Genomic DNA, 144,179 nt, shown 5'->3' on the forward strand with positions numbered 1-144,179 from the left:
CAAGGTGGGGTGGAGGTTGTGACAGGACGCTGGTGCTGTGATGAGAGAATGTTAGAAATTTCCTCCATGCAGTACTCAGCGAGTGGATGGTTTGGTACACGAGCCACAAATCGCACCTGGGCACGAAGGAGCTCCTGCGTTAAGCGCACTGATGCCGATAGACGTCTGCTCTCAGCTAGAGTACCCATTGTGGAGGTTTGGGAAGGCCGAGACAGATTCGCAAGGCTTTAGCTTGCATGGCTTCAAGGATTTTATTATTTGTTTGCGAAATACCCCCCAGAGCTGGGAGACTGTAGCGCAGAAGGCCTTCACAGAGCGCTCCATAAAGTCGAAGTAATGATGGTGTTGAACAGCCTCTTCTGCTGGTGGAGAGCATACGAAAAATAGAAGCGTAAGAGCAGAGCTTGACTTTCATTTGTTGCACATGTGGGGACCATGACAGTGACCTGTCAAACGTTACCCCCAGAAATTTATGGGTTGTGACGTACGGTATTGGAGTACCAGCAACTTTCAGCACGTAGCGCGAAAGATCACGCCTTGAAGATGCAATTGCTGAGCTTCTATCGGATGACATGGCGAGACCGCGTTTGCTAAAGAATGATTCAATGCAGCCTATTGCCCTCTGTAGACGAGCATGCACAATGCGCCTATTGCGTCCGGAACACCATATACAGATGTCATCTGCATAAAGGGAGATTTCAACTGTCGGTGGCAAGCATTTTTCCAAGCCACCAAGTGAGAGATTGAAAAGGGTGGGACTTAGTATACCCTCCTGAGGTACTCCGCGAGATATTTGATGCGGAGCTGTGTCACCTTCACTTGTTGACATAAAAATCGATCTTTCATGAAGATATTCACGCAGCCAGTTATACATTCGTCCAGTAATGCCAATTGATTGTAAATCTGAGTGAATTGCCTCATGTGTGACATTGTCAAATGCTCCTTTCACGTCACGAAACACTGCAATAGTCATAGACCACACTGCTTTGCTTCGTTTGACACAATTGGCAAGGGCAATAACATTGTCAATGCTGCTGCGTCCTTTTCGAAAACCAGACATGATCGGAGGATAAATTCCCCTGTTCGTCAGGTCCCAGGTTAAACGGGAGTGAGCCATTTTCTCCGTCAACTTCCCGTCGCAACTTAGAAGGGCTATAGGACGATAGGCTTTTAAGTCAGTTGATGGTTTTCCAGGCTTGAGGATAGGTATGACACGCGCACGCTTCCAAATCGTTTCAAGGCGGCCGAACTCCCAGGAGGTGTTATAAACTGCGAGGAGTTGAACCTTGGCGCTAGTTTTCAGGTGAGAGAGGGTAGTGTAGCTTATGCCATCTGGTCCAGGGCAGGATCTTTTATTGGTAGTTGCCAGAGCCGCATGAAGTTCATCCATAGTGAACGGTTCGTCAAGGAGGGCGGTGTTAGGTGAAGAGATAAAGCTTTGGGGAGATAGTGGTATCGATACGGCTGATGAACGAGCAATTATCTTAGAACAGAAAGCCTCCGCTACGTCGAGACGAGAAATATTCACATTCACAGCTACGCACTCAAAATGACTTAATGGCGCCGGCTGACTACTGAAGCTGCGCGCAATGCTCCAAATCTTCGAAAGAGTCTTTCTGGGATCATGCTTTGCGCAGAAGGATCGCGATTCCCGTCTTGCGAGTTTGTCCAAATGGCGCTGAACATGTTTATGTGCACGCCTAGCAACGCTGATGTCTTCCCTGTTATTGGTCCTGCGTGCTCGTCTCTCTGCTCTCGGGCGAATTGCTCGAAGTCGCTCATATTCAGCATCTACACTTGAGTACACTGTTGGTAGGGTTATAACTTTAGTGCTGGTCGTTTTAGCACGTGCTACAGCATCAATAAAGTTTTCATAATCAAAGTGGGAAAGCTCCAATTTCTCTACTGTGCCAAAGAAAACATCCCTATTCGTGTAGCGTACCTTACGCCGCTCGGAACTTAAAAAAGCACCACCAACCTTAATGTACGTAGGTAGATGATCGCTGCCATGAGATTCTATGTCTACATTCCAAGTTGCTGTAGACGACAGATGCGCAGAAATCATAGAAATGTCAAGGGCACTGGACCTTGCACTTTGATAAAACGTTGCCTGGCCGTTGTTGAGGAAAGTTAAATTGGTGCACTGTGCAAAATCAAATAACTGTTGTCCTCTGGCTGTTGATCTGGTGCCTCCCCAAGCAGGATGGTGTGCATTGAAGTCGCCCGTTATGATGTGTGGTGGAGCAGTACTGCGTACTATATCCTGAAGGCGGTCAACGTCAAATGTGACACGCGGGGGTATGTAACCGACGATCACTGTGAATGACAAATTCATGATCTTGACAGTGGCTGAACATATTCATTCCATGAGTTGGCAGGTATCGCATGTGGGATGGAGGTGACGTCTTTCCGAACAGCTAAAAGAACTCTGCTGATGTCAGTGCCGGTCATCGAGTTCTGAACGATATAGCCGGAAAGACGAATGGTAGTACGCAGACGAGATTCTGAAATGGCAACAATCGGGAAACGGTGTTTTGAGACAGAGTGTCGGAAATCAGACAATCGTGGACGCAGGCTGCAGGCATTCCATTGAAAGATGGTTGCCGTGTTACGGATGCTTTGCACGCTAGGGAGAGTAGCTGGTCTATTCACTGCTACTGCCATTGTGCAAGTAGAGGAGAAATGAAGTCAAGGATTATAAGGATGTCCTGTGCCACCGGCGAGGAGAGTGGTGTAAGAAAAGCGCGGATGGCCTCAACAAGCGAGAAGGTAGGGAACTGGTACCGTCGGAGTTTTGACGAATAGATCCTTCGCGCGAATGGTGCCAGGGTGCATACTGCGGCTGCCGTGGAGTATTCAGACTTGTACTCGCTATCGGAGGTGGCTCAACGTTTTGGCGCTCTGAAAGAGGAGGGAACTCAACTACGTCCTCAATGCGCAGGTGACTCGCTTTATCTTTATCCGATTGTTGAGGAGCTTTCTCTCCCAGCGATGATTTTTTTCTTCTGCGACTTCCCCGGATTTTATTTTGCTCGATTAAAGCAGATTTTGTTGTCTAATAATCTGTATTATTGGAGTTCTTGTATTTGTGGATGATCTTCTCCTTTTGATAGGCAGTGCAATGGATAAACGTCGCCTCATGCTGCTTCCCGCAGTTTGAACAAAGGGGTCAACACTTGCACATTCATTTCGGCCATGGCTCCCACTAAAACGGAAGCAGCGCAAGGCAAGTCGACAAGCGCTAGCCACATGGCCGAAGCGCCGACATTTGGTGCATTGGCGCGGTTTTTGAATCTACTCGTACACACGGTATCTTGTATAGCCGAGAATGACGTACTGCGGCGCAGATTCCGTCGCAAATACAATCCGGATGTTTTCGGAATTGCGAAGCGGGCGGACAGATTTCATTGGAGCTCTCTGTAGCAGCGCAGAGTAAATCTCTGATTGAGGAAGATCCAGGGGGACACCCTTGATGACACCAACACCGCAGTTGCTGGAACGGGGCTCATAGGCTTAAACGGCAACTCCAGCTATGCTTGTTATTTGCAGAAGGCGTTCTGTAGCGTGCGCTGTACGGGTGTCAACTGCCAGAAGGTTTAGACGCTCGTTGGGACGAACTTGACGAACACCGTCTGTAGCCACAGATTCAAATCCTTGTCTCAATGTCATGGGATTAAAGCGGGAAATGCGGTGTCCAGAATCCACTGGCTTGATGGCAACTGTAAGGTTGTGCCTAGGTGTTTGAGCTACGTTCGGAGTGTCTACACTCAAAAGTGACCGCTTTGAGCTGCGACGACGCTTTGAAGGCACATGAAAGAATTTCTCAGACCCTTCTCCGGACTGCGCAGTAGTGTCGATGTAGATGATGGTAGAAGAATCTGACGAATCAGAGAAATCATCCTGACCTGAAGGTAGCGGCAGATCACGGCTTAAATTGGAAGCTTCAGGGGTGCGATGTCCATGGGGGTCTGGATATGCTGGTCCTGATGCAGCTGGAGCAGGAGCGTGGCTGCAGGGCACTAGGTGTGAGGCAGCAGGTAGGGCCTGCACAGCAGGTATGACCAGCTGAGCTGGGCCTGACGGAATGCCAGGAGAACATTCAGGTGTTGAGACCGGGTGCGGAACCGGCAGAGCCGCACCCACCGCCGTAATCATACCACCATGTTGCAGCGCAGGTTATTTGAACAGAAATGTTCAACACCGATCACAAAACGTCCACAACGATTAGCAGAGACGAGCGGGCACAGCCCGACCAAATCTAATAGTGAATGGTGTAATTTCAATGTCCTTCTTAAGAGTTCGTTGTAGTATGTCCCAAAAGAACATGGCATCACGGCACAGGATGAAGCAACGGTCAATTGTCTCAGGCACGTTACATAGAGCGGCAATTCACATTCCAGGGTACAAACATCCCCTTGTCATTAAGAAATGTCTTGACAGGCAGCGTCGCTGTGTGTAGTTTGAAAAAGAACGTTTTAGCGGCTGCCTGAATGCACATCCGCCTAACACGCTTTAGAACACTGATGTCCAAAGACCCCAGATAAAGCTGCCGATACAATGGTGTAGGGAACAAAGACTCAGTGAGAGCCTGGGGCATCTGTTTTCTCGAGAGGCTATAGAGGTAATCTAAAGAGAAGCGCACAGTAAGTAAATTGAAAGTGTCAGCAACCTCCTTAAGAAATCCCCATAAAGTCCCCTCACGAGCCTGCACAGTCGGTGCGAATAAGTAAGGCAAATGAAAACTAAGCCGCCTAATGAGCACAGCTACCAGAAACGGGTGGTTTGCCGATTTGACAAAGAAAAAACTGGAAACAAGTTGATGCACGAACAGGTGAAGAAGGGCCACTCCACTACCCTCTAAGGGAAGGAACAAGTTGTCACGCCTCATGGGCTCCCATTGAGAGCGCGACACGGATGTTGCAAATATTCTGTGTATTGCTTGCACCTTCCTCCTCGCACAATGCAGGACTTGAAGGACATACGCGAGCTTTGCAAACAAAAATATGTTACAGACCTGTGCCCTCGCAAACACTGAGATTTCCCTACCCATCCAAGCCTGTGTTCGCCGCCGTAGAGTTTCAATTTGTGAATCCCAGTAGGCAGTACTGTTGCGAACTTGGGCACGGCTGCCGTAGCGGTGATCAGCGGCCGGTACGGGTTTTGTAGATACGGTTTGGCTAAGCCATTGCAGGTGGCAATATGCTTCCAATACGGTGCTGTAATGCCCTTTCCGGTTTAACGTCGCTCCGCCACAAAAACCGCAGTGGTGAAAAAAAAAGTTCCTTAAATGCAAGACGCTGATGCGTCGCTGCTTTCTACTTCTTCTAAACCTCAGTAAACATGGCATTCTTTTGTAGTCTTCTTCTTTCTTGGAACGTTGTTCTGCCGGCGCCGGCATTTCGCTGGCTGGCCTCTCAGGAAACCAGCGCTGCGCGCCCGCCGTCGCTCAACGCAGGCCCGGACTCTCTCGGACATGTCGCGGCTTGCAGCGTGAATCATCCCGCCTCGCCGGCGCCTGGCGCGGACCCTTCCTCCTCCCCCTCCTCTCCGTAGGCTCGAACACCTGCGGCGCTTCGCCGGCCGCCCGTTCCTGACTGCAAGCCTTGAACGGCCGGGCGCCTCTCGACCATTCGTCCAATTTGAACGGTGGCCAGTGCCGTGACCTGATTGGAGGATTTGAACGGCTGACTGCCTCAACGGACACCGGCGGCTTTAAAAACGGAGACGCGCTGAACCCGAGCAGCAGAAGGGCAGCAGAAGAGTCATCACGCCGGAGCTACGCTCGCCGCCGGGGCCGCCATTCTTTCTTGTGCTAGCACGCGTGTTGCTCTTGGCCCTTGTAACTACCATGTAAAAGCCCTTGTACATACTGTACATAAACGTCTTTTGGCTCACCGTCGCCTCGACCGTTTCCTGGCTCGGACACCCGTCCCAACAGTGGATGGCAGCTTTCCCCTCAAAGCATCCATCCCCTCAGCAGTGGATGGATGTTTTCCCCTCAATTCGCCAGGCTGCTCTAGCACACGTGATTGTAGTTTAGAGTAGGGGAGTGTGTTGCTCTGGAGAGAGCTTTGCAGTTTCGAGCCAAGTCGGAGCGCTTTGAAACGAAAGTGGTGCAGAGGGAGTAAACGAGGCGGTGTTGGAAAAAATTACTTGCGTGTGTAGTGCTAGTAGCTCTATAGCAGTGAACCGCTAGGGAATTCTAAAAGGGCAATCTGCAAGAGACTATTGTGCGCGATGGAGAGCCTTAAAGGGAAAGAACTCGTCGAAATTTGTGAACAGTTAGGCCTTACCGTAGGCCGTGCGAAACGAAAGCATGCTATTCTCGAGATCATGCGGAAGGAAGGCGTAACGGCTGAAGAAGCCAATGAGGCCTTGGCTGAGATCAGTGAACGCCGTGAGTGCGAAGACGCAGATCGAGAGCGACAAGAACGCCTTCATCGGGAAGAGCGACAGGAACGTCTTCAGCGGGAAGAGCGACAAGAACGCCTTCAGCGGGAAGAGGCAGAGCGACAGGAATCCTGAGAGATTAGAAAATTAAAAGAGATGGAGCTGCGGCAAAGCTCGCCGGCGCCTGGCGTAGCTTCGATGACAGTGCAGGCTGACGGCCAATGAATCCGAGACCAACTGCCGCCGTTCGTAATCGGCGAGGACATGACAAAGTATCTCGTAAAATTTGAGCATGTCTGTGAGAGGAATGTCATTGAGCGAGAACTGTGGGCACAGAATTTGCTTGCTCTGCTTCCCGGAGAAGCATCTGACGTGATAACGTGTTTGTCGAAGGAGGCGTTCGAGAGCTACGAAGAGGACAAAGAGGCCCTGTTGAGGAAATATAAGCTGTGACCTGAGGCATTCCGGCAAAGGTTCCGGTACGCGAAAAAAGGCAGTGAGTCGCACATCGACATCGCGTTTAAAGACTGAGCTCCATGTACGCGAAAAAGTAAGTGACGCGACGAGGCGGCGCGGCGACGACGGCTGGCTGTCGCTCCTTCGCCCACCGGCCAAGCTGCATGCATAGCGACAACGCGAACGCGAAATCGAGACGATGATCAGTGTTGCTGGCATAATACACCGCAAAGCTGTTTGCGTTTATAACAAGAGTCACATTATTTGCAAGGATTAAAATGTTGGGCAGAGAAATGTCAAATAAAACGTGTTTACAGCTTTGTCATTGTATGTCATTGCATGTCATTTTATGTTATTGTCACGGGCGCCGCCATGTTGCCTGAACGTGGGGCGCACACCAGTTTGAACCTCGCGCGCTTTCTGACCTCAAACGACGCATACTCGCTAAGCCTAGCAGCACAGTAAACACAAGCAATCTGAAAATCTGGGGTGTTTTATCGCTAAAATTTTGTGGTTGACGCAAGTTCAGAGAGAGCGAAAGCTTCGTGAGCATTTAGTTCGCCGTGAACGTGGGGCACAGCGTAGCGACAACAACGAATCGGTGGCGAAGCAAGATTCCCGGCCAGAGCCAGCGCCTTCTTTGCCAGAGCCGGCAAGAGGCTCGGTAGTGACGTACGCTGCCAGATTAGCTGCTATTGGCTAATCGCGTTGGCAACTTCCGGGCGACGAGCGAAATTTTCTGTGAGTGCAGATCCGAGCGACACGACAAGCGACACGGGTATTTCGCTTCGCGCGACGGTGTCGCTCGTCGCTTGCCGCTGTCGCGTTCGCGTTCGCGTGAGTTTTCGCGTACATGGAGTTCAGCCTTAAGCGGAAAGCCGATCTAGTTGAATGGCTGAATGAGAAGGGAGTTTATGACGATCGTGGTAAGGTGGTAGAGTGCATTGCGCTAGAACAATTCTACCGCTGTATCCAGGACGATGTAAGGCTCTGGCTGCAGGATAGGCTTACTGAGGTTAAGCTACACAACTCAGCAGAGCTGGCTGAGCAATACTACACTCGCCGAAACCTCCACAGCAGGGCATTACGCATCGAAAAGGCGGAAACAAAGGATGCTTCACTAAGGAAGCCTGATGGAAGGAAACCGTTCGTGCGTCGCGATTTTCGAAAAGATGCGTCTGCTTTAAAGGGATGCTGAAAGGTTTCCCAAAAAAATTGAGTGAAGAGATGCACTTTACAGTTTTCCACCCTCGGAATTCGAATTTCTCATCAAAATCAGGCAAAGGAAACCGCAAACCTATTTTATTTTGGCGAAAAGTGCCGCAGCCGCCTCGGGCCAGCTCGCGCGCCTCGTTGCCGCCTGTGATTGGCTGGGCGCCTCGTGACGAGAACACTGGCGTTGGCTCGGTGAGCCCGGCTCGGTCGCCGCCGATGTAGTACATGAAGCGCGGCGCGCGGTGTTTCGGTTGTTGGTTTGATGCTTATATCACGATGGAACACATCGAAGATTACCAGGAGGATCTTGGCGTCATCCCCTACATGAACGAACCAATCGCAAAGAGTAAACCGCTCCAAGGAAGCAACGATGCTGGCGCATGCGGTGCTTTTGGCTTGAACGAAAGCGAAGTGTCAGCATCTCCACGCGTTAGAAATGTCCATTGGTAAGCATACTTTTCTAGCCAAACTTCATTCAGAGATACAATAAATTAATTTTGAAGCGAGCAAATGTAGTATAGCACTGCTCCACGAAATTTTCCTAGTGCAATGTAAGCCGGATGCGATCGTCGGCATTGTTGTCTTGCCGCTTGTCGGTGCTGCCGCAAATCTGCTTGTAATCCACACAGACCATTGACAAGCGCAAGAAGTTATCAGGCTCTTTTTGCACGCAAATTTTATGCTGGCATCGCTTCATGGTCGCTGCGTGCCGGCTCGGTTCATAACACACGCGAAAGACAGAAGTTTGCGGCGCTTTGCGGCAGAACTCGTCGAGGTGACAAACGTGCGCCTTCCGTTCTGCGTGCCAAGATGGGATCTGGCAGTAAATTTAAATCCTTGTTTAGGCGAGTTGCTTCATACTGCAAGCCCTTGTAGGAATATCTCCATCCGTTTGCGGCCGCCTTTATCGTGCTGTTCTCAGTGATTTTTTTCACTAACTCGATGGCCTCGTGCTGCAACCGAGCAGGCCGAATCGCAAGGCTGGCTGTAGCACACGTGGCGCACAATTATATAATATTATTATTAATGTATGAAGCCATGCTGCACTCGGCAATTTTTTACGACTACATGTGTTATTATAAACGTATTCCTGGCAGAACACTTTACTGGTATTGGCTGCATTAGAACTTGAACAGAGTTGTCAGCCTTGTCATCACTTTTAGAAAAGTTCGATGCAGGGTCCTCAGCAGCATCTGCCAGTGGCATTCGACTTGTTGCACAGTCTTGATTTGTATTGCTGTTTGGTGTGGATTCTTGACTGCCTGGTGGTGTGCAGCCTCCAGGTGTGATGTCATTTTCCATGCACTCTTCATTTGCACTATCGTCTGGTGCGCAGTCTTGATCTTGCAGCAGTTCGGCAAGAAACTGAAAGGCATAAGCCACATGATGTTATTGTTCCAAACAGAATAAAAGTGTGCTTCAGTATGAGCAAAATCTGCTGGTTTATTTCATAAACCATTTTGTTGATTGGCGAGCTCCGTGCGAAGTGAGATCATTTATTATATACCAGGTGTTCCTTTAGAAGGTTCAAAATTTATTTTAAAAAATGGGTAACTAACCTTGTATTAATTTTATCCCTGGGGCTATATTGGGGGATACGGCAGACACCAGTAATAGGCAGAAGGCTTCCATTAGCTCACTAAACTGCATATCTTAATTAAATTTTTATTTTCATATTATGTTGTATTTACAGATTTGGAGCACCTCCTGCAAATACTATAGCCAAGCAAAAAAGATCTCTTTAAAAACCCTGACAGGCAACTTCAAGCGCTAACACAGAACCAGCGGCCGCGTCCGACGTAGATCGCTCAAAAAAAAGAGTACGCTTTGGGGCCGGACTGCAAGCGCCATGACTGCGCACATTGGGCGCTGACGAGGCTGCTATCAGCCAGGCCCCAGGCGAAACCAAATTGAAAACGAAACGCCGCGCGCCCGTATACCAGAAACATCTGCAAACAGTTTTCTCGGCGCTCCGACCACGAAGAAAAATGTGCCGCGTACTACTCCCTATGTTCTCGCCACTGAGGGCTACGCATGAATCCTAGAATATCTGAGCTCCAACATAATTGAGTAAAGAGTGCATATAACGTCTTTTCACGTGCTTGCTTACCGAACGAAGTTCTCTGCTCACGCGCGGCGCGCAGTCTCCGGTTGTGAGGCGCACTTCGCGTCGCTCCACCTCTTGCAGTATTAGTAGCAGTTTAACGATTTTTATTCAGCCAAAAAATTTAGGGCTGAGCTCTGATATGCGTAATGCTGTACGAGATGCATGATGCATGCCTGCAAGCATAACAGCCAAGCACTTATTTTGTAAGCTGCAGTTTGCTGCCGTCCTGACATTCTCATTCCAGCGCCGTTCATCTCACTACTACAGAAAGTCTTGCATCCACGAAATTACGCGACATACACTACACAGAACACCGGTTCGCGCAGTCAAATTCTTACCTCGAGCTTCCTCTTATTCGCGAAAGCTGGCCTCGGTGGCGGTGACGAGCTCCTGTGCGCGAAGACAGACGGTATTGCGCCGGGTTTCAGTCCAGCTGACTTTGTTGACAGGCCCAATGAACGCATTATCGACAGTCTATGGTTATAGTCTTCATCACGAAAGTGGTCAGAGCATAGCACTGTAGTCTTTGAGGGCTTGAAATCCCTTCGCTTCACAGCAGCGACCCACCTCGCGGAAAGCTTCTTATTTTGCGGGAAATTATGAAGACCACATCGTCGCGGCCGCTGGTGTTAGTGCAGCCGAAGGCTGTGCAGAACGCCGGCATGATGGTCCACCGCTTCACTCGATGCTGCCCACGTTTCTGTACGTCACCACAAACATAAAAAAGCACAAATACAGGAACACACGGCAGATCGAAGCCGCTTACGATGGCGCGCACGCAGAAACAAGCACGGTCGCGGAGGCTGCGTGGCGACGGAACACCAATGTTTACGTCACCACCCCACGGTTTCCGGTTTCGGCTCGCATCGTCAGGGTCATCAGCAGCGCTCGGCGGACAGCGGGGGGCGGAGCTACCGCGCAATTTTAAACGCCGATTACGTCGCTCCTAAGTGATTAATCTGCAAAAAAATTTCACCCGCATGATTTTTAAGGTTACCACATCCATACGTGAGCATCTTAATGAATTCGAAAATCTCTTCAGCTTCCCTTTAAAGGAGGCTGTGGGCGAAGAACAAAAGGAGTTACGGAAATCTGACGGTGCTACTAAGCAGCGCGCTGATACCGCACGTGTGTTTGAGTCACGGAGGCCTTTGACATGCTACCACTGCAAAAAGGAAGGGCATATCGCGGCAAACTGTAGAAAAAAGGTTGTTTGCAACGATTCGGGAGACAGACAAGAATATGCGGTTGTTGGAACCTTATATGCAGGAGATTCGGGAGACAGACAAGAATATGCGGTTGTTGGAACCTGATATGCAGGAGATAAGTGTGAACGGTAAGAGGTGCAAAGCCCTTCGTGACTCGGCGGCAACTATGGAAGTTGTCCACCCGTCTTTAGTTTCTCCGAATGACTTTACAGGAGCATGCGCGTGGTTGGTTGGTTTATTGGGTTTAACGTCCCAAAGTAACTAAGGCTATGAGAGCCGCCGTAGTGAAGGGCTCTGGAAATTTCGACCACCTGGGGTTCTTTAACGTGCACTGACGTCGCACAGTACACGGGCCTCTAGAATGTCTCCTCCAAAGAAATTCAACCGCCGCGTCCGGGATCGAAGACGTGTCTTTTGGGTCAGCAGCTGAACACCATAACCACTGAGCCACCGCGGCGGCTAGGGGTCGTATGTAGAAAATGAAAATTGTATTTGAGGAAAAGAAATTACGCAGTAACTGTTGCATATATCTCGGTGGGCACCCGTCAAAAGCGTGACACCTCTGCTGGCAAACTTCTGCTGACAAACTTCTGTCGACAATGATGTCGTATTAAAGGCTTTCGCCTTAAAAATGCTGTGGTTCCACTACTACTGAACCGGGTTAGAGAGCGAAAGCTATTAGATATCGGGCAACTCTATATACGCGGCTTGGCGTCTGTAACGTTGAGTGCGTTGTGGACAATGGATAGGCAACCCAACCACGCTGCCACCCTGGCAAGTGGCAGTATACGGTTGATTGCCAGAGTGCCCTTGCCCCGTGAGCCCTGCGGCCTATTGCAGTAGTGCCGCGTATCTGCCACAACGTCGCAGCGCTAGCCCATGCAGCCAACATCTCTCTCTCTCATCCCCCCACATAACTGCCAGCGCTATTAAGGCGTCCAGTGACCCAGTGAGCCAGTTATGCGCACTTCCTTTCCTTAAAATCATCGCAGTGTAAAACGTTTTCAACGCCAACGTAATAAACACAATGAACGCCGATGGCCTATGGCTTCAGTGCCGCGTTTCTGCAAAAACGTTGTTAATGCCACCGCATGCAGCGCACATCTGTAACTGCCGCTACATAGCTTGAAGCACGACTGAGGTGTACACTGTTCGAAGAGGGAAGTGATGCGGCTTTCCTTTTGCTTTCCAAGCTCCCGCTCCATTGGTTTCGTAGCTTAAAGCGCAGCTAAGGTGGATGGATGGAAACAACTTTATTACCAAAAAAAAAATTCGCTGTGGCTTAGCTTGGTTAAGCCCGACAATTGCGAAAGCAATATCCGTACCTACGCCATGGTACAGCTGGTAGTGTAGCTGGTGGTGGTGCTTGTGGGTAGACTTGTGGTGATGCATCGGTTATACAATCCAGTCCAAACCAATCCGATCCAATCCAATTCAATCCATTCCATTCCAATCCAATCCAATCCACTCCTATCCAATCCAATGTAATCTAATCTAATGTAATCTAATCTAATCCAATCCAATCCAATCCATTCCAGTCCAATCCAATCCAATCCAATCTAATTCAATCTAATCCAGTCTAATGCAATCAAGGTCAAATGAAGGTCAGTGGTGGTCACCGCCGCGGCACGATGGTGGTCACCGCCGCGGCACGGCAAAGGCGTGGAAGTGCAAGTAGTATTGCTTTCGCAATAAAGGGCGCAAACTGGCCCTCGTGGAAGAGTGGTCACCTTAACGGCGCTTTAAGCTACGAAAGCAATGGAGCGGGAGCTTGGAAAGCAATAATAAAGGCGCATCACTGCCCTCTTCGAACAGTGTACACCTCAGTCGTGCTTCAAGCTGCATAGCGGTAGTGACAGATGTGCGCTACATGCGGTGGCATTAACATTTTTTCCCAGCAGTATGTACAAACTAGCTCAACTCTCCGTTTTATTGAACGTTGTTCCAGAAACGCGGCACTGAAGCCATAGGGCATCGGCGTTCATTGTGTTCACTGCATTGGCGTTGAAAACGTTTTACACTGCGATGATTTTAAGGAAAGGAGTTGAAGTTGAAGTTGAAAGTTTTTTGAGTAATACAATAAAAGTTACAATTGTATACAGCGAGAGGTCCCATGGTACAAGACCGCGGTCGGGACCTCCCATGAAAATAAATTTCAATATGCAACATAATATAAAATACACAACACATTAATTAGCGACGAAACAGAATAAATATAGGGACATAGTGTAATATTAGTACTGAAATATTTAAATACAAACAATGTAATGCACGATAATGTAAAATAAAACACTCACAGATGCCGCGATACATAGAATCAATAACATAACAAAAAAAATCACAAATTAAGAAAGAAAAGCTTTAGTTTGGCCTTGAATAAAGAAAGCGTATTAGTTTGTTTGATGTCTATGTTCAAAGATTTCCAGAATGATACGGATGATAAATGAAGGCATTGTTTCCCGTAGTTAGTTCGGACCTTAGGTAGTAAAAAGTTATTACGCAGCGCAAAACGTGTGACGATGTTGCTCATGGTCGTGCCAGGAGAAAATATGCTTAGCGGGAAATAATGATGAAGAATCTTAAAGAATAGGATACCAAGGTTGTAAAAATAAAGGGCCGAGATAGGTAGAACGTTTATATCTATGAACAAAATGCGGGAGGGTGACATTCGAGGGGTATTGGTTATGATGCACATGGCTTGCTTTTGCAGTTTTTTAAAGGCCAGAGATGAATATGATAGGCGTCACCCCAAGATGAGATACCGTAGTTTAAGTGGCTGTGGATGAATTCGTAGTAAAGAGATAATAAAGTTTTGACTGGAGAATAGCTTCGGGCTTTAATTAGTGCTTGGATATTTTTTTGTGCTTTATATTTTTGTTATTATGTGGTAACATTTTAAGCTATCTTGAACTAACAGAAGCCACATCATACGGCCCCACAAAATACGCGAGTGTCTCAAGTCGTTTTGGCGAAATGCATCTTGAAGATCCAAGTTTTTCCCTTCAAAATTTTCAGGCTTTTGCTTCAGCTTTGTAGCACTACTTTGACGCTTCCGTGTTTCCCATCCACTTCTGTCTTGTAGATATTGCTTTCTGTACTGCCTGTGGCCATGCGACTCATTCTCCAAAAATTCCAAACCCTTTTCACGTGTTTTGACCTCTTTCCCTCTCTCTTTCAAGTCTTCTAGTCCAATATCACCCCACTTGTTCTCCCGGCCGTGCCCTTTTCCAGGTAGCGGGCTAACCCCCACCCCGCGAAGCGCTATTTTTTCTTTTTGGTTTGGTTTGTTGGGGTTTAACGTCCCAAAGCGACTGAGGCTATGAGAGACGCCGTAGTGAAGGGCTCCGGAAATTTCGACCACCTGGGGTTCTTTAACGTGCACTGACATCGCACAGCATGTTGTCACTTTCTCAAAGCTGTTTTCCCTCGCGCGCAGCTACGCGCTTCGCTGTTCCTCCACCTCCCTGTCGCCACCTTTCAGCTCGAGGACTTTTCTCGGAACCACAAAACCTGTGTAAAGGAAAATGACTCTCTCCCCTCCAGCCAACCCCCCCACCACCACCATCGTCTCCACTGCTCGTCTTGGAACCGCGCGACTCATCACAATAAGACATTCTTGACTGCACGGCGGAGCTCAACCACGTGCACAACCAACGCGACGAAAATGTATGCACACTCGAGCTAGCATTGTTCATAGTCTGTGCACGCGAAAAGCCACACTCATATATTTGGAGAGCTCCGACGCTGTTCGTACCGCCTGCAAGATCTTATTTGTAAGTACTAAAACTCTTTTATCTTGATATACGTCTCGAAGTTAAAGTGGTTTTTGTAGTAAATGTTGCTTTGACTACATGCGCCTTTATTTTTTCGGCAGGAGAAGAGAGCGAGCCAAAAAGCACGAGGACGACTTCTGTGTACCCACTCTCATTGCGAAATGGCTTGCTTGACGTCGTGCGCAGTGGAATTGTGGCCGAATGGTGAGAATTTAATTTTTCGTCTTTGGTGAGATGAACTCACTAAAGATTCACTACTTTGGCTAACAGCGGGTTTGAACTCATATGACTTGAGATAGGATGCATTCGAGAATATGTCCTTTACCGCTTATGCACGACGGAAATCAGAACCGCTTAATTAATTTTCACTGCAGACTAGTTGGTAAGGATATGTGTAATACTTCCGTAGCGTTTCTTTTTGCCTTCTATACTTGCAGACTCAATAGAAAATCCGCAATTTCTGGTTAAAGCTTTTGCCCAAGTTCTCTCGCAATGAAAAAGGGCATTACTCTCGACTATCAGACTAGTATTTTTGAGTGGTTTTCAAGTTGCAGTTTCGAATCCAATTATAGCATGTATGCGAAGCAACTAAGGTAAAACAAAGGTGCCCTGAGTTCCTTGCGTTCAGTGTATTTCGTCAAAAATCGCAAGCCGCATTTTTAACCCCATTAAATAAAACTAATCAAAAATGTTGGTTTGACGTCCGTGTGGAAGAGACGCTACAACCTGTGCATATTTACTTGAATAAAAAATTAGCTCGCAATTTATAGATACGAGTTATGATATTGAAACAAAATAATACATTAATCTGTTTTCAATATCACATTAATTTGCTTATCTCGCATTGAATATATTTACTGGGAGTGCGACACGACGCATTAAACTAAGTTAAACCATTTGGAATAAGGGAAGTTTAGTAAATTAAATTCCACTTTGTGCAACTAATGTTGTGCTGGTTCTTAAGAATAAATTAAAAATTATCCTGTAAAATATGTTGCTAGTGTCTTCACGATGACTGTGTTTTACAAAATTCGGTGTTATTTAATCATTTTTGTTTTTTTCTGTGATGGCCATAATTCAACTTACCATGACATCATGCATCTCTTTGCAGGCTTGGCGCTTCGTGAGGCCATCGTGCAAGAACTGGACGAGGAATTTGTTTGAATGCAGTCCAGCAGCCCCCTTGCAAGTGAGGTGCAACGATTACTTCGGATATGACTGATCAGTTCACTGGAGGACAGCTGCGTTGAGCGCTTTATGGATGCCTTAGCCGTGCCGCAGCAGCTTGCCGAGATGCTTTGTCCAACCTGATCGGCACGCACCAAACTTGAAAATAAATTGTTTTCCCACAACCTCTGCCACCATGCTCTTCGGCCCCCTTTTCTTTACTCCCCACGGTGGCTGGTGGTAGTGCAAACCATCCTGTGTGCGCTAGAAGTGTGATTCTTGTAACTTAAAGCAATAAACGGGTCTTTTTCTGGAATTCTTTCGCACAATCATTTATGAATATTTGCTAAGTAGAATGGTATGTATGTACATTCATCCACAGTGCCGGTCATTGGAGAGTGAGTTAATTGGATGTGCCAGCGTTCGAAAGCTGGATGCCATTATTCGAAAGCTGGAAACCATTAATCGAAAGCTTAATGCCATTATTTGAAAGCTTGAAACCATTATTCGAAAGCTGGCTACCAATGTTTGAAAGTTGGATGCCAGTATGAGACCTTTGCTGGCCCATGGTGCAGAACGAACATCGGGTCTGCGTTGGCCGCTTGATCGGCCGAGCGTTGGCCCAAAACTGGCATGAAAGTAGGGCCAATGTGTAAAGTGGTAGCGCTCGGCCCAAATGCCAGTGTAGGACCGATGTTCGTGCCAAGTTTTTCCAACACTTGCCCGACGTTCGGCCAATGTTGTTGTGCTGCCTGGGTTATGTGAGGCGTAATTTCCTTTCCTCAAATACAATCTTCATTTTCTTCATTACAGCGCCTATTCTTTCACTCCCACTTCCTCCCTTCCGGTACGGTGCAGTTCAGGAGTCCACAGAAAATTACTGCGCCATTTCCTTTCCTCAAAAAGCATTGCGTTCAAAGCGCAAGGCATCACGCCGAACGGGTGGTTGCCGTCTGTGGAATCCCTGGCAGCGCTACAACGCGCTGTCACGTTCCCCTCCTAAAGGCGAAGATTAAGCGTTAGTAATTAGAAGTTAATTAGTATTAGGCATTAATCAGTAATTAGTTAATAATTGGTCATTAATTAGCAATTCGTCATTGCTCAGTAATTAGTCATTAATTATGTGTGATGTGATAGAGTGGTGACGTCACCAGTGCCACAGAGGCAGTCAAACTGCTGCGGAAAACGCTTTCGCCTCTACGCGCTTTAGACAGTCAAATTTCCCCTTAAATTTTGTATGCCTTGTGGAAAACACTGCACGCGCGATGGCTCTTGAAACATCTTTTCGTCGCCGCCTGCATCGCTCGCGCTTGTGCGAAATGAATGAAGCCAGTTGTATAGGTTATTTCTATGCGCCAGCTCGTTCCGGGAAGCGGGATGAAAATGCTCTGGTCATGCTGCGTTTCAAGTGACGGATCAAGCAAAGCTTTGTGCGCAATCTGGGGACCGCACTTGGATGGCTAAGCACTACAACTTTCCATCGAACGGCGCCAGAATAGCGAGCAGTCAACCTGCGAACATTGGTTTGAGCCTCACACCGGGACCGGTTACTGCCGCCCGCAGAACATGCCGCCCCGGCTGGCAGCCCTACGTCACTCAGCGACTGTAGTATCTATTGTGTGCGGCGGTGTATGCTTTTTGACGGTTATGAGAAACAGAATGAAGTTTTTGAGAATTGCGAACTATGCCTGTCAAAAAGACGAGGCTGTTGGGCTTTCTTTCAGGCTCTGTTGAAAAACACGTCTTTGTGCCTTCGCGTTAAATAAATTTCATATAGTTATCATGGCAAATGCTACGTAGTTATAATGAGCCGTATCTGCACGGTTGGACAATTGAATATAGCGGGTATATACGGCTGTTGTAAACCTAGAGCAGGCCGCGCCATACAGCTTTGCCCTCATATGCAGGCGTCGTTGCACCGGGTCTCTCTCTTCCATGATAGGTAAGTGAGCGAGGAGAAATAATTTTAGTGCAATAGTGGTACAGTGCCTTTGTATTCATATTTTTCTGCCTGTTTTAGCAGTAGCTGTAATGCACTTTGCTCTGTGGAGTGCATTCATATGGTGTCGAATTACCTTTATGGTACCTTCCTCTCCATAGAGATTTATTTTATTTTTTTCAGAACGATGGCGGTAAAGTGTTTTTTTTTCAGCAAACTCCATTAATACCATTGAGTCAGTCCACAAGCGGGCTGCCAGGTTTATCTCATCTGAATACTCTAATCAAACGTGCATCTCAGGACTAAAATCATGATTACAGTTACCGATACACTAGTCATTCGTCTCAACGCAGCACGCCTAAGTTAACGTCATAAATATTTTCACAGTACTACAGCAGGCAATGAAATCATCCAACGTTGGCTTCACATTTTCCGCCATAATCACCCGAAGGGGGCAGCGTCTTTGCGCGCGACGTGAGCAGACGTGTTAGTGTTTCGGCTCCACCGAATTTTGGCTCAGGCCGCGACCCAAATTACCCTACCCCCGTAAAACTGGCTTCTATTGATCTGGAACCTCCAGCGGAAACACTGGACGCCATATTCGTCCAGGTAGGCCCATTTTCTCGAAGTGTACGAGCGATTTTCGACTGACTGCGTTGGTACCGTCCTTAAGCCTAACGACGACGCCGTCGCCCGGCCGGGTGGGATCGGCCCTCAGAGTAAAAACGGAGACTTCTGTGCTCCAATTACGCGAATGCGACCCTGAGGTAATGGCGTGGACCTCGGTCCCCACCACCGGCGATACAAATTCGAAAGCTTCTCTTAAAATTCGGAGTCAGGCTTTCACTTCAAGCGGCTGCACGCCGCTCCCAGATGCCGGCGCTCGGCGCCGCCTCGGCCGCCGTCTCGTCGGTCGGAAACGTGAAAGCTCCTGCGACGCGCGCCACAGGAAGCAAGGGGAAGGCGTTCACAATATGGAAGCCGCGTCCAATGCCTAAACTCGCTCCTCAAGACTACGTTATAGTCGTCAAGCCCCCTGAACGCGTTCCTCTTCACGAGGCGTTCACGGAAACCGGCTATGGCAGCGCTATTTCGGCGTACCTCGGCCCGGAACGGGCCCGCGCCATCTTCGTTCTGCCCTCACGAGACCAAAACATCGTCATCGGGCATACCGCGGTCATCGAGAGGGCCGACTGACTCATCGGAAACTTTGTCGATCAAGCTTCAGGGTTACCTCAGACAAGACGTCGGCAACGTGCCTCGCAGCGATCGTAGTCCCTAACAAGGACACCACGGAAACACTTCAACAACGAGCGTGCTGGCGCGCCGGCACCATCATGGAAATCCGGAAATTCGGAACATCCAACAAGGCACGCATCCTCTTCGTGGGTAATTAGAAGCCCCGTTACGTGCATTATGACAACATGGTCGTCTCTGTGTAAAACTATTACAAAACTATCCCGGCCTGCGGCCACTGTGGGTGGGGTCGTCGGGAATCGCACGGATGCATGTCCAAACCTGCAGCCGAATACGTGTGGACTCTGCGGACTCAGGCTCCGCTAGTGGAGGGGTTGCGGGCCCCGCACAACTATGTACCCCGGTGTGCTGTGTACCGTGGCGCCATGCCACTAACTCTCGCAAATGTGCGGCAAAATTCCGCGCACTCAAAATGGCCGCCCAAACGGGCAAGAAAATGGATGGATGGAAAAACTTTATTTTCGTCAGAGAGCATGTGTGGACGATTCCGTGTTAGATGGCCATCAACCCGTGGCTGACGGCGACCTGGGTGGCCCACTCCACGGCCCTGGTCTGGACGACCGGGTCTGAGCTGGCCAGCACGGCCTCCCACTGCTCGAGGGAAGGATCACGCATAATGTCCGCCGGTGGCGGTGCTATGCTACAGCTCCATAATACGTGGTCATAGGTTGCCAATTCGTGACACCATTTGCACTCCGGCTGAATGTCCGGGTAGATTTTGCTCAACACGTATGGGTTGAAGAAACATCTGGTCTGCAATCGGCGCCAGACGCATTCCTGCGCCTTCACCAATTGCTTGTCCGGGGGTGGGTAAATCCTCCGGTTAAGTCTGAAATGAGTAGTAATGTCATGAAAGGATACCAGCCCATCTCTCGTGGACCTTCCCGGGACGTCCGGCTCACCTACTCGGCTGACGAAACCTCGAGCATTCATGTGAGCCGTCTCGTTCCCAGGGTTCCCAGAGTGTGCAGGTACCCAGACAATTTCCGCCTCCGTAATCCCTCGCTCCGTGGCCCGATTCAACAACCGCGCCGCTGTGACAGATATTCTGCCCCTCGCCAAATTTCGGATGGCTGTTTTTGAATCGCTGAAGATCAGGTCAGCATTACTACTAGTCATAGCTAGTGCTATTGCCGCTTCCTCTGCAGTTTCTGGGGAGCGGGTTTTGACTGATCCAGAGGCGATCAAGTGGCCCCGCCCATCCACCACCGCAATTGCAAATGCATCCTTGTTCTTATACTCGGCGACATCTACATAGACTGCCCCGTTGTACTTCCCGTACTTAGCATGTAAAGCTTTGGCTCTTGCCTTCCTGCGGTCCTCGTGATGTATTGGATGCATGTTCTTGGGCAAAGGTTTTATGTACAAGCCCTTGTGCATTTCCCGCCTCACCTGAATTTTCGTGTCACCGGCTGGAACGTCAACTCCAATGCCGATCCTTTCCAATATGTCCCTCCCTGCTTTTGTTTTTGAAAGCCTACCGAGCTGCATAACCAAGTGCGCCTCCCGTAGTTCTTCTAGGGTGTTGTGCACCCCTAATCCCAGCAGCCTTTCGGTAGACGCATTCTGAGGCAACCCAAGGGCCGCTTTATACGCCTGCCTAATCATAGCCTCCACCTTTCCTTTTTCCGCCGCGTCCAGCTTCAAATAAGGCGTCGCATACACTATTCTACTGAGCACAAATGCCTGCACTAGCTTACACAAGTCTTTTTCCTTAACACCTCTCTTACGATTGGCGATTCTCCTGATTAGCCGCACGGTAGCATTGACCGTATTTTTAAGCCTTTGCAATGACTCGCTATTCTTCCTGTTAGTCTGCAGATACTTACCCAGGATCCTGATCGTTTGGACCTCAGCGACCGGTACTCCCCCCACTCTCACCTCTAAAGGTGGTGGCGGCACATAGTGCCTCGCATGTATCCCTCTTGGTTTATCCCTCAGCACAAAAAGCTCGGACTTGGGCTGAGAACACGAGAGTCCTGCTTCCCCTGCTAGCTCCTCCACAATATCCACCGCCTGTTGTAGAGTTTCTTCCAACTGTGCGTCACTGCCTCTTGTTACCCATAGAGTAATGTCATCCGCATAAAATGTATGTTTAAGTCCCGATATCCCTTGCAGCCTGGGTGGTATCTTGATCAGGGCGAGATTAAATAGGAAGGGCGATAATACCGACCCTTGCGGTGTCCCCCTGCCCCCCAATGGGAAGGGATCCGATTTCATTTCTCCGACTACAATCTCCGCAGTCCTACCCTCCAGAAACGATCTGATGTACCGGAAGGTTCTCCCCCCCGGTCCTATGTCCGATAGGTTCCTCAATATTGCCTCATGGGTAACATTGTCAAAGGCCTTAGTGAGGTCGAGCCCCAAGATAGCCTTGGTGCCCGTGCCGTACCCAGGATCAACCACGTCTTTTTTGAGCTGTAACATGACATCCTGCGTCGATAAATTAGCCCTGAAGCCAATCATTGTTTCAGGTATCAACTCATTGTCCTCTACATAACCCTGAAGCCTGTTCAGGACTACATGCTCCATCAATTTGGCCAAGCACGACGTTAGCGAGATGGGACGCAGATTCTCAATGCAGAGCTTCTTCCCTGCTTTAGGAATAAATGTAATCCTAGCATGCTTCCACTCTGGCGGAATCTCCCCGGCCGCCCAAAATTTATTCATTAAATTCGTGAGTGCCCCCACTGACTTGAAATCCAGGTTCCTCAGCATTTTATTAGTAACCCCGTCCGGACCCGCTGCTGACGTGGTACGAAGCTGGCCCATTGCAAACTCTACCTCCGCCACCGTAAAGTCTGCATCCAATTCAAGGTTTTCCTCCCCCGAATAATCCGGCAAGCAACCGCCCGCCTCTCTGTTTATGTAACGACTTCGGAGTTCATGTATAAATTCCCCAATCGTGCCTTGATACCGATGCACTAACCTAGCCATTTGCCCCTTCTGCGCAGATTTGGTTGCCGCCGGGTCTAAAAGGTGCCTCAACAACTGCCATGTTTTTTTGCATCCGAATTGCCCATTCATCCGGTCACAAATCTGCCCCCACTGTTTGCACTGCAACTCCAATGTGTACGTTTCGATTTCTCGTTCTAGCTTGGCCATCTTCCTACGGAGGACACCATTATGCCTTTGTTTCCTCCACCTCCGAAGGAGACTCGCATGTGCTTCCCACATGTGTAACAATCTAGAGTCAGCCGTAAAGCCCTCCTCCTCCGTCGGAACCTCTTCTGTGGTACTCTTCACGGCCTGCTTGAGTGTGACAATCCAGGCTCCTAAGTCCTCGATTTCCCCGTTCACTGTGTCATTCCTGTATTGCCGAAATCGGTCCCAGTCCGTCACTCGAGTTCCTTTCACCGTGTCTTTGTGCTTAGCAGCACTAAATATCGTGGAAAGGATATAGTGATCACTTCCAAGTGGCTGTCCCGTGTTTACCCACTTTGCATCCCTGATACCATTCACAAATGTGAGGTCTGGAGAGGTGTCTATGCTCACGCTGTTGCCTATCCTGGTATGATCTAGCGGGTTGTTCAAGATCGTCCATCGCAGGTCCTGGGCAACCTGCCAAAGCTTATTTCCCTTCGGGCTGGCTCGGATGTAGCCCCACTCCGGATGAGGCGCATTGAAATCTCCCACCACGATGAGTTGAGACCTAGCCGCTAGCCGTTGCGTCTTTATCAGAAGGTCTGGCAAGCCCACCCCCTTATCTTTTGGAGAAGAGTACACATTAAGAACAAATAGACTCTTATCGTCCTTTCTTTTGGGCAAAATCTCCAGCAGGACGTAGTCCTCCCTGCTGCTATCTATGGTATGCTGAATCACTGTGGTGTTGCGATGGACTAACACGGCCGTGAAGACGCTCGATACGCCCCCTCGATCAATCTCTGGTGGTGTAAATGTCTTAAATCCCGGTAATTTCACCGAGCCGCTAGCCTCCTGCAAAGCTATAATGTCCGGCTTACTATCCAGATTTTGTATGTGCAACTGCAGGTTCCCCCGCTTGCGACGGAAGCCCCTGCAGTTCCACTGCCAAACCTCAATTTGCTGGCGAGGGGCCATGGTGAGGCCCTAGGTTCACTAACATCGGCGCTTGGCCGACTACGGGAGGCAATCTAACCTCTAGCATAGCATTTAGCTGTTTAAACATGTCCATTACCTGGGTCTGGAAACCCCGCATGTCATTGGTGAAGGCGTCAAGACGCTGCTCAATGTTGCCTAGTCTAGCTTCTATCCTGTCGACCCGGCCTTCCAACCTATCCTGTCTTTCTTCCAGTTTTCCTACTCTCTCCGCAAGGGTAAGCATGTCCCTCTTAAGACAAGTGACTTTAAATACTGGCTGCGGCGTGTCCGCCGCCGAAGTTTCTGCTACTCTCTTTGCCTGAGCTCCCTCATCTGCCGGAGGTGGCCTTTTGACCGTCCCCCGATTCTCCATTTTCTCCACTTCCATAGCTGTGTTATCGTCCACGCGAGAAACGTTCGCCTGCGCCGCTTGCTGTGGGTCCTGGGCCAACGGCGTCTGTACCCTTTCTACTCTGCCGGTTTTAAGCGCGCGTTCCATCTCTGCTATCCTAGCTTCCATCTTTTTGATAGTTTCGGCCTGCTGCAGCACCTGCCTTTGTAGCTCCTTCTCTCGAGCAGTCTCATTTTGGGAGCCCGCGTTGGGCCAGCTCACCTTTTTCCTCGTGTCACTTGGGCTTCGTCCATGACCGGAACCTTGCCCTCCTCCTTTGCCAGGCTCGGGTCCGGGCAGTGGCGGGAAGGAAGCTGACCGGTCCCTGCTCTTGCTATCGCCTCTCACACCGCTAGATGACCGCTTCCTGGGCCTCGAACGTCGCTCCTCCTTGCCAGTTTGGCTCTTGTCCTCGTTGCTCTGCTGCAGACCCATCGGCTGCTGACGGGCTAGGCGAAACTTGCAGTTCCGACTTCCCGTGCTGTGCGCCCCATGACACACGATGCAGTCCGGCGTGCAGGTCAGCGACTCTCCCTCCGGTGGTGCAGGATGTTCTTTCCCGCAGCGGCGACACAAATTAGTCTTCGGACGATAGCAAACGTCCGCCCGATGTCCCACTCGTCTGCAGTTATAGCAGGTCTCGACTAACTCTCTATATGGGATCACAGCGTACAGACAGTTCCAATAGATGACTTGCCGGGGAACGCGCTTCCCCCCGAACGTGATCTGAATCGCCTTTGACTTGCCCAAAGGTCTGGCATCCAAAATTTCCATGTTTTCATTCCTCTTCAAGAATCCTGCGCGAATTTCTGCCAGTGGGCATCCGTTGTACGCATTGTAAATTACTCCGCGCACAGAGTTCTCCGGCGCCGCCACGTACGCCGAAACCTCAAGGTCACGACCGCCCAGCTTGAGCGTCTTGACATTCGCATATGCCCCACTACGATTCATGCACGGCGTGCTCACCGTCATCGTGTTGTTTGTCTCATTCACCCGCACCAGGTCTTCTTCCACCGCAGTCGCGTTCGTCAGCTTCGCTGCCGCTCTCAGGGCACATCCGAGCTCCCTCGGCGTCACTATGCTCAAGTCCCAATTCTTGGGCCGGCACACAACCTTGAAATCCTTGGCTGGCATCTTCAGAAACGGTCCCCGTTTCTTCCACACCGGCGCTTTCCCCCGCTTGACTTGGGCTGCTCCGTGCGTCGGACGCCCGTCGCTGCCCGCCTGTTTCTCGGTAGGCCTACTCTCGGAGTGGTCCCCGTACACAGTCTTCTTGAAGCGATCTTGCGCCTTCAAAACCCAGGCCCATTCTCCCGCCTCGAATTCTTCGGGCGTTATAGATTCTCCCTCAACGGAGTACTCCATCATCTTTAGCCTCGCAAAGGCCCACAACCACAAAGCACGGCCCTGGAGCCCGGCGCCGCAGGCGTCGGCTCGGCCTACAGATTAGGCCTAATTTCGCCGCACCGTGGTCGAGTACAAATCGTGAAGAAAACCCCTAAAAGGGGGAACACTTGCCAAAATATGGTGTCCACAGGCACAGGGCAACTTCCTGCAGACGATCCCACAAAAAGCAAGACCAAGGCACAGCGCGTTCCACCGAAAAACGGTCTCAAGGCCGGAGCTCATGCGGAACACGTCCGCACAGCGTCCGCTCGGGTGTCAACCTCTCCGGGCAAGAAAAAGAAACTGGCACCAAGACGAAAAGCCGGCCCTTCCATTCTCTTTCTTCTTTTCACTCCCACTCCCATCCTCTACAAAGGGATGACGGGTGTCCACGAGATATGTGAGGCGTGATTTCCTTTCCTCAAATACAATTTTCATTATCTTCATTACAGCGCCTATTCTTTCACTCCCACTTCCTCCCTTCCTGTAGGGTGCAGTTCAGGAGTCCACCGAGATGACAGAAAATTACTGCGCCATTTCCTTTCCTGAAAAAAGCGTTGCGTTCAGAGGGCAAGGCATCACGCCGAACGGGTGGTTGCCGTCTGTGGACTCCCTGGCAGCGCTACAACACGCTCTCGCGTTCCACTCCTAAAGGCGAAGATTAAGCGTTAGTAATTAGCAGTTAATCAGTATTTATTCATTAATCAGTGATTAGTTAATAATTAGTCATTAATTAGTAGTTTCTCATTACTCAGTAATTAGTCGTTAATTTTAATAAGGGAGTAATTACTCATTGACATCCACCCGAGCGCAGCAATACGGCTACAAAGGAAAGCTATACAGCTTTCTCAGAAACTTCGTAGTTTAAGAAAATTCGTCCTGGTCCGGGGTTCGAACCCGGGACCACCGCTTTCAAAAGTTATAGGAGTGATAATCATTCCTTATTGCTGCTGCCAGACCCCCCTCAGCACTTTGTGTGTATTTTTTCTTGCCTACTGCATTCGTTAAGAATTTTGTTGCAACTGTCCGGCGATGTCGAGACAAATCCAGGCCCAAAGTCAGAGGAAATGCTAACGGAGCTGCTAGCTGGACAAGCACGAATCAGCGCAGAGCTTTCCGCGCTCAACTCTAGAATGGCTGCCTTTGAAAAGCGTATTACGCACATAGAGGCGTTGGCTTCAACTGCTAACGACGCTCTACAGCGTGTTCATGATCTTGAGATAACTGTTGAGAACCTTAAAGATGTCATTACCAAACTTGACCGCAAAAATAATTACCTGGAAAACCGATCCCGTAGAATTAACTTAATCATCTATGGCTTGAAGGAACCATCAAATGAAACTTCTGAGGGGCTATTGGCTTCTGTATCGGAGCTACTGTATTCCAAACTTGGAATCCAATGTGAAGGTATTGAACGCTGTCACAGGCTTGGCAAGCAAACAACTGAAAAGACGAGACCTGTCATATTTAAACTGCTAGACTTTAGAACCAAGCTTTCCATCCTTAAAAACGCAAGAAAACTTAGAGGATCTGATACGCACATTAGTGAAGACTTTTCTGCGCGTGTACGGCACATTATGAAGGCTCTCTGGGACAACTCGGTTGATATCCGCAAAGAAGCAGAGAAGTATAGGTTGCAATACGATTCCCTGATAGTCGACAGTGTCCGTTACACTTGGGATGATGTTTCCAAAAGGCTTGTCAAGGCTGCACGTGCTGCAGTGCCTAGGGACACAGAGTGACTCGTTAATGAGCAGAAAGGTAGAAATGAGCAGAAAGAAAAGCAGAAACTGACTCTTTTGAACTTAAATGCTAGAAGCTTGCTTAATAAGATTGAAGATTTCAATAGGCTTGTAGAATGTTACACTCCGTCAGTTATTTGCGTAACAGAAACATGGTTGGACAACTCCATATCAGATGTAGAATTTTTGCCTCCAGATTACTCGGTTATCAGAAACGACAGGCAGTTTGATAGAGGAGGGGGCGTAGCTCTGTTCATTAGAAAAGGCATTGAAATTTTTGTATTGCCAGAACTTCTGAATACTGAGTCTGTTTGGTGCCGGATAAACATTTCTGGTTTCGTGACAGTTGTGGGTGCTGTGTACCGTCCGCCCGGTTCGGAAAATATTTTCTCGCACATTACAGAATACATAGCGGAACACAGGCTCCACAAGTATAAAATGACCATTACAGGTGATTTCAATGCTCCTTGTATCGATTGGACGTTGTTAATTTCAACAGGTCGTGACAAGGCTGTTTGTGAATCCCTAATTAATATGGCTATATCATTTGATTTAACACAAGTCGTTGAATGTCCAACTCGAGTAAACTCAGTTCTTGACCTTGTTTTTGTTAATGAACAGTTGCTGCAATACGGATTTCAGTGTGATGTAGTCGACGGACTGTCAGATCACAAGTGTGTTTTCATGCAATTTAATGTGGTTTGTGAGCCCCATAAGCCGAATTTCAATATTGTTAAAGATTTTACCCGTGCCAACGACCGTGCTATTACTGAACTGCTAGCGTCGTCTTTCGGAGATGTCGTGACAGGCAGTGAAACGTGTGGTGTTGATGCGTTGTTAGAGCAGTTTTATAATTTAGTACATAGCTGTGTGCTTCATTTCGTCCCCACAAAATGTGTGAAACATAACCCGAAGCATCCGTGGTACACAAGAGACATAATTCATCTCATAAGACGCATCAAGCGCTTGCAAAAGCGCAGCCGGCCAGGAAACGAAAGCCGCGATTCACTACTACTTTCACTCAAGTCGGAGCTAAAGACAAAAATGACACAAGCTAAACACTTTTACTTCAACACAACACTGTCAACATTCATGAAAGAGAACCCATCGAAATTTTGGAAAACAATATTACCCTCTTCCCATGACTCTGTATCCTTCATTATCAACGAGCAGCCTTGCACTGATCCCGTAACCATTTCTGAAGCCTTCAATAGCTACTTTCACTCTGTCTTTCATCTTGATGATGGTACCAATCCTCCCTTCATTCATAGCTCGGAACACCAGTTACCCAGCCTCGAAGTAAGTTACGCTGGGGTTCACAATCTGTTAGTAAAAATTGACACAACCAAAAGTGCGGGACCAGACGCCATGCCTAACGTGTTTTTAAAGAAGTACTCGGAATGGAGTGCCCGTTACCTTACAGTGATTTTCAACAAATCACTGGACACATCCTCCGTTCCCAGGGCTTGGAAAATTGCCAACGTCATCCCGGTGTTTAAATCTGGCGATAAACAACAAATTAGTAATTACCGACCGATCTCCCTAATTTCCACTTGCTGCAAGCTTCTTGAGCACATTATTCACAAGCACCTTGTTCAGTTCCTAACTTCTCATAATCTACTGTCACACTGTCAGCACGGTTTTCGATCTGGTTTTTCCAATGTCACTCAGCTCATTGAATTTACTCACGACATCGCTTCCGCTTTAAATAACCGTGATCAAATCGATGCAATATTTATAGATTACTCCAAAGCATTTGACATGGTCTGCCATAATAAGCTTCTTCGTAAACTACGCACCATGTTTAACGGCAATAAGTTACTGGACTGGATAACCGACTACTTCAGTTTCAGTTTCAGTTTCAGTTTATTTCCCACAAGTACAGGGCATGTACGAGGTGTGGCGAGGGTGACGGGATAAAAGCTGCGTCAAGGGCAGCTTGACTGGCCCCGTCTCCCCGAACAACATGGCAGCAAGCACGACAGTTCAGAAGGACATCAAATATATATGATGGGAAGAATAACAAGGAACAAATGGAAAAAAATATACGAACAAGATAAGTGCAAAAACAGTGAATGAGTGCATTAGTTAAAAAATACAATCAAATCTTACAGCACAGGTTAGTTAATAATGTCGAATAATTTTTTATTGGTTAGAACCCGCAGCTGCTCTTCCGTTAGCTTATATTTGTTAAGTGCACTAGGCAGCCTGTTTCGAAGCATCTGGAGACCGTAGTTACTACGTGATCGCGGAACGTGCCAATGTTCATGGTGGCGGGTGGAGCGAAATGACAAGTTAATCTGCAAGTTTGCAACGGCTCGTAATGCTATATTTTTATGGATTTCAGATTTCAAAGATGCCAGGAACTGGCGCTCATAAAGCGTGGAAATTTTAGTAATCTTGTATTTAAGGAATAGGTCGGAAGTGTGGGCATTATATGGAGAGTTTGAAATGGCTCCAACTGCATTTTTTTGTAATGTAACCAATCTATTCAGTGATTTGTTGGTGCCAGTACCCCAAACAAGATGACAATATAATAGATGAGGTGCAAAAAGCGTGTTATAGAGCATTAGTTTTTGGGGGACAGGTAAAAAATGTACTTTTCTCAATATACCTAATGCTTTGCACAGTTTAGTTTGTATGTTTTCGGTGTGAAAATCCCATAGCATGTTTTCATCAAAAACGACACCCAGGAATTTTGCTGATGAAGAAAATTCTATTTCAGTATTATCGAACTTCAGTGCATTAATGCGAACATTTGTTTGTTTAGCTTGAAAGAGAACTGCTTTTGTTTTGGAACCGTTTATTTTTAGGTTATTAGCGCTTGACCATTTACATAGTTTGTCCAAGAATAGGTTGGCAGATTTGACAAGGTCATTTGCATTGCTTCCTGTAAAAAATGTACAGGTGTCGTCGGCGTATATGACATAATTTATGGTGCTATCTAGATATACAAGGGCCGCCGCGGTGGCTCAGTGGCTATGGTGCTCAGCTGCTGGCCCGAAAGACGCGGGTTCGATCCCGGCCGCGGCGGTTGAATTTCTTTGGAGGAGAAATTCGAGGCCCGTGTACTGTGCGATGTCAGTGCACGTTAAAGAACCCCAGGTGGTCGAAATTTCCGGAGCCCTCCACTACGGCGTCTCTCATAGCCTTAGTCGCTTTGGGACGTTAAACCCCATAAACCAAACCAAACCAAACCAAACCTAGATATACAAGGTCATTGATGTAAGCATTGAAAAACAGTGGGCCGAGAATACTCCCCTGAGGCACGCCATGCTAACTTTTTTGTAATGAGGACATTTAATTTTCTATACATATTGCTTGATGTCGATTTGTCAAGTAACTTTGAACCGAATTAAAAGAAATACCACGAACAACATAGCAAGACAGTTTCTCTAGTAGGATATTATGATTGATTCTGTCAAAAGCCTTGGATAAATCTACAAATAGTCCTAGTGTTAGTTGCTTCCTTTCAATATTATCTAAAATTAATTCTTTTTGGTGAAGTAGAGCTGTCTCAGTAGATCTACCTGTCCGGAAGCCACATTGGGAAGATGTAATAACAGAGTTAGCATCAAAGAAACCAGTGAGTCTTATAAAGATGATTTTCTCGAGTGGTTTTGAAAATATTGCTAATATTGATATTGGCCTATAATTTCCTAAGTTATCTTTTTCTCCACTTTTGTACACTACTGTCACTTTAGCAGTCTTTCGTTGCTCTGGAAATACACCGGTATACAAAACTAGGTTGTAAATATGGGTTAGGTATGGGGCAATAAGGTCAAGGACAAAGCTAACCGGCTGCATTTTTATTCCATCTATATCCTCGCATTTGCTTCTCTTCAAAGCATGGAATAAATTCAGGACTTCACACTCGTCAGTAGGATTCAAAAAAACGGAATGTTCTAATGGGGCAGATAGATATCGCTGGGCGTCGGTGTTGTAAGGACTCTCGACTAATGAGAGAAAATAATCATTGAATTTTTCTGCTAGTGCTTTTCCCTCGTACTGTTGGCCATCTATTTCTAATTCCAAAGTTCTTGTCTGATGCCTGGAAGGTAGAATTGAACTCAGTTTCTTCCATGCTTGTCTAGAATCCGTAATTCCGTCAAAGAGATGTGCATAATCGTCGCGTTTTGCACGCTTCAAACACTTATTTAACAAGTTTCGGTATTTTCTAAAATCTTCTAGAACTTCAGGGTCACGACTGTCAAGAAAATTGTGATATATCCTTGTTTTAACCTTTATCATTTTTAGTAATTTATTAGTCATCCAGGACTTTCGATCTTATACTTAAGATCCCAGTTCGTCACTTTTAACCATTCACAGTCATCGTCAGTCACTGTAACTTCAGGTGTGCCCCAAGGGTCGGTGCTTGGGCCTCTACTCTTTATAATTTTTATTAATGATGTAGCTAATGTTACTAACGACACCGCAGTGAAGTTACGCCTATATGCCGATGACTGTGTGCTTTACCGCAACGTTGCTAACGCCGATGATCAACAGGAACTAAACAAAGTGTTTTCATTGTTCTGTGAATGGAGTAATGCATGGCAACTGAAAATTAATTTCACTGAAAAGTTGCAATGACCTTTGGTAACAAAAAGAATCCGCTGCATTTCGCTACAGTAACAACGGTAACTGCTTGACCCACGTAAGCGAGTTCAGATACCTGGGCGTTATATTTTCGCATAACTTAAAATGGAATGCTCACATAAATAACATATCTGGGAAAGCACTTCCCAAACTTGGTTATCTCAAACCAACCTTAAAAAATGACACGAAGGAATGTAAATTAACTGCTTAGAAATCACTAGTTCCACCCATCCTGGAGTACGCCTCAATTGTCTGGTCCCCTCATTACGCGCGCGACATTGACCGTTTAGAATCAGTTCAAAAAAAGCAATAAGATTCATCTTCAGCCGGTATGATCGCAAGTTTTCACCTTCTTCCCATATGCACAGTTTATCTTTACAAACTTTAGAACATAGGCGCACACGTGAACGCATCATTATGCAGCACAAGATCGTTCACACATCATCTGGCATTCAGGCACCCTCGACATTTGTGTCATCAAGCACACGTGCAACCCGACGGAACCACCCATTAAACATTGTTCCCTTCACAAAACATATAGATTGTTTTAAATTTTCTTTTTTCCCTCTAACCGTTGAAATTTGGAATGGATTGGACGGCTCACTTCGTTCATTGCCAATTGAAGTTTGTTGTTCAGTTGCCTGACAATTTGACCCGTTGATCTGTTTTTAATACTTCTGTGTTATCTATTTCTATGCTACCCATGTTATTTGTTTTTACTCATGTATTCACCCACTCCTGCTATGTCTCTCCTCAGAGACAGCAGTATTTATAAATAAATAAATAAATCACCGGAGCAGTCGCTCTACCAATTGAGCTAACCGGTGAAGCGGTGGTCCCGGGATCGAACCCCGGACCAGGACGAATTTTAAGCTGTATAGCTTTCCTTTGTAGCCGTATGGCTGCGCTCGGGTGGATGTCAATGAGTAATTGCTCCCTTATTACAAATTTACTCCAACTTGGGAGATTCCCCTAAAACATTTGACCAACCCTGTTCCCACTTCGAGTTATTGATCAATTCGCTCTCGCCCTACCATAAGCTTGCCCTCCCGGTTAGCTCAATTGGTAGAGCGACTGCTCCGGTGAAGCGGTGGTCCCACGTTCGAACCCCGGACCAGGACGAATTTTTCTTTAACTAAGAAGTTTCTGAGAAAGCTTTATAGCTTTCCTTTGTAGCCTTATGGCAGCGCTCGGGTGGATGTCAATGAGTAATTACTCCCTTATTACAAATCTACTCCACCTTGGCGGATTCCCCTAAAACATTTGACCAAGTCATTAATTATGTGTGATGTGATAGAGTGGTGACGTCCCCAGTGCCACAGAGGCAGTCAAACTGCTGTGGAAAACGCTTTCGCCTCTACGCGCTTTAGACGGTCAAATTTCCCCCTCAAGTTTTTATGCCTTGTGGAAAACGCTGCACGCGCGATGGCTCTTGAAACATCCTTTCGTCGCTGCTTGCATCGATCGCGCTTGTGCGAAATGAATGAAGCCAGCTGTGTAGGTTATTTCTATGCGCCAGCTCGTTCCGGGAAGCGGGATGAAAATGCTCTGGTCATGCTGCGTTTCAAGTGACGGATCAAGCAAAGCTTTGTGCGCAATCTGGGGACCGCACCAGGATGGCTAAGCACTACAACTTTCCATCGAACGGCGCCACAGTAGCGAGCAGTCAACCTGCGAGCACTGGTTTGAGCCTCACACCGGGAACGGTTACTGCCGCCCGCAGAACATGTCGCCCCGGCTGGCAGCCCTACGTCACTCGTCGACTGTAGCATCTATTGTGTGCGGCGGTGTATAGTTTTTGATGGTTATGAGAAACAGAATGAAGTTTTTGAGAATTGCGAACTATGCCTGTCAAAAAGGCGAGGCTGTTGGGCTTTCTTTCAGGCTCTGTTGAAAAAGACATCTTTGTGCCTTCGCGTTAAATAAATTTCATATAGTTATCACAGGAAATGCTACGTAGTTATTATGAGCCATGTCTGCACGGTCTCACAATTGAATGGAGCGGGTATATACAGCTGTTGCAAACCTAGAGCAGGCCGCGCCATACAGCTTTGTCCTCATATGTAGGAGTCGTTCCACCGGGTCTGTTTCTTCCACGAGAGGTAAGTCAGCGAGGAGAAATAATTTTAGTGCAATACTGGTACAGTGTCTTTGTATTCTTATTTGTCTGCCTGTTTTAGCAGTAGCTGTAATGTACTTTGCTCTCTGGCGCGCATTCATATGGTGTGGAATTACCTTTATGGCACCTTCCTCTCCATGAGATTTCTTTTATTTTTTTCAGAACGATGGCGGTAAACTGTTTTTTTTTTCAGCAAACTGCATTAATACCATTGAGTGAGTCCACAACCGGTCTGCCAGGTTTTTCTCATCTGACTACTCTGATCAAACGTGCATCTCAGGACTAAAATCACGATTACAGTTACCTATACACTAGTCATTCGTCTTGACGCAGCACGCCTAAGTTTACGTCATAAATTCTTTCATAGTACTACAGCAGCCAATCAAATCATCCAACGTTGGCTTCGCATTCTCCGCCATAACCACCCGAAGGGGGGAGCGTCTTTTCGCGCGACGTGAGCATACGTGTGAGTGTTTCGGCTCCACCGATTTTTAGCTGAGGCCGCGACCCAATTTACCCTACCCCCGCAAAACTGGCACCTATTGATCTGGAACCTCCAGCGGAAACACTGGATGCCATATTCGTCCAGGTAGGCCTATTTTCTCGAACTGTACGAGCGATTTTGGACCGACCACGTTGGTACCGTCGTTAAGCCTAACGACGACGCCGTCACCGGGCCGGGTGAGATCAGCCCTCAGAGTAAAAACGGAGACTTCCGTGCTCCAATTACGCGAATGCGACCCTGAGGCGATGGCGTGGACCTCGGTTCCCACCACTGGCGATACAAATACGAAAGTTTCTCTGAAAATTCGGAGTCAAGCTTTGCTTCAAGCGGCTGCACGCCGCTCTCTGGACAAAGCCAAGATGCCGGCGCTCGGCGCCGCCTCGGCCGCAGGCTCGTCGGTCGGAGACGTGAAAGTTCCTGCGACGCGCGCCACAGGAAGCAAGGGCAAGGCGTTCACGGTATGGAAGCCGCGTCCAATGCCCAAACTGGCTCCTGAATACTACGTTATAGTCGTCAAGCCCCGAGAACGCGTTTCTCTTCACGAGGCGTTCACTGAAACCGGCTATCGCACCGCTATTTCAGCGTACCTGGGCCCGGAACGGGCCCGCGCCATCTTCGTTCTGGCGTCACGAGACCAAAACATCGTCATCGGGCATACCGCGGACATCGAGACGGCCGACTGACTCATCGGAAACTTTGTCGATCAAGCTTCAGGGTTACCTGAGACAAGACGTCGGCAACGTGCCACGCAGCGATCGTAGTCCCTAACACGGACACCACGGAAACACTTCAACAACGAGCGTGCTGGCGCGCCGGCACCATCATGGAAATCCGGAAATTCGGAACATCCAACAAGGCACGCATCCTCTTCGTGGGTAAGTAGAAGCCCCGTTACGTGCATTATGACAACATGGTCGTCTCTGTGCAAAACTATTACAAAACTATCCCGGCCTGCGCCCACTGTGGGGTCGTCGGGAATCGCACGGATGCATGTCCAAACCTGCAGCCGAATACGTGTGGACTCTGCGGACTCAGGCTCCGCTAGTGGAGGGGTTGCGGGCCCCGCACATCTGTGTACCCCGGTGTGCTGTGTACCGTGGCGCCATGCCACTAACTCTCGCAAATGTGCGGCAAAATTCCGCGCACTCAAAATGGCCGCCCAAACGGGAAAGAAAGAAACTGCCACCAAGGCGAAAAGCCGGCCCTTCTATTCTCTTTCTTCTTTTCACTCCCACTCCTATCCTGTACAAACGGATGACGGGTGTCCACGAGATATGTGAGGCGTGATTTCCTTTCCTCAAATACAATTTTCATTATCTTCATTACAGCGCCTATTCTTTCACTCCCACTTCCTCCCTTCCTGTAGGGTGCAGTTCAGGAGTCCACCGAGATGACAGAAAATTACTGCGCCATTTCCTTTCCTAAAAAAAGCGTTGCGTTCAGAGGGCAAGGCATCACGCCGAACGGGTGGTTGCCGTCTGTGGACTCCCTGGCAGCGCTACAACACGCTCTCGCGTTCCACTCCTAAAGGCGAAGATTAAGCGTTAGTAATTAGCAGTTAATCAGTATTTATTCATAAATCAGTGATTAGTTAATAATTAGTCATTAATTAGTAGTTTGTCATTACTCAGTAATTAGTCGTTAATTTTAATAAGGGAGTAATTACTCATTGACATCCACCCGAGCGCAGCCATACGGCTACAAAGGAAAGCTATACAGCTTTCTCAGAAACTTCGTAGTTTAAGAAAATTGGTCCTGGACCGGGGTTCGAACCCGGGACCACCCCTTTCAAATGTTATAGGAGTGATAATCGTTCCTTATTGCTGCTGCCAGACCCCCCTCAGCACTTTGTGTGTATTGTTTCTTGCCTACTGCATTCGTTAAGAATTTTGTTGCAACTGTCCGGCGATGTCGTGACAAATCCAGGCCCAAAGTCAGAGGAAATGCTAACGGAGCTGCTAGCTGGACAAGCACGAATCAGCGCAGAGCTTTCCGCGCTCAACTCTAGAATGGCTGCCTTTGAAAAGCGTATTACGCACATAGAGGCGTTGGCTTTAACTGCTAACGACGCTCTACAGCGTGTTCATGATCTTGAGATAACTGTTGAGAACCTTAAAGATGTCATTACCAAACTTGACTTGATTGAATAACTTAATTATCTATGGCTTGAAGGAACCATCAAATGAAACTTCTGAGGGGCTATTGGCTTCTGTATCGGAGTTACTGTATTCCAAACTTGGAATCCAATGTGAAGGTATTGAACGCTGTCACAGGCTTGGCAAGCAAACAACTGAAAAGACGAGACCTGTCATATTTTTTTTTTGTTTTTTTTTCTTTATTGTGTCACGGATTCTCTCCGTGTAGGGGGCCGAGGTAAAGGCAAAATGCCTGACAGAGCCTCTGCGCCCCCACAGTTCAAGGCAGCATAATGTGTCATTTACAATCATATTTGCTAAAAATTTTTAGCGCACAACAGAAAGCAAAAAAAAATCAGTTATTTAGATCACATGACTTCACAGCATTAGTTTTTCTTCAACATGGTATATTTTAAAGAGGAAGAAAAGGCATATGCAATAGTTATTATGTAATAACAAAATTGGCTTGCATCAGAAGCCAATCAAAGAAAAGAAAAACCACAATTCATTGGTCCGAAAAATAAATCGCATATGCAGTAAATAGATCAGTACACACGAGCATTTCCGGAAAAAACAAGGTTTGGACTGATGTGTGGGGTACATGCTGAAACAATGGCAAATATATTGTACAACCGAACAGAGAAATAACATAACATAATATAACATAAATAATAGAAATAACATAACATAATGCAACGTAGTTGAGGTTATATGTGTTATCAGGGATGAGCGCAAGTTAACAAAAAGAGAATGCAATGTCACTGCCCACTAATAGCTTTTTACAGTTCTTTTTGAATTTGTGGAAGGATTGTGTGTATTGTACATTAAAGTGATCACTGTTTAATATGTTAATTGTTTGATAATTCAATTTTTGCCTTCCGTAATTAGTTCTTGTGGCGGGCTTGAGATGGTGTGGTCTACGTATTGGGTATGAAGTGCAACGTTCTACGGGTATTGTGTGCAGCCTATTTTTATAAATCCACTGAAGTAGTTTGAAATAATAAACTGCTAGACTTTAGAACCAAGCTTTCCATCCTTAAAAACGCAAGAAAACTTAAAGGATCTGATACGCACATTAGTGAAGACTTTTCTGCGCGTGTACGGCACATTAGGAAGGCTGTCTGGGACAACTGGGTTGATATCCGCAAAGAAGCAGATAAGTATAGGTTGCAATACGATTCCCTGATAGTCGACAGTGTCCGTTACACTTGGGATGATGTTTCCAAAAGGCTTGTCAAGGCTGCACGTGCTGCAGTGCCTAGGGACACAGAGTGACTCGTTAATGAGCAGAAAGGTTGAAATGAGCAGAAAGAAAAGCAGAAACTGACTCTTTTGAACTTAAATGCTAGAAGCTTTCTTAACAAGATTGAAGATTTCAATTGGTTTGTAGAATGTTACACTCCGTCAGTTATTTGCGTAACAGAAACATGGTTGGACAACTCCATATCAGATGTAGAATTTTTGCCTCCAGATTACTCGGTTATCAGAAACGACAGGCAGTTTGATAGAGGAGGGGGCGTAGCTCTGTTCATTAGAAAAGGCATTGAAATTTTTGTATTGCCAGAACTTCTGAATACTGAGTCTGAATGGTGCCGGATAAACATTTCTGGTTTCGTGACAGTTGTGGGTGCTGTGTACCGTCCGCCCGGTTCGGAAAATATTTTCTCGCACATTACAGAATACATAGCGGAACACAGGCTCCACAAGTATAAAATGACCATTACAGGTGATTTCAATGCTCCTTGCATCGATTGGACGTTGTTAATTTCAACAGGTCGTGACAAGGCTGTTTGTGAATCCCTAATTAATATGGCTATATCATTTGATTTAACACAAGTCGTTGAATGTCCAACTCGAGTAAACTCAGTTCTTGCATTGTTTTTGTTAATGAACAGTTGCTGCAATACGGATTTTAGTGTGATGTAGTCGACGGACTGTCAGATCACAAGTGTGTTTTCATGCAATTTAATGTGGTTTGTGAGCCCCATAAGCCGAATTTCAATATTGTTAAAGATTTTACCCGTGCCAACGACCGTGCTATTACTGAACTGCTAGCGTCGTCTTTCGGAGATGTCGTGACAGGCAGTGAAACGTGTGGTGTTGATGCGTTGTTAGAGCAGTTTTATAATTTAGTACATAGCTGTGTGCTTCATTTCGCCCCCACAAGATGTGTGAAACATAACCCGAAGCATCCGTGGTACACAAGAGACATAATTCATCTCATAAGACGCATCAAGCGCTTGCGAAAGCGCAGCCGGCCAGGAAACGAAAGCCGCGATTCACTACTACTTTCACTCAAGTCGGAGCTAAAGACAAAAATGACACAAGCTAAACACTTTTACTTCAACACAACACTGTCAACATTCATGAAAGAGAACCCATCGAAATTTTGGAAAACAATATTACCCTCTTCCCATGACTCTGTATCCTTCATTATCAACGAGCAGCCTTGCACTGATCCCGTAACCATTTCTGAAGCCTTCAATAGCTACTTTCACTCTGTCTTTCATCTTGATGATGGTACCAATCCTCCCTTCATTCATAGCTCGGAACACCAGTTACCCAGCCTCGAAGTAAGTTACGCTGGGGTTCACAATCTGTTAGTAAAAATTGACACAACCAAAAGTGCGGGACCAGACGCCATACCTAACATGTTTTTAAAGAAGTACTCGGAATGGAGTGCCCGTTACCTTACAGTGATTTTCAACAAATCACTGGACACATCCTCCGTTCCCAGGGCTTGGAAAATTGCCAACGTCATCCCGGTGTTTAAATCTGGCGATAAACAACAAATTAGTAATTACCGACCGATCTCCCTAATTTCCACTTGCTGCAAGCTTCTTGAGCACATTATTCACAAGCACCTTGTTCAGTTCCTAACTTCTCATAATCTACTGTCACACTGTCAGCACGGTTTTCGATCTGGTTTTTCCAATGTCACTCAGCTCATTGAATTTATACTCACGACATCGCTTCCGCTTTAAGTAACCGTGATCAAATGGATGCAATATTTATAGATTACTCCAAAGCATTTGACATGGTCTGCCATAATAAGCTTCTTCGTAAACTACGCACCATGTTTAACGGCAATAAGTTACTGGACTGCATAACCGACTACTTCAGTTTCAGTTTCAGTTTCAGTTTATTTCCCACAACAAGTACAGGGCATGTACGAGGTGTGGCGAGGGTGACGGGATAAAAGCTGCGTCAAGAGCAGCTTGACTGGCCCCGTCTCCCCATACAATATGGCAGCAAGCACGACAGTTCAGAAGTACAGTAAATATGTATGATGGGAAGAATAACAAGGAACAAATGGAAAAAAATATACGAACAAGATAAGTGCAAAAACAGTGAATGAGTGCATTAGTTAAAAAATACAATCAAATCTTACAGTACAGGTTAGTTAATAATGTCGAATAATTTTTTCTTGGTTAGAACCCGCAGCTGCTCTTCCGTTAGCTTATATTTGTTAAGTGCACTAGGCAGCCTGTTTCGAAGCATCTGGAGACCGTAGTTACTACGTGATCGCGGAACGTGCCAATGTTCATGGTGGCGGGTGGAGCGAAATGGCATGTTACTGGAAGTTTGCAACGGCTCGTAATGTTATATTTTTATGGATTTCAGATTTCAAAGATGCCAGGAACTGGCGCTCATAAAGCGTGGAAATTTTAGAAATCTTGTATTTAAGGAATAGGTCGGAAGTGTGGGCATTATATGGAGAGTTTGAAATGGCTCCAACTGCATTTTTTTGTAATGTAACCAATCTATTTAGTGATTTCTTGGTGCCAGTACACCAAACAAGATGACAATATAATAGATGAGGTGCAAAAAGCGTGTTATAGAGCATTAGTTTTTGGGGGACAGGTAAAAAATGTACTTTTCTCAATATACCTAATGCTTTGCACAGTTTAGTTTGTATGTTTTCGGTGTGAAAATCCCATAGCATGTTTTCATCAAAAACGACACCCAGGAATTTTGCTGATGAAGAAAATTCTATTTCAGTATTATCGACCTTCAGTGGATTAATGCGAACATTTGTTTGTTTAGCTTGAAAGAGAACTGCTTTTGTTTTGGAACCGTTTATTTTTAGGTTATTAGCGCTTGACCATTTACATAGTTTGTCCAAGAATAGGTTGGCAGATTTGACAAGGTCATTTGCATTGCTTCCTGTAAAAAATGTACTGGTGTCGTCGGCGTATATAACATAATTTATGGTGCTATCTAGATATACAAGGTCATTGATGTAAGCATTGAAAAACAGTGGGCCGAGAATACTCCCCTGAGGCACGCCATGCTAATTTTTTTGTAATGAGGACATTTCATTTTCTATACATATTGCTTGATGTCGATTTGTCAAGTAACTTTGAACCAAATTAAAAGAAATACCACGAACACCATAGCAAGACAGTTTCTCTAGTAGGATATTATGATTGATTCTGTCAAAAGCCTTGGATAAATCCACAAATAGTCCTAGTGTTAGTTGCTTCCTTTCAATATTATCTAAAATTAATTCTTTTTGGTGAAGTAGAGCTGTCTCAGTAGATCTACCTGTCCGGAAGCCATATTGCGATGATGTAATAACAGAGTTAGCATCAAAGAAACCAGTGAGTCTTATAAAGATGATTTTCTCGAGTGGTTTTGAAAATATTGCTAATATTGATATTGGCCTATAATTTCCTAAGTTATCTTTTTCTCCACTTTTGTACACTACTGTCACTTTAGCAGTCATTAGTTGCTCTTGAAATACACCGGTATACAAAACTAGGTTGTAAATATGGGTTAGGTATGGGGCAATAAGGTCAATGACAAAGCTAACCGGCTGCATTTTTATTCCATCTATACCCTCGCATTTGCTTCTCTTCAAAGCATATGGAATAAATTCAGGACTTCACACTCGTCAGTAGGATTAAAAAAAAACGGAATGTTCTAATGGGGCAGATAGGTATCGCTGGGCGTCGGTGTTGTAAGGACTCTCGACTAATGAGAGAAAATAATCATTGAATTTTTCTGCTAGTGCTTTTCCCTCGTACTGTTGGCCATCTATTTCTAATTCCAAAGTTCTTGTCTGATGCCTGGAAGGTAGAATTGAACTCAGTTTCTTCCATGCTTGTCTAGAATCCGTAATTCCGTCAAAGAGATGTGCATAATGGTCGCGTTTTGCACGCTTCAAACACTTATTTAACAAGTTTCGGTATTTTATAAAACCTTCTAGAACTTCAGGGTCACGACTCTCAAGAAACTTGTGATATATCCTTGTTTTAACCTTTGTCATTTTTAGAAATTTATTAGTCATCCAGGACTTTCGATCTTATACTTAAGATCCCACTTCGTCTCTTTTAACCATTCACAGTCATCGTCAGTCACTGTAACTTCAGGTGTGCCCCAAGGGTCGGTGCTTGGGCCTCTACTCTTTATAATTTCTATGAATGATGTAGCTGATGTTACTAACGACACCGCAGTGAAGTTACGCCTATATGCCGATGACTGTGTGCTTCACCGCAACGTTGCTAACGCCGATGATCAACAGGAACTAAACAAAGTGTTTTCATTGTTCTCTGAATGGAGTAATGCATGGCAACTGAAAATTAATTTCACTAAAAAGTTGCAATGACCTTTGGTAACAAAAATAATCCGCTGCATTTCGCTACAGTAACAACGGTAACTGCTTGACCCACGTAAGCGAGTTGAGATACCTGGGCGTTATATTTTCGCATAACTTAAAATGGAATGCTCACATAAATAACATATCTGCGAAAGCACTTCGCAAACTTGGTTATCTCAAACCAACCTTAAAAAATGCCACGAAGGAATGTAAATTAACTGCTTAGAAATCACTAGTTCCACCCATCCTGGAGTACGCCTCAATTGTCTGGTCCCCTCATGACGCGCGCGACATTGACCGTTTAGAATCAGTTCAAAAAAAGCGATAAGATTCATCTTCAGCCGGTATGATCGCAAGTTTTCACCTTCTTCCCATATGCACAGTTTATCTTTACAAACTTTAGAACATAGGCGCACACGTGAACGCATCATTATGCAGCACAAGATCGTTCACACATCATCTGGCATTCAGGCACCCTCCACATTTGTGTCATCAAGCACACGTGCAACCCGACGGAACCACCCATTAAACATTGTTCCCTTCACACCACATATAGATTGTTTTAAATTTTCTTTTTTCCCTCTAACCGTTGAAATTTGGAATGGATTGGACGGCTCACTTCGTTCATTTCCAATTGAAGAGTTTGTTGCTCAGTTGCCTGACAATTTGACCCGTTGATCTGTTTTTAATACTTCTGTGTTATCTATTTCTATGCTACCCATGTTATTTGTTTTTACTCATGTATTCACCCACTCCTGCTATGTCTCTCCTCAGAGAGAGCAGTATTTATAAATAAATAAATAAATCACCGGAGCAGTCGCTCTACCAATTGAGCTAACCGGTGAAGCGGTGGTCCCGGGTTCGAACCCCGGACCAGGACGAATTTTTCTTTAACTACGAAGTTTCTGAGAAAGCTGTATAGCTTTCCTTTGAAGCCGTATGGCTGCGCTCGGGAGGATGTCAATGAGTAATTACTCCCTTATTACAAATTTACTCCACCTTGGCGGATTCCCCTAAAACATTTGACCAAGTCATTAATTATGTGTGATGTGATAGAGTGGTGACGTCCCCAGTGCCACAGAGGCAGTCAAACTGCTGTGGAAAACGCTTTCGCCTCTACGCGCTTTAGACAGTCAAATTCCCCCCTCAAGTTTTTATGCCTTGTGGGAAACGCTGCACGCGCGATGGCTCTTGAAACATTCTTTCGTCGCTGCTTGCATCGATCGCGCTTGTGCGAAATGAATGAAGCCAGCTGTGTAGGTTATTTCTATGCGCCAGCTCGTTCCGGGAAGCGGGATGAAAATGCTCTGGTCATGCTGCGTTTCAAGTGACGGATCAAGCAAAGCTTTGTGCGCAATCTGGGGAACGCACCAGGATGGCTAAGCACTACAACTTTCCATCGAACGGCGCCAGAGTAGCGAGCAGTCAACCTGCGAACACTGCTTTGAGCCTCACACCGGGAACGGTTACTGCCGCCCGCAGAGCATGTCGCCCCGGCTGGCAGCCCTACGTCACTCGTCGACTGTAGCATCTATTGTGTGCGGCGGTGTATAGTTTTTGATGGTTATGAGAAACAGAATGAAGTTTTTGAGAATTGCGAACTATGCCTGTCAAAAAGGCGAGGCTGTTGGGCTTTCTTTCAGGCTCTGTTGAAAAACACGTTTTTGTGCCTTCGCGTTAAATAAATTTCATACAGTTATCACGGGAAATGCTACGTAGTTATTATGAGCCATGTCTGCACGGTCTCACAATTGAATAGAGCGGGTATATACAGCTGTTGCAAACCTAGAGCAGGCCGCGCCATACAGCTTTGTCCTCATATGTAGGAGTCGTTGCACCGGGTCCCTTTCTTCCACGAGAGGTAAGTCAGCGAGGAGAAATAATTTTAGTGCAATACTGGTACAGTGTCTTTGTATTCTTATTTGTCTGCCTGTTTTAGCAGTAGCTGTAATGTACTTTGCTCTCTGGCGCGCATTCATATGGTGTGGAATTACCTTTATGGCACCTTCCTCTCCATGAGATTTCTTTTATTTTTTTCGGAACGATGGCAGTAAAGTGTTTTTTTTTTCAGCAAACTGCATTAATACCATTGAGGGAGTCCACCACCGGTCTGCCAGGTTTATCTCATCTGACTACTCTGATCAAACGTGCATCTCAGGACTAAAATCACGATTACAGTTACCTATACACTAGTCATTCGTCTCGACGCAGCACGCCTAAGTTTACGTCATAAATTATTTCATGGTACTACAGCAGCCAATCAAATCATCCAACGTTGGCTTCGCATTCTCCGCCATAACCACCCGAAGGGGGGAGCGTCTTTTCGCGCGACGTGAGCATACGTGTGAGTGTTTCGGCTCCACCGATTTTTAGCTGAGGCCGCGACCCAAATTACCCTACCCCCGCAAAACTGGCACCTATTGATCTGGAACCTCCAACGGAAACACTGGATGCCATATTAGTCCAGGTAGGCCCATTTTCTCGAACTGTACCAGCGATTTTGAACCGACCACGTTGGTACCGTCGTTAAGCCTAACGACGACGCCGTCGCCCGGCTGGGTGAGATCAGCCCTCAGAGTAAAAACGGAGACTTCCGTGCTCCATTTACGCGAATGCGACCCTGAGGCGATGGGGTGCACCTCGGTCCCCACCACTGGCGACACAAATACGAAAGTTTCTCTGAAAATTCGGAGTCAAGCTTTGCTTCAAGCTGCTGCACGCCGCTCTCTGGACAAAGCCAAGATGCCGGCGCTCGGCGCCGCCTCGGCCGCAGGCTCGTCGGTCGGAGACGTGAAAGTTCCTGCGACGCGCGCCACAGGAAGCAAGGGCAAGGCGTTCACGGTATGGAAGCCGCGTCCAATGCCCAAACTGGCTCCTGAATACTACGTTATAGTCGTCAAGCCCCGAGAACGCGTTTCTCTTCACGAGGCGTTCACTGAAACCGGCTATCGCACCGCTATTGCAGCGTACCTCGGCCCTGAACGGGCCCGCGCCATCTTCGTTCTGCTCTCACGAGACCAAAACATCGTCATCGTGCATACCGCGGACATCGAGACGGCCGACTGACTCATCGGAAACATTGTCGATCAAGCTTCAGCGTTACCTGAGACAAAACGTCGGCAACGTGCCACGCAGCGATCGTAGTCCCTAACACGGACACCACGGAAACCCTTCAACAACGAGCGTGCGGGCGCGCGGGCACCATCATGGAAATCCGGAAATTCGGAACATCCAACAAGGCACGCATCCTCTTCGTGGGTAAGTAGAAGCCCCGTTACGTGCATTATGCCAACATGGTCGTCTCTGTGCAAAACTATTACAAAACTATCCCGGCCTATGGCCACTGTGGGGTCGTCGGGAATCGCACGGATGCATGTCCAAACCTGCAGCCGAATACGTGTGGACTCTGCGGACTCAGGCTCCGCTAGTGGAGGGGTTGCGGGCCCCGCACAACTCTGTACCCCGGTGTGCTGTGTACCGTGGCGCCATGCCATTAACTCTCGCAACTCTGCGGCAAAATTCCGCGCACTCAAAATGGCCGGCCAAACGGGCAAGAAAAAGTAACTGCCACCAAGACGAAAAGCAGCCATCTTGGGCCTCCCGGCAACTAACATCGCCAGAAAACCTCCAACAGCGAAAAGCTGGCGCCACCTACCGGAGGTGCTGGAGAGCGATCGTCGACATGGGCCAACATCGTCAAATCCGGAGAGCTGGTGATTATTTCGGGTGGGGCTGCTCCTCCCTCCCATCTTTCCAGGCGCGCGCAGCGCGGAGCAAAATCAAATGGCAGCACTCAGGCCTCAAAATGATATACTGCAAAAGAAAATCAACGAATTGTAATCCAACATACACCAGCCTCCTTGTACCCCCTTTCCTCCCGCGGCTGAGGTAACGGAGAAAGACCTCGTGGCGCCGAAGGCGGCAACAAGCGTGGAGGCCGCATTCGACCGCTTCGAGGCCATAGACTCCGATTCGCCGCCATAGAAAACCAACTCTCAATGATGATCATCGCCATTTCCAAACAGCAAGAGACAATCCCCGCGATGATTGCCCAACAAACTGCGCATTCCTCGCGCAGGCGCGGCGGTCACTACAGCGACGTATCGTGCCGCCCTCTAAAACCTCCTTGACGCACCCAGAGGTAGACGGTGACGACAGCTGCTCGCTCTCCGGTATGGAGGACGCTACCCTCCCCGTGAGTGCTGGCTTCGGAGTACCGTCACCACAACTCTTCCTTAACCTAAATGGCCATGGCGAGCAGCCTGAATATCAGGAGCCCCCCAGAAACAAATTCGACCACTCCCGTCCAAATTGTCCAGTGTAACTGTCGGGCCTTCTGCTCCTGCGCAAAGCGGGCGGAGCTCCGACTTTTCTTTTCAACCCTCCACTCGCTTCCGGCGGTGGTTGCCCTCCAGGAACCAGGGAGGGGCGCCACCCTTATAAATTACGTCACCTTCCAGCAGGACCCCTCTTCTTGCGTATGTCTGCATAAAAACTATACTGCTATTCTAGTCTACTTGGAATATCTCACTGAATATTCTTATGTGATGGTGACACTTCTTCCGCTCAAGAAACACGATGCATCACTCCACATACTCAGCACCTGCTCTTCCCCCAGTCTAAAAAAATGTGACGTTCGCAGCACTCTTTAGCCGCGCTCTAAAGGCTGCGGGAAGGGACCCCCTTGTGATTGTAGGCGATTTCGACGCCCACATTACGCTTTGAAGCTACGTGTGTGAAGAGAAGCGGGGACGCAAGGTCATGGAAGTTGCATTCACACTGGGCCTGACTCTTCACACCGACCCTCCATATCCAACGAGGGTGTCTAAGAATATTAAAAAAGTCGTGAAATAAACGAAAGAGCTTAAGCACTGCGAGTGCTTTAAACCGGGCAAAAATCCTTTGGTCACATTCACTTGATTACTTGTATCCCCCTCGATGAGGCCGTGGGACGTATCTTATATCATTTTTCAGACTGCTTATCTCCACTGGTCGTCACACATGAGCTGCCTGAAAACAATAGCATATGTTTTCTTGACATCAGGTCAAAGTTTTTAGAAGATCAAACATGCTGGAGTTATCAACCTAGGGAAGGAAAAATGCCTTTGCCTCTCACTTCTGCGCATTCTAAGCTCATAAAACGAAACGTAGCTCGTTTATGGTTTCTAAACTGTCTAAAAAAGTCATGCCCGCATGAGACTGAGGACAGCCTGTTTCTGCAGTCAAAAAGGTTGCTAGACGCAGGTTGTCCGCTTCACTTGCTGGTATCAGTGGCCGAAGGAGTTGTCAGGAAGAAAAGGAAAACTACGACCCAGCAAAAGCAGGATAAGACAACTGACAAAAGAAAATTGGCTGTTATTCCATATAAGCATAGGCTATCACACAACCTGAGAAAAATTGGCAACAGGGTAAAAGTAAACGTTTTGTTTTTAGCCCCGAATAAGTTGATTGCCCTATGCAAGAAAAGCACTTCTGGAAACCAGGGAAAGGCCGCTTGCACAGTCAGGCACCAAAAGCCATTGTAAGGTGCGTAGAAGGCGTCGTGTACAGGGTGCCCTTGACATGTGGCAAATATTATGGTTTATGGTTTATGCAGTTTAACGTCCCAAAGCGACTAACGCTATGAGAGACGCCGTAGTGGAGGGCTCCGGAAATTTCGACCACCTGGGATTCTTTAACGTGTACTGACATCGTACAGTACACGGGCCTCTAGAATTTCTCCTCCAAAGAAATTCAACCGCCGCGGCCGGGATCGAACCCACGTCGTTCGGGACAGCTGCCGAGCACCATTACCACTGAGCCACCGCGGCGGCTCAAATATTATATAGGACAGACGGGAATATGCATAAATGAGAGATTAGGGGAGGATAATTACAACGTGGAAAACAAAAGAGGTGGGCACTTGAGTATCTATTTTCTGAAGTGCAAATGGAAAAGCAAGGAAGGCTACCGTCCCGTTTTTCACAGTTGTAAGGTACTTTTTAAAAGTAGATGTCCAATAACGAGAGAGATTGTGGAGGCTCTTGAGATAGCACGAGCGGGCGATGATTGCGTAAGCGTTCCATTAGTTTTGTTGTCGGAAAAAGAGATGTCCTATCTTACATCGGGCATGCCGATTGTGTGAAGGAACGTGCCAGCTATCACTCGTTGGTAATGTTCTTCTAAGCATGCGCAGGTGATTACCATGAGTATAAAGTTGTTTTTCGCATGAAATAAAATCAGTTGAAAGTAAGCGCTTTGTATGTCTTTCCTTTTCTGTCGTCCTTGTCTTTTTGAGCGCTTTCACTGTCAAGATGAAAAACCAACTCACCCACTCAATTCCACTATACAGTCTATAGACTGTCTAAAAAAAGTTTTGTGAGGGCAGTCAGTAGGCCTCGATTAGAAGGGAATAAAGAGTTTGATTAATTTCACATTCCGCATTGCTCGAGAGCCGGGCGCAAGACAAGGACTCCTCAAATGGGAAGTACTGGCCAGTTTGTCTACGGGGCTTTTGGGGGCAGGCGTGACGTTATGTCCGTCAACTCGTTACCTTGAGGGCGCAGGGTGCGGGCCGGCGGCGGCTCACAAAACGTGGAATGAATCCAGCCATCTAGTCAAATATAATAGAAATAGTTACTATATAATAGGGGAATCACTGATTACAAATGAAAAACGACTGCTTCCTCAACATTATAAGATTTTTATTCAGCGTCAATTTAGGCTTTGGGAGGAGAGTCGCCCCCTGGCGTCTACGTTAGCTTCTTTCTTTGTGGTTGTGTTGCTATTTTAGGTAATTTTACGCACCTCTACAATTCTTTTCTTCACGCGTGCTTTGGGCCGCTTGTGATCGAGCCCATGCCGTGCTGATGCACTGCTACCACTACCAACAGCGTGAAAATGCACCATAACCAATTGTTGAGTTATACAATCTCTGAGCCGATCTTCGGATGAACCTTATTCATTATGAAGTCGTGATTAATTGTGCCTAAATTTTGTGCTGAGAAATGGCTTTGTCGGTCTCGAAGGCTTTCGCTTTTACGTTATTTTTTTCACGTGGGCGGAAGCGGAAAAGAAACAAAAAAACACAAAATGACAGCAAAATAATGCATTTAAGATAATTGCATTTAATAATGCAGATACGTAATATACATTGACAGCTTTCAGCGCTTCAAGTGAATAAAATATCTTTGTATTCCTTTTACACGACAGGAGAAAACCTCTTGCACTACTGGACAATCAAGCTACCAGAACAATGCGCGTGCTGCAGGTCGCACTTGTAACAACCTTGTGCACATTGGTTGGGGCACCTAAACTCTTCTGTCAAGGTAAGCTTTCGTTTAAATCTTCTACAGGCCGCTCATTTTTTTTTTTCCCTCTCGGTCAGACCACCTGCGCCTCCTGAGTATTTGCAAATGCCAGCTGACCCGATCTATTGCAATATGAACCAACTTACCCAACAACGCATCCTGGCGATCTATCAAGGCCCGCTCCTGTCCTCCTTTCCTGCGTTCTCCCATCAGCTAGCCCTTGCGCCTGGTTCGGGGAGAGTAGTCGCCATGAAGCGCCCCGCGACAGAAGATAGAATAACTGCAGCAGCCGCGATCGAACGCACGCAACTTCAGAGATCAGCATAATTAAGTGATCCTAGAACCCCTCCAGTCTCTCCCATGGAGCCTCGATGCAGCGTTTTTTTGGTAGGGTGGGGACACCCACTGACCGATCGGGAGACGTCATTTTCCAACAGAAGCAATTGGTCACAGAACTACTCAGAGTTTTTTCACTATTACCGCACCCAGCAGTTCTGCATAAAAGCCTTATTCAACGAGAAGAAAGTGTTTGAATGTATGACGGCAATTTTTTTATGAATTGTAAGATTTCACTATAACTATAAACATAACCCCTGATCTTCCTTTGGGAGGTTTGCATTTTTTGCTATCAACGTTTTTTTCATCGTCATAACCGTTCTCCATTGGTTTCCTGTGGAAATCAGAACTGCTCGATGCGAGTGATCAAAATGCCTAGAAGAAAGATTTTCCTACCCGTCGGAAGAATGGACCATACCCTAAATATTTCCTGTACCTAGCCGGATACATGCGGCTATAACAGAGTTCATTTGGATAAACCACCAATTCATTTTTTTTGCCAGTCTTGGAATTTTTTTTCTAGGTCCCTGCGTGGATTAACATAACAGCACCTAAGCGTAGGATAATGTTCTAGGCGATCAGCGAAGTACGTGACTCCTGGCAGACTCCTTGAAAATCTATTGAAGGACTCAGCTCCTGGTGTCGAGGGCAGCATAGGAGTTGCGCGGATGGCGTAAGTTCGAGCTAGCATATTTGCTTCCTGGTTTCCAGATAATCCTTAAAGCCTCGGCATCCATTAAATGTATGCCTGGGTTGAATTTTGATCTGCTACTTTTGTCAGAATTCTGAACGTATTCCTCTCCATCTTTCCTTTCATAAAAATACTTTCCCTCTCTCTCTCTCTCGTAATTATCTTGAGGCTTTTATTGGCCCCTCAGCTGTGTGCGATAGCTAGATCTATTGGGGCCAGCTCAGCTGCTGAGGGTTTTTCTGTGGCGGTGTAGGCGCTTACTAGATGACGGTGTACGTGGTCTGCCACCAAGTCCACCGATTCCTTCCTCTGGTACGGGGATGAGTCAGTGTACAATAAGTCGTTTCTGACAGCATTCAGCGCGGTCTTTTTTCTGCGTGCTGCGTCTTCTTAGGGGTGCATTCTCTTGGGCAAGGGTCTGACATGGATCTTCTTGCGCACTGGGTATGGGATGCTGCCCTTGAACTCTATATAGTCTAGATCAGCTGGCATGCCCATCCTGTACAGGATCTGCCTGCCAGTGGTGATCGTTCGGAGTCTGGTGTTTCGCTTGCACACGAGGGTATATCTATGTTCGGAATAGGTATTATGTAGCCCGGACTTTACTTATTTCGCTCTGTTTGTGCAGTCTGCTAGGTCTAACGCTACCTTAAACCATTCCTGTATGAGGGCGTCCACGCTGTATACCTCCGTTTTTCTTAGCTCGCGGGAGGCTGTAGGTTACACGAGATATCAGATGTTCTACGAGTCGCGTAGTGTCCTCTTCTCTCATCCCTCTATTATCATTCTTGATACTTCTGACCATTGTGGATGTTTGTGCTCCCTGGTTTCTTATGATTTCGATGCTATGGATTGCTTTTTTATTGCTTTGCAGCCACATGCCTAACACCCTCATCTTATCCACCTCTTGCACTTCGTGATCATCAAGCAGCAACTTTATGCGCGTGTCATCCTTGCATCACAGTCCCTGAACCCTAAGGAGCCGTGACTTTTCGCGAGCGTCCTTCGAGCCCGCGTTCGTCGCGTACTCCTGCACACATGAAGCCGCATGCTGAAATGCTTCTCTCTTTTCGCCTAGCGATCCCTGGCTGACTCAGATCGTCATATCATCCACGTATGACAAGTGCCGGACAACCGGGATTTGGTCGAGTCTCTTCGCTAAACCCATCAAGGCTATGAAAGAAGCCAACAGCCACAGAAACCAAGGGGCACAGGGGATTTTTTTTTAAATTAATTTATTTATTTTGTGGTGTTGATCAATTTAGAATATTACTGAACATGTCATCGCTTAAAGCTAATTGATTAGAAAAGCAGAAGAAAAAACAACCACTGCCGCCGGTGGGATCCGAAACCACGACCTCCGAATTACGCGTCCGGTGCTCTACCTCTGAGCTACGGCGACGGCTGTCAAATATTCTGCTTTCGGGGGTATTTATGTTTACAAGTAACCTAACCTTGAGAGTGTTCATCAGCGCCACCCACTTTCATAAGCGGCGGACGTAGAACGTCCTGAGTAACCGCAGGTAGTGACGTGGAACGTCATCGAACGGAGAGGGTGGAAGCTGCGTGAGAACCCTCTTATGCTTCCTATGGAATCAAGGCTGCCAGAACCGAGGCCCTCGCTAAGCAATTAAGCAAACAAGGGAAGGGGAATGAGGGGCTCGTTATAAATATGAAAGAAGCCAACAGCCACAGAAACCAAGGGGCACAGGGGATTTTTTTTTAAATTAATTTATTTATTTTGTGGTGTTGATCAATTTAGAATATTACTGAACATGTCATCGCTTAAAGCTAATTGATTAGAAAAGCAGAAGAAAAAACAACCACTGCCGCCGGTGGGATCGTAAAAGCGGCAAGACTATCGATTCTTGGGGAGCCCTTTTGTTTGACATTTGTATCGTGGCTTGTTCTTTTTCGCAGAAACCGATCGTGGCTGTGAGGTCTGTAAAAAAATCCTTAACGTAGTTGAAGATGCGGCTACTGCAATTCAACTCTTTTATGCCTTCCATGATGGATGAGTGCAAAATATCATCGCTCGCGCCCTTCAGGTCGAGTGCGAGAATAGATCACTCGTCCACGTTCGCTCGGCACATGCTGAGCCCCAGTTATTCTCTCTTTGATTTCGTCAGTTAGCGCTTGATCAATGCAGATAACCGAGCTAGATTGTAAGCATTCATTGTGAATAAAACAAGCGCTACAGACACAGACACAAGGCGAGAACACCGCGCTTACTCGCAACTGTTAGCGATCCATCGGTCAGCCTTTCCGGAAGAGAGACAGGTTTTTATATACACGGATAGCGAATGCAAGGCAACAGATTCCCGCGCATTGGTTGACACGTGAGTGCTCTGTGTGTGCGTGCGTGCGTGCGTGCGTGCGTGCGTGTGCGTGTGCGTGTGCGTGTGTGTGTGTGTGCGTGTGTGTGTGCGTGTGTGTGTTTGATTTGATTTGATTTATGTGGTTTAACGTCCCAAAGCGACTAAGGCTATGAGAGACGCCGTAGTGGAGGGCTCCGGAAATTTCGACCACCTGGGGTTCTTTAACGTGCACTGACATCGCACAGTACACGGGCCTCTAGAATTTCTCCTCCAAAGAAATTCTAGCCGCCGCGGCCGGGATCGAACCCGCGTCTTTTGGGCCAGCAGCCGAGCACCATAACCGCTCAGCCACCACGGCGGCTGTGTGTGTGTGTGTGTGTTTGCGTGCGTGCGTGCGTGCGTGCGTGTGCGTGCGTGCGTGCGTGTGCGTGCGTGCGTGTGCGTGCGTGCGTAAGTGCTCTGTTCCACACTTGTGCCTGTGTTTGTAGTGATTGTGTTATTTACAATGAGCTGTTGATCACTGCCTTCAAAGCAGAATACGAAACCTCATCTTCCAAGCATTCATAAGTCTCTCCATGGCGGATGAAGTGCAGTGCTGCCTGCTTTCCCGATATGCAAAATTTAAAATCTGTCACCTGTGCAGCGGAAGGAAATTTTAAAATTATACCTGAAATGAGGTATGGACATTTGGAGCTATATATTGAGTGCTTGCTTGTGTCCTTGACGCGAAGTGGTTGATTTCTGCAAATATATTTTGATGTGGCTAACTGCCCCCGTGATCTAAAACGGCGGAGATGTCAAAACCCTACATCAAGGCTACATCACGGCACCCTAGTATCTCCACTTGGCCAGCGCCGCGTTGCGGCAACAATGAATTCACACATCTGAAATGATCCCATATGTGAAGTGAAATGTGAAATGTGGCTGGCACTCCAAAAATTGAGGAGGCGCTGACCCTATAGAGAGTACCCACATCTGCGTGTTCTACACATAGAGAAACATACTTAAGTATGTTTCTCTATGTTCTACGGGCGAAGTTATAGCCTTGCCACCGATCTTCAAACATTAACCGGCTGGCAACACAGTGAGCTTTTTGCCTCCACCGCTCTTTGAAACGAACCGTAGTGCTCCTCAGACCCCGAAGCACTTGAGCAAATAATGGGCCAGTGCCTCTATCTCTGGCGCAAGTTTCGGTGTCGACCGTGTCCACCAGCACCAGGCGCCAGCCATTGCTCCGGAGAAGCACGGCAACCAAGCCAGCGCGCCTTCACGCATGAGACCCGTGCCCTCACCCCAAAGGAAACTGAGGGCTACCGAGCACAACGACAGGCGCACAAATTCCTTCTCCAAAGCGAAAGCTTTACTGGCCTACAAGGAGACAAGGTCACAGGGAGGCCACATTAGACGTTGAAGCGGAGGAGTGGGGGGGGGGGGGGGTTGTCTGTCACGTGACTAACCACGTGGTGCTCCGCCCCTGCACCGACCGTCAGCCAGCTGTGGTCACGTGACTAGCCACATGAAAAGCGAAAAACACAACAGAAAGTTTTCTGCTGTCACAACAGATTTTCCTATATTATTTTAGTACCTGACAACAGAAATTCTTGTAGTAACAACTGGATTCTCTGTAGTAATAAAGCATTCACCTGTCGCGACGACAGGGCAAGTTCTGTCGCAACAAGAACAGACAGCATCGCGATACTACAGAAAAATCTGTCGTAACGAGTGGGCGACAGAAATTTATGTCGTATTTTGCGACCGCCTCTGTCGTATTCTTCGACTGCACCCCCCCCCCCCCTCCCCGCAACTGCAGTAGTCCGGTGACAACCAGACGGCCGCCGATCAGACGGACTGCGCATTTTATCACCTCAACTCCATGCTAATGACCACAAGCCATTTGTTTGCGCTCTCTTTTTAGGGTCGACAATGCACACCAAACAGGGAAGCCACAAAGACGCACTGCACGATAATCGAGGGTTAAATCTTGACTTATACATATATTCTTATCCAGAGGAGCTGAGTAAAAATGCAGACTGCATAACACAACTGGATGGAAATCTGGCAAGAAAGGCCTTTAATGTATATTTCAGTTAAATCATCCTATGATTCCAGCTATAGTTTGTCCTAAGATCTCTTAAGAAAATTCGCAAATTAATGGTGCAATTTTCTGATATGTAGCAAAATCTTTCTTTTAAAGTGCTTCCATCGTTCGCATCGAACAATTAAATCTACCATAGAAAACCAATGAGGAACTCCTTTGACGATAGCAACAACGTAGAAAGAAAAAAAAATGTAAGAGTGCCGTTGAGTGATCAGTGGGTATATCAACTGTTATAGTGAAATCTTATATTATAAGAAAAAACCACGGCCATAAAAGGTTTCTGGCTCAAATATAATTTTGTCCAAAACTGTAGCGTATGACAACAGCTTTCATGACAAGAAGTGGATTAAAGTCTTACGAGAAATGCTTTTAATGCATTTGTCAATTAAATCTTTCTATGATTCCAAACGCTGCGGTGGCTAAAGGTTTACGGCCCTCGGCTGCTGACCCGAAAGATGCGGGTTCGATCCCGGCCGCAGCGGTCGAATTTAGATGCAGGCTAAATTGTAGAGGCCCGTTGTACTGTGCGATGTCGGAGCACGTTAGGAAACCCCAGGTGGTCGAAATTTCCAGAGGCCTTTACTACCGCGTCTCTCATAGTCTGGGTCGCTTTGGGACGTTAAACCCCATAAATCAACCTTCTATGATTCCAGCTACAGTTTGTCCTTAGATCTTCAAAGAAAATGTGTTCTAACCGTATCTGTTCGACACTACGCCCCTCACGCTGTTTTTCTCAGTATCATTCCCACCCGTTTATCGCGTACGTAGGCTTCACCTTCCCGTTCTTCTTTGTCCTCACAAACCAGAGTGCTGGTACCCCAATCAAGAGAAAGCGAAGTGTGGCACGTGGCAGCTCGGCGAAGATACGTGTCCTGGAGTGCCATTTATACGGTGCAAGCCTGGACATTGTAGGTGCCACTGCAAAGTCGGCTTCTATCGGCGATGGGACTTCCAGTGCGTGAAGGAGAGAGAATGCTGTGAGTATAAGAAAACATGAGTGCCTTTAAGGCTATACGTGAAACGTTGTTTTAAGGCGAAAGCCTTTAATGGCTCATGCTCGCGGTCGCGTCCGTCCTGCGCTGGAATCGTTCCAATTGTGGCCGCTCCACCGCGCAGCGGCGCAACCTCCTCCCCTCCTTAGCAATCGGTGCGCCCGTGGGTGACGCACTGTGCGTAGCAAGAGTGACGTCACACAGTAGCGGTAGAACGAGCGCGCGCGCGTCGGCGGTGGCAGCTGCACCGCCGCTCCATCGCCAGACGTTTCGTTGCAGTCGAATGAGTGAGACGCATGGCTCCGAAGCGGCCCAGTGATGCAATGGGTTGACCACTAGGCTTTCGTCAAAGTGTCTTCGGTAATTTCATGTTTTACTGGCGTAGACTACGAGGTGCATTCAGGCGTTTGAAACTGCGCTAGATAAGAATATTGGCTATTAGGATGCGGCACGCAAGAAAGTGGCTGCTCAGTGGCACCGCTCGTACCGTGGTTCCGTTTTATCGCGAGAGATACGGGCTGCTTTACGAAAAGCTGATCGCCCCGTTTGCTTGCTGTAAGCCTCGGCGCCGTTTGCTTGCTGGCTGTTTTTGTTTTTATGCAGGATATTAATGAGAAATCATTTCTTCGCTCATCAGTGGTGTTCGTGCAACGAGACAGATCCATAGCTAATCCAACACTAGCTACATAACAATCCATACATTGGCTATACTGGCTAAACAGTCCTTTCTTTGCAAAAAAGGACTCAAATAAAGGGCACAATTTAAAAAAGAAAAAGGTAATAACAAGGCATTAACAAACAAATTTTAACGACAAAAAGCAATAAATATATATATATATATATATATATATATATATATATATATATATATATATATAATAGAAAAAACATAAATAACAACAAAATAAAAAAATGCAAAAAAAAGTTGGAGGCAGAAAGAGAGGACAGGGAATGGCTTCGGCCTTCCAGCTCTTAAGCAGACTTAAGTGCAATCCCGTAATTTTTTACAAATACAAGCGCACTTGAGTGTGCGACGTTTCGGGTCTGGGTTACACAATAACTGAAATGACGCAGCAAAATGCACTAGAGAAGAAGTCTACGATTTCGTGAAGCAGGGATGACCCGAGCAGTAAATTTCGGCGTCATCCGGCGGAACCGCAAAAGGTTTAGGCACCGATAGCTGCAATAGCCAGTGCAAAAATGGAAGTTTATCTCGGGAATAACCCAGATGGGCGACAGGAGTCACTCTACGCGCTTTCACATTGCGGATTCGTTAATCCTAAAATATTTTCCAACCAATCAGATGAGAAATCTTCAGTTTTAAAGCCTCCCTCTTTCAATCGACCTGTTAAAGTTACTCTAACTCAAAAAAAAACATTAGCTTCTCTGTACCATATATCAAATATAGAGGCAACCTTTGACTTTAACATAGACAAGTGAAAATAAGACACCCGTAGTCGCAAGACAGTATCATGTTATGTCATTCAATGCTGAAGCGCTGTTTACTTATGGACAAACAAGGTAGATATGAGAGTAAATTGATTAAAAAGCTGAGCACAAAATGTTTATCTGTTTCTTTTATTCGCCTTTTTTCAATCACTGATGCTGCTACCAAATACACATAAAGATCCGAGGCAGCTGAGACCAGAACAGGTAAGCACTGCATTCTCCGCATTTTGCAGAAGTTGTTCTCCTAAGAATTTCCTCGTCACTTTTCTAAACTCAAGCCTACATTCAGTAAACTTGGCTGGGTTTTCGGCGTTTTAACGCATAATTTCTCTTTTTTTTTCATTTTTCATGCGCCTAACAATTACCTCGTCAAAACAATATTTGAGCGATTGCTATTCAAACTCTGCAGATGTGTGATTTGCAAATACGCAAATTCGCGGTAAAATACTCGGGAAAATTTGTTTTTGTTCGGCCAGCTTTCTCTTCGAGTCCTGACGAAGAATTGTACTTTTTATCAAATATATGTTGTTGATTTCGCGTTGTTTCAATTTGGCCCGTTGCAGTCTAACCCCGATATATTGAAATCAAAGACAAGAAAACAGTTCGATTAAAAGATAATTTCATGTACACAAAATAGAACAAATATAACCGCTAGCTGTCGTTACGAACTGAAGTTTACTTATTGGGGCATCCAAGAACCGTAAAGTTATGCAGGCAACATGATTGGCTGACTTTATTTCGTAAAAAAAATATGACGTTTTTGTTCCTTCTTTTCTGGGGAATAGCGCTGAAAATGCTCGTCTCGATTTTATTGAGACTGTTCATGTGCGAGAGCGCCGAACACTCCCTCCACCAATGCACTTGAGAAAGCAACTATATTTTTCCGCGGTCCAATCTCGTGTACAGCACTGCCTGTTGGTATGGGGAGCAGGTACAAAAACAAGCATGGAAAGAATTTACATTTTACAAAAAAAAAAAGGTTTTCGTTTCATTTAAAATTTGTCCAGATATGATTCAGTTTCAGCATACTTTAAAATAAGTCAGATATTAAGTATTACTGTCCTCTACAGACAACGACTATCCGAATTTATATTTGGACAACTCAGAACTGATTCTACAGCGATTCTATATTGCATTTCTTAACCCAGATCCTCACTACGTTTTCACAAATGTAAATTTCCTAAAACCTTGAGTAAGGAACGGGTATGGAATACAGTTCATTAACTGGCAAATCCCTAACCTTCTGAACTGCTGCCCTGACATACTTGATCTTCTAGAACAATCATCCTCCTTGTCAACCTTCAGGAAAAAGTCTGAGTTGTACTTTTTGAAACATATGTGGTTATTTTGCACTATTCCCACTGTGTTCTGGGCCGCCGCGGTGGCTTAGTGGTTATGGCGCTCGGCTGCTGACCCGAAAGACGCGGGTTCAATCCCGGCCGCGGCGGTTGAATTTCGATGGAGGCTAAATTCTAGGAGCCCGTGTATTGTGCGATGTCAGTGCACGTTAAAGAACCCAAGGTGGTTGAAATTCCCGGAGCCCTTCACTACGACGTCCCTCATAGCCCGAGTCACTTTGGGACGTTAAACCCGCATAGACCACACCAAACCACTGTGTTCTCGCACTCAATATTTTTGGTAGCTGCCACTTGCTGTTTACTGCGACGTCTGGATGACGGATTCGTGTTTACATACTATACGGGGTCTGTTCTGAAAGTAGAAGGACCTATTTTTTGAATAAAAGTTATTCATGAGAATAGCAGAAATGATTACAATTTTTTAAAGTAACACCCTTCCGCACCTACACGCTGCTACCAATGAGTTTTCCAGTTTTCGTACGCCTCCAAGGACGCCTGGACCGGAAGGCTGTTTAGCTCCCTCGTCACGGCATGTTGAACCGCCTCAACCGATCCCTTGAGCGTCGATTTTATTCTCGGGAATAGAAAAACGTCTGGCGGGGCCAAGTCGGGGCTTTAGGGGGGCTGAGGCAGCGTTGCCGCCTTGTGCTGGGCAAAAAATCAGGGTCCTCATTCACATGATGAAGGAGATCCTGGCAGATCGCTTTCCAGTTTGCCTTTTACTCCTCTGACAACACTCCCGGCACGAACTTCGCGCGCACTTTCCTCATGGCTAAGTTTTCTGTCACGATCTCAAAACCTTGGGTTTGAGGAATGTGCAAGTCATCAACAATCATTCTGGTACTCATCCTACGATCACTGTTCAGTAAATGTTTCACTCGCTACACATTTTCTTCGGTCGAGCGGTCGCCATCTTCAACTCTTTCCTTACCTTCTCGGAACAGCTTGTGCCACTCAAAAAACACCTATCTACCCATGGCAGCGTCACCGTAGGCCTCCTTAATCATGTCGCTAGTCTCTTTACCCATTTTACGACGATTTATGGAAAATTTGATCGCGTATCGCTGATCCAGTAAACGCTCCACGATTCTGTTCTGGGTGGCGAGACGTTTCGACAGTGGTTAACAGTACAAGCGACCTGCTCTCTTCAACGGCCGAGAGCCGACTGGCAATTTTCCCCAGCATTCCGAATATCCCCTTTCAAGATCCTGCACGCGCAGACCGCCTCTCGTCCGTCCGTTCACCCCGGAAAAAACCAGTCCTACTGCTTTCAGAACAGACCCTGTAAACCATACGCCCGTCAGGGATTTCCGGGTTAACGAAGGCGCTCATTCAAGAAAGAGTGGTAAGTCATCGTGAAAGCATTTCATAAGCCCACTTCCTATCGTGGTCTGCATTTGTGAATCCGTCTCCTATTGCCAAAGCAGTATTTCGTTCTGAAATTAAGAATTATTGCGCTTTCCTTGCAGTGGTTTAGAAGCACGGATGACATTTACCAAAAATTTATGTCGGGCTATATGACCACCAAACGTTATCCGTTCAGCTGCTTCAAGTCTAAGTATAAACGTGAAAGTGGCAATACCTACTACCGAAGTGTGCAGTTCTTAGTGTCACATCAGGTGAGTACCATCTCAGGTTTTCCCCCAGCTCTCTAGACCACTCTCCCAAAACAAAACTTGAAAATCTCCTCTACTATAACGAAAGTTGAAAACATAATACAGTTTTTGAAAAGTTTTTCGGGCTGCATTCAACACAGCTAAAGTGAAATTTCTGCAGTTATTCACGGGGCGTCAAAAGGAACTCAGGCAGACTGCAAAGCCTGCAGCGTCTTAGCACTCTTTAGTGCATGACGATGGTAGCCAATTATGCGTTGCCGGGTAATCTTCCTGATAGGCTTGCATGTTCGCGGCATTTTCGTTCTTCATAACTGAGAACGCCTAGGGGTATGAGAACAACGGCCAAATCACCTCTTGAAGAGCCTTCCTCAGTTCCTAGAAACGCCATCAATGACTTCAACCATAGACCAGCGACATCTTCAGGAGACATTTTATAGTTTCTAGATGGCTTTTACTGCGTCCAATCCTGAAGGAAAAAAAGAAGGTATATATTGTCGCTTAGTGATGACGCCAGCCCAGGGTTCAGGAAGAGGGCTTCTAAATGAACTGTTTGTTTGGCAGACCTGAGCCTACAAAAAACTGACTGTCATGGCGGAGGCGTAGCAGAAAGCGTGCTCGGCCGTTGCCGAACAGAATGCCCACCGATCATCGCCGCACTGAGTTTAAAGCTGCCAAGGAACGATCAAGATAAGGAGACAACGCAACTACAGCAATATGGAACAAAGTGGAAGCAGTTGCGCGTTGCTGATATCATTCCAGATTAATTTGGTCCAATACTGCACCTCAAGAAAACGATGAAGCCTTCGGCTCTGAGCGTAAACAAACAGTACAAAGATTTTTGGGAATCATCATCCCTAGCAGCCTGACTACAACTACTGCAGGACAAAAGACTCTCTCTCTCATGTCTCTCCAATTAACACTGTCATTTGCCAGTTGAAGCCACCGTATTCCCGCAAATTTCTTAATTCATCCGCCCACCTAACTTTCTGCCACCCTCTGCTACGCTTGCCTTCTCTTGGAATTCACTTCGTTACCCTTAAGGACCAGCGATGAACTTGCCTTCGCATTACATGCCCTGCCCAAGCCCACTTCTTCCTCTTGAATTCGACGAAGATGTCACCTCACCCTCTCTGTCCTCTCCCTGTTTGTTAACGTTATAATTATCATTTTATTTCCATAGCTCGCTGCGTTGTGTTTAGCTTAAGCTCAACCCTTTTTGTTAGCCTCCACATTTCTGCCACATAGGTGACTGCCAGTATGGCAATATTTGTTTTTAAAGATTGCTTCAGTCCTTGACAGATACGCAGTGCTAACTATAAATGCGTATTTTTTTTTCCAGGGAACGAAGTCAACCAGGTACGCAGTAGGAATGGAGGCCCCATTCTATTTACATAAAACCCTTTCTCAGTTGGTATGAAGACAAGAGAGAAGTGCATGGCAAAAACGAGGGCTCATTATTTAAAACTCCTGACATACGGTGAGATAAGCCTTAAAAATCATTAATCATATGAGGAAACCATTCCAACAGGGCCCCAATATAGCCCTAAGGAATTGCGTTCATTGCATGGTGCTCCTCTGTCTCCAACTGCTCAGCTCCCACTTTGAGACCTTCGCAAGAACTACCACAGCACATTTTACTCACCCGTCGCTTCAGCATAGCAAGCATATTCGCTGGGCGCATAGGCTCTAAACTCAATCAGCAAGGAGAAAAACTGTATTTGGTTAGCACTATACATTTAAACTAAGACTTCTTTATGAAAAAAAATTACCTTCAAGCGCCTCTACTTTCGATAGAAAGCACATTGTATACAAGGATTAAACATAACCCTTATGCTTAATTGGTGGGGCTGTTATGAGCGCCGTTATGAGCGTCAAAGCGTGCCTGTTTTAACTGTTCATACTCCAAATAGCACCGGTCTCTCAAAGTGAGCGCTAAACCATGGACCCGCCTAAACCTGTATGGAGCCGCTATAAACCTGCGTACCGCGAGTCGGACGGGTATGAAAACATCGTCTGTTACTGTGAAATCCTGTTTACCTTAAGACAAAGCTTTCAGGTAGGCGCTCTCCATTGGCTGCTCACGACGAACGCAAACCTCTTTCTCGAAGAAGTGTGCGGGCGGTGTCTATCACCTCTCAGAACGAGCCGACGTGAGGCGGTGGAAAGAAAAAAGCGCTTGAGTTTATACCAGACTCCCACAATGCAACGGTAAACCCCCGTAAGTGACGCTCAGGGACTCACACGACATGAAGGAAACCGAACAAGCTTTGCGTGCAAAGAGTAGAGGAAAAGGTAGCCGTTCAATACACTCCGCCATTAAAAGTGAGAAAGTTCCTTCCTCTCCTTCTAATTGTTGGTATCTATCTAACTAATGGGTAACTAATGCTTCATCGTGAGAGGTTGCTCGCTAAGAGCAGCCTGGTCTCACAGGCCCCAAGGGTGACTTTGTTTGAGACAGCCATTTTGCCTGGACAGTGGCGCATCGCTTAACCACGCCACCACTGCGCCAAAAGTGCTACGAGAACTCCCCGCGTTCTATGAAAGTCGAGAATGGCGTGTTCGTTATATATGGGCATATAGGCATCAACTAGGTGATATAGAAAGATTACTAACGCTACCGCATTGTGCTCTTTTGGGTATTTTAAGCATTATGTGATGATTAAAGAAAGAACAATGTCCATGTCCGCAACATAACACACAAAGAGGAACAAAGCCCACTGAAGGGACCGACTAAATTTGGCGCATCATCACTTAAGGGGTAGTTAAAGTGTCCTCTCAAGTTCATTCTTGCTGGGCCCTTCATCCGGTTGATTTCCTCCAAAACGTTATATTTATTACTGCACCCTTCAGAGACTTTTGTGTGCGTGTACTTAGCATAATACGTTTTCAACCCAGTCAGCAAAGCCTACGGGTAAATTACGAACGTAACATACGCAAAAGCCTGAGTGCCTGATTGTCTTCCCAGTTTAGCAAAGCAGGTTCTCGCAGATTGCTGAGTGCACCCTGCTCGATAAGCGGACGTGTCATACGGTGATACATTTCTGTCATAGTGTCAGAAGATGGGAAAATTGGCTCGCATAGTTCACTTCCTTCCGGTATGATTAAACGCTCTTAACCAGCGGCCGCGTCTCCGCCGTCGAAACTCTCTCGCACTTTCCACCATGCTGCTTTCCACCATTCTGCTTTCCACCATGCTTTCCACCATGCATTGCAAGTTTGGCATCCTGTTCCCTCGATTCCGTGCTGCACTTCATGCAATGTTGTAATCGACATTCACTGATGCATACATTTAATCGGATTGGCGTTAGCAAGACAAGTATTGTCTTTATTGAAATATTTAAAAGTATATTTCCCTTATCTTCTGCGTGTCCTGGCATGATCCTTCACATAAAAACAAAACGTTCGCTGCCGTGGCTTCTCAGTGGTTATGGCTCCGAACTGGTTATTCGTAGCTGTGCGATATACTGGTCCTTTCCACGTCCAACTGCATACATCCTTACTGACGGTACATCCAAATAAGATGAAAATGAAAGGAATTATTCATAATGAGGCTCATCGTGTCAATTTAGAAATTTGCAACTAGATATTCTGCTGGCAGGAACATGCTTGACAGGCGTACAGTGCGTGTAAAATTACCTTGCAGATCGTACAATCTTGAGATCAAACTGAGTTACTCGAAGAAGAGAGATAAAGCATACCTTGACGTAAAGGCTGAAGGTAAGTATATTCTACTTCTTGTAGAAATGATTTTCTATGCGCCGATGGCAAACGAAAATGCAGCCGTGAGTTCACTGGTTGGATACGGTGGCCTCATTTTCTGCCCTCGTCCTTCGTAACGGCAGACCATGACATATGCCGGAAAACACTACCGAAGCAGCACAATTAATCGGCCCAACATTGGAAGCGTATTCGCAAAAGCTGGTACTACAAAGGCCCCGAGTGAAACAATGCATTTGCATTATTGGGCCGATTACTTGTGCTGCTTGGGTACGTAAAGCGTAAAGAAGGTTCGCTGAGCCAGTACTCCGAACATTTGGGCAGACCGACGAAACGCATGCCACTAGAAAGGAGTTGATCGATACTTCAACGATATGCGTTGAATTCTTATGACACGAAGGATGGATGAAGAGTTTTATAGCGAAAGCAATACTGCGCTAGGTTTCGAGCCTTCAGCGTCGTCCCGGCGGATCCACGTTTAACCTTTAGCTTGACCTCTGTTGTGACGTCACGCCAGACGGAGAGAAAACTGGGGCTCAACTCAGCTCGTCGCTGCTGTCCCAGCGGATCCACGCCGCAGCTGCCGCGAATTAAAAAATAAAATAAACAAAGCAAAAATAAAAATAAAGAAAAAATAGGAAAAAAATAAAAATAACGAAAGAAAAGCTGAGCATGGTGGCAATTGCCACCACCCCGTTTTAAAGGGGGCGCTCCTATCCATCCATCCATCCATTCAGCGGTTATCCGCTACCTCGGCCGCCTGCTTTTACCGCGTAGCTCGGAGCTTCTAGACAATCATCCGTTAGCGTCAGCCGCTCGTTTTGGCGATCGAAGCACGCATAAAACTCCCAGCACGCGGGGGCTCTCGTGTGGCGAGCATAATGCCATGTAAAACAAATGGGCAAAACTTAAATAAATAAGCTTTACTAAGAGCACTACCAAGACACACCACCAGGCTAACCAGGCGCAGCCAGGACTACTGCTTTCGCAACTTACCTCGCTTAACCAAGCTAAGCCTCTGCCAACTTTTTTTTTACGACAAGCAATACGAACGATACGCAGTTGCGATTACACTGGAATTAGTAGGGAGGGTGTGGTGCGAGCGGAGGGATGCAACACGGTTCGTCTACGTCGGCGACGTCGAAACGTGTCACCCGATGAGAGGCGCTCATGGAACGGTTGGCTCAACAACCACGCAAATCGAAGTAGGGTATGTTTAAAAACGTCAAATAACCACTCTATAATAACATTTATCTGCATGTTGCTCTGAAATTCTTAACCGAAGCGTTGGCCTTGCGGAACCGCCCCGCATTCTGGAGCGGTTGGGTTTGATCCTCAGTGCCGGCGGGTGAACGCAAGTCTTAAAATCGGTACAAGATTTCCCCACCTTGGTTTTCTTGGATGAAATGTCTAGGAAGAAGGTTCTTGATCAAAGCAGTAGCCGGCTTAACCGGTGGGTTTGTTGCCATGGTAACCATTCAGAGGGCGATTACTACTGAAGGAGGAGGACACGGGGAGAGCGTAAGGCGCATCCGGTGGGAGGTTGTCGAGGGAATCTCCTGGAAAGTACCTTGGAAGGACGAACGGGGTTACCGTGAGAGTGTAGCAGAGTGTAGGAGAGAGAGAGAAACATTTGTTTCCCTACCCTGATATAGCAACGCGCAACGGAATCGTGGCTATCAAGTAAAATGTCCGGAAGCTGCTTGCTATAGAAATACTGGGATGTGGCGAGAGCAGAGCAATCACTAACCGGACGATGTCTACCCAGTAAGAGAGAGGGCATAGTGAGAGCATAGGAATGCGCAACTGGAGAGGGGTCACCGTCAAAGGGTCATTGACTCTTTCCGGACGGCCAAAGACAGCATCCACCTGACCGCCTCTTTCCCCTCCATTACATGTGCCGACCTGTTTAAAAAGGGTGTTAGGGAATATACATTGCAGTCCTGCTGTGCTAATTCTGTTTGTGGTGCGTTTTACTATTTTTACTCACTTTTCTCCAATTATTTGGGCCTCAGAAGACATGAATATTTAAGTACCTCAATCCTGAAAGCGTCTCGAGGTAGCACATACGAATATATTGATCACTGTGGTGCAGTATGAAAGGAAAGGGGAGGGGAGGAGGGGGGAGGTTTTCTTTTTTTTTTCAGGAAAGGAATTTCCGCAGTATATGTCGACAAATCTACTCCACCTTGGAGGATTCCATTAAAAATTTGACCAACACAGTTCCCACTTCGAGTTATTGATCAATTTGCTATCGCCCTAACAGATGTTGGCCGTGCCAGTTAGCTAATTGGTAGAGCGACTTCTCCGGTGAAGCGGTGGTCCCGGTTACGAACCTGGACCAAGATGAATTTTTTTATTAACTACAATGTTCCTGAGAAAGCTGTATAGCTTTCCTTTGTAGCCGCATGGCTGCGCTTGGGTGGATGTCAATGAGTGGGCCAGTGTCATTGAGTAATTATTCCCTTATTAGTATTCGTCTCACATCATATCTCGGTGGACATCCGAACCACGCCGTAAAAGAAGGGATGACGGAGGAAGTGAAAGACAGGAAGATAGAGATGCCGTAGCGGAGGTCTTCGAAGGTTTCCGGAATAATAACGCAACTTTTTACAGGTGGTGGGAAGCGGCCACCAGATTATAAGCCAAAATACTCCATCCTGTACGCTAGCGATAACTGTATTCTAATCGGCGATAAATATCCTGGACCAGAAGGTAAGTTACTCCATCGATCCTTTACCGCGTGTTAATGTATTATTTTGAATAATTTTAAATGCTCTTTAATGGCCAGCCAGAAAGAAGAAGAGCAAAAAGAAGTCATCCGTCTGGCCCTGGACACCGCTGAATCCCAAGGGATCCCAGCCTGCTGAAAGGGGAGGAAGATGACGGCGGTCAAGACTCGTCTTTTTCGCCCTCTGATTCCTTGACGGGTGCCAATAAAGTTATTTCATCATCGTTGTGCGCGCCGTCGACAATATACTGAAAGATCGCAAGAAAGACAGCCTGACTACGATTAGATCACTGATTATCAGCGTAACCCTGCCGTCTTAACTCGCCGAATAATGACCACTCTTTCTTGGTGCCATTTTAATGATGATGATGAAATAACTTTATTGGCACCCGTCAAGGAATCAGAGGGCGAAAAAGACGAGTCTTGACCGCCGTCATCTTCCTCCCCTTTCAGCAGGCTGGGATCCCTTGGGATTCAGCGGTGTCCAGGGCCAGACGGATGACTTCTTTTTGCTCTTCTTCTTTCTGGCTGGCCATTAAAGCCTCCCAGGACTCTATATTCCTGTCTGGTTCGTTGTGGCTAGGGCATGTCCACACCATGTGGATCATGTCTGCTATTTCATTACAATGTTTACACCTGGGGTCTTGGTGGTGGTGGTGGTGAAAAACTTTAATCAAGAGAGCTTGAGGGTTAAAAAAAATAAATAACCCTGCTGCATGGTCGGTATCCTTAGTCCGGGACACCGCATGACGAGGCCCCGTCTCGCGCCCGCTTGACCAGAGCCCTTTGGGACTCCAGTGTGGAGCAGTTGAGGAGGGCAGTCTCCCATGCCTCTCGGGTGGGGGTGGGGTCTTGGATCGCCGGATGCCATCTGCTTAGTGCGAGTGGGTTCGGAAAAACTCCCGCCTGTAACTTTCTCCATATGACCTCTTCCTTTTTGCTGAGGCCCTTGCATGCTCCAGGTAATGTCTGTCTTCCTAATCTGTAATGGCTTAAAATATCTTGGTACGTGTTCAGCTCCTCGCTCGTCTGAAGGGGCTCTCTGCTCGACGAGACCGCATTGGTGTCCCGGTGTGTGAGTCCTCGGGCCAATGCGTGCGCTGTCTCGTTTCCCCGGAGGCCCTCGTGGGCAGGAGTCCAAACAAGGTTAATTAGTTCTGCCGGTGTCGGGCCGGCATTCAGAATTTTGACTGCTTCGACAGATACCCTGCCTGCGTTGTAGTTGCGGATAGCCGATTTGGAATCTGTTATAATCACCCTGACATTCCATTGAGTTAAAGCCAGCGCAATGGCTACCTCCTCAGCCGCTGTTGCATCTCTCTGTTGGGTGCTGCAGCACGAGACTCGGTCTCCGCCCTCCCTGGCCGCTAGGGCTACGAAACCCGTTCTGCCTTCATATTCCGTCGCGTCCGTGTAAACCACGTCCTGTGTTTTGGCTAATTTTTTCTGCAGAGCTTTCGCTCTGTCCTTTCGCCTACCCTCATGGTGTACCGGATCCATATTCCTTGGGAGTGGTGGGATTCTGATTTTGTTCCTTATGTCTGTTGGGATATTCTCCGTGTGTTTGAGCCGCGCTCGATGTTCGAAGCCTAGCTTTTCTAGTATTTTTAGCCCCGAATGGCTGCGTAGGAGTCGTTGTTGTTGCGCTACTCTGGTAGCCTCAATGAGCTCGTCTAGTGTGTTCGAAATCCCTATGTTCAGAATTTTCTGGATGGATGTGTACGGGGGGAGGCCCAGAGCGGTTTTGACGCCTTTCCTAATTAGGATTTCAATCTTGTTTTTTTCTGCTTTGGCTAGCCGTAGGTATGGTGCCACGTATGTGATTCTGCTGATTACAAATGATTGAACTAGTCTTAAGAGGTTCATCTCCTTCATTCCCGCGTGTTTATTTGCTATTCTTTTGAGTAGCCTACACGTCTGGCTTACACTCGATTCGAGTTTTCGTATCGTTTCGGTGTTCTTACCGTTTGCCTGTATCCTAAGACCCAGTACTCTAATCATCTCCACTGAGGGTATTTTGTCCCCGTTTACCGTTAGCGTTATCCCATGTTCATGGGGCTTTCTTTGTCTCTTTTGTGGGCCGAGGAAGAGCGCTTCCGATTTCTCGGCAGAACATTTGAGTCCTACTTGTTTTAGGTACGACTCAATTTCCTCGATCGCTCTTTGGAGGGTACCTTCGATGTGCGCGTCACTGCCTCTGGTAACCCAGAGGGTGAGGTCGTCCGCGTATATTGTGTGGTTGAGCCCTCCTATACACGCCAATTTATGTGGTAAGCCAATCATTGCAATGTTGAAGAGTGTTGGTGATAGGACCGAGCCTTCGGGAGTACCTTTGTTGCCCAGCCTTATGCCTTTCTCTTCCTTCCCTCCTAGGCTGATAGTAACTGTTCTGTTTGAAAGAAAGTCCTTCACGTAGTTGTATACCTTTCCCCCTACATTCAGAGTTTCTAAGCGTTCTAGTATGGCTGCGTGGTCAACGTTGCCAAAAGCTTTGGCCACGTCAAGGCCGACTATTACTCTGGTATCAGCTGTTTCGTTGTCTAGCACTTGTTCTTTAAGTTGAAGCATAACATCGCATGCAGAAAGATGTGTCCTGAATCCGATCATCGTGTCGGGGTAAAGCTTTTGTTCTTCTAGGAATCTGTTTAGCCTCGTTTGAATAACGTGCTCCATTAGCTTACCTACACATGAGGTAAGCGAAATGGGCCTCAGGTTTTCGAGACTTAGTTTCTTACCTGGTTTTGGAATAAGGACTAGGTTGGCCTCTTCCCACGAAGGTGGGATTCGGCCCTTATCCCAACATTTCTGCATGTACGCTTTTAGGTTTCTAATTGATGCATCATCCAAATTCCTCAGCATGCGATTGCTGATTCTGTCTGGACCTGCCGCAGTTTTAGTTCTGAGTATGTTCAACTCCGCCCTAACCTCTCCGATGGTGATGCGCCCATCGAGAAGAGGATTCTCTGCGCCCTTGTACTCGGGGAGGGGTGTGGGTGGTGTGCACCTCAAGTACCTGTCCCTCACTTCAGAGATTAGTTGATCGCTAGTGCCTTCGTATTTATATATGAGTTTCTGTAGTTGTTGTCGTGCCTCATACTTTGTCTTGTCCGGGTCTAAGAGATGTCTGAGCATTTTCCACGCGTTGGCTTTGCTGATTCTGCGGTCCATCTGCTCGCAGATACTACCCCAGTTTTGTCTGGTTAAGTTCAGCGCGTGCTCCTCGATATCTCTATTCTGTTTGGCTAGGAGCTTACGTACGTTTCTGTTCCCCTTGTTTTGAGAAAAGGGAGCTAGAAGAAAAACTTGCCATTTTAATGGTTTTTTTTCGCGTGCATGAGCCAAAGAATAACAAAAAAAGCAACTCAAAGATAAATTGACACATTTCACAACGGTAACACGACATGTGGTGTTGTGTTCCAAACGAGAGGATAAGAAGATGCGAGCGTAGTAAGTTAGGTCAGAGTGCAGCCTTTTCTGGTACACGGAGCATAGGGTAGGAAAGAAGAGGGTGAAGATGAAAGACAGGAATGAATCCCCCCACGTGGGTATGTGCCATTATAAAGAGGTGAAGAAGAAGAAGAAGAATGAAGCTCATGGATGTGCAGCGGCGAATGGAAATGAAAAATTCACATGGACACCTAATTCTAGTATACTTCCAGAATCGCTTCTGCGGACAGTCGCCGGTTTTGCACACGTACGAATTTAATGCAGAGAGTTAGGCTCTCCCAGATAGTACCCAAATTAGTACAAAAAAGAACAAAAAAGTCCGTGAAACGCTGCGTTTGCTTCAATAGAAATGCGTTGTCGCCTCTTGTGCATGCAATTAGTGAGCGTTTTCCGCGCTTTATCTTTTACGAGGTCTGTTAGAAAAGTATCCGACCTTTGGCCGAAGAAAAAAAACTGGCACAACTGGAGCGTTGGAAACCTAATCACCTGCAAGGTAGTCTCATTGGGATTCCACACACTTCTCTCATCGGTTCTGGCATTGTTGGAAGTATTCCGAAAAGGCGCCTTTCGGAATGGAGTTTAGCTCAGCGGTCGTTGCAGCCATAATTTCCTCTCTTGTCTGAAATCGCACTCCTTTCAATGGCCTCTTGATTTTGGGAAACTGCCAGAAGTCGCAGGGGGTCATATCAGGAGAGTAAGGAGTAGGTTGAACTACAAGAGTCTGGTTTTTCGCCAAAAAAGTCTCAATCAAGTGCGAGGAATGTGCAGGAGCATTGTCGTGATGGATGCGCCAATTTCCTGGCGACCTCAACTCCGGTCTCTTGCGCCGCACAGCACCACGTAGGCGACGGAGGACATCCCTGTAGTACTCTCTGGTCATTGTTTGACCCTGTGGGGTGCGTACTCGTGGTGTGCCGCCCAGAGAGAGTCAAAGAAAGCAATCAGCCTCACTTTGACATTGCTGCGCACTTGGCAGGCCTTCTTTGGTCTTGCTGTGGTGGAATGCTTCCACTGTGATGACTGGGATTTAGTTTCCGGGACGTACCCGTACACACAAGACTCGTCACCAGTGATTATGGTGTTGATGAAGTCGGGGTCACTGTTTGTGGAATTCAGAATTTCCTGGGAGACTTCAACACGAAGCTGCTTTCTCTCCACCGTGATCAGCTTCGGCACGAATTTCACCGCAACTCACTCCATGGCCAAATCTTCGGTGACAATGGAATGTGCAGCAAAATTGCTGATGTCCACCTCTTCCGCAATTTCTCGGATAGTCACACGACGGTCCCGCATCACCACAGCGTTCACTTCGGATATGGCCTGGTCATTTCGGCATGTTGATGGCCGACCGGAGCGTGGCTCGTTCTCCACTGATGTGCGGCCGACTTTAAACCAATTGTACCACTGCTTAATCTGTGTACTGCTCATAGCATCGTCACCGAAGGCCGTATGAATATTCCGAATGGTTTCCACTTGGCTGTCGCACAGTTTCTGGCAAACTTTGAAGCAGTAGCGCTGCTCCTGTCGCTCCGCCATTTTCCTTGCAATCAAAAACCGACGAGAGCACTAAGCACTGCCTCACTCAAACGCTGCGTCCCAGCGACTGACGCTATCGGCAGGCGGGAAAAAATACGTGTATGTCCACGAAGGTTCAAGATCGGCTTATGCAAGCGCGCTTGTTTCATATCCATCAGGTGTTCGCAAAAAAAAAAAGTCGGATACTTTTCTAACAGACCTCGTATATTCTTATCTTACTATTCTCATTCTTGTGGGCGCTGACGTAGGAGCGCATGCACTCTGCTAAGACCACTTTTCTTGTTTGTCTATTGCTTTTCATTTTTCACATCCTTATCCTTCGAAACAAACTAACCAGGATATTAGAATGACCTCTCCTCCTCCCTACACTTTCAATCATACAGTGTCGCTAAGTGTTGTGAGTTATACATTGTCTGCTTGTAGAGATATTCCTGTTACAATTTACTGTTATCAAAGTCACTTCCGGTCCGGATGTTTATCGTTTGTTCACTGCATACATCGAAGTAGGTCGGATGATATCTAGCTAAAAACTCTGCAATGCACATCTTCATTAGAAATATAATAAGGAGCCACTACGGAGCAAAAGCTTCAGTGGAGGAAGGAGGATATATGTCAGGTGCCTCCAAATACGTGATCACTGTAACAGGGCACACCGTAACGAATATGCGACTGTATGCGCTGGCCTGACTTAAATGAAATAAAAGAAATTATGCTCGAGCGCAGAACCAATAAAAGAAAAATTGCAGACGTTTACCTAGCGTTGAACTTAAAGCAATAAAAGCAGAAATAACTCTAAAAAAACATTTTAAGGCACCGGTTGCTTTCACTGGCAGTACCAACAAGCCTGGCTCTTCTCTCAGGCACTTTCAAGTCAGGCACGAGTGGCGTTTTGTAACATTGTCGTGATGCCTGTAGGTTTCCAAATCGGCACACACCCTCATTCGTCAAGTACGTATGCGCTGAATTCATGTCTACATCGTATGCCTGTGGTCTTTCGTTTGCAGCCTTCAAAGTCCTATGAAACGGCCGTGAGCCTTGAGAAAGCAGCCAAATCTGCTAGAAAACCGCAGTGGGGGCCTATTGGTTTGACCATCCGCCTCAGTGGCCGGAGGTGCGGGGGTTCGATCCCCTGTGCCGCCGGGTACCCACCGGTGATACAACGGGTACAATCTTCCCCAGGCCTCGCGCTCGGCTTATTCCGGGTGGAATGCTTGGGAAATAGGCGCTCTTTGGCCGCAGATGCCTTTACCCCATAAAAATTCATCATCATCATTATCATCAAACGTGCTACAAGATGAGCCTCAGTTTTTAAAAGAGAAGAACCCACTCGGAAGCTGTCCCAGACGAACTTGTATGTTCAATACACACATCGCTTGAGTACAGGCAATACAGTTAACTCAAGCACGGCAGCAGTCTACCTTACAGCGATTGGCGATGTGCATCATTCTCCTTTACACCATCATCATCATCAGCAGCATGACTACGCCAACTGCAGGGCAAAGGCCTCTCCCATTTCTCTCCAAATAACCATTTCCTCCCCTCCTTTGCAGAGAAGACAAATTGTACATTGTGGACTACACTCAGCCGCATGGAAAACCTTCACTGGTCGTGCGAATACATGTTCGAGCTGTACTGCGTACAGCCGAATATTACCGTGGGCAAGATCGCTGATTGTTGGAAACAATAAGAAGGCCGTTTTCAAAAGGATCGCAACAATAAAAAAAAGTGTAACAGCAAAATTTTTCTTGTCGTCAGAACTACAGCCCACCGTGTGTTGTACGCTACGTTCTGCAACGTATGCGTCACAAAAATGCTGCACGAGCGCAAAACTATTGAAAAGATGCGGCGACAAGGAACCCTCCCCTTTGGTGGCATCTAGTGCATGGAATGGGTGCGCTACCTTATAATAAGATGATATTAATGCCCTGAAAGTATGGTATATATCAATGCTATCTATTTACAAAGTCTTCAGAAAGCAGTTCCATAGCCAGCTAGAAACAAAACACATTCAGGCAGAAAACAGTAGAGTGGAGGAGTGGTTGATGAAGTCACCAAGAGGTCACCAAGGAAAGATATACTTCCGTTTTGATGTTCTTTCGGCCATACATATCGTTAAGATTAAAATGGACCTTGAAACCACTGGTTCCAATGTCGCCACATCAAACCAGTTCTCAGCAGCATGAGCAGTTCAATAAGAAAGAACACGTCTTTGTGTACTTGGTCGTACTGCCGCGCTGTGAAGTATTATAGTGACAGAAGACAAATGAATTCGCTTTTCCAATGTCAGCTGTATGGTATTCCAGAAGAGGATTGCGTCCTTGCATATGGTGAATTAATGCTCAGTTATATCTAGCACGACACAGTGGTGGCAATTTACCCAATAACAAAAGTGCCCTTTTTTCTGGAATGATGTATTAAAGGGCAATATCTTGGACAGTTACAAACGAAAGATACTTCCTTGGCCACGCGAGCGGGCATTTTATGTACTTTTGAAATTTTGTCACTTTGGTGCACGCAAAGGTGCATAGACTAGTACATTTGCAACGATAGAGGATAGAAATCAATTCTTTCGTGCAATCGTTTGCTCGACACTTACCAAAACTTAGCAGAATAACTTCACAGTAAGGAAAGAACCGATATACACACTTAATGAATAGACCGCGAAAGCACACTGACTGCCGAAAAAAATTACTTTGCATTTCAGGCTACTACGTTAAGAACACATTTCTCTCCCAGTCAAAGGTCATGTAAGTTGTACCAAGCCTGAGATTTTAGTTTTAACTTCATATTATTTCTGATACCTTGTCTTTGCTCCAACGAGACGTTCATTAATTAGCTGGTCGCTGCTGAGAAGGTCTGCCTTTGTTTGGGCCCCGACGAAGCTGGTCGTCTTCTCGAGACGTTGCCAAGCACACTGAGGCTCCCCCTCTCCTGTTCACATCGATCGTGATGAAAAAATCAGTTCAGTCATACCAGACACCATACAACTGGGGCATATGGTGAGCAGGTACTGCGACATAGTGCGTCATCAAGGTGTTACACTCTGGCTATCCAGTTTCATCGGAGGCTAGAGTCGTCTCCATTTTTGGAAGGTGCCAGAAGGACCACACTTGTACAAGTGTAGCACAAAGAATCACACTCGTAGGCTATCGGTTCTTGCACGGCCTATTCTGGGGCCTTATTTGGGGTGGTCGCCGTCTGCGTTTAAGTAGGCCATCACACGAAACCGGCGCAATCAGTTGCCAAAGACAAAGCTATCTATGGGAAGAGAACTGTCACTTTGTGCATGTACTCTGTTTGGTCCCGTGTGCCACGTGTTCCACAAAGTCGAAGCCCAGCACACCGCCTTTACTAAAAGTAAAAAAAATATGGGGGTTTTCTTCTCACCTAAATAGGCAGCCATTACGGCACCCATAAAGACCCAAAGCTCTCGAAAGGTAAGGACAAGATTTCACCTTGTCGTACGCAGATACAGAGCTTCAAAGTTGTCGCAAGTGCTACTCTACACGGTTGAAAAACAAACTCCGTTGCTTGGCAACAGTCTGCAAAGAGGTTACCTAAAAGCCCTAGCTGCATGTTTCGTACGTAGAAATCCATTTTCACCCCACATTTCAGGCCGTTGCTTAATCAGATCTCGCCACTACGATCCGACAATCACATTCACTCTACGGTTCACTCAGCTCTTACGGCCATGGGCAACGCAGATAACTCTCTCATTTGCCGAGCAGTTAGCCCTTTTAGTCGCTGCTTCCCATTTCACGGGAAGAAATCATTTCCCCTCATAATCAGGCAGCGGAGTTCTAAAATATGCTGTTGAATGAGTTTTGCAATGAGAAACATTCACTTCACGGATACGACACAACAGTGCTAACAGAAGAGACGGAAGGGAAGACCGACACATCCATCTAGACTAATTCACGTAGACTAATTCACGTAATTCACTTAGTCACGTAGACTAATTCTTCCGTCTGAAAACTATTGAACTATTGCATCTAGAGAACAACAACAACAACAACATGCGTTCTTTTCTTTCACACATGCGTCGGCTCAGCGCTGTTACGTAGTATTCATCAAGATTAATCAACCAGGCCGACTCAGCCTTTTTCCAGAAGCATTCACTAATTACTTCCTACGTTCTTTTGCAGAATTTCGTGCTTAGCACCGCTGTGTTCGGATGCTTGTGACCAGATTGATTTTAAAAAAAGGTATCAATTTATTCCATTCCATTTTACCATTACCACCCTCTGCACCAACTTGCTAACCCGGTTTATAAAGAGGACATTGCGATCGTTGAGCCAATGACTAGCAATAATCACAATGATATTATTATAATCGCATCGCTACCTACTCTGGCCGTGCTTTTGACGAAACAATATCAAGAAAGAGCTTATTATTTCATCACGTAGACTAATTCTTCCGTCCGAAAACTATTGAACTGCCTTTGAAAGATTTTATGCCAACTGGAAATATCTAGACATTGTAAAATTATTAGCTCCACGCTACGGCACATGTTCGGTTCCTCTTTCGATGGAATAGATTCTAGCGAAGGTTTATTTTCAATCACTGTTTTCTTACTTTCTAGTGTGGTAGCACTATCTCGAACACATCGCTTACTTCATTTCTTCACGCACATCTTTAAAGAAGGCTGAATCATATTATTGACACTGGGTCAACCCATTGACGTTTTCACCAGAGCCAACGTGCGAAATGGTTCTCGATGTGGTAAACACGCGAGTTTTACACCGTGGCGAAGGGGCGCGATTGTGTAAAATTCAGGGGGGCACTTTGTTGACCTAAAGTGCGGTGAGGCGAAAGCCTTAGGCGCGGTGTTGCTGCTTGTGCCATTGATGCGTTGTTAAGATGTTAGGCTTCGCCTCTAAGAGTGAAACGCGACGGCGTCTTGCAACGCTGCCAGGGAGTCCACAGAACGCCATCACCCGTTCGGATCTACGCCTTGCTCGTCGGTAAATTGGTTTTTGAGGAAAGGAAATGTATCTGTCTCGCATATCTGGGTGGACACCTAAACCTCGCCGTAATTGGAAGGGAGGAGGATGAGAGCGAACGAAGACACCGTATTGACTAGACGTGCTTTTGTTCATTCCAAATGATCGAGCTCGCATGGCGGGGCAATAAACACAAAAAAAAAGAGCTGGCATGGCGGAGTGGTTAGAGTGCTAGACTCGCACTCCGGAGACCTGGGTTCGATTCCCGAACTCGACCAGTCTCCTACTCGGTTTTATTTATGTATCTGGCCCTATTAGAATGGATAATTAGGCTAATTGGGTAATTAAACAATTAACTAAATTCAGTCCCACTTACTTGGAGAATCACTAAACGATCCCTTTAATTGGTTGCATGGTTAGTAGCCAAAGTACAATTGACCCCGTTTGAAATTCGCGCACTATGACGTCACAGCCGTTTCGACCAATTGAAAAGCGTCACATTCCTGTTGACAACTCCTGCTTACAACGATGAGGCATTAAAGGATTCCGCCTTAAAAATGAATTTTGAGTGTATTGTATGCCAAACCATGCCGTTTCTCTCTGTTCTACAATAAAAAAGGAGGGGCAATAACCGAGATCAAAACAACAGTTACTCGAAACTGCGCATCGGCATCTCTGGGCGCAGCTAGATGTCCACTGGCGAGGAGCAATAACCAGTTCTACCAATGCGGTTTGAAAAGTTTGTGGACAGGAAATAATTGTGGAAGTAAAAGATTGCAAGACTGAAAGATTACAAAGCAGAAAAAATATTTACAGATCTGCACCCAACGTCATTCACCTAAAATTAAGCCGCTAAATTAGCTTTCGTGACAATGCTGAAGCACATGCGGTAAGTCCTTTATTTTCATGAAATATTTAGTGGGAAGGCTTCAAAACATTAAATACTCTCCAGTTACACCATCAACATTTCTGGACTAGCGAGCAACACCGAAATGAGTACTATGTGGAGCGCACTCTCAAAAAAACAGACAACTTTCCAATGTACGCAGTGCAGGCGAAATTCTGGAGGCCAGTGTACTGTGCGAAGTTAGTGCCCGTTAAAGAACCCCAGGCGGTCGAAATTTCCGGAGTTCTTCACTACGGCGTCCCTCATAGCCTTAGTCGCTTCGCGACATTAAACCTCATAAAACCTAACCAAACCAATCTACACAGCTGCGTACAAAGTGCCTGTGTGTTGACTACCATAGCGACGATACAAGAAACGGAATGTTGCACAGTTTGGCCCCCTGAGGTCATGACGTGAACCGACATTGCCCAGAATAGTGCGGCGGCTGCGACATGGGACTCAGTGGCCCAATTTTTACCAGCGGCCTTGTATTGATCATCCACCACGGTAGTCGCTCCTCTTTACCCCTCCATTTAACAACTTCGCCAGCACTTTATTATCCGCGAGTCATCATTGTTCGGTGGAATGCGCTCCTCAGTGACATCGACGCCATTCCTCACCCGTGAACATTTTCTTGAAGCGATATCCCCATGAGCTTTAATGCATGCAATGAGTTGTGGTAGTACTGCTATCAGTCTTACTGAAGATGTATTCGGCACGTGTGCTTGCCCGAGTGGGAATGGCCCACAGCAAGAGGCCTTCAAAAAGTAACAGTTATATGAGCAAAATTTTAAAAGAAGGAGCCCCGTTGACGAGCCACCCGTGAAGACACGTCGCCAAGCATGTGGAGCTGGTGGCCGGCACTGAGCACATCACCGGGCGCAACCGCTCGTGGGTTCAGGGGGGCGTTAACAGTTAACTACAACGGCGACACTAACTATACTAACTACGGCTGCAACGACGACGAAGGATGCTCACAACTGGCGACGGGATTTGCAGGCGCGGGCTCCTTTTTCCAATCGTCTCACATCCCCGAGAGAGCCGAGCGCCTGACCGGGGGTGACGCTGGTACCCATATGAGTAAAAAACCGACTGGCTGGGCTGGCGGTAGCGGGAGTCGAACCCGCAACCTCCCGCAGCCGAGGCGGGCGCTCTATCTCAAGGCGACGGCTGCTTTTTTTTTCTTTATTCCATGGAAGAACTTCCGTAAAAACGGGGAAAACTTCAATCAAACTTGTTCGCGTCTCAAGTTACCGGGCTGCTTAATACGAGCCCGCCATAGCCCTAACTCAACACTGCATCCCCAGCACAACATCGAAATTCAGGGAGGCACACACATGCATCTAGGCACGGCAGCCAGCTTAGAGGTTCTTCGCCTGCAGCATATACACTCCTCACCAAAGCACACTGTTCACGGAACACAGATTTGGACGATCTTGGTGGCTCGGCATGTCTGTCCATCATACGGCTTTACCAAAGACTGAATAGTCCCATCAACACAAACAGATCACAAGGCACAACAGAGTTTTTGCCAACAGGCAGAAATCTAATGGGAGGGGGAGGAGGAGGGAGACTTTAATGAATAATGGAGAGGTCTGCCTGGTTATAGGCCTGGCATGCTACTCCAGATGAGGGTGAAAGAAGAGGGTGAAAGAGAGAGAGAGAGAGAGAAAAAAAGAAAAAAGGTGATATCAAAAATACTCAACACTCACACTCTCACACACACATACACACAAGTATGTCACTAAAACCGTGTCCCTTAGGTGACTATCAAAGTATGTCCACTAAACCCGTGTCCCTTAGAAAAACTAAGAAAGCTTTTGTCCCTCGCTCAGCTGAAGTCGCATGAGTTCAGGATCCAAGGACATGCTCCAGGTGCACGGGGTCGTCCTGACGAAGTCCTAAAGCACCTAACAGTGCCTTGCGGTGAGTATTAAAGATATGGCAGTGGCGGATCAAGTGTTAAATATCTTCGCGCACACCACATGTCGGGCACAGAGGGCTACTTGATATACCAATTTTATAAAGATAGAATTTATTAAAGGCAACGTCCAGCCGAATTCGGTGCAGGCAATTGCAGTCACGTCTATTTAAATTGTGGGGCATGCGGAATTCACAAGCGGGGTCAATGCGAAAGAGGGGTCTCTATTGACGCCGCGGATCACACTACAAAGAGCGTTGCGTCTGCCAGCTTTTGTAGCGAGCAGTCTCGAGCCATCACTACGAGAAAAGGGTATCGGTTGGAACAAGGAGGTGTCGCCATGCGCCGATCTTGCTGCACCGTCAGCACGATCATTGCCTGCGAGGCCACAGTGACCGGGTAACCGCTAAAGCACAATACGGTGACGTAACTCACAGGCCTCGGTGTGTAACCTATTCAAGTCATCGACGATGTGCTCCTGAAGCCTTCCTGGTGAATTTATAGCCTGTAGTGCAGCCCGAGAGTCACTGAAGATAACCCACACTGTTGGCGGTTGTTTAGGATGTAAGTAAATGCAACACGCAGAGCAGCCAGCTCGGTAGCAGTAGTCGAGGTGCGGTGACTGAGTATCGCTGAAATTGTGGCGCACGTTGACGGAATCCAGACGCCAATCGCAGATGATAAGGACTTGACCGAGCCACCAGTGTAGATGTGACGGTACGCATTGTAGCAACTATGAATGTGCTCAAGCGCAAAGTATTTAAGTGCAGGATTGGGGGTGTTTGTTTTTCTTTCAATGCCAGGGATTATGATCTTAATTTGCCATGCTGCATACCTCCAAGGTGCGGTGGAGGTTGTGACAGGACGCTGGTACTGTGATGGGAGAATGTTAGAAATTTCCTCCATGCAGTACTCAGCGAATGGATGGTTTGGTAAACGAGCCACAAACCGCACCTGGGCACGAAGGAGCTCCTGCGTTAAGAGCACTGATGCCGATAGACGTCTGCTCTCAGCTAGAGTACCCATTGTGGAGGTGTTTTTGGGAAGGCCGAGACAGATTCGCAAGGCTTTAGCTTGCATGGCTTCAAGGATTTTAATATTTGTTCGCGAAATACCCTCCAGAGCTGGGAGACTGTAGCACAGAAGGCCTTCAAAGAGCGCTCCATACATTCGAAGTAATGATGGTGTTGAACAGGCTCTTCTGCTGGTGGAGAGCATACTGATAATAGAAGCGTAAGAGCAGGGCTTGACTTTCATCTGTCGCACATGTGGGGACCATGACAGTGACCTGTCATACGTTACCCCCAGAAATTTATGGGTTGTGACGTACGTTATTGGAGTACCGGCCACTTTCGGCACGTAGCGCGAAAGATCACGCCTTGAAAATGCAATTGCTGAGCTTTTACTAGATGACATGGCGAGAACGCGCTTGCTTAAGAATGATTCAATGCAGCCTATTGCCCTCTGTAGACGGGCATGCACAATACGCCTGTTGCGTCCGGAACACCATATACAGATGTCATCTGCATAAAGGGAGATTTCAACTGTCGGTGGCAAGCATTTTTCCAAGCCAACAAGTGAAAGATTGAAAAGGGTGGGACTTAGTATACCCTCCTGAGGTACTCCGCGAGATATTTGATGCGGAGCTGTGCCACCTTCACTTGTTGACATAAAAATCGATCTTTCGTGAAGATAGTCGCGCAGCCAGTTATACATTCGTCCAGTAATGCCAATTGATTGTAAAGCTGAGTGAATTGCCTCAAGTGTGACATTGTCAAATGCTCCCTTCACGTCAACAAACACTGCAATGGTCATAGACTACACTGATTTGCTGCGTTTGACACAATTGTCAAGGGCAATAACATTGTCAATGCCGCTGAGTCCTTTTCGAAAACCAGACATGGTCGGAGGATAAATTCCCCTGTTCGTCACGTCCCAGGTTAAACGGGAGTGAACCATTTTCTCCATCAACTTCCCGACGCAACTTAGAAGGTCTATAGGACGATAGGTGTTTAAGTCAGTTGATGGTTTTCCAGGCTTGAGGATAGGTATGACACGCGCACACTTCCAACACGTTTCAAGGGGGCCGAACTCCCAGGAGCTGTTATAAACTGCGAGGAGTTGAATCTTGGCGCTAGTTGTCAGGTGAGAGAGGGTATTGTAGCTTATGCCATCTGGTCCAGGGCAGGATCTTTTATTGATAGTTGCCAGAGCCGCATGAAGTTCATCCATAGTGAACGGTTCGTCAAGGAGGGCGGTGTTAGGTGAAGAGATAAAGCTTTGGGGAGATAGTGGTATCGATACGGCTGATGAACGAGCAATTATCTTAGAACAGAAAGCCTCCACTGCGTCGAGACGAGAAATATTCGCATTCACAGCTACGCACTCAAATGACTTAATGCGCCGGCTGACTATTGAAGCTGCGCACAATGCTCCAAATCTTCGAAAGAGGCTTTCTGGGATCAAGCTTTGCGCAGAAAGATCGCCATTCCCGTCTTGCGAGTTTGTCCAAATGGCGCTGAACATGTTTCTGTGCACGCCTAGCAACGCTGATGTCTTCTCTGTTATTGGTCCTGCGTGCTCGTCTATCTGCTCTGCGGCGAATTGCTCGAAGTCGCTCATATTCAGCATCTACACTTGAGTACACTGTTGGTAGGGTTATAACTTTAGTGCTGGTCGTTTTAGCACGTGCTACAGCATCAATAAAGTTTTCATAATGAAGGTGGGAGAGCTTCAATTTCTCTACTGTGTCAGAGAAAACATCCCAATTCGTGTAGCGTACCTTACGCCGCTCGGAACTTAAAAAGCACCACCAACCTTAATGTACGTAGGTAGATGATCGCTGCCATGAGATTCTATGTCTACATTCCATGTTGCTGTAGACGACAGATGCGCAGAAATCATAGAAATGCCAAGGGCACTGGACCTTGCACTTTGATAAAACGTTGCCTGGCCGTTGTTCAGGAACGTTAAATTGTTGCACTGTGCAAAATCAAATAACTGTTGTCCTCTGGCTGTTGATCTCGTGCCTCCCCAAGCAGGATGGTGTGCATTGAAGTCGCCCGTTATGATGTGTGGTGCAGGAGTACTACGTACTTTATCCTGAAGGCGGTCAACGTCAAATGTGACACGCAGGGGTATGTAACCGACGATCACTGTGAATGACAAATTCATGATCTTGACGGTGGCTGCAACATATTCATTCCGTGAGTCGGCAGGTATCGGATGTGGGATGGAGGTGACGTCTTTCCGAACAGCAAAAAGAACTCTGCTGATGTCAGTGCCGGTCATCGAGTTCTGAACGATATAGCCGGAAAGACGAATGGTAGTACGCAGACGAGATTCTGAAATGGCAACAATCGGGAAACGGTATTTTGAGACAGATTGTCGGAAATCAGACAATCGTGGACGCAGGCTGCAGGCATTCCATTGAAAGATGGTTGCCGTGTTACGGATGCTTTGCACGCTAGGGAGAGTAGCTGGTCTATTCACTGCTACTGCCATTGTGCAAGTAGAGGAGAAATGAAGTCAAGGATTATAAGGATGGCCTGTGCCACCGGCGAGGAGAGTGGTGTAAGCAAAGCGCGGATGGCCTCAACAAGCGAGCACAGTAGGGAACTGGTACCGTCGGAGTTTTGGCGAATAGATCCTTCGCGCGAATGGTTCCAGGGTGCATACTGCGGCTGCCGTGGAGTATTCAGACTTGTACTCGCTATCGGAGGTGGCTCAACGTTTTGGCGCTCTGAAAGAGGAGGGAACTCAACTACGTCCTCAATGCGCAGGTGACTCGCTTTATCTTTATCCGATTGTTAGGAGCTTTCTCCCCCGGCGATGATTTTTTTCTTCTGCGACTTCCCCGGATTTTATTTTGCTCAATTAAAGCAGATTTTGTTGTCTTATAATCTGTATTATTGGAGTTCTTGTATTTGTGGATGATCTTCTCCTTTTGATAGGCAGTGCAATGGATAAACGTCGCCTCATGCTGCTTCCCGCAGTTTGAACAAAGGGGTCAATCACTTGCACATTCATTTCGGCCATGGCTCCCACTAAAACGGGAGCAGCGCAAGGCAAGTCGACAAGCGCTAGCCACATGGCCGAAGCGCCGACATTTGGTGCATTGGCGTGGTTTTTGAATCTACTCGTACACACGGTATCTTGTATAGCCGAGAATGACGTACTGCGGCGCAGATTCTGTCGCAAATACAATCCGGATGTTTTCTGAATTGCGAAGCGGGCGGACAGATTTGATTGGAGCTCTCTGTAGCAGCGCAGAGTAAATCTCTGATTGAGGAAGATCCAGGGGGACTCCCTTGATGACACCAACACCGCAGTTGCTGGAACGGGGCTCATAGGCTTAAACGGCAACTCCAGCTATGCTTGTTATTTGCAGAAGGCGTTCTGTAGCGTGCGCTGTACGGGTGTCAACTGCCAGAAGGTTTAGACAATCGTTGGGACGAACTTGAAGAACACAGTCTGTAGCCACAGATTCAAATCCTTGTCTCAATGTCATGGGATTAAAGCGGGAAATGCGGTGTCCAGAATCCACTGGCTTGATGACAACTGTAAGGTTGTGCCTAGGTGTTTGGGCTACGTTCGGAGTGTCTACACTCAAAAGTGACCGCTTTGAGCTGCGACGACGCTTTGAAGGCACATGAAAGAATTTCTCAGACCCTTCTCCGGACTGCGCAGTAGTGTCGATGTAGATGATGGTAGAACAATCTGACGAATCAGAGAAATCATCCTGACCTGAAGGTAGCGGCAGATCACGGCTTAAATTGGAAGCTTCAGGGGTGCGATGTCCATGGGGGTCTGGATATGCTGGTCCTGATGCAGCTGGAGCAGGAGCGTGGCTGCAGGGCACTAGGTGTGAGGCAGCAGGTAGGGCTTGCACAGCAGGTATGACCAGCTGAGCTGGGCCTGACGGAATGCCAGGAGAACATTCAGGTGTTGAGACCGGGTGCGGCACCGGCAGAGCCGCACCCACCGCCGTAATCATACCACCATGTTGCAGCGCAGGTTATTTGAACAGAAATGTTCAACACCGATCATCACAAAACGTCCACAAAGATTAGCAGAGACGAGCGGGCACAGCCCGACCAAATCTAATAGTGAATGGTGTAATTTCAATGTCCTTCTTAAGAGTTCGTTGTAGTATGTCCCAAAAGAACATGGCATCACGGCACAGGATGAAGCGACGCTCAATTGTCTCAGGCACGTTACATAGACGGCAATTCACATTCCAGGGTACAAACATCCCCTTGTCATTAAGAAATGTCTTGACAGGCAGCGTCGCTGTGTGTAGTTTGAAAAAGAACGTTTTAGCGGCTGCCTGAATGCACATCCGCCTAACACGCTTTAGAACACTGATGTCCAAAGACCCCAGATAAAGCTGCCGATACAATGGTGTAGGGAACAAAGACTCAGTGAGAGGCTGGGGCATTTGTTTTCTCGAGAGGCTATAGAGGTAATCTAAAGAGAAGCGCACAGTAAGTAAATTGAAAGTGTCAGCAACCTCCTTAAGAAATCCCCATAAAGTCCCCTCACGAGCCTGCACAGTCGGTGCGAATAAGTAAGGCAAATGAAAACTAAGCCGCCTAATGAGCACAGCTACCAGAAACGGGTGGTTTGCCGATTTGACAAAGAAAAAACTGGAAACAAGTTGATGCACGAACAGGTGAACAAGGGCCACTCCACTACCCTCTAAGGGAAGGAACAAGTTGTCACGCCTCATGGGCTCCCATTGAGAGCGCGACACGAATGTTGCAAATATTCTGTCTATTGCTTGCACCTTCCTCCTCGCACAATGCAGGACTTGAAGGACATACGCGAGCTTTGCAAACAAAAATATGTTACAGACCTGTGCCCTCGCAAACACTGAGATTTCCCTACCCATCCAAGCCTGTGTTTGCCGCCGTAGAGTTTCAATTTGTGAATCCCAGTAGGCTGTACTGTTGCCAACTTGGGCACGGCTGCCGTAGCGGTGATCAGCGGCCGGTACGGGTCTTGTAGATACGGTTTGGCTAAGCCATTGCAGGTGGCAATATGCTTCCGATACGGTGCTGTAATGCCCTTTCCGGTTTAACGTCGCTCCGTCACAAAAACCGCAGTGGTGAAAAAAAAAAGTTCCTTAAATGCAAGACGCTGATGCGTCGCTGCTTTCTACTTCTTCTAAACCTCAGTAAACATGGCATTCTTTTGTAGTCTTCTTCTTTCTTGGAACGTTGTTCTGCCGGCGCCGGCATTTCGCTGGCTGGCCTCTCTGGAAACCAGCGCTGCGCGCCCGCCGTCGCTCAACGCAGGCCCGGACTCTCTCGGACATGTCGCGGCTTGCAGCGTGAATCATCCCGCCTCGCCGGCGCCTGGCGCGGACCCTTCCTCCTCCCCCTCCTCTCCGTAGGCTCGCACACCTGCGGCGCTTCGACGGCCGCCCGTTCCTGACTGCAAGCCTTGAACTGCCGGGCGCCTCTCGACCATTCGTCCAATTTGAACGGTGGCCAGTGCCGTGACCTGATTGGAGGATTTGAACGGCTGGCTGCCTCAACGGACACCGGCGGCTTTAAAAACGGAGACGCGCTGAACCCGAGCAGCAGAAGGGCAGCAGAAGAGCCATCACGCCGGAGCTACGCTCGCCGTCGGGGCCGCCATTCTTTCTTGTGCTAGCACGCGTGTTGCTCTTGGCCCTTGTAACTACCATGTAAAAGCCCTTGTACATAGTGTACATAAACGTCTTTTGGCTCACCGTCGCCTCGACCGTTTCCTGGCTCGGCCACCCGTCCCAACAGTGGATGGCAGCTTTCCCCTCAAAGCATCCATCCCCTCAACAGTGGATGGATGTTTTCCCCTCAATTCGCCAGGCTGCTCTAGCACACGTGATTGTAGTTTAGAGTAGGGGTGTGTGTTGCTCTGGAGAGAGCTTTGCAGTTTCGAGCCAAGTCGGAGCGCTTTGAAACGAAAGTGGTGCAGAGGGAGTAAACGAGGCGGTGTTGGAAAAAATTACTTTTGTGTGTAGTGCTAGTAGCTCTATAGCAGTGAACCGCTAGGGAATTCTAAAAGGGCAAGCTGCAAGAGACTATTGTGCGCGATGGAGAGCCTTAAAGGGAAGGAAGTCGTCGAAATTTGTGAACAGTTAGGCCTTACCGTAGGCCGTGCGAAACGAAAGCATGCTATTCTCGAGATCATGCGGAAGGAAGGCGTAACGGCTGAAGAAGCCAATGAGGCCTTGGCTGAGATCAGTGAACGCCGTGAGTGCGAAGACGCAGATCGAGAGCGACAAGAACGCCTTCAGCGGGAAGAGCGACAGGAACGCCTTCAGCGGGAAGAGCGACAAGAACGCCTTCAGCGGGAAGAGGCAGAGCGACAGGAATCCTGAGAGATTAGAAAATTAAAAGAGATGGAGCTGCGGCAAAGCTCGCCGGCGCCTGGCGTAGCTTCGATGACAGTGCAGGCTGACGGCCAATTAATCCGAGACCAACTGCCGCCGTTCGTAATCGGCGAGGACATGGCAAAGTATCTCTTAAAATTTGAGCATGTCTGTGAGAGGAATGTCATTGAGCGAGAACTGTGGGCACAGAATTTGCTGGCTCTGCTTCCCGGAGAAGCATCTGACGTGATAACGTGTTTGTCGAAGGAGGCGTTCGAGAGCTACGAAGAGGTCAAAGAGGCCCTGTTGAGGAAATATAAGCTGTGACCTGAGGCATTCCGGCAAAGGTTCCGGTACGCGAAAAAAGGCAGTGAGTAGCACATCGACTTCGCGTTTAAGCTGAAAGCCGACCTAGTTGAAAAGGGTTGAAAATTGGAAGAGTTGGTACGAATTCATACTGGTGTGGCACCACAGGGACAGGGACAGAGACAGAGTGACAACAACACAAGTGCTTGTGTTGTTGTCACTCTGTCTCTGTCCCTGTCCCTGTGGTGCCACACCAGTATGAATTCGACCTAGTTGAATGGCTGAAGGAGGAGGGAGTTTATGATTATCGTGGTAAGGTGGTAGAGTGCATTGCGCTAGAACAATTCTACCGCAGTATCCAGGACGATGTAAGGCTCTGGCTGCAGGATAGGCTTACTGAGGTTAAGCTCAACAACTCAGCAGTGCTGGCTGAGGAATACTACACTCGCCGAAACCTGCACAGCAGGGCATTACGCATCGAAAAGGCGGAAACAAGGGATGCTTCTCTAAGGAAGCCTGATGGAAGGAAACAGTTCGCGCGTCGCGATTTTCGAAAAGATGCGTCTGCTTTAAAGCACGCTGTGGGCGAAGAACAAAAGGAGTTACGGAAATCTGACGATGCTCCTAAGCAGCGCGCTGATGACGAACGTGCGTTTGAGTCACGGAGGCCTTTGACATGCTACCACTGCAAAAAGGAAGGGCATATCGCGGCAAACTGTAGAAAAAAGGTTGTTTGCAACAATTCGGGAGACAGACAAGAATATGCGGTTGTTGGAACCTTATATGCAGGAGATTCGGGAGACAGACAAGAATATGCGGTTGTTGGAACCTTATATGCAGGAGATAAGTGTGAACGGTAAGAGGTGCAAAGCCCTTCGTGACTCGGCGGCAACTATGGAAGTTGTCCACCCGTCTTTAGTTTCTCCGAATGACTTTACAGGAGCATGCGCGTGGTTGGTTGGTTTATTGGGTTTAACGTCCCAAAGTAACTAAGGCTATGAGAGACGCCGTAGTGAAGGGCTCTGGAAATTTCGACCACCTGGGATTCTTTAACGTGCATTGACGTCGCACAGTACACGGGCCTCTAGAATTTCTCCTCCAAAGAAATTCAACCGCCGCGTCCGGGATCGAAGACGTGTCTTTTGGGTCAGCAGCTGAACACCATAACCACTGAGCCACCGCGGCGGCTAGGGGTCGTAATGTAGAAAATGAAAATTGTATTTGAGGAAAAGAGATTACGCAGTAACTGTTGCATATATCTCGGTGGACACCTGTCAAAAGCGTGACACCTCTGCTGGCAAGCTTCTGCTGACAAACTTCTGTCGACAATGATGTCGTATTAAAGGCTTTCGCCTTAAAAATGCTGTGGTTCCACTACTACTGAACCTGGTTAAAGAGCGAAAGCTATGAGATATCGGGCAACTCTATATACGCGGCTTGGCGTCTGTAACGTTGAGTGCGTTGTGGACAATGGATAGGCAACCCAACCACGCTGCCACCCTGGCAAGTGGCAGTATACGGTTGATTGCCAGAGTGCCCTTGCCCCGTGAGCCCTGCGGCCTATTGCAGTAGTGCCGCGTATCTGCCACAACGTCGCAGCGCTAGCCCATGCAGCCAACATCTCTCTCTCTCATCACCCCACATAACTGCCAGCGCTATTAAGGCGTCCACTGACCCAGTGAGCCAGTTATGCGCACTTCCTTTCCTTAAAATCATCGCAGTGTAAAACGTTTTCAACGCCAACGCAATAAACACAATGAACGCCGATGGCATATGGCTTCAGTGCCGCGTTTCTGCAAAAACGTTGTTAATGCCACCGCATGCAGCGCACATCTGTAACTGCCGCTACATAGCTTGAAGCACGACTGAGGTGTACACTGTTCGAAGAGGGAAGTGATGCGGCTTTCCTTTTGCTTTCCAAGCTCCCGCTCCATTGGTTTCATAGCTTAAAGCGCAGCTAAGGTGGATGGATGGAAACAACTTTATTACCAAAAAAAAAATTCGCTGTGGCTTAGCTTGGTTAAGCCCGACAATTGCGAAAGCAATATCCGTACCTACGCCATGGTACAGCTGGTAGTGTAGCTGGTGGTGGTGCTTGTGGGTAGACTTGTGGTGATGCATCGGTTATACAATCCAGTCCAAACCAATCCGATCCAATCCAATTCAATCCATTCCATTCCAATCCAATCCACTCCTATCCAATTCAATGTAATCTAATCTAATGTAATGTAATCTAATCCAATCCAGTCCAGTCCAGTCCAATCCAATCCAATCCAATCTAATTCAATCTAATCCAATCTAATGCAATCAAGGTCAAATGAAGGTCAATGGTGGTCACCGCCGCGGCACGATGGTGGTCACCGCCGCGGCACGGCGAAGGCGTGGAAGTGCAAGTAGTATTGCTTTCGCAATAAAGGGCGCAAACTGGCCCTCGTGGAAGAGTGGTCACCTTAACGGCGCTTTAAGCTACGAAAGCAATGGAGCGGGAGCTTGGAAAGCAATAATAAAGGCGCATCACTGCCCTCTTCGAACAGTGTACACCTCAGTCGTGCTTCAAGCTGCATAGCGGTAGTGACAGATGTGCGCTACATGCGGTGGCATTAACATTTTTTCCCAGCAGTATGTACAAACTAGCTCAACTCTCCGTTTTATTGAACGTTGTTCCAGAAACGCGGCACTGAAGCCATAGGGCATCGGCGTTCATTGTGTTCACTGCATTGGCGTTGAAAACGTTTTACACTGCGATGATTTTAAGGAAAGGAGTTGAAGTTGAAGTTGAAAGTTTTTTGAGTAATACAATAAAAGTTACAATTGTATACAGGGAGAGGTCCCACGGTTCAAGACCGCGGTCGGGACCTCCCATGAAAATAAATTTCAATATGCAACATAATATAAAATACACAACACATTAATTAGCGACGAAACAGAATAAATATAGGCACATAGTGTAATATTAGTACTGAAATATTTAAATACAAACAATGTAATGCACGATAATGTAAAATAAAACACTCACAGATGCCGCGATACATAGAATCAATAACATAACAAAAAAAATCACAAATTAAGAAGGAAAAGCTTTAGTTTCACCTTGAATAAAAAAAGCGTATAAGTTTGTTTGATGTCTATGTTCAAAGAATACCAAAATGATACGTATGAAAAATGAAGGCATTGTTTCCCGTAGTTAGTTCTGACCTTAGGTAGTAAAAAGTTATTACGCAGCGCAAAACGTGTGACGATGTTGCTCATGATCGTGCCGGGAGAAAATATGCTTAGCGGGAGATAATGATGAAGAATCTTAAAGAATAGGATACCAAGGTTGTAAAAATAAAGGGCCGAGATAGGTACAACGTTTAAATCTATGAACAAAATGCGGGAGGGTGACATTCGAGGGGTATTGGTTATGATGCACATGGCTTGCTTTTGCAGTTTTATTAAAGGCCAGAGATGAATATGATAGGCGTCACCCCAAGATGAGATACCGTAGTTTAAGGGGCTGTGGATGAATGCGTAGTAAAGAGATAATAAAGTTTGGACTGGAAAATAGCTTCGGGCTTTAATTAGTGCGCGTAAACCATAAGAAATTTTTTTGCACGTTTCAGCTACATGATGATGGAATTTTAAGTGAGGGTCAATGATAACACCAAGAAAAGAAACTCGATCTTGCGGTGAAATAGCAGCAGAATTGAGGTATAGAAGTGGTGTGATGGGCAATGACTTCTGAGGGGGATGGAAAATCTGAAAACAAGTTTTAGTGACGTTCACGGACAGGCGGTTAATGTGGCACCAACGCTCAAGAGAATTAAGATCATTCTGTAGGTTAAGAATCAGCTGATTAATGTTCTAGTGCGATGATAGCATGGTAGAGTCATCTGCGTATAGTATACTATTGCAATTCTTTAAACAGGATGGTAAATCATTAATGTAGAGTAAAAACAATACAGGGCCAAGAATTGAGCCCTGTGGAACACCCTTGTTAATTAAAGCTATGTTAGATGTATGGTCATTAATAGAGACTATGTGCTCTCGGTCACAGAGAAAGCTCTTCAAGAGCATTAGGGGAGGTCCAGTTGTACCATAAGATTCCAATTTGTGAAACAAGATGGAGTGATCAATGGAATCAAATGCTTTGCTAAAATCTGTGTAAACTGCTCCTGAGAACATTCCTTTATCAATTGTTAGCCTAACGTAATCTATGAAAGACGCTATTGCAGTATCTGTAGATAGTCTGCGCCGAAAGCCGTGTTGACTATCTGTCAATATGTTAAATTTTTCAATATAACTAGACAACCTTACTTCAATTAGTCTTTCTAAAATTTTGTCAAAAAAAAAGGAAGAATTGCAATCGGACGATAATTATTTGGCAAAGCGGATCGCCTTTTTTTGAAGACCGGTATTATTTTCGCAATCTTGAGCTGCTTGGCCCTTATAAAAATGGTCTATAGACTTTCTATAGACTTTTTATAGACTCTATAGCCATCCTATAGACTTTTCCTTTTGTCTATAGACAGTCTATAGAAAATCTATGGACTAAAGTCTAAAGCTGCTTCAATTTCCTTTTGTCTATAGACGGTCTATAGACTCTCTATACACAAAGGTCTATAGCCGCCTCAATTTCCTTTCGTCTATAGACTGTCTATAGACCCTCTATAGACTAAGGTCTATAGCTGCCTCATTTTCCTTTCGTCTATAGACTGTCTATAGACTCTCTATAGACTAAGGTCTATAGCTGCCTCAATTTTCTTTTGTCTATAGACTGTCTATAGACACTTTATAGACTAAAGTCTATAGCTGACTCAAATTTCCTTTTGTCTATAGACTGTCTATAGACACTTTATAGACTAAAGTCTATAGCTGGCTCAATTTCCTTTTGTCTATAGACGGTCTATAGACTCGCTATAGACTGAAGTCTATAACTACCTCCATTTCCTTTCGTCTATAGACGGTCTATAGTCTCGCTATAGCCTAAGGTCTATAGCCGCCTCAATTTCCTTTTGTCTATAGACTGTCTATAGACTAAAGTCTATAATTGCTTCAATTTCCTTTCGTCTATAGACGGTCTATAGACTCGCTATAGACTAAGGTCTATAGCTGCCTCAATTTCCTTTTGTCTATAGACTGTCTATAGACTAAAGTCTATAACTGCTTCAGTTTACTTTCGTCTATAGACGGTCTATAGACTAAGGTCTATAGCTGCCTGAATTTTCTTTTGTCTATAGACTCTCTGTAGACTAAAGTCTATAACTGCTTCAATTTTCTTTCGTCTATAGATGGTATATAGAGTAAGGTCTATAGCTGCCACAATATCTTTTCGTCTATAGACGGTCTATAGACTCTCTATAGACCAAGGTCTATAGCTGCTTCGATTTACTTTTGTCTATAGACGGTCTATAGACTCTCTATAGACTACAGTTTACAACTACCTCAATTTCCTTTCGTCTATAGACTGTACACTATAGATAGAATACTGCCTATAGACCATTCTATAACAATCGTAATTTTATCTAACAATGTTCAGTACACTGACTTTCGACTAAGTGCAGAACAATGTCAATTCATTTTTGAACTGCATGTTGAGGGGACCTGCATCTAGTGACCGCAACTATGTCGGGAGTCCCCCACCTCCTTCGCAATTACGGAAATTAAAAAGTACTGCGTAAGGCCATTACAACACCCTCCTGTATATTGTTTTCAGGAGCATTGACAAGCTCCTTTTCGTTATACCGTGACGCATATTGTCAATACAATTAGATATTAATGCTAACAAGTAAGCCGAGGAAAAGCAGCCGTTCTTGAACTAAGGGCGCCCGCAAACTGTACTACATCGAACGAATACGCTGTCCCTTAAAGGAATCGCTCTACACAATTCCATTCCATCTTTCGATCGTTACTGTCCAACGCGCTGAAATCAGAAACATTTCATCAAAGGTTCTACATTTCTCTTTAAAACGTCCTGAAGATAAAGGGGGAAATACGGGTGTGAGAATTCAAGGAAGCGCCCATGCCTTAGAAACACTTTAGATTAATCTCAAAGAGCCTGGTCCTCTGTGCGATTAACATCTGCCATTTCTACCTTTGCAGTTTGTATTCACGTGAATAAGTGCTGCGACGCAACAGTCACAAAGCCAGTATTTTTTCGTTCCTACCCTTGCACCTGTTGCTTCGGAGCCGATGACACGCTGATGTGGCGCATATAAGTTTTCTAAACACGAACACACGCAAAAAAGACGTTGTGCTATGCAACCTTATAATTATTATTTGAGAATTGTACAACATACTATTCGGTGAGAGATGCGGTGCGTATACCGACAAGAAATTAGATTTCGGTTCTGTTTTCACAAAAACAATAAGATTTTTAGAGGGTAAGCGAAGAATTTAAGCTTGTAAACCAATTGCCTTCTGTGGTCTTGGATATCAGATCAAGCTGCACACGGCAAGAGTGCGAGCGATAAAGATACGACCGTGAAATGGGTTTCTGTTTCACGTTTTACCCATTTTACCTCGAGACGGCGGAAAATCATTCGGGCTGCAAACAACCCTGTGCGTGGCTGCATCAATGGCGTTGGAGTGTTTTTCGCGGATTACGTTTTCTTCAAAATCCAGCTTCATCGTCCGCTTACGGTAAGTCTACACGTTTATATTTTATTCATTTGGTCTCCTAAACTACTCTAAGCAGAGCTGTGTGTGCAGAACAGATTATGTGCGCAGTTACAAACGTCCTATCTTGTCCTATCTTCGTTTCAAAGGCGGAAGCCATCGGGTTCTCGACTAATGCCGCTTATCTCTGTCCCGCTGTCTTTACTAACGCGCGGAGAGGCAGTCTGTGCGATGCCCTTGATGATAAGCCGCTCCTCGCGAGCTGTCTACTAGATTTTTCGTGTTTCAAGGTAGATGCGCGGCCAGAAATGTCGTTTAGCCTCTAATGACGGCCGAAATGGAACTTTGTGTTAGTTGGCGCCGTGTGAGCTCAATTTACTTTGCACCTCCGAAAACGTACTTACATACAGTCTCGCTCAGTGGTGGATTACATTTATTTTCTTATCTTTGTGTTATCGCCTCTCTGGACCATGGAGTGCTGTTCTTTTTGAGGTGTGCATTGCTTGCTACGTATGGACGCTCACTCGGTGCGCGTCGTGGACGCCGACGTTTCAGCAAAGGTGTCTTGTAACGCTATAGACTGGAGCGCGAGACGTTTGTCAAAGTTGTATTCAAGCGGCGCTGGAGGAATGCTTATAGTGTGATGGGTGAATAAAATTCGTTGCCGGCGCGAATGGCCGTCATGCTCAAACACCGCGAAGAACCCACGAGCTTCATCCCATCTCCCCTTCGTTGCACACGTATGGATTCGTCCGTGTCTGTCATCGGAGCCGTTGGCCGCCGCCGATGGCTTGCGGGCACTTCATTTTGAAAGCTGGGTAAAGGTCGGCTCGACAAGAGGTGGCTTACATTTCGTTCCGAGTGGTTCGTTCATGAATCCCGCTCACGCGTGCACAGATTTCTAGAATACCATTTGCGCGAGAGGCAATGTATGTGTTTCTGATTTCAGACTGCTACGTTACGAAAGCGCCGATGTGACTCGCCGCTTATTTGCGCCTAAAATTAAATTAAGCTCTCGTGTTATTACAGCTGCGCCTGTTGAAGGCGTTAATTGTTTCATTGAAGTACTTCCTACTTTGAACACGTTGAATGCTTTCGCTGATTTTTCTAGCAGCGTTGGGTTAGCTGCCTCCGTGCAAGAAACACACCTCTTTACTGCGCTGTTGGAGCTGCACTTGAAGGAAAAACTAAGTGAATTTCAGGCGGTATTTTATCGTGACAGTCAGTAATTTGCTGTCTCAACCTCGCGACTGCTTTTGAAACGGCGCAGCTGCAGCCTCTGTGTACTGTATTAGTTTTCTGAATAATGAGCGCAGCATGGAAGCGCTGCAACCCGCTTGTTTCTAAGAGCGCGCGCAGATGTACGAGTATGCTGTTCCGTCTCTGTGCTTCAAGTTATAGGCGCAAATCTGTGGTGAACTGGTTGCTTCTGCCTGCTGGTTTTGTATAGCTTGTGCCCGTTTGAGTATCGGCTTACGTACACTCGGCCAAATCTTTAACTGGCTTAGGTGTTGCATCGCTAAATGCACCTGTAAAAAGGTGCCTTCACTGCTGGCATATTCATGTTGTAATTTGATGCGTGAGATGGCATTTCATAGTTTCTTTTTGTTAATATAATGTTTGAGTGGAGTACTTGCATGTTTAGGTCAAAGTTATCAGAAATATTCATCGTTTGCTGCTACGAAGAGCCGAAACAAGCGGAATACGCAGCAATGGTTATGGTGGCGCATATGCACTAATCTGGGTAAACGACTTGTCCGCCATGAAAGGAGTGGCCCAGAGGACGAGGCCATATGGACAAGATCCATTGCTGCGTATGCCGCTTGTTTCAGCTGTTCGTAGTGGCACACGAATGTTTCTGATAACGTTGATCTAAATACGCAATTACTGCACTCAAACATTATATGAACAAAAAGGAACCACGAAATGACATTTCACTCGTTAAATTACAGCATGAATATGCCAGCAGTGTAGCCGAAAGGCACCTTTTTTACAAGGTGCATTTAGCGATGCAACACCCGAGCCAGTTAAAAATTTGGCCGGGTGTACCAGGCTTAATTCACGCAGGGTATTCTGAAGCGCTTCTTCTCTAGCGGTTATAAGAATAAATGCTGCAATATTCTCCTTTTTGCATCCCTCTGTAAGGTGCACTGAATCTGTATTTTATGGAGGTGGCATTCTTAACAGCTCCTTGCGAGTCAATGCAGATATGTGGCACAATTGTTCGAAGTCTTCTGTTACAAATAGTGTAAAAGGATTGCCATAAAGAGATCAGTATTGGCTGCAACAGTATTGCCATACAGAAATCAATATTAGTACTGGATTCAGAGTAGAGTGCTCCAGGGATTAGGGGTCTTTGTTACAATGTTTTATGACGACACTTATAATCAGTAGTGTATTTACTGAAATGATTGAGCCGGCATGATAGCTCAGTGGCTATCATGTTCGTATGGCGACCTGAAAGATGCAGGTTCGATTCCGGCCTAGGCGGTCGCATTTTAATAGAGGCAAAATGCTAAAGGCCTGTGTACTCTGCACAGGTGACCGAAATTATTCCCCAGCCTTTCACTTTAGCGTCTCGTAGCCTGTGTCGCCTTGGGTCTTTGAACCCCATAAAACCACACCAAAAGATCAAGATTGCCTTTCTAGAATGGCATAGCCAGGATATGCCTTGCATTGTAAAGCACATGTGTAGAGATGGAATGGGAATTTTTTTTTTCAGTTCCTCTTATATTATTTTTTTCCTTCGTGCTGTACAGGTGAACATGCCCGGATGATTTACTGCAGACAACAGGCCACAAGAATGCTTCTGAGGAAACTAGCTGGACTGTTACTTTCAACTTTTATGTTACTGTGGTGCATTCTTATGGTGCATGTATTGCATATTCGCAGCCTGGATAGCATGAAAATAAACTAAATTTGTAAGTATATTGATTGTTTCATGTGTGAACTCTGTCTGGTGACCTTTTTCAATGATTGTGGACAGTCTATAGACAGTCTATAGATAATGGTCTACTAATAGTTTAGTAGACAGAGGTCTATAGACTGTCTATAGACAAAGGCCTATAGCACTGCCAGGCCACACACCTATGGAATGTCTATAGACAGTCTATAGACATATGTCTACTGGACCAGTAGACTTTTGTCTGTAGACTGTCTATAGACAGTAATCTACAGGAAGTCGATGGCCATAAGTCTATAGGTCGTCTATAGTCCGTCTATAGACAAGTGTCTATAGACGGTCTATAGACAGCTCTATAGGAAATGTATGACCATAAGTCTATAGATCGTCTATAGACTGTCTATAGACCTGTGTCTATAGACTTCCTATAGACCTATAGACTTTCAGTAGACATTTGTCTATAGACTGTCTATAGACAAAAGTCTACTAAAAGTGTATGGCCATAAATCTATAGACTGTCTATAGACCAGTCTAAAGGATTTGTCTATAGACAGTCTATAGACTTCATAGACTAAAGTCTATAGACAGTCTATGGACTGTCTATAGAAATTTTTATAAGGGGGGATAACTGCCAGATTTAAAAACGAGATTGCAGATGTGGCTAAGGACTGGAGCAAGCAATGACCGGATACTATTCACATGCTTTCCATGGATATTGTCAACGCCGGGGCCGGTCGTCTTTAAATTAGCAATTACAGATAGAACTTCGTCTGGACACGTGGGGGTAAGAAAAAAGGAGTGAGGACAGCGCTCAAGAGAAGGTGTGCATAACGAAGAGAAAGTATAATTAGGGGAATTGAAAAAATAATTGCTAAATGTATTCGCCATTTCCTCGGGATCAGATAAAGTAACACCACCGTGTAAAATAGATTTAACAACACTAGGTGACTTACGAATATTCAGAAATTCGTCAAGCAGCTGCCATTTTCGTTTAGAATTGTTAGTATGTGTGGATAACTGGTTTTCATAATAACATCGTTTAGCTTTCTTTAGAAGCGACGTTAGTACACTGGAATACCTTTTATATCTCAATTTAAGACGCAGATTGAACGGCTGGTGTTTAGTTTTCTTATACATGTTTTCTTTTTTCTTCAGAGAGTTTAACAGCGCAGTAGTTATCCATGGGGAAATGGGGTAACATATTTTTTCGTGGATGATTGGAGCGATGTGCATTTATTGATTGCTGATGAAATTATTTTCGACAGCTCAAGTACAGCTACTTCTGGGTTCGAGAGACCCAAAATGTGTGAAAGATCAGTATTAGATATGGCTTCAAAATATTTTCCGCTATCAAAAACTGACTTCCTCGTGGACATGTTGTTACTACAGCGAGATGATAGTGCGCAAAGAAATGCCGGAAAATGGTCAGTGACATCACATTCTATGAGGCCAACCGGAGGAGCAGTGGGAAAATTCGAAAGAATATGATCAAGTAATGAATGCGAGCCATGGTCAGTACAACGCGTAGGAGTGCTAATTAAATTTTCATAACCATAGCTGTAGAAACAGGTCGTGTACTTAACACAGATGGGATTAGTCATGTCTAGCATATTGATATTAAAATCTCCCATTGTGAAGACGTTTTTATTTTCGAGTGATAGTTTATGGAGTGCTAGTTCAAAAGCCCGGCAAAATTCAGACGCATCATTTGAAGGAGACCTATAAATAGCACCGCATATAACCTTCTCTGTGCCACCAGTAGATCGGCAATCAATTTCTATCCAAACCGATTCGCATTTACTCACATTCAAACAGAAATCAAGACGTCTTTTGTAAGCAATGTACTTTGAAATGTAGATAGCCGAACCACCATAGGGGTTATCAACACGGTGTGCGTATTTGCATGATTATCCAGGAAAAGCATACAAATCTTTATCAAGGGATGATAGCCAAGTTTCAGAAGATGAGATTATGGAAAATTGATGCTGAAGGGAAGTAAGCAAAGCGGTTATGTTATCGTAATTCTTCCGTAGGCTACGAGCATTGAAGTGGATGGCAGACAGACCTTTAGCTTCGGATAAGATCGAACGAGCATATTCCGGGGAATATGATGCCATGATGGCGGTTAGAAAGATGTAGAACGTCAGCACCCGTATGTCTATGCACCGAAAATTTGAAGGTCGTCTACATTATTTATCCGAAAGACTGTGCTGTTCTACTCCTTCCTAGCTAGAATAACACAGTTCGATGTCCACAAGAAGGCCCATTTGCTATCTTTCTTAAGCTTGTGAGCCTTCGAGAAAAGGTCCATGTTGTCAGGTGAAAGATGCTCGTTGACATAAACAGGAGCCTCCTGCGTTTGAGGGAAACCCAGGCATGTCGTTGTAGGATGTGTTTTCCTAGCTTTTGCCAGGAATTCCGCCTTCTTGTTTCGCGAGAGGAAACGAACAATTGTGTTTTTTTCATTCTTGTTTCGTGTTTGAACCCTGTGCACGGTATCCAGATCTTCTGAATTTACGGGGCAGTCAATCTCGCTGCCGAGAACCTCAACGATCTTGTTGCAATCTTCGCCCTGAGTCACAGGGACACCTCTAATTTCTAGGTTATTCAGACGCGAATATTGTTCCAGGTGGGCAACCCTGCGCACTAGGGCCTCATTGCTCTCGTGTAGTTTCTTGTTCTCTGCAGTAAGACTGGCGTCCGATTCTTTATGGTTTCAAACTCGTTGCTCATGAACTGAAGAGATTTTTTCAGCTCTCCAACCTCATTTTGAAGCTCCTTTACAGTATCATCACTGCGCAAGGTGACGGAACTTTTCACAGTGTCAAGTACATCAGTGAGATTTCGCAGTTTTGCTTCGAAGGACAATTTAAATTCCTCGAGTTCCTTAGCGACAACAGCAACAGTGGGAGCCATAACCCAAGTAGCGATCTGAGACTAGCGGCCCAAAATCCGTATATGCTGAAAAATAGGTACAAAGATGTGCCTTTTACCTGGGCAAAAGATGGGTTGCTGGTTAGCTCGGGAAGGTAGCCGGACCGTAGTCACAGATCGCTCCCCAGCAAATGACCCGCAGCGTCGATGGTAGCCAGGTTATATAGCAGGCAGACAGGGCTTGCGGTGGCGCTCCGTGGCAGCGGTAGACTTGCGTGTGCTGACGCTATCAGTAGATCGGCGCGCCGCACGGCGGATGGACGCGCGCGTTCGCACGGGGAGTCAGACGTGCTGCTCGTCGGATCCTGCGATTTTAAGCCGGAGGAGCGGAAGTTTCCGCCTGACCCTAGCAAGATCATCTCCAACGTGCACCGAAAGCTGTCGGGAACATCTGGACACCAGTTTTTTCCAAGGTGGGCCCGGTTAAACCCCTTTTTCGGGCAACACATGGCCCGATCGGGCCGGTGGCGCGGCTAGGCCTAACGGCCGAACCGGTACCCGGCACATCGGGGCCTCTGGCCACTGACGCCAGTATGGCTGCTACGCAAATCTCCTGCCGAGGCTACGACCCCGAAAACATGCACTGGACAACGGTTAACCCAGCGGCAACAGAAGGCCCAGTTTCGGCAACGGTTAGCCCAGCGGCAACCGGAGGCCCAGATTCGGCAACATTTCTTAGCGCCGCGTTGAACGCCGCAGTGCTGCGCCGAGCGCAAGACCAAGCTAGGGTGGCTAGACTGGGGCTAGCCACCCTAACCAAGCCTTAAAGCCGGCGTCCGTAGACGCGGCCGGCGTTCACGCCGGAAACCAGCAGTCACCTGCCCCGCGCGCGGCGGGCCGCAGTCGGCGACTGCTCACGAAGTGGAAACCGCCTGTTATTCCCAAGCCTGCTCCAGACCACTACGTCGTCGTCATCAAGCCCCGGACCCGCGTGTCGTTGTACGAGACTTTCCAGGAGACCGGCTACGGCCGGGCGTTCACGGCTCTCCTGGGCACGCAACCCGCAACAGACCTTACCTTAATACCGGTAAGAGAACAAAACCTCATTATTGTTCAGACTGCGAAACCTGAGCTAGCCGACCGTATCATCGGCGAATTTGAACTTAATGGACCCGACGGGAGGGTCCCCCTTGTGGGGCACCTGCGCCAAGACGGCAAGGACGTCTGCTACGGCGTCATTACCGTCCGTAACTGAAACTACGGACTCGCTCCGTACTAGGCTCCAATGGCGCTACGGCACCATCGTGGAAGTGCGAAAATTTGGGACATCCAACAAAGCGAGACTGACTTTCGCCGGAACAGAGAAGCCATGTTTCGTGCACTACGACTCGGAGCTTGTACAAGTTAGGCCTTACCAGCGAACCATTCCAGCCTGTCCACATTGCGGTGTGGTCGGCCACCGCGTGGACGCCTGCCCCGGCCAGAGGCTGGACCGGTGTGGCCTGTGCGGACAGCAGGCTCTACTCGTTGAGGGGGTGCGGGCCCCTCACCAGTGCAACCCAAAGTGTTCAGTGTGCGGCGGGGCCCATGCCACGGGGGGCCCTGCGTGTACGGCTAAATATCGCGCTATCCAGCCCCCGCATGATGAGCGCGGGCGTAAATCGAAGCGGAACCGACGCAAGCGTGGCAAGCGTCGCCCGGACAAGCTGAAGGCCAAGGCTGCCGACCAAGCCATGGACCAGCCTGTGAATTCCTCTTCCGGGAGCCAGGGGAAACCTCCAGCTGCGCCACCACCGCCTCAAGCCGGTGCAGCGAAGCCCCTCGGACCTCCCCAGAACGGCGGCTCCAAGACGTGGGTAAACGTTGTCAAGCAACACTCCCAGGTGAGCGGCGCGGGCAGGGCAGCTTCTCCCTTCCCTCCCCCTTCCCAGTCCCAACCACGGCCAATCTCTGCCAAACACAAAGAAATATCTGCTCTCCGCGAGCAGGTTGCAAATTTTCAAAAGCGCCTCGCAATAGCGGAGGCCCGCCAAAATTTCCCCAACCACAACTCTGCCTCACCCGCAGCAGAGGCAATGGAAAGCGACGCAACCCCTTCAGGACAGGCTGCGCATGCCCTCACGGCACTCGAGGCGAGAGTGAGCGCGCTCGAAACTCAAGTTAACAACAGAATATCCGCATTGGAAACGCAAATCAATGCCACACTTACGGCGGCACTCAACAAAATTAGCCACCTTGCGGCATCTATCCCAAACCTCATAACCGCTCAGTTCGCTCAACTCACCCGCGCTCCCAAGCGCGCTGGCCCGCTCAAAACCTTCGCAGGCCGGCAGCTCAAAGCGTCTAGGCGTCGAATCGCCGGAGAAGAAGAGGTCCCCTGTGCCATCCTCAGTATAGAGAACGCTCCTCTCTTTGGAGCCACTGGCTCTCCAGCCTCCTCTCTCCAAACTCACAACTCTACCCTTGATCATGGTGGGCGCCCCTAGAAATAGGAAGCATCCACGAAGCAATTCGATCCCTATTCAAATTGTACAGTGGAACTGTCGCGGATTCAAGGCACGCACAAAGCGAGCCGATCTACGCCTTTTCCTTACAGTTTTCTCAGAATTACCTGCTGTGGTGGCCCTTCAGGAGCCAGGAAATGGCGCCACCCTTGCCAGTTACACGGTGTACCAGCAGGATGCGCAGAGCTGCCTCTGCGTACATAAAAATTACACGGCCTCCCAGGTTGACCTGGATCTTAGCGCTAATTTCTCCTATGTAATGGTGACGATCCTTCCGCTACGCAAACAGGACCCCCCATTGCACATACTCAACATTTACTGTCCCCCAAAGCTACCAAATTTTACATTCGCAGATATCTTCAGCCGGGCTTTGAAGGTCGCGAATCGGCATCCCCTCATAATCGTTGGGGACTTTAATGCTCCCAGCACCTTATGGGGGTACACACGTGAAGAGAAACGCGGACGCAAGTTGGCGGAGCTTGTTTCCACACTGGGCCTTACTCTTCACACGGATCCCGCGCAACCCACTCGTATAGGTAACTCCGTTGCACGCGATACGTGTCCGGAGCTCACCTTTACGAAAAATATTCGCTATGCAGATTGGAGGAACACCGAGGACTCCCTGGGTAGCGACCACTGCAGAATTACCACTACAATCCATACCAAGCCACTCACAAGACCACAGGCCAATGCAAAACTACCCGACTGGACCAAATTTAGGAGCAGCTACACCAATCCTCAATCGATAATGGACCAAGGATACTCAACGTGGTCCCAACATCTAGTATCCCACTTGAAATCAGTCGAGCAAAATGTTCAGCTCTCAGAGGCGACCCCGGCGGTGGATAACCACCTCCTCCACCTCTGGGAGGCACGACACAGCCTAGTCCGCCGCTGGCGTCGTCAAAAACACAATCGGAAACTCAAAATTCGCATCGCGGATATCACCCAACAGGCGGCACAATACGCGGCCCAACTCGCCGACTCCAATTGGGCGCACCGATGCAACACTGCAGCTCGGCAAATGTCGAGTCGGAGTACGTGGCGCCTCTTCCGCGCCCTTATTGATCCGGCACAAACCCGTACTGAGACACAAAAACAGCTTCAAAGGGCTATACATAACTTCACTGGAGACACGGCCAAACTGGCCGATGCGCTCCGCGACAAACATTTGAGTATACACCAGGATCCCCGTGGTCAGGCGTACTCGTATGCAGGTTCCGAGAACGCGGATTTGGATCAACCGTTCCAGCTCCATGACCTAAAAGCGGCCCTGGCTAAAATGAAGCGCGGTACAGCACCAGGCCGGGACAAGGTGACGGTAAAGCTTATTGCCAACCTCCCAGATCCCACCTACGAAACTCTCCTCGATTACTTCAACACTATCTGGATTGGAGGCACCCCACTCCCCATAGATTGGAAAACGGCACTAGTAACTTTCATTCCCAAGCCAGGTAAAGCCATTAACACCGACAACCTCCGGCCCATCTCCCTCACTTCGTGTGTGGGGAAGCTGATGGAGACTATGGTCCGCGACAGATTGTCGGCTTTCCTGGAACAGCAAAACATTTTCGCAGACACCATGTACGGTTTCCGCCCACACCGGTCCGCACAAGATGTCCTGTTGCAACATCACAAGGAGATTCTCGACCCCGTCGAGCACCCCAGCATCGATAAAGTAGTCGTCGCACTTGACCTGCGGGGGGCTTTCGACAATGTGACCCACGAGATCATCCTATCCCACTTGTCGCAAACAGACTGTGGGCGCAATACTTTCAATTATATCAAACAATTCCTTACAGATCGCCAATCCTATATCCGGCTACAAGACACAAAATATGGCGTGTGTTCTTTTTTTTGTGTGTTCTCTGCCACTACCCTCCAACCTGTATGTACGCCCCCCCCCCCCCCTTATGTAATGCCTTCGGGCCTTTAAGGGACAAATAAATGAAATGAAATGAAATGGCCCATATCAACTTGGCACACGAGGGACCCCACAGGGAGCTGTCCTCTCGCCATTACTATTTAATCTGGCCATGATGAAGCTCCCTACCCAGCTGGCAGAGGTCGCCGGTGTGAAGCACGCTCTGTATGCGGACGACATCACCCTCTGGGCAACACAACAATCGGTTGGAGACATCGAGACCAACCTGCAACAAGCGGCAGCTATTGTGGACGAATACGCTCGTCGCTGTGGTCTTGAATGCTCCCCGAGCAAATCTGAATTTGTGCACATACGCCCCAACTCAAAGTGCACAACCAAAATTGCCCTTTCCCTACTTAGAGTACCGATACCTGAACACGAATAGATCCGGGTACTGGGGCTTTTCATTCATCATAGGCGCAAGATAGACACTACCCTAAACAAGCTACGTAAGGTGGGGGACCAGGTGGGTCGGATGCTCCGCCGGGTGTCCAATAAAAGGGGGGGGGGACTACGAAGCAAAGATGCCCTGCGGCAGGCCAATGCATTCGTGACCAGCCGGATTTTATATTCTGCTCCCTACCTCCACCTACGCAAATGCGATGAGAATGCCTTAGAAGTAGTTCTCCGCAAGATTTATAAGAGAGCGCTCGACCTCCCCATAACGACGTCCAACAAGCGTCTCCTCGGTCTGGGGATGACCAACACCTTTGGGGAATTACGAGAAGCTCATCTTAACAATCAATACTTGCACCTAAGCAAAACACCTGCGGGGAGCCGCCTTCTGACCCACTTACACATATCCTAGGCAACACATACAGAAGAACGGGTCCGCATCCCTGAAGCCTGGCGCTTTGCACTCCAGGTGCGACCCCTTCCGAAGAACATTACTGCAGACACCCATGATGGTCGCCGTCTCGCGCGGGCGGAGGCTATTTCTCAACAATATGGCCATAAGCCAGGTGTCTTCTATGTGGATGCGGCCGGCCCACACCATGGGGGTTGGTACACGGCGGCCGTCATCCACCAAAACACTACAGTTCAGGGCCTTACTTTCCGTGCCCCAAACATTACATTTGCGGAAGAGATCGCCATTGCACTGGCCGCCGCAGATCCAGAGTCCCGAGTCATTATTACAGACTCCAGGGGCGCCTGCCGCAATATTGAGCAAGGGTATATTCCAGACCGTGCTTTCAAAATTCTCCACGCATGCGAATACACAGGGTTTCCGACCCATCGTACCATCGTGTGGGCTCCAGCTCATGCGGGTCTTGAGGGGAACGAGGCAGCCGACGCTGCCGCCCGCGCGCTTACTCACCGGGCGTCGCCTCATCCGCAGCCTGATCCGGAATTCAATTTCAATCCGGCCATCACCTTTAAAGAGATCACCTCTCTCTCAAAATTTTCATGGTCTTTATCCCCCTCCCTGTAAAGGCCTCACCAGGGTGGAGGAGCGCTGGCTTCTCCGCCTCTATACCAATACTGTACAGTGCCCGGCAGTACTGAAGCACTTCAATTCTTCTTTCTCGGGCGCGTGCCCACACTGTGAGGAGGAGTTTTCGGACACCTACCACATGGTGTGGGCATGCCGTTCCAATCCTGCCTACCCACCCCACCTCCACCCCACTCGAGAGGACTGGGAAGCTGCCCTGCGCGGCTGCTCCGAACTCCATGCCCAACAGGCATTGGTAGCTAGAGCCCGGGCAGCTGCGGAAGCTACAGGGATCCCGGACTGGGGATCCCTCCTAGTGTTTGTAAGGGGCGGGCCCTTCCGGCTCGCCCCATCGACCTCTCACTGTAAATAGGAATAAAAGTTTTCCTCCTCCTCCTCCTAGCAGTCCGAATGCACGTGCCTTCGTTGCGCGCATGTCAGCAGTCACGAACTGAGTTGACGATGACCAGCAAATGACCCGCGGCGTCGATGGTAGCCAGGTTATATAGCAGGCAGACAGAGCTTGCGGTGGCGCTCCGTGGCAGCGGTAGACTTGCGTGTGCTGACGCTAGCAGTCCGAATGCACGTGTCTTCGTTGCGCGCGTGTCAGCAGTCACGAACTGTGTTGACGATGCATAAGATGCGTAGCGTACAGCAGGGCAATCTGGGCAAAAGATTGGTTGCTGGTTAGCTCGGGAAGGTAGCCGGACCTTAGTCACAGATCGCTCCCGAAGTCGCATAACTGGCTCCCGGATCAGTGGACGCCTTAATCGCGCAAACAGCTACACGGGGTGATGAGAGAGATGTGGGCTGCACGCGTGAGCGCTGGCAACGTTGTGGCAGACACGCGGCACTGCTGCAATTGGGCGCAGGGTTCGCTGGGTGAGCAAACTCTGGCGAACAACCGTGAACTGCCACCTGCCAGGGTGGCACGGTGGGTGCGCTGCGCTGCCTATTACGTTACAGACTCCAAGCCGCGTATATATAGTTGCCCGATACGTCATAGGTTTCGCTCTCTGACCATGTTCAGCAGTCGTTCAACTGCAGCATTTTTAAGGGAAAGCCTTCAATGCCTCATCGCCGCCGACAGAAGGTTGTCAGCAGAAGATTGTCAGCAGAGGTGTCACGCTTTTGACGGGTGTCCACCCAGATATATGCGACAGTTACTGCGCCAATTCTTTTACTTAAATACAATTTTCATTTTCTTCATTACCACCCGTAGCCGCCGCGTTGGCGCAGTGGTTATAGTGCTCGGCTGCTGACCCGAAAGACACGTCTTCGATCCCGGCCGCGGCGGTTGAATTTCTTTGGAGGAGAAATTCTCGAGGTATGTGAGACAACTACTGCATATTTTCTTTCCTCAAATACAATTATTTTCTTTATTACGGCCCTTCTTTTCTCTTTCTTCTTTTCACTCCCACTCCCATCCTTCTACAAACGGATGACGGGTGTCCACGAGTTCCCAGGTAGCACACGACAGCGGGGTAATATTGGAAATCCACTGGCAAAGCGTGGCCCTACCTAGGCCCAGAGTTGCCAGTGAGCATCCGATATTGGTTGTGCCACTCCTTAGCACATCCAACAATGGCCCTGGTTGTCTGTCGCTTTACCAGTATTGGCTGAGCCGTCATTCGATCCTGGCTATCATAGGCCAGGTTAGCCAGGATTGCCCCACTGTTTGCCATTAATGGCTGTGCCATCATCGAATCCTGGCTATCATGGGCCATGTTAGCCAGTGTTGTTCTACTCTTTGCCAGAATTGGCTATGCCATTTCCGGGAGCTGGCTATATTGGCCTAGGATTGCCACCGCTTATCCATGGAGTGTTCAAAGTATACTGGCAAACGCTGGTAAACATTGTGTCAACCATTAAAATGGGTTCAAAATTAATTTTATTGTCTACCCAGGTAGCACACGACGGCGGGCCAATATTGGAAATCCACTGGCAAAGCGTGGCCCTAACTAGGCCCAGAGTTGCCAGTGAGCATCCGATATTGGTTGTGCCACTCCTTAGCACATCCAACAATGGCCCTGGTTGTCCGTCGCTTTACCAGTATTGGCTGAGCCCTCATTAGATCCTGGCTATCATGGGCCAGGTTAGCCAGGATTGCCCCACTGTTTGCCATTGCTGGCTGTGCCATCATCGAATCATGGCTATCATGGGCCATGTTAGCCAGTGTTCTTCCACTCTTTGCCAGAATTGGCTATGCCATTTCCGGGAGCTGGCTATATTGGCCTAGGGTAACCACCGCTTATCCAGTGTTCAAAGTATACTGGCAAACGTTGGTGTAAACATTGTGTCATCCATTAAAATGGGTTCAAAATTAATTTTATTGTCGAGTACCATATCGGCAGTTCATAATTTTCGAACGCGCTAAAACATGCGAGTTCAAAGATTTGGTTTTATTTAGTATTATATTTTAACCGAACACTTTTGCAGTTTGTGAGCAAAGCTACCCATGATTCCGTTGGAAAAGCTGCACTCTGGTTGCGCAGTGAGCAGCAATAATACGTTTAGAATTGCGATCGAAGTCCTGTTGACCAGAATTAACGTTCTGATTACACCCGAGACGCCTTCAACAAAAATTGTGAACAGGTGCCTTCAACAAAAATCAAATAAGTTTCATTTGATTAAATTTTTGGAATAAAAAAATCACTTTTTTTTATTCGCTCTAGGAATTCACTGCCGCAGTGCGCAGCTGGTGTCTGCTTCAGGGAGATCGCGATACAAACGTAATAGATTAGCGCAAGTGCATTCGCTAAACCGAAAATGTGCTCAGTTTTGGCAACGTCCAGAAACGAAGCAGTCGCCTCGTAATTTCGAATAATGCGTTGCGCTCGTGAAATATTAGGCGGCTGCTTCATAAACGCACGCGGACACGTGCTAAGCGATTCCTACGCTTCCCTACGTCGTGCCCTGTGATCGCGCCTTTCCCGTGTTATCTGATTTGCTATTTCCTTCCTTTTCTGCAAATCGTTGTGTTGGAAATTGTTGTTTTTGACCATTTTATACTTCTGTTGCGTAATTTGCATTGGGGGCAATATAGCTCTTGCTCACGTCCTTGCATATTTACTCGCAAGTTTTTTTTTCTTTCGAACATGACCTTTATTGATGAAAACCGTCAAAAGTAGTTGCGAACCACAATTCAACATGCCTTTGTTTGTTTTTGCTTTTTTTGCGCGAAACTTCCACACCAACAAACAATTTGAGGATTCTTCGACGACCACTGAATAAATGGACTGACAACTGGCGTTAGACGCATATTAACCTAGCTTGTTTGGCGCATGTACGGTACATGAAACTATGAAAAGCGCGCATTCTGCTAGGATACTTTTTTTGCTTTATATTTTTGTTATTATGTGGTAACATTTTAAGCTATCTTGAACTAACAGAAGCCACATCATACGGCCCCACAAAATACGCGAGTGTCTCAAGTCGTTTTGGCGAAATGCATCTTGAAGCTCCAAGTTTTTCACTTCAAAATTTTCAGGCTTTTGCTGCAACTTTGTAGCAATACTTTGACGCTTCCGTGTTTCCCATCCACTTCTGTGTTGTAGATATTGCTTTCTGTACTGCCTGTGGCCATGTGACTCATTCTCCAAAAATTCCAAACCTTTTCACGTGTTTTGGCCTCTTTCCCTCTCTCTTTCAAGTCTTCAAGTCCAATATCTCCCCACCTGTTCTCCCGGCCGTGCCCTTTTCCAGGTAGCGGGCTAACCCCCCACCCCGCGAAGCGCTATTTTTTCTTTTTGGTTGTCACTTTCTCAAACCTGTTTTCCCTCGCGCGCAGATACGCGCTTCGCTGTTCCTCCACCTCCCTGTCTCCACCTTTCAGCTCGAGGACTTTTCTCGGAACCACAAAACCTGTGTAAAGGAAAATTACTCTCTCCCCTCCAGCCAACCCCCCCCCCCCCCCCCCCCCACACACCATCGTCTCCACTGCTCGTCTTGGAACCGCGCGACTCATCACAAAAAGACATTCTTGACTGCACGGCGGAGCTCAACCACGTGCAAACCAACGCGACGAAAATGCATGCACACTCGAGCTAGCACCGTTCATAGTCTGCGCACGCGAAAAGCCACACTCATATATTAGGAGAGCTCCGACGCTGTTCGTACCGCCTGCAAGATCTTTTGTAAGTACTAAAACTCGTTTATCTTGATATACGTCTGGAAGTTCAAGTGGTTTTTGTAGTAAATGTTGCTTTGACTACATGCGCCTTAATTTTTTCGGCAGGAGAAGAGAGCGGGCCAAAAAGCACGAGGACGACTTCTGTGTACCCACTCTCATTGAGAAATGGCTTGCTTGACGTCGTGCGCAGTGGAATTGTGGCCGAATGGTGAGAATTTAATTTTTCGTCTTTGGACCGTGAGATGAACTCACTAAAGATTCACTACTTTGGCTAACAGCGGGTTTGAACTGATATGAATTGAGATAGGATGCATTCGGGAATATGTCCTTTACCGCTTATGCACGACGGAAATCAGAACCGCTTAATTAATTTTCCACTGCAGACTAGTTGGTAAGGATATGTGTAATACTTCCGTAGTTTTTCTTTTTGCCTTCTACTCATGCAGACTCAATAGAAAATCCGCAATTACTGGTTAAAGCTTTTGCCCAAGTTCTCTCGCAATGAAAAAGGGCATTACTCTGGACTATCAGACTAGTATTTTTGTGTGGTTTTCAAGTTGCAGTTTCGAATCCAACTATAGCATGCATGCGAAGCAACTAAGGTAAAACAAAGGTGCCCTGAGTTCCTTGCGTTCAGCGTATTTCGTCAAAAGTCGCAAGCCGCATTTTTGACCCCATTAAATAAAACTAATCAAAAATGTTGTTTTGACCTCCATGTGGAAGAGACGCTACTACCTGTGCATATTTACTGGAATAAAAAATTACCTCGCAATTTAGAGATACGAGTTATGATATTAAAACAAAATAATACATTAATCTGTTTTCAATATCACATTAATTTGCTTATCTCGCATTGAATATATTTACTGGGAGTGCGACACGACGCATTAAACTCAATTAAACCATTTGGTATAAGGGAAGTTTAGTAAATTAAATTCCACTTCGTGCAACTAATGTGGGGCTGGTTCTTAAGAATAAATTAAAAATTATCCTGTAAAATATGTTGCTAGTGTCTTCACGATGACTGTGTTTTACAAAATTCGGTGTTATTTAATCATTTTTGTTTTTTTCTGTGATGGCCATAATTCAACTTACCATGACATCATGCATCTCTTTGCAGGCTTGGCGCTTCGTGAGGCCATCGTGCAAGAACTTGACGAGGAATTTGTTTGAATGCAGTCCAGCAGCCCCCTTGCAAGTGAGGTGCAACGATTACTTCGGATATGACTGATCAGTTCACTGGAGGACAGCTCCGTTGAGCGCTTTATGGATGCCTTAGCCGTGCCGCAGCAGCTTGCGGAGATGCTTTGTCCAACCTGATCGGCACTCACCAAACTTGAAAATAAATTGTTTTCCCACAGCCTCTGCCACCATGCTCTTGGGCCCCTTTTCTTTACTCCCCAGGGTGGCTGGTGGTAGCGCAAACCATCCTGTGTGCGCTAGAAGCGTGATTCTTGTAACTCAAAGCAATAAACGGCTCTTTTTTCTGGAATTCTTTCGCACCCTCATTTATGAATATTTGCTAGGTAGAATGTTATGTATGTACATCTATCCACAGTGCCGGTCATTGGCGAGTGGGTTAATTGCATGTGCCAGCGTTCGAAAGCTGGATGCCATTATTCGAAAGCTGGAAACCATTATTCGAAAGCTGGATGCCAATATTCGAAAGCTGGAAACCATTATTCGAAAGCTGGCTACCAATGTTTGAAAGTTGGCTACCAATGTTTGAAAGTTGGATGCCAGTATGAGACCTTTGCTGGTCCATGCTGCAGAACGAACATCGGGACTGCGTTGGCCGCTTGATCGGCCGAGCGTTGGCCCAAAACTGGCATGAAAATAAGGCCAATGTGTGTAGTGGTAGCGCTCGGCCCAAATGCCAGTGTAGGACCGATGTTAGTGCCAAGTTTTGCCAACACTTGCGCGACGTTCGGCCAATGTTGTTGTGCTGCCTGGGTAGTACCATATCGGCAGTTCATAATTTTCGAACGCGCTAAAACATGCCAGTTCAAAGATTTGGTTTTATTTATTATTATATTTTAACCGAGCACTTTTGCAGTTTGTGAGCAAAGCTACCCATGATTCCGTTGGAAAAGCTGCACTCTGGTTGCGCAGTGAGCAGCAGTAATACGTTTAGGAGAATTGCGATCGAAGTCCTGTTTATTAGAATTAACGTTCTGATTACACCCGAGCCGCCTTCAACAAAAATTGTCAACAGGCGCCTTCAACAGAAATCAAATAAGTTTCGTTTGATTAAATTTTTAGGATAAAAAATTCACTTTTTTTTATTCGCTCTAGGAATTCACTGCCGCAGTGCGCAACTGGTGTCTGCTTCATGGAGATCGCGATACAAACGTTATAGATTAGCTCAAGTGCATTCGCTAAACCGAAATTGTGCTCAGTTTTCGCAACGTCCAGAAACGAAGCAGTCGCCTCGTAATTTCGAATTATGCGTTGCGCTCGTGAAATATTAGGCGGGTGCTTCATAAACGCACGCGGACATGTGCTAAGCGATTAATACGCTTCCCTACGTCGTGCCCTGTGATCGCGCCTTTCCCGTGTTTTCTGATTTGCTATTTCCTTCCTTTTCTGCAGATCGTAGCGTTGGAAATTGTTGTTTTTGACCATTTTATTCTTCTGTTGCGTAATTTGCACTGGGGGCTATATAGCTCTTGCTCACGTCGTTGCATATTTACTCGCAAGTTTTTTTTTCTTTCGAACATCGCCTTTATTGATGAAAACCATCAAATGTAGTTGCGAACCACAATTCAACATGCCTTTGTTCGTTTTTGCTTTTTTTGCGCGAAACTTCCACACCAAGAAACAATTTGAGCATTCTTCGACGACCACTGAATAAATGGACTGACAACTGGCGTTAGACGCATGTTAACCTAGCTTGTTTGGCGCATGTACGGTACATGAAACTATGAAAGAGCGCGCATTCTGCTTGGATATTTTTTTGTGCTTTATATTTTTGTTATTATGTGGTAACATTTTAAGCTATCTTGAACTAACAGAAGCCACATCATACGGCCCCACAAAATACGCGAGTGTCTCAAGTCGTTTTGGCGAAATGCATCTTGAAGATCCAAGTTTTTCCCTTCAAAATTTTCAGGCTTTTGCTGCAGCTTTGTAGCACTACTTTGACGCTTCCGTGTTTCCCATCCACTTCTGTCTTGTAGATATTGCTTTCTGTACTGCCTGTGGCCATGCGACTCATTCTCCAAAAATTCCAAACCCTTTTCACGTGTTTTGACCTCTTTCCCTCTCTCTTTCAAGTCTTCTAGTCCAATATCACCCCACTTGTTCTCCCGGCCGTGCCCTTTTCCAGGTAGCGGGCTAACCCCCACCCCGCGAAGCGCTATTTTTTCTTTTTGGTTTGGTTTGTTGGGGTTTAACGTCCCAAAGCGACTGAGGCTATGAGAGACGCCGTAGTGAAGGGCTCCGGAAATTTCGACCACCTGGGGTTCTTTAACGTGCACTGACATCGCACAGCATGTTGTCACTTTCTCAAAGCTGTTTTCCCTCGCGCGCAGCTACGCGCTTCGCTGTTCCTCCACCTCCCTGTCGCCACCTTTCAGCTCGAGGACTTTTCTCGGAACCACAAAACCTGTGTAAAGGAAAATGACTCTCTCCCCTCCAGCCAACCCCCCCCACCACCACCATCGTCTCCACTGCTCGTCTTGGAACCGCGCGACTCATCACAATAAGACATTCTTGACTGCACGGCGGAGCTCAACCACGTGCACAACCAACGCGACGAAAATGTATGCACACTCGAGCTAGCATTGTTCATAGTCTGTGCACGCGAAAAGCCACACTCATATATTTGGAGAGCTCCGACGCTGTTCGTACCGCCTGCAAGATCTTATTTGTAAGTACTAAAACTCTTTTATCTTGATATACGTCTCGAAGTTAAAGTGGTTTTTGTAGTAAATGTTGCTTTGACTACATGCGCCTTTATTTTTTCGGCAGGAGAAGAGAGCGAGCCAAAAAGCACGAGGACGACTTCTGTGTACCCACTCTCATTGCGAAATGGCTTGCTTGACGTCGTGCGCAGTGGAATTGTGGCCGAATGGTGAGAATTTAATTTTTCGTCTTTGGTGAGATGAACTCACTAAAGATTCACTACTTTGGCTAACAGCGGGTTTGAACTCATATGACTTGAGATAGGATGCATTCGAGAATATGTCCTTTACCGCTTATGCACGACGGAAATCAGAACCGCTTAATTAATTTTCACTGCAGACTAGTTGGTAAGGATATGTGTAATACTTCCGTAGCGTTTCTTTTTGCCTTCTATACTTGCAGACTCAATAGAAAATCCGCAATTTCTGGTTAAAGCTTTTGCCCAAGTTCTCTCGCAATGAAAAAGGGAATTACTCTCGACTATCAGACTAGTATTTTTGAGTGGTTTTCAAGTTGCAGTTTCGAATCCAATTATAGCATGCATGCGAAGCAACTAAGGTAAAACAAAGGTGCCCTGAGTTCCTTGCGTTCAGTGTATTTCGTCAAAAATCGCAAGCCGCATTTTTAACCCCATTAAATAAAACTAATCAAAAATGTTGTTTTGACGTCCGTGTGGAAGAGACGCTACAACCTGTGCATATTTACTTGAATAAAAAATTAGCTCGCAATTTATAGATACGAGTTATGATATTAAAACAAAATAATACATTAATCTGTTTTCAATATCACATTAATTTGCTTATCTCGCATTGAATATATTTACTGGGAGTGCGACACGACGCATTAAACTAAGTTAAACCATTTGGAATAAGGGAAGTTTAGTAAATTAAATTCCACTTTGTGCAACTAATGTTGTGCTGGTTCTTAAGAATAAATTAAAAATTATCCTGTAAAACATGTTGCTAGTGTCTTCACGATGACTGTGTTTTACAAAATTCGGTGTTATTTAATCATTTTTGTTTTTTTCTGTGATGGCCATAATTCAACTTACCATGACATCATGCATCTCTTTGCAGGCTTGGCGCTTCGTGAGGCCATCGTGCAAGAACTGGACGAGGAATTTGTTTGAATGCAGTCCAGCAGCCCCCTTGCAAGTGAGGTGCAACGATTACTTCGGATATGACTGATCAGTTCACTGGAGGACAGCTGCGTTGAGCGCTTTATGGATGCCTTAGCCGTGCCGCAGCAGCTTGCCGAGATGCTTTGTCCAACCTGATCGGCACGCACCAAACTTGAAAATAAATTGTTTTCCCACAACCTCTGCCACCATGCTCTTCGGGCCCCTTTTCTTTACTCCCCACGGTGGCTGGTGGTAGCGCAAACCATCCTGTGTGCGCTAGAAGTGTGATTCTTGTAACTTAAAGCAATAAACGGGTCTTTTTCTGGAATCCTTTCGCACAATCATTTATGAATATTTGCTAAGTAGAATGGTATGTATGTACATTCATCCACAGTGCCGGTCATTGGAGAGTGAGTTAATTGGATGTGCCAGCGTTCGAAAGCTGGATGCCATTATTCGAAAGCTGGAAACCATTATTCGAAAGCTTAATGCCATTATTTGAAAGCTTGAAACCATTATTCGAAAGCTGGCTACCAATGTTTGAAAGTTGGATGCCAGTATGAGACCTTTGCTGGCCCATGCTGCAGAACGAACATCGGGTCTGCGTTGGCCGCTTGATCGGCCGAGCGTTGGCCCAAAACTGGCATGAAAGTAGGGCCAATGTGTAAAGTGGTAGCGCTCGGCCCAAATGCCAGTGTAGGACCGATGTTCGTGCCAAGTTTTTCCAACACTTGCCCGACGTTCGGCCAATGTTGTTGTGCTGCCTGGGTTATGTGAGGCGTAATTTCCTTTCCTCAAATACAATATTCATTTTCTTCATTACAGCGCCTATTCTTTCACTCCCACTTCCTCCCTTCCGGTACGGTGTAGTTCAGGAGTCCACAGAAAATTACTGCGCCATTTCCTTTCATCAAAAAGCATTGCGTTCAAAGCGCAAGGCATCACGCCGAACGGGTGGTTGCCGTCTGTGGACTCCCTGGCAGCGCTACAACGCGCTGTCACGTTCCACTCCTAAAGCCGAAGATTAAGCGTTAGTAATTAGAAGTTAATTAGTATTAGGCATTAATCAGTAATTAGTTAATAATTGGTCATTAATTAACAATTCGTCATTGCTCAGTAATTAGTCATTAATTATGTGTGATGTGATAGAGTGGTGACGTCACCAGTGCCACAGAGGCAGTCAAACTGCTGCGGAAAACGCTTTCGCCTCTACACGCTTTAGACAGTCAAATTTCCCCCTAAATTTTGTATGCCTTGTGGAAAACACTGCACGCGCGATGGCTCTTCAAAACATCTTTTCGTCGCCGCCTGCATCGCTCGCGCTTGTGCGAAATGAATGAAGCCAGCTGTGTAGGTTATTTCTATGCGCCAGCTCGTTCCGGGAAGCGGGATGAAAATGCTCTGGTCATGCTGCGTTTCAAGTGATGGATCAAGCAAAGCTTTGTGCGCAATCTGGGGACCACACTTGGATGGCTAAGCACTACAACTTTCCATCGAACGGCGCCAGAGTAGCGAGCAGTCAACCTGCGAACATTGGTTTGAGCCTCACACCGGGACCGGTTACTGCCGCCCGCAGAACATGCCGCCCCGGCTGGCAGGCCTACGTCACTCAGCGACTGTAGTATCTATTGTGTGCGGCGGTGTATGCTTTTTGACGGTTATGAGAAATAGAATGAAGTTTTTGAGAATTGCGAACTATGCCTGTCAAAAAGGCGAGGCTGTTGGGCTTTCTTTCAGGCTCTGTTGAAAAACACGTTTTTGTGCCTTCGCGTTAAATAAATTTCATATAGTTATCATGCCAAATGCTACGTAGTTATAATGAGCCATATCTGCACGGTTGGACAATTGAATAGAGCGGGTATATACGGCTGTTGCAAACCTAGAGCAGGCCGCGCCATACAGCTTTGCCCTCATATGCAGGCGTCGTTGCACCGGGTCTCTCTCTTCCATGATAGGTAAGTGAGCGAGGAGAAATAATTTTAGTGCAATAGTGGTACAGTGCCTTTGTATTCATATTTCTCTGCCTGTTTTAGCAGTAGCTGTAATGTACTTTGCTCTGTGGAGTGCATTCATATGGTGTCGAATTACCTTTATGGTACCTTCCTCTCCATAGAGATTTATTTTATTTTTTTCAGAACGATGGCGGTAAAGTGTTTTTTTTTTTCAGCAAACTCCATTAATACCATTGAGTCAGTCCACAAGCGGGCTTCCAGGTTTATCTCATCTGACTACTCTAATCAAACGTGCATCTCAGGACTAAAATCACGATTACAGTTACCTATACACTAGTCATTCGTCTTGACGCAGCACGCCTAAGTTTACGTCATAAATTCTTTCATGGTACTACAGCAGCCAATCAAATCATCCAACGTTGGCTTCGCATTCTCCGCCATAACCACCCGAAGGGGGGAGCGTCTTTTCGCGCGACGTGAGCATACGTGTGAGTGTTTCGGCTCCACCGATCTTTAGCTGAGGCCGCGACCCAAATTACCCTACGCCCGCAAAACTGGCACCTATTGATCTGGAACCTCCAACGGAAACACTGGATGCCATATTCGTCCAGGTAGGCCCATTTTTTCGAACTGTACGAGCGATTTTGAACCGACCACGTTGGTACCGTCGTTAAGCCTAACGACGACGCCGTCGCCCGGCTGGGTGAGATCAGCCCTCAGAGTAAAAACGGAGACTTCCGTGCTCCATTTACGCGAATGCGACCCTGAGGCGATGGGGTGCACCTCGGTCCCCACCACTGACGATACAAATACGAAAGTTTCTCTGAAAATTCGCAGTCAAGCTTTGCTTCAAGCTGCTGCACGCCGCTCTCTGGACAAAGCCAAGATGCCGGCGCTCGGCGCCGCCTCGGCCGCAGGCTCGTCGGTCGGAGACGTGAAAGTTCCTGCGACGCACGCCACAGGAAGCAAGGGGAAGGCGTTCACAATATAGAAGCCGCGTCCAATGCCTAAACTCGCTACTCAAGACTACGTTATAGTCGTCAAGCCCCGAGAACGCGTTCCTCTTCACGAGGCGTTCACGGAAACCGGCTATGGCACCGCTATTTCGGCGTACCTCGGCCCTGAACGGGCCCGCGCCATCTTCGTTCTCCCCTCACGAGACCAAAACATCGTCATCGGGCATACCGCGGACATTGAGAGGGCCGACTGACTCATCGGAAACTTTGTCGATCAAGCTTCAGGGTTACCTCAGACAAGACGTCGGCAACGTGCCTCGCAGGTGGTGGTGGTGGTGAAAAACATTTATAGTGCAATAAATATTTACAGTGAGGTGATTGGGGTAGGCCCTATTGGCCCTTTCCCCTAACAATACTAGGTGGAGCCCCTATTCCGGGGCCCCATTGGCAAGCAACGCCGCCCGCGTCCGGTGAACCAAGGCCTTTTGGGTCTTTAGGTCCTGACTGCCGAGCAGGGCCGCCTGCCAGTCCTCTCTGGTGGGGTTGGGGTTGGGGGGGATAGATGGGTTGGATTGACACGCCCAAACCATGTGGAAGGTGTCAGCCACCTCCCCACAGAACTGGCACGTGCCATCAAAGGATTCGTTGAAATGTTTAAGTACCGCCGGGCACAGTACAGTGTTAGTAAGAATTTTGATGAGGAGGCGCTCGTCAGCGCGATCCAGTCCCTTACAAGGGGCCGGGTAGCGCCGGTGCTCCTCCTTGTAGTAATCGGTGATGTGTTTGAATGTAAGGGCCAGATTGTCTGATTGGGAGCAGGCTTCCAAGGACAGGGTGATAGCCCGGGGAGAGAGTGCGCGGGCGGCCTGATCGGCCTGTTCGTTTCCCTGTAGGCCCTGGTGACCGGGGGCCCAAATCAGGTTGCGTGGAGTTGGATCTTCGCATCGGCAGCTATATTCCAATATGCGCCAGGCAAGCGCGGGAGCCCAGCCCAACTCGTAGTTCCGATAGGCCCCTCGCGAGTCGGTGATGATGTGTTTTGACTTGGGATTCGTGAGAGCCAGAGCAATGGCAATCTCCTCCGCGTGTGTTGCGTTGTAGGCTTTGAAAGTCAGCCCGTTAACTGTGTTTGTGTTGTGTACGACTGCGGCCGTGTACCACCCCCCGTGGTGTGGGCCGGTAAGTTTCTCTGAAAATTCGAAGTCAAGCTTTGCTTCAAGCGGCTGCACGCCGCTCTCTGGACAAAGCCAAGATGCCGGCGCTCGGCGGCGCCTCGGCCGCAGGCTCGTCGGTCGGAGACGTGAAAGTTCCTGCGACGCGCGCCACAGGAAGCAAGGGCAAGGCGTTCACGGTATGGAAGCCGCGTCCAATGCCCAAACTGGCTCCTGAATACTACGTTATAGTCGTCAAGCCCCGAGAACGCGTTTCTCTTCACGAGGCGTTCACTGAAACCGGCTATCGCGCCGCTATTTCAGCGTACCTGGGCCCGGAACGGGCCCGCGCCTTCTTCGTTCTGCCCTCACGAGACCAAAACATCGTCATCGGGCATACCGCGGACATCGAGACGGCCGACTGACTCATCGGAAACTTTGTCGATCAAGCTTCAGGGTTACCTGAGACAAGACGTCGGCAACGTGCCACGCAGCGATCGTAGTCCCTAACACGGACACCACGGAAACACTTCAACAACGAGAGTGCTGGCGCACCGGCACCATCATGGAAATCCGGAAATTCGGAACATCCAACAAGGCACGCATCCTCTTCGTGGGTAAGTAGAAGCCCCGTTACGTGCATTATGACAACATGGTCGTCTCTGTGCAAAACTATTACAAAACTATCCCGGCCTGCGGCCACTGTGGGGTCGTCGGGTATCGCACGGATGCATGTCCAAACCTGCAGCCGAATACGTGTGGACTCTGCGGACTCAGGCTCCGCTAGTGGAGGGATTGCGGGCCCCGCACAACTGTGTACCCCGGTGTGCTGTGTACCGTGGCGCCATGCCACTAACTCTCGCAAATGTGCGGCAAAATTCCGCGCACTCAAAATGGCCGCCCAAACGGGCAAGAAAAAGAAACTGGCACCAAGACGAAAAGCCGGCCCTTCCATTCTCTTTCTTCTTTTCACTCCCACTCCCATCCTCTACAAAGGGATGACGGGTGTCCACGTGATATGTGAGGCGTGATTTCCTTTCCTCAAATACAATTTTCATTATCTTCATTACAGCGCCTATTCTTTCACTCCCACTTCCTCCCTTCCTGTAGGGTGCAGTTCAGGAGTCCACCGAGATGACAGAAAATTACTGCGCCATTTCCTTTCCTGAAAAAAGCGTTGCGTTCAGAGGGCAAGGCATCACGCCGAACGGGTGGTTGCCGTCTGTGGACTCCCTGGCAGCGCTACAACACGCTCTCGCGTTCCACTCCTAAAGGCGAAGATTAAGCGTTAGTAATTAGCAGTTAATCAGTATTTATTCAGAAATCAGTGATTAGTTAATAATTAGTCATTAATTAGTAGTTTGTCATTACTCAGTAATTAGTCGTTAATTTTAATAAGGGAGTAATTACTCATTGACATCCACCCGAGCGCAGCCATACGGCTACAAAGGAAAGCTATACAGCTTTCTCAGAAACTTCGTAGTTTAAGAAAATTCGTCCTGGTCCGGGGTTCGAACCTGGGACCACCGCTTTCAAATGTTATAGGAGTGATAATCGTTCCTTATTGCTGCTGCCAGACCCCCCTCAGCACTTTGTGTGTATTGTTTCTTGCCTACTGCATTCGTTAAGAATTTTGTTGCAACTGTCCGGCGATGTCGAGACAAATCCAGGCCCAAAGTCAGAGGAAATGCTAACGGAGCTGCTAGCTGGACAAGCACGAATCAGCGCAGAGCTTTCCGCGCTCAACTCTAGAATGGCTGCCTTTGAAAAGCGTATTACGCACATAGAGGCGTTGGCTTCAACTGCTAACGACGCTCTACAGCGTGTTCATGATCTTGAGATAACTGTTGAGAACCTTAAAGATGTCATTACCAAACTTGACTTGATTGAATAACTTAATCATCTATGGCTTGAAGGAACCATCAAATGAAACTTCTGAGGGGCTATTGGCTTCTGTATCGGAGTTACTGTATTCCAAACTTGGAATCCAATGTGAAGGTATTGAACGCTGTCACAGGCTTGGCAAGCAAACAACTGAAAAGACGAGACCTGTCATATTTAAACTGCTAGACTTTAGAACCAAGCTTTCCATCCTTAAAAACGCAAGAAAACTTAAAGGATCTGATACGCACATTAGTGAAGACTTTTCTGCGCGTGTACGGCACATTAGGAAGGCTCTCTGGGACAACTGGGTTGATATCCGCAAAGAAGCAGATAAGTATAGGTTGCAATACGATTCCCTGATAGTCGACAGTGTCCGTTACACTTGGGATGATGTTTCCAAAAGGCTTGTCAAGGCTGCACGTGCTGCAGTGCCTAGGGACAAAGAGTGACTCGTTAATGAGCAGAAAGGTAGAAATGAGCAGAAAGAAAAGCAGAAACTGAATCTTTTGAACTTAAATGCTAGAAGCTTGCTTAATAAGATTGAAGATTTCAATTGGCTTGTAGAATGTTACACTCCGTCAGTTATTTGCGTAACAGAAACATGGTTGGACAACTCCATATCAGATGTAGAATTTTTGCCTCCAGATTACTCGGTTATCAGAAACGACAGGCAGTTTGATAGAGGAGGGGGCGTAGCTCTGTTCATTAGAAAAGGCATTGAAATTTTTGTATTGCCAGAACTTCTGAATACTGAGTCTGTTTGGTGCCGGATAAACATTTCTGGTTTCGTGACAGTTGTGGGTGCTGTGTACCGTCCGCCCGGTTCGGAAAATATTTTCTCGCACATTACAGAATACATAGCGGAACACAGGCTCCACAAGTATAAAATGACCCTTACAGGTGATTTCAATGCTCCTTGTATCGATTGGACGTTGTTAATTTCAACAGGTCGTGACAAGGCTGTTTGTGAATCCCTAATTAATATGGCTATATCATTTGATTTAACACAAGTCATTGAATGTCCAACTCGAGTAAACTCAGTTCTTGACCTTGTTTTTGTTAATGAACAGTTGCTGCAATACGGATTTCAGTGTGATGTAGTCGACGGACTGTCAGATCACAAGTGTGTTTTCATGCAATTTAATGTGGTTTGTGAGCCCCATAAGCCGAATTTCAATATTGTTAAAGATTTTACCCGTGCCAACGACCGTGCTATTACTGAACTGCTAGCGTCGTCTTTCGGAGATGTCGTGACAGGCAGTGAAACGTGTGGTGTTGATGCGTTGTTAGAGAAGTTCTATAATTTAGTACATAGCTGTGTGCTTCATTTCGTCCCCACAAGATGTGTGAAACATAACCCGAAGCATCCGTGGTACACAAGAGACATAATTCATCTCATAAGACGCATCAAGCGCTTGCGAAAGCGCAGCCGGCCAGGAAACGAAAGCCGCGATTCACTACTACTTTCACTCAAGTCGGAGCTAAAGACAAAAATGACACAAGCTAAACACTTTTACTTCAACACAACACTGTCAACATTCATGAAAGAGAACCCATCGAAATTTTGGAAAACAATATTACCCTCTTCCCATGACTCTGTATCCTTCATTATCAACGAGCAGCCTTGCACTGATCCCGTAACCATTTCTGAAGCCTTCAATAGCTACTTTCACTCTGTCTTTCATCTTGATGATGGTACCAATCCTCCCTTCATTCATAGCTCGGAACACCAGTTACCCAGCCTCGAAGTAAGTTACGCTGGGGTTCACAATCTGTTAGTAAAAATTGACACAACCAAAAGTGCGGGACCAGACGCCATACCTAACATGTTTTTAAAGAAGTACTCGGAATGGAGTGCCCGTTACCTTACAGTGATTTTCAACAAATCACTGGACACATCCTCCGTTCCCAGGGCTTGGAAAATTGCCAACGTCATCCCGGTGTTTAAATCTGGCGATAAACAACAAATTAGTAATTACCGACCGATCTCCCTAATTTCCACTTGCTGCAAGCTTCTTGAGCACATTGTTCACAAGCACCTTGTTCAGTTCCTAACTTCTCATAATCTACTGTCACACTGTCAGCACGGTTTTCGATCTGGTTTTTCCAATGTCACTCAGCTCATTGAATTTATTCACGACATCGCTTCCGCTTTAAATAACCGTGATCAAATCGATGCAATATTTATAGATTACTCCAAAGCATTTGACATGGTCTGCCATAATAAGCTTCTTCGTAAACTACGCACCATGTTTAACGGCAATAAGTTACTGGACTGGATAACCGACTACTTCAGTTTCAGTTTCAGTTTCAGTTTATTTCCCACAACAAGTACAGGGCATGTACGAGGTGTGGCGAGGGTGACGGGATAAAAGCTGCGTCAAGGGCAGCTTGACTGGCCCCGTCTCCCCGAACAACATGGCAGCAAGCACCACAGTTCAGAAGGACATCAAATATATATGATGGGAAGAATAACAAGGAACAAATGGAAAAAAATATACGAACAAGATAAGTGCAAAAACAGTGAATGAGTGCATTAGTTAAAAAATACAATCAAATCTTACAGTACAGGTTAGTTAATAATGTCGAATAATTTTTTCTTGGTTAGAACCCGCAGCTGCTCTTCCGTTAGCTTATATTTGTTAAGTGTACTAGGCAGCCTGTTTCGAAGCATCTGGAGACCGTAGTTACTACGTGATCGCGGAACGTGCCAATGTTCATGGTGGCGAGTGGAGCGAAATGACAAGTTAATCTGCAAGTTTGCAACGGCTCGTAATGTTATATTTTTATGGATTTCAGATTTCAAAGATGCCAGGAACTGGCGCTCATAAAGCGTGGAAATTTTAGTAATCTTGTATTTAAGGAATAGGTCGGAAGTGTGGGCATTATATGGAGAGTTTTAAATGGCTCTAACTGCATTTTTTTGTAATGTAACCAATCTATTTAGTGATTTGTTGGTGCCAGTACCCCAAACAAGATGACAATATAATAGATGAGGTGCAAAAAGCGTGTTATAGAGCATTAGTTTTTGGGGGACAGGTAAAAAATGTACTTTTCTCAATATACCTAATGCTTTGCACAGTTTAGTTTGTATGTTTTCGGTGTGAAAATCCCATAGCATGTTTTCATCAAAAACGACACCCAGGAATTTTGCTGATGAAGAAAATTCTATTTCAGTATTATCGAACTTCAGTGGATTAATGCGAACATTTGTTTGTTTAGCTTGAAAGAGAACTGCTTTTCTTTTGGAACCGTTTATTTTTAGGTTATTAGCGCTTGACCATTTACATAGTTTGTCCAAGAATAGGTTGGCAGATTTGACAAGGTCATTTGCATTGCTTCCTGTAAAAAATGTGCTGGTGTCGTCGGCGTATATAACATCATTTATGGTGCTATCTAGATATACAAGGTCATTGATGTAAGCATTGAAAAACAGTGGGCCGAGAATACTCCCCTGAGGCACGCCATGCTAATTTTTTTGTAATGAGGACATTTCATTTTCTATACATATTGCTTGATGTCGATTTGTCAAGTAACTTTGAACCAAATTAAAAGAAATACCACGAACACCATAGCAAGACAGTTTCTCTAGTAGGATATTATGATTGATTCTGTCAAAAGCCTTGGATAAACCCACAAATAGTCCTAGTGTTAGTTGCTTCCTTTCAATATTATCTAAAATTAATTCTTTTTGGTGAAGTAGAGCTGTCTCAGTAGATCTACCTGTCCGGAAGCCATATTGCGATGATGTAATAACAGAGTTAGCATCAAAGAAACCAGTGAGTCTTATAAAGATGATTTTCTCGAGTGGTTTTGAAAATATTGCTAATATTGATATTGGCCTACAATTTCCTAAGTTATCTTTTTCTCCACTTTTGTACACTACTGTCACTTTAGCAGTCTTTAGTTCCTCTGGAAATACACCGGTATGCAAAACTAGGTTGAAAATATGGGTTAGGTATGGGGCAATAAGGTCAATGACAAAGCTAACCGGCTGCATTTTTATTCCATCTATATCCTCGCATTTGCTTCTCTTCAAAGCATGGAATAAATTCAGGACTTCACACTCGTCAGTAGGATTCAAAAAAACGGAATGTTCTAATGAGGCAGATAGATATCGCTGGGCGTCGGTGTTGTAAGGACTCTCGACTAATGAGAGAAAATAATCATTGAATTTTTCTGCTAGTGCTCTTCCCTCGTACTGTTGCATGGCCATCTATTTCTAATTCCAAAGTTCTCGTCTGATGCCTGGAAGGTAGAATTGAACTCAGTTTCTTCCATGCTTGTCTAGAATCCGTAATTCCGTCAAAGAGATGTGCATAATCGTCGCGTTTTGCACGCTTCAAACACTTATTTAACAAGTTTCGGTATTTTCTAAAATCTTCTAGAACTTCAGGGTCACGACTGTCAAGAAAATTGTGATATATTCTTGTTTTAACCTTTATCCTTTTTAGTAATTTATTAGTCATCCAGGACTTTCGATCTTATACTTAAGATCACAGTTAATCACTTTTAACCATTCACAGTCATCGTCAGTCACTGTAACTTCAGGTGTGCCCCAAGGGTCGGTGCTTGGGCCTCTACTCTTTATAATTTTTATTAATGATGTAGCTAATGTTACTAACGACACCGCAGTGAAGTTACGCCTATATGCCGATGACTGTGGGCTTTACCGCAACGTTGCTAACGCCGATGATCAACAGGAACTAAACAAAGTGTTATCATTGTTCTGTGAATGGAGTAATGCATGGCAACTGAAAATTAATTTCACTAAAAAGTTGCAATGACCTTTGGTAACAAAAAGAATCCGCTGCATTTCGCTACAGTAACAACGGTAACTGCTTAACCCACGTAAGCGAGTTCAGATACCTGGGCGTTATATTTTCGCATAACTTAAAATGGAATGCTCACATAAATAACATATCTGGGAAAGCACTTCGCAAACCAACCTTAAAAAATGCCACGAAGGAATGTAAATTAACTGCTTAGAAATCACTAGTTCCACCCATCCTGGAGTACGCCTCAATTGTCTGGTCCCCTCATTACGCGCGCGACATTATCCGTTTAGAATCAGTTCAAAAAAAGCAATAAGATTCATCTTCAGCCGGTATGATCGCAAGTTTTCACCTTCTTCCCATATGCACAGTTTATCTTTACAAACTTTAGAACATAGGCGCACACGTGAACGCATCATTATGCAGCACAAGATCGTTCACACATCATCTGGCATTCAGGCACCCTCCACATTTGTGTCATCAAGCACACGTGCAACCCGACGGAACCACCCATTAAACATTGTTCCCTTCACACCACATATAGATTGTTTTAAATTTCCTTTTTCCCTCTAACCGTTGAAATTTGGAATGGATTGGACGGCTCACTTCGTTCATTGCCAATTGAAGAGTTTGTTGTTCAGTTGCCTGACAATTTGACCCGTTGATCTGTTTTTAATACTTCTGTGTTATCTATTTCTATGCTACCCATGTTATTTGTTTTTACTGATGTATTCACCCACTCCTGCTATGTCTCTCCTCAGAGACAGCAGTATTTATAAATAAATAAATAAATCACCGGAGCAGTCGCTCTACCAATTGAGCTAACCGGTGAAGCGGTGGTCCCGGGTTCGAACCCCGGACCAGGACGAATTTTAAGCTGTATAGCTTTCCTTTGTAGCCGTATGGCTGCGCTCGGGTGGATCCCAATGAGTAATTACTCCCTTATTACAAATTTACTCCACCTTGGGAGATTCCCCTAAAACATTTGACCAACCCTGTTCCCACTTCGAGTTATTGATCAATTCGCTCTCGCTTTACCATAAGCTTGCCCTCCCGGTTAGCTCAATTGGTAGAGCGACTGCTCCGGTGAAGCGGTGGTCCCACGTTCGAACCCCGGACCAGGACGAATTTTTCTTTAACTAAGAAGTCTCTGAGAAAGCTTTATAGCTTTCCTTTGTAGCCGTATGGCAGCGCTCGGGTGGATGTCAATGAGTAATTACTCCCTTATTACAAATCTACTCCACCTTGGCGGATTCCCCTAAAACATTTGACCAAGTCATTAATTATGTGTGATGTGATAGAGTGGTGACGTCCCCAGTGCCACAGAGGCAGTCAAACTGCTGTGGAAAACGCTTTCGCTTCTACGCGCTTTAGACGGTCAAATTTCCCCCTCAAGTTTTTATGCCTTGTGGAAAACGCTGCACGCGCGATGGCTCTTGAAACATCCTTTCGTCGCTGCTTGCATCGATCGCGCTTGTGCGAAATGAATGAAGCCAGCTGTGTAGGTTATTTCTATGCGCCAGCTCGTTCCGGGAAGCGGGATGAAAATGCTCTGGTCATGCTGCGTTTCAAGTGATGGATCAAGCAAAGCTTTGTGCGCAATCTGGGGACCGCACCAGGATGGCTAAGCACTACAACTTTCTTCGAACGGCGCCAGAGTAGCGAGCAGTCAACCTGCGAACACTGGTTTGAGCCTCACACCGGGAACGGTTACTGCCGCCCGCAGAACATGTCGCCCCGGCTGGCAGCCCTACGTCACTCGTCGACTGTAGCATCTATTGTGTGCGGCGGTGTATAGTTTTTGATGGTTATGAGAAACAGAATGAAGTTTTTGAGAATTGCGAACTATGCCTGTCAAAAAGGCGAGGCTGTTGGGCTTTCTTTCAGGCTCTGTTGAAAAAGACATCTTTGTGCCTTCGCGTTAAATAAATTTCATATAGTTATCACGGGAAATGCTACGTAGTTATTATGAGCCATGTCTGCACGGTCTCACAATTGAATAGAGCGGGTATATACAGCTGTTGCAAACCTAGAGCAGGCCGCGCCATACAGCTTTGTCCTCATATGTAGGAGTCGTTCCACCGGGTCTCTTTCTTCCACGAGAGGTAAGTCAGCGAGGAGAAATAATTTAGTGCAATACTGGTACAGTGTCTTTGTATTCTTATTTGTCTGCCTGTTTTATCAGTAGCTGTAATGTACTTTGCTCTCTGGCGCGCATTCATATGGTGTGGAATTACCTTTATGGCACCTTCCTCTCCATGAGATTTCTTTTATTTTTTTCAGAACGATGGCGGTAAAGTGTTTTTTTTTTCAGCAAACTGCATTAATACCATTGAGTGAGTCCACAGCCGGTCTGCCAGGTTTATCTCATCTGACTACTCTGATCAAACGTGCATCTCAGGACTAAAATCACGATTACAGTTACCTATACACTAGTCATTCGTCTTGACGCAGCACGCCTAAGTTTACGTCATAAATTCTTTCATAGTACTACAGCAGCCAATCAAATCATCCAACGTTGGCTTCGCATTCTCCGCCATAACCACCCTAAGGGGGGAGCGTCTTTTCGCGCGACGTGAGCATACGTGTGAGTGTTTCGGCTCCACCGATATTTAGCTGATGCCGCTACCCAATTTACCCTACCCCCGCAAAACTGGCACCTATTGATCTGGAACCTCCAGCGGAAACACTGGATCCCATATTCGTCCAGGTAGGCCCATTTTCTCGAACTGTACGAGCGATTTTGGACCGACTACGTTGGTACCGTCGTTAAGCCTAACGACGACGCCGTCGCCCGGCCGGGTGAGATCAGCCCTCAGAGTAAAAATGGAGACTTCCGTGCTCCAATTACGCGAATGCGACCCTGAGGCGATGGCGTGGACCGCGGTTCCCACCACTGGCGATACAAATACGAAAGTTTCTCTGAAAATTCGGAGTCAAGCTTTGCTTCAAGCTGCTGCACGCCGCTCTCTGGACAAAGCCAAGATGCCGGCGCTCGGCGCCGCCTCGGCCGCCGGCTCGTCGGTCGGAGACGTGAAAGTTCCTGCGACGGGCACAGGAAGCAAGGGCAAGGCGTTCACGGTATGGAAGCCGCGTCCAATGCCCAAACTGGCTCCTGTGTACTACGTTATAGTCGTCAAGCCCCGAGAACGCGTTTCTCTTCACGAGGCGTTCACTGAAACCGGCTATCGCACCGCTATTTCAGCGTACCTGGGCCCGGAACAGGCCCGCGCCATCTTCGTTCTGCCCTCACGAGACCAAAACATCGTCATCGGGCATACCGCGGACATCGAGACGGCCGACTGACTCATCGGAAACTTTGTCGATCAAGCTTCAGGGTTACCTGAGACAAGACGTCGGCAACGTGCCACGCAGCGATCGTAGTCCCTAACACGGACACCACAGAAACACTTCAACAACGAGCGTGCTGGCGCGCCGGCACCATCATGGAAATCCGGAAATTCGGAACATCCAACAAGGCACGCATCCTCTTCGTGGGTAAGTAGAAGCCCCATTACGTGCATTATGACAACATGGTCGTCTCTGTGCAAAACTATTACAAAACTATCCCGGCCTGCGATCAGTGTGGGGTCGTCGGGAATCGCACGGATGCATGTCCAAACCTGCAGCCGAATACGTGTGGACTCTGCGGACTCAGGCTCCGCTAGTGGAGGGTTTGCGGGCCCCGCACAACTGTGTACCCCGGTGTGCTGTGTACCATGGCGCCATGCCACAAACTCTCGCAACTCTGCGGCAAAATTCCGCGCACTCAAAATGGCCGGCCAAACGGGCAAGAAAAAGAAACTGGCACCAAGACGAAAAGCCGCCATCTTGGGCCTCCCGGCAACTAACATCGCCAGAAAACCTCCAAGAGCGAAAAGCTGGCGCCACCTACCGGAGGTGCTGGAGAGCGATCGTCGACATGGGCCAACATCGTCAAATCCGGACACCTGGTGAATGGTTTGGGTGGGGCTGCTCCTCCCTCCCATCTTTCCAGGCGCGCGCAGCGCGGAGCAAAATCAAATGGGAACACTCAGGCCTCAAAATGATATACTGCAAAAGAAAATCAACGAATTGTAATCCAACATACACCAGCCTCCTTCTACCCCCTTTCCTCCCGCGGCTGAGGTAATGGAGAAAGACCTCGTGGCGCCGAAGGCGGCAACAAGCGTGGAGGCCGCATTCGACCGCTTCGAGGCCATAGACTCCGATTCGACGCCATAGAAAACCAACTCTGAATGATGATCAGCGCCATCTCCAAACTGCAATAGACAATCCCCGCGATGATTGCCCAACAAACTGCGCATTCCTCGCGCAGGCCCGGTGGTCACTACAACGACGTATCCTACCCTCTCTAAAACCTCCTTGACGCACCCAGAGGTAGACGGTGATGACAGCTGCTCGCTCTCCGGTATGGAGGACGCTACCCTGCCCGTGAGTGCTGGCTTCGGAGTACCGTCACTACAACCCTTCCTTAACCTAAATGGCCATGGCGAGCAGCCTGAATATCAGGCGCCCCCCAGAAACAAATTCGACCACTCCCGTTCAAATTGTCCAGTGTAACTGTCGGGGCTTCTGCTCCCGCGCAATGTGCGCGGATCTCCGACTTTTCTTTTCAACCCTCCACTCGCTTCTGTCGGTGGTTGCCCTCCAGGAACCAGGGAGGGGCGCCACCCTTACAAATTACGTCACCTTCCAGCGGGACCCCTCTTCTTGCGTATGTCTGCATAAAAACTATACTGCTATTCTAGTCTACTTGGAATATCTCACTGAATATTCTTATGTGATGGTGACACTTCTTCCGCTCAAGAAACACGATGCATCACTCCACATACTCAGCACCTGCTCTTCCCCCAGTCTAAAAAAATGTGACGTTCGCAGCACTCTTTAGCCGCGCTCTAAAGGCTGCGGGAAGGGACCCCCTTGTGATTGTAGGCGATTTCGACGCCCACATTACGCTTTGAAGCTACGTGTGTGAAGAGAAGCGTGGACGCAAGCTCATGGAAGTTGCATTCACACTGGGCCTGACTCTTCACACCGACCCTCCATATCCAACGAGGGTGTCTAAGAAGATTGAAAAAGTCGTCAAATAAACGAAAGAGCTTAAGCACTGCGAGTGCTTCAAACCGGGCAAAAATCCTTTGGTCACATTCACTTGATTACTTGTATCCCCCTCGATGAGGCCGTGGGACGTATTTTATATCATTTTTCAGACTGCTTATCTCCACTGGTCATCACACATGAGCTGCCTGAAAAGAATAGCATACGTTTTCTTGACATCAGGTCAAAGTTTTTAGAAGATCAAACATGCTGGAGTTATCAACCTAGGGAAGGAAAAATGCCTTTGCCTCTCACTTCTGCGCATTCTAAGCTCATAAAACGAAACGTAGCTCGTTTAGGGTTTCTAAACTGTCTAAAAAAGTCATGCCCGCATGAGACTGAGGACAGCCTGTTTCTGCAGTCAAAAAGGTTGCTAGACGCAGGTTATCCGCTTCACTTGCTGGTATCAGTGGCCGAAGGACTTGTCAGGAGAAAAAGGAAAAAAGCAAGGAAGGCTGCCGTCCCGTTTTTCACAGTTGTAAGGTACTTTTTAAAAGTAGATGTCAAATAACGAGAGAGATTGTGGAGGCTCTTGAGATGGCACGAGCGGGCGATGATTGCGTAAGCCCTCCATTTGTTTTGTTGTAGGAAAAAGAGATGTCCTATCTTACATCGGGCATGCCGGTTGTCTGAAGGAACGTGCCAGCTATCACTCGTTGGTAATGTTCTTGTAAGCGTGCGCAGGTGATTACCATGAGTATAAAGTTGTTTTTCGCATGAAATAACATCAATTTGTAGTAAGCGCTTTGTATGTCTTTCCTTTTCTGTCGTCCTTGTCCTTTTGAGCGCTTTCACTGTCAAGATGGAAAACCAACTCGCACACTCAATACCATTATACAGTCTATAGACTGTGTAATTTTTTTTTAAGGGCAGTGAGTAGGCCTCGATTAGAAGGGAATAAAGAGTTTGATTAATTTCACATTCTGCATTGCTCGAGAGCCGGGCGCAAGACAAGGAATCCTCAACTGGGATGTACTGGCCGACTTGTCTACGGGGCTTTTGGGGGCAGGCGTGACGATATGTCCGCCAACTGGTTACCTTGAGGGCGCAGGGTGAGGCCCGGCGGCGGCTCACAAAACGTAGAATGAATCCAGCCTTCTTGTCAAATATAAAAGGAATAGTTACTATATAAAAGGGAAATCACTGATTGCAAATGAAAAACGACTGCTTCCTCAACATTATAAGATTTTTATTCAGCGTCAATTTAGGCTTTGGGAGGACAGTCGGCCCCTGGCGTCTAGGTTAGCTTCTTTCTTTGTGGTTGTGTTGCTATTTTGGTAATTTTACGCACCTCTACAATTTTTTTTTTCACATGTGCTTTGGGCCGCTTGTGATCAAGCCCATGCCGTGCTGGCGCACTGCTACCACAACGAACAGCGTGAAAATGCATCATAACAAATTGCTGAGTTATACAATCCGTGAGCTGATCTTCGGATGAACCTTATTCATTATGAAGTCGTGATTAATTGCGCCTATATTTTGTGCGCAGAAATGGCTTTGTCCGTCTCGAAGGCTTTCGCATTTACGTTATTTTTTTCACGTGGGCGGAAGAGGAAAAGAAAAAAACAAAAATGACACCAAAATAATGCATATACGGCGCAGATACGTAATCTACATTGACAGCTTTCAGCGCTTCAAGTGAATAAAATATCTTTGTATTCCTTTTACTCTACAGGAGAAAACCTTTTGCACTACAGGACAATCAGGCTACCAGAACAATGAGTGTGCTGCAGGTCACACTTGTAGCAACCTTGTGGACATTGGTTGGGGCACCTAAACTCTTTTGTCAAGGTAAGCTTTCATTTAAATCTTCTACAGGCCGCTAATTTTTTTTCCGCTCTCGGTCAGACCACCTGCGCCCCCTGAGTATTTGCAAATGCCAGCTGACCCGATCTATTTATTGCAATATGAACCAACTTACCCAACAACGCATCCTGCCGATCTATCAAGGCCCTCTCCAGTCCCCCTTTCCTGCCTTTTCCCATCAGCTAGCCCTTGCGCCTGGTTCGGGTAGAGTACTCTCCATGTAGCGCCCTGCGACAGAAGAAGGAATAACTGCAGCATCCGCGATCGAACGCACGCAGCTTCAGAGATCAGCATCCAGTCTCTCCCGTGGAGCCTCGATGCTGCGTTTCTTTGGTAGGGTGGGGACACCCACTGACCGATCGGGAGACGTCAATTTCCAGCAGAAGCAATTGGTCACAGCCCTACAGTTTTTTCACTATTACCACACCCAGCAGTTCTGCATAAAAAGCCTTATTCAACGGGAAGAAAGTGTTTGTATGACGGCGATTTTTTCATGCATTATAAGATTTCACTATAACAATAAATATAACGCCTGATCTTCCTTTGGCAGGTTTGCATTTTTTACTATCAACGTTTTTTTCATCGTCATAACCGTTCTCCATTGTTTTCCTGTGGAAATCAGAACTGCTCGGTGCGAGTGATCAAAATGTCTAGAAGAAAGATTTTCCTACCCGTCGGAAGAATGGACCATACCCTAAATATTTCCTATACCTAGCCGGATACATGCGGCTATAACAGAGTTCATTTGGATAAACCACCATTTCATTTTTTTTGCCAGTCTTGGAATTTTTTGTCTAGGTCCCTGCGTGGATTAACATAACAGCACCTAAGCGTAGGATAATGTTCTAGGCGATCAGCGAAGTACGTGACTCCTGGCAGACTCCTTGAAAATTTATTGAAGGACTCAGCTCCTGGCGTCGAGGGCAGCATAGGAGTCGCGCGGATGGCGTAAGTTCGAGCTAGCATATTTGCTTCCTGGTTTGCGGACAATCCTTAAAGCCTCGGCATCCATTAAATGTATGCCTAGGTTTAATTTTGATCTGCCACTTTCGTCAGAATTCTGAAAGTATTCCTCTCCACCTTTCCTTTCATTAAATTACTTTCCCTCTCTCTCTTTCTCGTAAAGATCTTGAGGCTTTTATTTGTCCGCCAGCTGTGTGCGATAGCTAGATCTGTTGGGGCCAGCTCAGCTGCTGAGGGTTTTTCTGTGGCGGTGTCGGTGCTTACTAGATGACGGTGTAAGGGGTCTACCACCAAGACTACCGATTCCTTCCTCTGGTACGGGGATGAGTTGATGTACAATAAGTCGTTTCTGTTAGTATTCTGTTGAATAAAGCAGTCAGCCCGGTCTTTTTTCTGCGTCCTGCGTCCTCTTAGGGGTTCATTCTCTTGGGCAAGGGTCTGTCATGGATCTTCTTGCGCACTGGGTATGGGATGCTGCCCTTGAACTGCATATCGTCTAGGTCAGCTGGCATGCCGATCCTGTACAGGATCTGCCTGCCAGTGGTGATCGTTCGGAGTCTGGTGTTTCGCTTGCACACGAGGGTCTATCTATGTTAGGAATAGGTATTATGTAGCCCGGACTTTACTTATTTCGCTCTGTTTGTGTAGTCTGCTAGGTCTAACGCTACCTTAAACCATTCCTGTATGAGGGCGTCCACGCTGTATACCTCCGTTTTTCTTAGCTCGCGGGAGGCTGTAGGTTACACTAGATATCAGATGTTCTACGAGTCGCGTAGTGTCCTCTTTTCTCATCCCTCTATTATCATTCTTGATCCTTCTGACCATTCTGGATGTTTGTGCTCCCTGGTTTCTTAGAATTTCGATGCTATGGATTGTTTTTTATTGCTTTGCAGTCACATGCCTAACACCCTCATCTTATCCACCTCTTGCACTTCGTGATCATCAAGCAGCAACTTTATGCGCGTGTCATCCTTGCATCACAGTCCCTGAACCCTAAGGAGCCGTGACTTTTCGCGAGCGTACTTCGAGCCCGCGTTCGTCGCGTACTCCTGCACACATGAAGCCGCATGCTGAAATGCTTCTCTCTTTTCGCCTAGCGATCCCTGGCTGACCCAGATCGTAATATCATCCGCGTATGACAAGTGCCGGACAACCGGGATTTGGTCGAGTCTCTTCGCTAAAGCTATCAAGGCTATGTTGAATAAAAGCGGCAAGACTATCGATTCTTGGGGAGCCCTTTTGTTTGACATTTGTATCGTGGCTCGTTCTTTTTTCGCAGAAACCGGTCGTGGCTGTGCGGTCTGTAAAAAAAGCCTTAACATAGTTGAAGATGCGGCTTTTGCAATTCAACTGTTTTATGCCTACAATGATGGATGAGTGCAAAATATCATCGCACGCGCCCTTCAGGTCGAGTACGAGAATAAATCACTCGTCCACGTTCGCTCGGCACATGCTGAGCCCCAGTTATTCTCTCTTTGATTTCGTCAGTTAGCGCTTGATCAATGCAGATAACTGAGCTAGATTGTAAGCATTCATTGTGAATAAAAGAAGCGCTACAAACACAGACGTAAGGGGAGAACACAGCGCTTACTCGCAAATATTAGCGATCCATCGGTCAGCCTTTCCGGAAGAGAGACAGGTTTTTATATACACGGATAGCGAATGCAAGGCAACAGATTCCCGCGCATTGGTTGACACGTGAGTGCTCTGTGTGTGTGTGTGTGTGTGTGTGTGTGTGTGTGTGTGTGTGTGTGTGTGTGTGTGTGTGTGTGTGTGTGTGTGTGTGTGTGTGTGTGTGTGTGTGTGTGTGTGTGTGCGTGCGCGTGTGTGCGTGTGCGCGTGCGCGTGCGCGTGCGCGTGTGTGCGTGTGCGCGTGCGTGCGTGCGTGCGTGCGTGCGCGCGTGCGTAAGTGCTCTGTTCCACACTTGTGCCTGTGTTTGTAGTGCTTGTGTTATTTACAATGAGCTGTTGATCACTGCCTTCAAAGCAGAATACGAAACCTCATCTTCCAAGCATTCATAAGTCTCTCCATGGCGGATGAAGTGCAGTGCTGCCTGCTTTCCCGATATGCAAAATTTGAAATCTATCACCTGTGCAGTGGAAGGAAATTTTAAAATTATACCTGAAATGAGATATGGACGTCTGGAGCTATATATTGAGTGCTTGCTTGTGTCCGTGACGCGAAGTGGTTGATTTCTGCAAATATATTTCGATGTGGCTAACTGCCCCCGTGATCTAAAACGGCGGAAATGTCAAAACCCTACATCAAGGCTACATCACGGCACCCTAGTATCTCCACTTGGCCAGCGCCGCGTTGCGGCAACAATGAATTCACACAACTGAAATGATCCCATATGTGAAGTGAAATGTGAAATGTGGCTGGCACTCCAAAAATTGAGGAGGCGCTGACCCTATAGAGAGTACCCACATCTGCGTGTTCTACACATACAGAAACATACTTAAGTATGTTTCTCTATGTTCTACGGGCGAAGTTATAGCCTCGCCACCGATCTTCAAACATTAACCGGCTGGCAACACAGTGAGCTTTTTGCCTCCACCGCTCTTTGAAACGAACCGTAGAGCTCCTCAGACCCCGAAGCACTTGAGCAAATAATGGGCCAGTGCCTCTATCTCTGGCGCAAGTTTCGGTGTCGACCGTGACCACCAGCACCACGCGCCAGCCATTGCTCCGGAGAAGCACGGCAACCAAGCCAGCGCGCCTTCACGCATGAGACCCGTGCCCTCACTCCAAAGGAAACTGAGGGCTACCGAGCACAACGACAGGCGCACAAATTCCTTCTCCAAAGCGAAAGCTTTACTGGCCTTGAAGGAGACAAGATCACAGGGAGGCCACATTAGACGTTGAAGCGGAGGAGTGGGGGGTGTCTGTCACGTGACTAACCACGTGGTTCTCCGCCCCAGCGCCGACCGTCAGCCAGCTGTGGTCACGTGACTAGCCACATGAAAAGCGAAAAACACAACTGAAAGTTTTCTGCTGTCACAACAGATTTTCCTGCACTATTTTGGTACCTGACAACAGAAATTCTTGTAGTAACAACAGGATTCTCTGTAGTAATCATCATTCACCTGTCGCGACGACAGGGCAAGTTCTGTCGCAACAACAACAGACCGCATCGCGATACAACAGAAAAATCTGTCGTAAGGAGTGGGCGACAGAAGTTCATGTCGTATTTTGCGACCGGCTCTGTCGTATTCTTCGACAGCACCCCCCCCCCCCCCCCCCGCAACTGCAGTAGTCCGGTGACAACCGGACGGCCGCTGGTCAGACGGACTGCGCATTTTATCACCTCAACTCCATGCGAATGACCACAAGCCATTTGTTTGCGCTCTCTTTTTAGGGTCGACAATGCACACCAAACTGGGAAGCCACAAAGACACACTGCACGACAATCGAGGGTTAAATCTTGACTTATATATATATTCTTATCCAGAGTAGCTGAGTAAAACTGCAGACTGCATAACACAACTAGATGGAAATCTGACAAGAAAGGCCTTTAATGTATATTTCAGTTAAATCGTCCTATGATTCCAGCCATAGTTTGTCCTGAGATCTCTTAAGAAAATTCGCAAATTAATGGTGCATTTTTCTGGTATGTAGCAAAATCTTTCTTTTAAAGTGCTTCCATCGTTCGCATCGAACAATTAAATCTACCATAGAAAACCAATGAGGAACTCCTTTGACGATAGCAACTACGTAGAAAGAAAAAAAATGTAAGACTGCCGTTGAGTGATCAGTGGGTATATCAACTGTTATAGTGAAATCTTATAAGAAAAAACCACGGCCATAAAAGGTTTCCGGCTCAAATATAATTTTCTCCAAAACTGTAGTGTATGACAACAGATTTCATGACAAGAAGTGGATGAAAGTCTTACGAGAAATGCTTTTAATGCATTTGTCAATTAAATCTTTCTATGATTCCAAACGCCGCGGTGGCTAAAGGTTTACGGCCCTCGGCTGCTGACCCGAAAGATGCGGGTTCGATCCCGGCCGCAGCGGTCGAATTTAGATGCAGGCGAAATTCTAGAGGCCCGTGTACTCTGCGATGTCAGAGCACGTTAGGAAACCCCAGGTGGTTGAAATTTTCAGAGGCCTTTACTACGGCGTCTCTCATAGCCTGGGTCGCTTTGGGACGTTAAACCCCATAAATCAACCTTCCATGATTCCAGCTACAGTTTGTCCTTATGTCTTCAAAGAAAATTCATTCTAACCGTATCTGTTCGACACTACGCCCCTCACGCTGTTTTTCTCAATATCCTCCCCATCCGTTTATCGCGTACGTAGGGTTGACCTTCCCGTTCTTGTTTGTCCTCACGAACTAGAGTGCTGGGACCCCAATCAAGAAAAGGCGAAGTGTGGCACGTGGCAGCTCGGCGAAGATACGTGTCCTGGAGTGCCGTTTATACGGTGCAAGCCAGGACATTGTAGGTGCCACTGCAAAGAAGGCTTCTATCGTCGATGGGACTTCCAGTGCGTGAAGGAGAGAGAATGCTGTGAGTATAAGAAAACATGAGTGCCATTAAGGCTATACATGAAACGTTGTTTTAAGGCGAAAGCCTTAAATGGCTCATGCTCGCGGTCGCGTCCGTCCTGCGCTGGAATCGTGCCAACTGTGGCCGCTCCACCGCGCAGCGGCGCAACCTCCTCCCCTCCTTAGCAATCGGTGCGCCCGTGGGTGACGCACTGTGCGTAGCAACAGTGACGTCACACAGTAGCGGTAGAACGAGCGCGCGCGCGTCGGCGGTGGCAACTACACCGCCGCTCCATCGCCAGACGTTTCGTTGCAGTCGAGTGAGAGAGACGCATGGCTCCGAAGCGGCCCAGTGATGCAATGGGTTGACCACTAGGCTTCCGCCAAAGTGTCTTCGGTAATTTAATGTTTTACCGATGTAGACTACGAGGTGCATTCAGGCGTTTGAAACTGCGCTAGATAAGAATATTGGCTATTATGATGCGGCAGGCTAGAAAGAGGATGCTCAGTGGCGCCGCTCGTATCCAGGTTGCGAGTTATCGGGAGGTATACGGGCTGCTTTATGAAAAGAATATCGCCTAGTTTGCTTGCTGTATGCCTCGGCGCCGTTTGCTTGCTGGCAGTTTTTGTTCTTATGTATGATATTAATGAGAAAGCATTTCTTTGCTCAAGAGTGGTGCTCGTCCTACGAGACAGATCCATAGCTAATCCAACACAAGCCACATAACAATTCATACATTGGCTATACTGGCTAAACAGTCCTTTCTTTGCAAAAAAGGACTCAAATAAAGGGCACAATTTAAAAAAGAAAAAAGTAATAACAAGGCATTAACAAAAAAAAAGCATTAGCTAGTAGCCTTTGCTTCTCTGTACCATATATCAAATATAGAGGCAACCTTTGACTTTAACATAGACAAGTGAATATAAGACACCCCTAGCTGCAAGACAGTATCATGTTATGTCATTGAATGCTGAAGCGCTGTTTACTTATGCACAAACAAGGTAGATATGAGAGTAAATTGATTAAAAAGCTGAGCACAAAATGTTTATCTGTTTCTTTTATTCGCCTTTTTTCAATCACTGATGCTGGTACCAAATACACATAAAGATCCGAGGACGCTGAGTCCAGAACAGGTAAGCACTGCATTCTGCGCATTTTGCAGAAGTTGTTCTCCTAAGAATCTCCTCGTCACTTTTCTAAACTCAAGCCTACGTTCACTAAACTTGGCTGGGTTTTCGGCGTTTCAATGCTTAATTTGTCTTTTTTTTTCATTTTTCATGCGCCTAACAATTACCTTGTCAAAACAATATTTGAGCGATTGCTATTCGAACTCTGCAGAAGTGAGATTTGCAAATACGCAAATTCGCGATAAGATAAAATACTCGGGAAAAATTGTTTTTGTTCGGCGAGCTTTCTCTTCGAGTCCTGACGAAGAATTGTACTTTTTATCAAAAATATGTTGTTGATTTCGCGTTGTTTCAATTTGGCCCATTGCAGTCTAGCGCGGATATATCGAAATCAAACTCAAGAAAACAGTTCGATTAAAAGATAATTTTATGTACACAAAATAGAACAAATATAACCGCTAGCTGTTGTTAGGAACGGAAGTTTACTTATTGGAGCATCCAAAAACCGCAAAGTTATGCAGGCAACATGAGTGGCTGATTTTATTTAGTAAAAAAAATATAACGTTTTAGTTCCTTCTTTTCTGGGGAAGAGCGCTGAAAATGCTCGTCTCGATTTTATTGAGACTGTTCATATGTGAGAGCCCAGAACTCTCCCTCCACCAATGCACTTGAGAAAGCAACTATATTTTTTCGCGGTCCAATCTCGTGTGCAGCACTGCCTGTTGGTATGGGGAGCAGGTACAAAAGCAAGCATGGAAAGAATTTACATTTTACAAATAAAATGTCTTCGTTTCATTTACAATTTGTCCAGATATGATTCAGTTTCAGCATACTTTAAAAAAAGTCAGATATTAAGTGCTCTACAACCAACGACTATCCAAATTTATATTCGGACAACTCAGAACTGATTCTACAGCGATTCCATATTACATTTCTTAACCCAGATCCTCACTATGTTTTCAGAAATGTAAATTTTCTAAAACCTTGAGTAAGGAACTGGTATGGAATACAGTTCATTAACTGGCAAATCCCTAACCTTCCGAACTGCTGCCCTGACATACTTGATCTTCTAGAACAATCATCCTCCTTGTCAACCTTCAGGAAAAAGTCCAAGTTGTACTTTTTGAAACATATGTGGTTATTTTGCACTATTCCCACTGTGCTCTGGGCCGCTGCGGTGGCTCAGTGGTTATGGCGCTCGGCTGCTGACCCGAAAGACGCGGGTTCAATCCCGGCCGCGGCGGCTGAATTTTGATGGAGGCGAAATTCTAGGAGCCAGTGTATTGCGCGATCTCAGTGCACGTTAAAGAACCCCAGGTGGTCGAAATTTCGGGAGCCCTTCACTACGGCGTCCCTCATAGGCCGAGTCACTTTGGGACGTTAAACCCACATAGACCACACCATACCACTGTGTTCTCGCACTCAATATTTTTGATAGCTGCCACTTGCTGCTTACTGCGACGTCTGGATGATAGATTCGTGTTTACGTACTATACGCGGTCTGTTCTGAAAGTAGTAGGACGTATATTTTAAATAAAATTTATTCATGAGAATAGTAGAAATGATTAGAATTTTTTTAAGCAACACCCTTTCGCACCTACACGCTGCTGCCAATGAGTTTTCCAGTTTTCGTTCGCCTCCAGGAACGCCTGGACAGGAATGCTGTTTAGCTCCCTCGTCACGGCATGTTGAACCGCCTCTACCGATCCGTGATGTTTCCCCTTGAGCGTGGATTTTATTCTCGGGAATAGAAAAAAGTCTGGCGGGGCCAAGTCGGGGCTCTAGGGGGGCTGTATGATGAAGAAGATCCTGGCAGATCGCTTTCCTGTTGGCCATTTGCTCCTCTGACAACACTCCCGGCACCAATTTCGCGCACACTTTTCTTATGGCTAAGATTTCGGTCACGATCTCAAAAACTTGGGTTTGAGGAATGCTCAAGTCATCAGCAATCATTCTGATACTCATCATACGATCACTGTACAGTAAATGTTTCACTCGCTACACATTTTTGTTGGTATTGCTGGTCGAAGGGCGTCCGGAGCGGTCGTAATCTGCCACTCTTTCCTTACATTCTCGGAACAGCTTGTGCCACTCAAAAAACACCTATCTACCCATGGCAGCGTCACCGTAGGCCTCCTTAATCATTACGCGAGTCTCTTGGCCCGTTTTACCAAGATTTATGCAAAATTTGATCGCGTATCGCTGATCCAGTAAACTCTCCACGATTCTGTTCTGCGTGGCGAGACGTATCGAGAGGGGTTCACGGTACAAGCGACCTGCTCTCTTCAACGGCCGAGAGCCGACTGACAATTTTCCCCAGCATTCCGAATATCCCCTTTCAAGATCCTACCCGCGCAGACAGCCTCTCGTCGGCCCGTTCGCCCAGGAAAAAACCAGTACTGCTACTTTCAGAACACACCCTGTATACCATACGCTCGTCAGGGATTTCCGGGTTAAAGAACGCGCTCATTCAAGAAAGAGTGGTAGGTCATCGTGAAAGCATCTGATTAGCCTACTTCCTAACGTGGTCTGCATTTCTGAATCCGTCTCCTATTGCCAAAGCAGTATTTCGATCTGAAATTAAAAATTATTGCCCTTTCCTTGCAGTGGTTTAGAAGCACGGATGACATTTACCAAAAATTTATGTCGGGCTATATGACCACCAAACTTTATCCGTTCAGCTGCTTCAAGTCTAAGTATAAACGTGAAAGTGGCAATACCTACTACCGAAGTGTGCAGTTCTTAGTGTTAAACCAGGTGAGTACCATCTCAGGTTTTCCCCCAACTCTCTAGACCGCTCTCCCAAAACAAAACTTGAAAATCTCCTCTACTATAATGAAAGTTGAAAACATAATAAGTGTTTGAAAGGTTTTTCTGGCTGTATTCAACACCGCTAATGTGAATTTTTTGCTGTTATTCACGGGGCGTCAAAAGGAACTCAGGCAGACAGCAAATGCTGCAGCGTCTTAGCACTCTTCAGTGCATGACGCTGGTAGCCAATTATGCGTTGCCGGGTAATCTTCCTGACAGGCTTGCGTGTTCGCGACATTTTCGTTTTTCATAAATGAGAACGCCTAAAGGTATGAGAACAACGGCAAAATCACCTCTTGAAGAGCCTTCCTCAGTTCCTAGAAACGCCATAAATGACCTCATTCATAGGCCAGGAATGTCTTTAGGAAACAATTTATCATTTCTAGACGGCTTTTATTGCGTCCAATTCTGAACGAAAAAAAAAAGGTATATATTGTCGCGTAGTGATACGCCAGCCCAGGGTTCAGGAAGACAGCGAATAGGGCTTCTAAAAGAAACTGTTGGGCCGACCTGCGCCTACAAAGAATTGAGTGTCATGGCGGCGGCGTAGCAGAAAGCGTGCTCGGCCGTCGTCGAACAGAATACCCACCAATCATGGCCGCGCTCAGTTTAAAGCTGCCAAAGAACCATCAAGATAAGGCGACATTGCAACTACAGCAATCTCGAACAAAGTGGAAGCAGTTGCGCGTTGCTGATAACATTCGAGATAAATTTGGTTCAATAGTGCGCCACAAGAACACGATAAAGCCTGCGGCTCTGAGCCTAAACAAACAGTACAAAGATTATTGGGGATCATCATCATTAGCAGCCTGACTACACCCACTGCAGGGCAAAGGCCTCTCTCTCATGTCTCTCCAATTAACACTGTCATCTGGCAGTTGAAGCCACCGTATTCCTGCAAATTTCTTAATTCATCCGCCCACCTAACTTTCTGTCGCCCCCTGATACGCTTGCCTTCTCTTGGAATCCACTCCGTTACCCTTAAGGACCAGCGGTGAACTTGCCTCCGCATTGCATGCCCTGCCCAAGCCCACTTCTTCCTCTTGAATTCGACGAGGATGTCACCTCACCCTATCTCTCCTCTCCCGGTTTGTTAAAGTTATAATTATCATTTTATTTCCATAGCTCGCTGCGTTGTCTTCAGCTTAAGCTCAACCCTTTTTGTTAGCCTCCACGTTTCTCGCCCATAGCAGACTGCCAGTATGGCAATATTTGTTTTTAAAGATTGCTTCAGTCCTTGACAGTACGCAGTGCTAACTATAAATGCGTATTTTTTTTTCCAGGGAAAGAAGTTAACCAGGTACGCAGCATGAATGGAGGTCCCATTCTATTTACTTTAAACCCTTTCTCAGTTGGTATGAAGACAAGAGAAAAGTGCGTGGCAAAAACGAGGGCTCATTAGTTAAAACTCCTGACGTACGGTGAGATAAGCCTTAAAAATCTTTACTCATATAAGGAAACCATTTCCACAGGGCCCCAATATAGCCCTAAGGGATTGAGTTCATTGCATGGTGCTCCTCTGTTTCGAGCTGTTCAGCTCCCACTTTAAAACCTTCGCAAAAACTTCCACAGCACATTCTACTCTCTCGCCGCTTTAGCATCGCAAGCATATTCGCTGGGCGCATAGGCTCTAAACTCAATCAGCAAGGACAAAAACTGTATTTGGATAGAACTATACACTGAAACTAAGACTTCTTTTTGAAAAAAAATTACCTGCAAGCGCCTCTACTTTCGATAGAAAGCACATTGTATACAAGGATTAAACATAACCCTAATGCTTAATTGGTGGGGCTGTTATGAGCGCCGCTATGAGCGTCAAAGCGTGCCTGATTAAACTGTTCATACTCCAAATAGCACCGGTCTCTCAATATGAGCGCTAAACCATGGACCCACCTAAACCTGTATGGAGCCCGTATAAACCTGCGTACCGTGAGTCGGACGGGTATGAAAACATCGTCTGTTACTGTGAAATACTGTTTACCTTAAGACAAAGCTTTCAGGTAGGCGCTGTCCATTGGCTGCCGACGACGATCGCGAACCTCTTTCTTGAAGAAGTGTGCGGGCGGTGTCTATCACCTCTCAGAACGAGTCGACGTGAGGCGGTGGAAAGAAAAAAGTGCTCGAATTTATACCAGACTCCCACAATGCAACGGTAAACCCCCATAAGTGACGCTCAGGGTCTCACACGACATGAAGGACACCGAACAAGTTTTGCGTGCAAAGAGAAGAAGAAAAGGTAACCGTTTATTACACTCCGCCAGTAAAAGTGACAAAGTTCCTTCCTCTCCTTCTAATTGTTGCTATCTATCTAACTAATGGGTAACTTATGATTCATCGTGACAGGTTGCTCGCTAAGAGCAGCCTGGTCTCACAGGCCCCAAGGGTGGCTTTGTTTGAGACAGCCATTTTGCCGGGACACTGGCGCATCGCTTAACCACGCCACCACTGCGCCAAAAGTGGGATGAGAACTTCCCGCGTTTTATGAATGTAGAGAATGACCTGTTCGTTATACTATATGGGCATATAGGCATCAACAAGGTGATATAGAAGGCTTAATAACGCTACCGCATTGTGCTCTTTTGGGTATTTTAAGCATTATGTGATGATTAAAGAAAGAACAATGTCCATGTCCGCAACATAATGCACAAAGAGGAACAAAGTCCACTGAAGGGACCGACTATCTTTGGCGCATCATCCCTTAAGGGGTAGTTAAACTGTCCTCACAAGTTCA

At 46.8% G+C, this 144,179-nt stretch overlaps 2 protein-coding genes and 6 pseudogenes across 2 annotated transcripts in view; 7 read left to right on the forward strand and 1 right to left on the reverse strand.

Moving 5' to 3' along the window:
* Positions 1–6,237: 6,237 nt before the first annotated feature.
* LOC149348287 (uncharacterized) lies at positions 6,238–6,836 on the forward strand (annotated as a pseudogene).
* Positions 6,837–21,937: 15,101 nt separating this feature from the next.
* Positions 21,938–25,330, reverse strand: LOC149348288 (uncharacterized; annotated as a pseudogene).
* A 7,972-nt stretch (positions 25,331–33,302) lies between these two features.
* LOC149348289 (uncharacterized) lies at positions 33,303–45,856 on the forward strand (annotated as a pseudogene).
* Positions 45,857–49,281: 3,425 nt separating this feature from the next.
* LOC149348290 (uncharacterized) lies at positions 49,282–73,312 on the forward strand. Its single transcript, XM_089541718.1, has 7 exons — positions 49,282–49,354; positions 55,586–55,756; positions 57,399–57,424; positions 60,048–60,213; positions 63,816–63,911; positions 66,528–66,626; positions 73,176–73,312. The coding sequence occupies exons 1-7, from the start codon at positions 49,282–49,284 to the stop codon at positions 73,310–73,312; spliced, it is 768 nt and encodes a 255-aa protein (XP_089397844.1).
* A 13,144-nt stretch (positions 73,313–86,456) lies between these two features.
* Positions 86,457–87,138, forward strand: LOC149348291 (uncharacterized; annotated as a pseudogene).
* Positions 87,139–116,380: 29,242 nt separating this feature from the next.
* On the forward strand, positions 116,381–119,522 carry LOC149348292 (uncharacterized; annotated as a pseudogene).
* Positions 119,523–127,976: 8,454 nt separating this feature from the next.
* LOC149348293 (uncharacterized) lies at positions 127,977–129,199 on the forward strand (annotated as a pseudogene).
* Positions 129,200–131,968: 2,769 nt separating this feature from the next.
* Positions 131,969–144,179, forward strand: part of LOC149348294 (uncharacterized) — a 19,412-nt gene continuing 7,201 nt past the window's right edge. Inside the window, exons 1-5 of the mRNA XM_089541719.1 lie at positions 131,969–132,041; positions 137,361–137,531; positions 138,618–138,643; positions 141,245–141,394; positions 142,732–142,748. Coding sequence (XP_089397845.1) covers positions 131,969–132,041; positions 137,361–137,531; positions 138,618–138,643; positions 141,245–141,394; positions 142,732–142,748 — 437 coding nt within the window. The remainder of the gene's footprint in view (positions 132,042–137,360; positions 137,532–138,617; positions 138,644–141,244; positions 141,395–142,731; positions 142,749–144,179) is intronic.

The sequence above is a fragment of the Amblyomma mixtum genome, chromosome 4 (genome assembly GCF_055824585.1).
Source record: "Amblyomma mixtum isolate Tamu chromosome 4, ASM5582458v1, whole genome shotgun sequence".
Classification (NCBI taxonomy): domain Eukaryota; kingdom Metazoa; phylum Arthropoda; class Arachnida; order Ixodida; family Ixodidae; genus Amblyomma; species Amblyomma mixtum.

What these genes read in the sequence shown, in the direction of transcription:
- LOC149348290 (XM_089541718.1), top strand. Translation starts at nt 49,282, where the DNA reads ATGCGCGTGCTGCAGGTCGCACTTGTAACAACCTTGTGCACATTGGTT. An exon ending in ACCTAAACTCTTCTGTCAAG is followed by an intron (nt 49,355 to 55,585) that starts GTAAGCTTTCGT and finishes CTCACAAACCAG; the next exon opens with AGTGCTGGTACCCCAATCAA. An exon ending in GGCAGCTGAGACCAGAACAG is followed by an intron (nt 57,425 to 60,047) that starts GTAAGCACTGCA and finishes CTTTCCTTGCAG; the next exon opens with TGGTTTAGAAGCACGGATGA.